Source organism: Phodopus roborovskii, unplaced genomic scaffold, assembly GCF_943737965.1.
Source record: "Phodopus roborovskii unplaced genomic scaffold, PHOROB, whole genome shotgun sequence".
Taxonomy (NCBI): Eukaryota; Metazoa; Chordata; class Mammalia; order Rodentia; family Cricetidae; genus Phodopus; species Phodopus roborovskii.
Genome location: NW_026126558.1, coordinates 11808892 through 11952607, shown reverse-complemented (window position 1 = coordinate 11952607; position 143716 = coordinate 11808892). Strand labels below are relative to the sequence as shown.

At 45.6% G+C, this 143716-nt stretch overlaps 4 protein-coding genes across 4 annotated transcripts in view; 1 reads left to right on the top strand and 3 right to left on the bottom strand.

Moving 5' to 3' along the window:
- The window catches only part of Atmin (ATM interactor), a 17146-nt gene extending 852 nt beyond the window's left edge, over positions 1-16294 (top strand). The window contains exons 2-4 of the mRNA XM_051201734.1: positions 10325-10450; positions 12274-12473; positions 14299-16294. Of these exons, the coding sequence (XP_051057691.1) occupies positions 10325-10450; positions 12274-12473; positions 14299-16105 (2133 nt within the window). The 3' untranslated portion in view covers positions 16106-16294. The remainder of the gene's footprint in view (positions 1-10324; positions 10451-12273; positions 12474-14298) is intronic.
- Positions 16295-29965: 13671 nt separating this feature from the next.
- CUNH16orf46 (chromosome unknown C16orf46 homolog) lies at positions 29966-35709 on the bottom strand. Its single transcript, XM_051201740.1, has 2 exons — positions 35467-35709; positions 29966-31081 (listed from the first exon to the last, which is right to left on the bottom strand). Exons 1-2 carry the CDS (start codon positions 35674-35676, stop codon positions 30068-30070), a joined length of 1224 nt encoding a protein of 407 aa, XP_051057697.1. The 5' UTR covers positions 35677-35709; the 3' UTR covers positions 29966-30067.
- A 14090-nt stretch (positions 35710-49799) lies between these two features.
- On the bottom strand, positions 49800-60806 carry Gcsh (glycine cleavage system protein H). Its single transcript, XM_051201741.1, has 5 exons — positions 60555-60806; positions 56064-56143; positions 54262-54325; positions 51399-51530; positions 49800-50574 (listed from the first exon to the last, which is right to left on the bottom strand). Exons 1-5 carry the CDS (start codon positions 60691-60693, stop codon positions 50477-50479), a joined length of 513 nt encoding a protein of 170 aa, XP_051057698.1. The 5' UTR covers positions 60694-60806; the 3' UTR covers positions 49800-50476.
- Positions 60807-63314: 2508 nt separating this feature from the next.
- Positions 63315-141866, bottom strand: Pkd1l2 (polycystin 1 like 2). Its single transcript, XM_051201794.1, has 43 exons — positions 141572-141866; positions 140774-140938; positions 140155-140340; positions 136741-136851; positions 133533-133680; positions 130095-130315; positions 126941-127345; positions 126316-126393; positions 125459-125508; positions 122749-122866; positions 120790-120997; positions 117990-118110; positions 117123-117264; positions 115982-116158; positions 113313-113458; positions 112532-112723; positions 111484-111615; positions 110823-111005; positions 108979-109103; positions 107872-107998; positions 106347-106478; positions 105299-105518; positions 103793-103986; positions 98730-98960; positions 97861-97962; positions 97341-97519; positions 95427-95573; positions 89879-90078; positions 88821-89035; positions 87545-87761; positions 84633-84861; positions 81494-81698; positions 80902-80995; positions 79740-79877; positions 78691-78876; positions 76579-76906; positions 75615-75748; positions 73515-73642; positions 72300-72460; positions 67287-67497; positions 66334-66435; positions 65874-66005; positions 63315-63476 (listed from the first exon to the last, which is right to left on the bottom strand). Exons 1-43 carry the CDS (start codon positions 141864-141866, stop codon positions 63315-63317), a joined length of 7377 nt encoding a protein of 2458 aa, XP_051057751.1.
- Positions 141867-143716: the final 1850 nt, after the last annotated feature.

Here is a 143716-nt window from a genome sequence, read left to right as displayed (position 1 = left end):
TGGTAAAAATCAGATGTTGGGACACACACATACACTCTGCATCTCAGCTTTTACAGAAGGAAGCTCTCGTCCACCATCAGATCTCTATGCTGGCAGTGATGTAAAACCAGAAAACATCTCTAAAATATTTGTGCATGTTACCCTGGTCGGACCTAAGGGTCGAATCAAAGGATTGCAGTCTCTGTCTAACCTTCGGGTAAATCCACCTTGATCATGTCCCATGAGCACTGATCAGCGGCTCAGAGTTTTAGTCGCTGTAGTAGGGCAAATAAGTGTATATTTGAGGGTGACCCGCCTTTACTTAGCAGCTGCACTCAGAAGACAGTGATCTCATAGAAAGGTCAGTCAGGAAATGTCAGCGGGGCCATGCTGAGGAAGTCTATGCAAAAGTTTGGGCCTCCTTCCAGCACAAAAGTACAACTCACCATGGACAGTTTTCTCTTTCATCCTAAATGTTGATGAAACCCTCCCTTTTTCTCACTGCAGTTTAGGTGAAAAGTGAGTGTGTAAGATTTCTACAACCCAATTTCAGTTCCTTGTAACTTAAATTCAGCAACCATAACCTGCCTTCAGTATTGTCTCCTTGCTGATAGGTTCGTTCATGATTGTGTAGTCCAGGCTATCCTCAGACTCACTATGGAGCTGAGGATAACCTTGAACTTTTAACCCTCCTTCCTCAACCTCTGAGATGCTGAGATTGCTGGCATGCCCAGAACTTCATGAATGGTAGGCAAGCACCCTCCTGAGCTACAGCCCCAGCCCTGTGTGATATGTTCCTGATTAGAAGCTGCCATTCTGACCACAGGCTTCCTTAGTCTCAGCTGGTGAGACTCTAGCCAGCATTTCTTAGCAAGTCATCTGTTCTTTTCTCTGGGGCTGCCCTTAGGAGAGCTCCCTCAAAACTGTGATGCCTTGGAAGCACAAAGATGCCACTGACCATGGAGAACTAGTTTCATGATGTACAGTAGACGCTTTCTGATTATGTTTTTAAGTGTCCAAAGCTCAGGAATACACAAGAGGCCAGGCATAACATGTGATAGGAGGTACATGTCTGAGCTAATACAGGTTTGGTTTCATTTGGTTCCAGTCTGAGGCAGGGTTTTACTACATAGCCCTGGCTGGACTGAACTCTACTGGGTAGACCAAGGTAACCTTAAATGTTCCTGCCTCTGCTTCCTTAAGTGCTGGGACTACAACATATACCACCATGCCTTTACCCTAACAGATATGGAGGTCAACAGTCAGATCTTCTCATGGATTTGAGCATGTCAGAGTCCTGGTGTCCTCTCTGGCCTAGAGCCTGTGTGAAGTCATGCTTTCCAGAATCGTCATTCATTTTTCAGATTCTTTTATCTGGAGATAGCAGTAAATAGGCTGGTCCCTTACAGAACCCAGATATTGAGCAACAGAAAGAGTGTTTAGCAGTTTTTAAACTCCCTCAGAACTATGGCTGCTGGTTCCCTGTCAGGCAGCTCACTTCCTTGTAACATCTGCCTTGGTAACCTCGGGGTCTACAGCCCCTAAGCATCTGTTGTTTGGTGAAAGAGGTCCATTTTTTTCTAATGAAGGGGCTTGTGTGATGTAACCATACCTATGTGGTAAGACCTCAGGTAACAGGCTGGCCACTGCCCAAAGTCTCTTCAGTTCAATTCTTGACATGCTATTCTCAATATATTATTAGGGAAGAGAAGGGTATAGCATTGGGACAAATGTGGTTTTGTCCCCAAGAGCCCCTTTGTGTTTTGGGCAGCATGATTGATCAGTTAGGTATGTGTATCTCCTTCCTGCTCTAAAACTACTCTGAGACTGCATGATTGGCTGAACTCTTTTTTAATTAGATTTTTTAAAAAGTGTGTGTGTGTGTGTGTTGATATATGCACAAAATATGGATGCCCTTGGAGTTCAAAGAGAGCATTGACTCCCCTGGAGCTACAGTTCCAGGTGGTCATGAGCCTCCTTAGTTGACATGGGTGCTAGGAACTGAATTTGGGTCCCCTGCAAGAACAGTACATAGTCTCAGCTGCTCTTTACCATTTCCCCAGCTCCATATTGACTTCAACTCAGTGGAAATTTTCATTGTCTTTGCTACAGCCACTTGTGTGATTCTAATTTCTTTCCTTGTTATTCTGTTTTCCTGGCCATGATAATCATTTATTCCTTCCCCCATTAGTTGTATGATTATTTTATTCTAATCTACCCCCATCCAAATACCTAACTTCTGCAGGAAGGAGAGTAAGATGGAGGAAATGTAAGCCACCTTTGGTTTAATGTGGGTTCTCAAAATAAATGTCTGTATTTCACACCCTGAAAGAAAATCTGGACATGTCATCAGCCAGCTGTGCCTGCAGTGGGCTCAGCCGAGAAAGGGAGCAATGATGCTTTGGAGTGAGAGCTAAAATGATCCAGAGGAAGAGTGGGAGGAAGCAGGCTCTGCCTGGGTGCTGGAGATGCATTAATTTGAAAGCAGGGAAGGGGCATGTGGGTACTTACAGAGCAGCATTCATGTCTGAAAGCCTCACTTAGTGGCTGCTGCATTCTGTTCCATCCCGGGGTATGTTTTCAGTGATTTCCTATGAAATTATTTTAGAGAGAAAAGAAAGGCTGTGGCAGGTTGCTCTGTAAACCATAGTGTAAGAAGATTACTGACTTCTTACTAGGTGCTTTCTATAAGGGCACTTTCTGCCACCATCTTTTTTTTTTAATTTTTGTTTATTTTTATTTCATAAGTATTGGTGGTTTTGCCTGCATGCATGTGTGTATGAGCTCATCAGATGCCCTGGAACTGGAGTTACAATTGTGAGCTGTCATTTGGGTGTTAGAGATTGAACCTGGGTCATCTGGAAGAACAGCCAGTGCTCTCAACTGCTGAGCCATCTCCCTGGCCCATCTGCCGCCATCATTATGGTCTTCTTTCCTCTCCTCTTCAGCCATGTGTCCCACCTTGCCCTCCTTTTTCTGCTCTTTAAAGTAAGGTGTGTGTGTGTGTGTGTGTGTCAAAGCTGTGGATGCTTATAGAGGCCAGAACCCAGCACTGGGTTCTCTGGAGCTGAAGGGGGACCCAGGTTGTTACAGGTGATTGTAAGCTGCCAGTTGCCACGTGGGTGCTGGGAACAGAACTCTGCAAAAGCAGTGAGTGCTCTTAACCACTGAGCCATCTCCAGCCCCTCCTCCTTTCATTTGAGTAATTTTTTACAGTCTTGGTTTTGGGGGATTTTGTTCTGTGGTGCTGAAGATAGAACCTGGCGCTTTACTCCTGCTGGCAAGTGCTTTTCACTGAGTTACATCCTTGGCCCCCACCATCATCTTTGAGACTACCTTTTTCTTTTGCAAATTCTTAGTATATTAAAATATTGCTGTTTAAATTTATCTACTTAATGTTAACGTTAAATGAAATATTCCCTCATTTCCATCTGAGAATGGAGTGCTTGGTTGGGAGTAGAGCACCTTCTGAGAACAAAGTAGAACAAGGGAACCAGCACAATGGGGAGGAGGAGAGTAAAAGTAGAATGGTAGAGTGTGGACTTTCTTTTCAGTTATACACACAAGACATAGGCCCCAAACTGGCAAGTGTTTGTGACGGTGTAGAGGACTGCAGGTAGCTGCTTTCCTACTGTGAGTCCTGTAGTAGTGTGCCATTCTTTCTCCTCTCCCTAGCTGACCTTTGAACTCACTGTCTCAGAATGCAAGTAGAAAGAAACCCCAAAGCCATAGAGATAAGTATGTGGGAATTTGTGTGGCAGTGGCTGCTGTGTGTCACAGGGGTTTTTAGCATCCATCCACTTGCACAAGTTTTTAGGTCTCATCTCTACATAAAGTGCAGTTCTGGCTTGGGCAGGCCAAGTGAACAACCAGTATAATACACAAGTTCATTCGTGTTGAACATTATTTACTGGGTTCGGAATACTCTCAGCACCACCGGGTAACACAAATGAAGAGGTTGGGAAGTTAAAATTACAGGCTGAAATGCTCCCAAATCCAGAACTCTTAGAGTACCAACATGAAGCTGAAAGCCTTCAGATTGGGAGCATTTGGGATTTTTCAGCTAGGGACATTCAGCCAGGAAAGCCTATGAAAATATTTGAATCACAGAGTCAGTTGTGGTCCCAAGCACTTTGTAAAGAGTAGTTCAGTCTGAGTTCCATTAGCTGTAACAGTAATACAAGAGAGGGTGGAGGACACTGAGTGGCCCACACTGGTGAAATCTGGACATGGGTGGCATTGGAAAGCTGTTGAAAGTGATCTTAACAAGGTATTGCCTGATTGAAGGTGAGTTTGTTAAAATACCAATATGAACTGGATGGTGGTGGCACACCCCTTTAATCCCAGTACTGGGAAGGCAGAGGCAGGTAGCTCTCTGGTATACAGAGTTAATCCTAGGACAGCTACTGCTGTTACACAGAGAAACCCTGTCTCAGAAAAAATAAAATAAATTAATTTGGGGGCCAAGAATTTAATTTTTTGAAATTAAGTTTAAAATATTGGGGCTGGAGAAATGGCTCAGTAGCTAAGAGCACCGGCTGCTCTTTTAGAGGTCCTGAGTTCAATTCCCAGCAACCGTATGGTGACTCACAACCATCCATAATGAGATATGGTGCCCTCCTCTGGCCTGAGGCATACATGCAGGCAGAACACTATATATATATAACTATATATATATATATATATATATATATATATATATATATGATAAAAAAATACTAATTAAGGAGATAGCTCAATGGTTCCAAGTGAATGCTGCATTTACAGTGGACCAGATTTAGCTCCTGGCACCCACATGGATGCCACAACCTCATGTAACACTAGTTCCAGGTAATCTGATACCCTCTTCTACCCTCACAGGCCATGTTGTGATATACAAAAATTCATGCATGCATATATAATACTTCAGAATAAAAATTTTAATACAAAAAATAAATATTTGGCAAAATATGCAGGATGCCATTTTCTTGGCAATTTAACAGCATAGGGTCTGATGATAGAGACAGCTCTGAGTAGGAACTGGCCGGAAGGAACTCCATCATGGACATGTGAGCTAAGGAGTTGATAAACAACTTTCATCACTCACCAAGATCCTGTTTCACCCCCCTGAGTGCTGGGATTAAAAGCATGCACCCCATGCCCCACTCAAAAGTGTTCTGTTTTAAAGAAAAAACCCTGGGACGCAGCCAGCTGGGAGAGCTGCCCCCACCCCTTGATAGAGGGGCAGCAGAGACCTGGGCTCAGCTATCACCCAGGCCCAGATCCAGGGCCCTCAGTTGGTCCATCCCAATTCTTGCCCCAGCTGTGAGTTGATGGAGCATGTGAAGGAGCTGGTCCTGCAGAGAAACCACAACCAGAGGATCTCCATGGGCAACAGCAGGATGTCCGAGAGGAGTCTCAGTGAGGGGCTAATATCACTGGTGTAGCAGAAGCCGGAGGCCCTGAACCAGACTAATGACTCATTGCAATGAAAACTGATTGGGCAAAAGTATATACTGCATGGCACACTGCAGCACCCAATGCCACTATGACAAACGAGCATGTGATAGAGAGACGGGAAAGGCAGGAGCAGAATGATACACGTACAGTGACAGCTGTATGAGAGAAGGCTTCGATTAACAGAGAAGCAGGTTGTTGCCCAGAGGAGTTGGTGAAATACATTTTTTTACCTTAAATTTTTTTTTAAATTTTCTACAAGTGTGCAGGGTATGACTAAGAAATGAGTGGGATTGGAGTACATGATGTGAAATTCCCAGAGAATCGTGTAAAAACTTAATGTTAAAAAAAAAAAAAAAAAAAAATGGATGGGGCTGGAGAGATGGCTCAGTGGTTAAGAGCACTGGCTGCTCTTCCAAAGGACCCGGGTTCAACTCCCAGTTCCCACATGGCAGCTCACAACTGTCTGTAACTCCAGTTCCAGAGGATTGGATATCCTCACATAGACATACATGCAAGCAAAACACCAATGCACATAAATTAATCATTTTTAAGAATGAAGTTTCACTTTTAAAAAGCTGATAAACGAAATGAGGGTTGGTGAGGAGGAACATTGTCACTTGTCATTACATAGCAGGTACCAGTGTTCAGCAAAAGCTGAGTTCACAGGGGAACTAAAACACCAGTTTAGTTTATTGATAATGAAATCTTTTGGCAAAAAGCAAAATAAAAGGGTTGAGGAGGTGGCTTATTTACACCCACCACCCTGCCCTTACTTGTTGCCCTGACCATGCCCAATACAGTACAATAACAACAAAGATAAAGATCAGTGGCTAAGAGTGCTTTCTGCTCTTCCAGAGAACCTGAGTTCCCTTACTATCTCCCTCATGGTTCATTCACACCCACCTGTAACTGTAGCTCCAGGGACTCTGATGCCCTCCTCTGGCCTCAGAAGGCAATGCACACAAGTACAGACATACACACATATACACATAAATAAAAATATTCTTTGAAAAAGATTATGGGGGCAAAAATGAGCAAGGTAAAAGCTGTGAAATCCTTAAAGAGTGGTAGGTGGCTGCGGCCATGCAGGAAGAAAGAACAGAAAAAGGCGACTGTAGTGGCAACTTAGAGGAATCAGGAGGAGTTGGAATTGCATGCTTTGGTTAAACAGTGGTTGATAAATATTTTCACTGGAAACTGAAGAGAAAGGAGACTTTTGGGGAGAGACCATTTAATATCCAAATGAGTATGAGTCTAGTCCAGTGGTTCTCAACCTGTAAGGCTTGACCCTGCACATCAGATATTTACAACATGATTCATAACAGTAGCAGAATTAGTTATGAAGTAGCAACGAAATAAGTTTTTAGCTGGGGGTCACCACAACATGAGGAACTGTAGTAAAGGGTCACAGCATTAGGAAGATTGAGACCACTGTTTTAGACAGTGCCATGACATGATCCTGATGGAGTAGGCCAACCCTAAAAACTTGAAGGGATAACTACATCCCAAATGAACAAAGGCATGTGATCGAGTTGGAACAAAACACGACACCCTCCCCTCTCGGTGAGTGGGAAGGCAGCAAGGCTACATGTTCCTCTTGAGAACCAGGGATCTGCTGGAGCACATGAAGGAGCCCATCCTACAGACCCAAAGCTGCAGGACCTCCACAACACAGGCAACAACAGGGTATCCAAGAGGAGTCCCAGTGAGGGCCCAGCATCCAAAGTGTAATAGAGACCAGAGGCCTCGAGCCACACCAATGAATGACACTTCACAATGAACATTTGCACATAAAGATACAGTGGTAAAAGGGTTTACTGCGTGACTCACTATATCACGCTACAGCTTCCATGATGAGATTTTTTCCTTTTTTCTTTTTCTCTTAAATTTTATTTTCTTTTGTAGGGGAGCTTGCAAGGGCAGATGATGGATATGAAGGGATGGGAAATGAATTGGATCAAGATGCTTGATGTGAAAGACAAAAAGCATAAATAAAAGAAAGTTTAAAAAAAAAAAAAAAAAAGAACCTTGGGAAGACTTGGGCCGGGCAGTGTAATGTCACACACCCTGAGTGCACAGCAGAGAAGAGGGTGTATCCCAGGGCCATGTGCCTCTTAGCAGGGTGCTAGAGAAATGGGATTTCTAGGAATTCAGCATAGCTGGCACCTGTACCTGCCACCCATTTCTTTCTCTGGTGACCCATAGACAGGTAAGCACCACCCACCCCCTTCTTTAGAGCCACCTGAGAGTGATCAGACAACAATTATGTCTGAAGCCACCAAGAATCTCAGGCTGAGAGTGGGTAGCTTCACAGAAGATCTGAATTTGGTCCCCCATAGAACCCATGTAAAAATGTCTGGTGTGGTAAGGTGGCATGTGCTTATAATCTCAGGGCTTGCAAGTTCCAGACCATGAAAGACACTGTCTCAGAGGGACTGGTCACCATGCCTGTGGGTGTTACTCATGGCTTTCTGCAGCTTCCACAAATAGGACATACACATGCATTTACCAGTTTTAAACTCCCAGTTGATATCACATATAGTCTGGTTTGGTAGTGTGTGTAACTATAGACCTGTCTACTCCAGAGACTAAAGAAGGAGGCTTAGTTGAGCCTCGGAGCCATCCTAAGCAACATATTAAAAATCATGTCTCTTAAAATAAAATACATTTTATTTATTAATTGTTATTATTATTAGTGAGGGGATTTTTCATGTATAAATATCATAAAACAACTTTCAGGAAAGGCCTCACTCCTTCTATCACTGGTTCCGGGGCTTGCACTCAGTTCATCAGGGTTATGTAGCAAGGGTTTTTACCAATGGAGCCATCTCACTGACCCAGAATAAAAATTAAATAAAACATCCCAAAAGCTAGGCATGGTGACATAGACATTCCACCAATTTCTGACACTGAGGAAGATGGACAGCAAGGCCAGCCTGAACTACTTAGTGAGGACTTATAAAGGGACGTTCAGGAGAAAGAGCTGGAGAGGGCAGAATATTGGGTTAGGAAAAAGATGAAATGCACTTAGCAAAAACCAGAACTGGAGATGTGGCTCAATGTTTAAGAGTACTGGCAGCTTTCCAAAGGACCCGCGTTCAATCTCAGCACCCAGATGGCAGCTTAACCATCTGTAACTCCAGTCCCAAAGGATCTGGTGCCTTCTTCTGGCCTTGGTGGGTACCAGGCACACAAAACACCCATATACATAAAATAAAACAATGGGGGGGGTCTTCATGTAGGCTGGGAGGTGGCTCAATTTATAAAGTGCATGTGATGCAAGCATGAGGACCCAAGTTTGGAGGCCAGGCCTTATTAATGCTAGGAAAGTAGACAGTAAGATCCCTGGAGCCTAGCAGAGTTGATGAGCTCCAGGTTCAATGAGTCAGGATTCTCTAGAGTAACAGCATACAGAATGAATCCTTTCCTCTCTCCTCTCCTCTCCTCTTGTGTCCTCTCCCTTCCCTGCCCTCCCCTCTCCTCTCCCCTCCCCTGCCCTCCTCTCCTCCTCCCACTCTTCTCCTCTCCTTTCTCTCTTCTCAATGGATGGATGGATTATTGGAATGACTTTCAGGCTTCAGTCTAGCTAACCCAACAATAACTGTCTGTGAACAGAAAGTCCAGGAATTTAGTAGTTGCTCAGTCCACAGGGCTGGTTGTCTCAGGTGCTCTTTGGTACATGTTGCAGTCCTGAAAAAGTAGGTTCTAATGCCAGTGAAGGAATGGATGTGCTAGCAAGGTAAAGACAAGCAGGCAAAGAGCAAAAGCTTCCTTCTTCTATGATCTTATATAGACTTCCAGCAGAAGTTTTGGCCAGATTAAAGGTATATGTCTTATCACCTAAAAGATCTCACAGGTGTGCCCTCCATTTCTGGATTTTAGTTCATTCCAGATATAGTCAAGTTGACAACTAAGCATAGCCATCATAGTGAGGGCTCATATCTCCAAAAAATAGGATGGAGGGCCAGTGAGACAGCCTACCAGGACAAGGTGCTGGCTGACAAGCCTAATGACCCGAGGGTAATCCCCTGAACCCACATGACCGAAGGATGAACTCTTATAAGTTGTCCTCTGACCTCTACATGTGTGCTGTGGTATATGCATGTATATACTAAGTAAATAAACAATCTGTGAAAATGAAGAATTATCTAGGAAGATGCCTGATATTGATCTTTGACCTCTATACACTAGTACAGCATGCATGAGCACCTCCATGTATGAGGACTGAAAAATGGAAAGCCACAGTTCTCCCAATGAGGCCCAGGTCCTAGTTACAGGAGGTTTTCTCAGAGGCTCAAGCTAAGAATATGGGTGAGGATGAGAAACAGGAGCAAGGATAAGTCTGGGAGCTGGGAAGTGATTCTATTTGCAGACAAGCTGGCTGGGAGAGCAGATGGATACCTATTTGCTTTTTTTTTCTGCCACTAGCCTGTTGTGATGGGTTTTTCAGTTGCTGAGCCAGGTGTGGTCGTATACCCCTTAATTACAGCACTCCAGAGGCAGAAACAGGCAGATTTCTGATACATTTATCTAATTATTCTTTATCAATAAAAAATGAGGAGTTGGATATCAGGATAAGAACCTGAATGATCAGAGAAGTGACAGCAAATCCACCAGTGACCTCCTAACTCTTCTTTCCCTCATCCAAAAAGACTGAAATCCTGCCTAAGCCCTGCCTTACTATTTCCTGTCTCCTATCTGTCCTCAGTCCTCCAAAACCTCTATGGTTAATTTTAGTCAGCTAGTGGCTAGCTCCACCCTCTGATTCAAAGCAAGCTTTGAATATCTGATTTTGAGGTCAGCCTGGTCTACATAGTGAGTTTCAGGCTAGACAAGACTACATAGAGAGATCCTGTCTTGAATGAATGGCTGAATGATAGATAATTTCTGAATTTTACTTTTGCAGGATGGTATAATAAATCCAACAATAAGAAAAGATTTGAAAACTGTCCCGAAATTCTACTGTTGTCCAATCAAAGGATGTCCTCGAGGCCCTGACAGACCATTTTCTCAGTTTTCTCTGGTTAAACAGGTATGTCACTTACTATACCTTTTTCAAGATAGACATGTTATTTTTCTGTTGCTGCAATAAAACACCATGGCCAGGCTGGAGAGACAGCCCAGTGGTTAAGAGCTTTGGTTATTTTTCCAGGTTCAGTTTCTAGCAGCTACATGACAATTTACAAGTGTCTATAGTGACAGTTTCAGAAAAATCCAACACTCCCTCCTGGCCTCCGTAGGAACTGCACATATGTGGTACATAAACATACATGCACATAAAGTGCCCACACACATAAAATAAAATCTTGTTTAAAAATAAATAAATAGGGCTGGAGAGATGGTTCAATGATTAAAAGCACTGACTGGTCTTCCACAGGTCCTGAGTTCAATTACCATCAACCACATGATGGCTTACAACCTCCTGTCATAAGATCTGGTGCCCTCCTCTGGCCTACAAGGACACATGCTGGGAGAACACTGTATATACAATAAATAAAAATTTTAATAAATAAATAAGATCTCCCTGACTAAGGTATCTTATAGAAGGAAGTGTTTATTTGGCTTACAGTTCCAGGGCGATGAGAGTCCATCCATGGCAGGGAAGTGGGGCAAGCAGGCAGGCATGGTGGCCAGAGAAAAGCTGAGTGTTCGCATCTTACACTGCAAGCAGGATGCAGAGGGAGCAAACTATGGAGCATATGACTTTGAAACCCCAAAGCCTGTCCCCAGTGCCATACTTCCTCCAACAAAGCAGCACCTCCTAAACCTACCCAAACTGTGTCACCAGTCAACTGGGGACCAAGTATTCAAATGTCTGAGTGAGGCTGTGGAGCCATTCTCATTCAAGTCAGCACAATGACATACAGATGGCATACTCTGTGTTTTCCTGCAGAGCAGGCATAACCAGGCTGTCTTGTGAGGAGGGGGGAATCTGGCTGATGGAGAAAGAGAAGTTCAGGACTGAAGAGATTGATCCTGAGGGCTGGAGAGAAAATCCAGTGGCTAAAAGCACATACCACTCTTGGAGAGGACCTAAATTCTATTTCCAGCACCCATGTCAAGTGGCTCAAAGCCATCTGTAATTCCATGGAAATCTGATTTCTGGCCCCACAGACACTGTACTCGTGTCCACATGCATGCACAGACACACATACGTAAAAATAGAATTTGAAAAACAAAAGGGAAATGACTCCTGAAGTTCTGTTGGAGGGTCTTGAGGACATTGCAAAGACTGTATTGTATGTCTTAGTCAGGGTTGCTATTAATGTAATGAAATGCCAACCAACAAAGCAAGTTGGGAAGACAATGCTTTATTTGGCTTACACTTCCACGTGGTCATACTCCATCATTGAAGGAAGCCAGATCAGAATCTCAAAACAGTTGCGGAACCTGGAGGCAGAAGCTGATGCAGAGACCATGGAGGGGTACTGCTTATTTGGCTTGCTCATCATGATCTGCTCAGCCTGGTTCTTACAGAACCCAGGACCACCAGTCCAGGGATGGCAACACCCACCATGGGCTGGGCTCTCCCCTATCACTAATTAAGAAAATGTCCTAAAGCCAGAGCTTGTAGAGGCCCCATTCTTTCAGATAACTCTAGCTTGTGTTAAGTTGACATAAACCTAGCCAGCACACTATATATTCTTGGCCCACGGCACTTACTGTGTAGTTGAGAGTCTGAATACACGGATTGGTTCCAAGGCAGCCTGCCCACCCTGCATAAGGAGAAACATATGTTAAACTGGAGTTTGTCTGCTTGCAAATGCTATACCTGGTGATGGCTGTGGAGCTGGGTATGGGGGTGGATCTTAATGTGATGCTGTCTCTTGTCTTAATCCCAACTGTTTTTTACAGCACTTTATGAAAATGCATGCAGAAAAAAAGCACAAATGCAGTAAATGCAGTAATTCCTACGGCACTGAGTGGGACCTAAAACGACATGAGGAGGACTGCGGCAAGACCTTCCAATGTACATGTGGCTGTCCATATGCCAGCAGAACCGCACTGCAGTCTCACATCTACCGAACTGGCCATGAGATCCCTGCAGAACACAGGTAAAGCACAAAGAGATGGTGTTAAGTAGCTGTGAGGGGCTGGAAAGGGGGCTTCCTGGGGAGCAAGCCACATAGGGAAACAGATGGAATGAGGACAGAACCTATGGCTTTAAAAGGATTCTTTTGGAATAGCAGCAGTAATAACAAAGCAGCCCCTTTGGGCCAGGATCTCTCTTTAATTTTGTCTTTGAGGCTGGGCAAATGGTCCTCCTGCTGCAGCCTCCCTGGTGCTGGGCTTGCAGATATATACACCAGTGCCCAGCGCTGAGCCTGAGATGCTGACCCACTTGACTTGCTTTATATTTTTTCTCCTAAAGATTTTTATTTTTACTTATTTGTATGTGTATAAGTCAGTGTGTATGAATTGGCACATGTATGCAGGTTCCTGAAGAGACGAGAAGAGGACATTGAACCCCCTGGAGCTGAAGTTATAAGTGGTTGTGACCTGCCCAACCCCAAGTGCTGGAAACCAAATTCAAGTCCTCTGGGAAAGCAACAAGTCCCCTTAATTGCTGAGCTAGCTTTCTGGCACACAGTTCCTGAGGATCCCTTCCTATTCCCAATTGAAACTCTCAGCTTCTAGCATTTTCTCTCTAGAGAAATGGATTGCTGAGTTCTAAAAGTTGTATGTAACTCAGGGTTCCATTTGTCCATTTATTTAAGTTCTGTGGTGCTGAGGATTGAATTCAGAGCCTTGTGAAGGCTGGGCAAGTACTCGGCCCTGAGTCACAGCCATCTTCATCTTACTTCTTTTTTTTAACACTGGCCCTGAACTTACTGTATAGCCAAGACAGATCTTAAACGTCCTGTCTCAGCCTCCTATGTAGCTTTAACCTTCATTTTTAAAGATCAAATTTATTTGGTGTAATGGCTTTCTGCTTTAGGTATGTATGGTATTTGTGAATTTCTTGGTCTGATTTTAAAAATCTAAGTTAAGGGGCCAGCAGGATGACTCAGTGGGTAAAAGCTTGCCTTCAAGCCTGATGACCTGAGTTAATCCCCAGGACCCAGGTGGTAGAAGGAGAGAACCAATTCCTGAGAATTGTTCTGACCTCCACACAATACATGTGCTGTGGCACATGTGTTCACATACAATAAATCAGTGTAATAAAAAAGTAGAAGAATCTTTAAAACTCCAAGTTGAGGATGGAATGCACTGCATGTAACATATGCCTGTAATCCTTTAGGAGGCAGAAGAGGTCCTAAAAGTTAAGGCCAGCCTGGAGAGAGAGAGGGAGTGGGAATGTTTCTGAATGCAAGCCTAACTCTCAGAGATGCCAGAAGGGATGTGTCACCACTGTCTGGATCCCACCTTTCCTGTGGGAAATGGCATTAATGAATAATGAAGATATAGTGATGTAGTCAATGAAAGCTACATTTTTTTTTTTTTAAGATTTTATTTATTATGTGTACAGTGTTCTGTCTGTACATATGCCTGCAGGCCAGAAGAGGGCATCAGGTCTCATGATACATGGTTGTAAGCCACCTTGTGGTCGTTAGGAATTGAACTCAGAACCTCTGGAAGAACAGCCAGTGCTCTTAACCTCTGAGCCATTTCTCCCACCCAAAAGCTACATTTTAGGGGCTAAAGAGATGGCTCAATGGTTAGGAGAACTTTCCACTCATAAAGAATACCTGATTCTGGTTCCCAGGACACATCAGGCAGCTCACAACCACCTATTACTCCAGCTCTGAAGGAATCCTGTATCCATTTCCAACCTCTGTGCCCATCTACACAAGTGCACATAAAAAAAAATTTTTTTTAATAAATATTTTTTGCTTCATTTTAAAATTGGTCTTATTTTTGCTTTGTCACTGTTTTCAGAGACCCACCTGGTAAAAAAAGGAAAATGGAAAGCTACCTGCAAAGCCAGAAGTTGTCCATCAAAACCATTGAGCCATCAAGCGACCAACCAACCCCTCACCAAGATGTTCATGAACTGGAAGCGTCAGAAGTAAAGCTAACAGCATCATTTGAAGACTCTTGCAGCACTCATGCCAAAAAGCAGAGCATCACAGCACCTTCCAGATGCCCCCAGAAGTTGCTTTTACCAAAGCCCAAGGTGGCTCTGGTTAAACTTCCAGTCATGCAGTTTTCCTCTGTGCCTGTCTTTGTGCCTACAGCCGATCCCTCGGGCCAGCCCGTGGTGTTAGGTGTGGATCGTGGCTCTGCAACAGGTGCTGTGCACTTAGTCCCCCTCTCAGTAGGAACCCTGATCCTCAGCCTGGATTCCCAGGCCTGCTCTCTGAAGGAGAGCCTACCTCTTTCGAAGATTATCAGTCCTGTTGCTGAGCCAGTCAGTACAGGTGTTCAGGTGAACTTGGGGAAAAGTCCTTCTGCTCCTTTACAAGAACTCGGAAATACATGTCAGAAGAACAGCATCTCCTCGATCAATGTGCAGACGGATCTCTCCTACACCTCCCCCAACTTGATACCTTCTGCTCAGTGGCTCAGCCCTGATTCCTCTGTGTCATCCTGTTCTCAGACTGACCTGTCGTTTGATTCTCAAGTGTCCCTTCCCGTTAGTGTCCATACCCAGACATTGGTGCCCAGCTCAAAGGTCACTTCATCCATAGCTGCTCAGACGGATGCGTTTATAGATGCCTGTTTCCAGCCAGCTGGGATCTCCAGAGAAACCCAAACCAGCAGGATGCAGGACCCCACAGATGACCCTGTGCAGATGAGTCACACTGGCCTGTGTGGGGACATTTTTGAAAGTGTCCATTCATCATATAGTGTTCCCACAGACAACATCATGAGTAGTAGTTTAGTTTCAGAGACAGTAACTCACAGTCTGTTACCTCAGAATGACCCTAAGTTATTAAGCCAAGTCATTGAAAAGCCTGTGCCCTTGTTACACTTCAGTGCCCAGAACAGCATGCTTCCCTCACAGAACATGACAGATAATCAGACCCAAACCATAGATCTACTGAGTGACTTAGAAAACATCTTGTCAAGCAATCTACCTGGTCAAGCACTGGACAACCGGAGTCTTCTGTCCGACACAAACCCCGGGCCTGATACCCAGCTCCCATCAGGCTCAGGACAAAATTCCGGGATTGATTTCGATATTGAAGAATTCCTCTCAGCCTCAAATATCCAGACTCAGACTGAAGAGAGTGAACTCAGCGGCATGAGCACAGAGCCTGCGTTGGAGTCCCTGGACATTGAGACCCAGACTGACTTCTTCCTCACAGACCCCTCCACACAGCCCTATGGGTTCAGAGGAAGTTCAAGCTTCTTAGGCCTGGAGATGTTTGACACCCAGACACAGACAGACTTAAACTTCTTCTTAGACAGTAGTCCTCACCTACCCCTGGGCAGTATCCTGAAACACTCTAGCTTCTCCATGAGCACTGACTCTTCTGACACAGAGACCCAAACTGAAGGCACCTCCCCGTCTCGACACACACCGGCTCTGGAGAGCAAGGTCCAGCTGAACAGCACAGAAACACAAACCATGAGCTCTGGCTTCGAGCCCCTGGGGAACTTGTTCTTCACCAGTAACGAAACTCAGACAGCAATGGGTGACTTCCTTCTAGCTGATTTGGCCTGGAACACAATGGAGTCCCAGTTCAGCTCTGTGGAAACCCAGACATGCTCGGAGCTGCATGCTGTCTCCAGTTTCTGAAGCTGCAGCCAGGCTGCCCTCTCCTTGTAGGTTTAGAAAATGGGGACAAGGACAGCCACACCAACTGGGAATGTAGTTGGTGGGGCAGCTGTTTAGATTCTCTGCAGTTCTTGACGTTTTGTATTTGTGAACACAAGATTGGTGTACAAATGTGAGCGTATTATAAAGTGTAAGGTGTTGATCTAAAAAGTTTCAATGTTGCCTACATTTGCTCCTATATAGCTATTCTTTCCATGTTTAAAAAGAGAGAGAGAGAGCATTTCACACTGTAAAGCTTACAACCACTTAACTGAAGCCAAGCTTACCAGATAGTAGGGTACAAGCTTTGCAACTGCTTTAACCTGAGTATAGCGCACTTATGGCACCTCCATGTAAACATCACCTCCAGTGTTAGACAACGCGTGTGTGGCAGCTGATTGCTGTGCTGCCACCTCCTTGCCTTGTCATGTCCTTTCTGACTTGGAAACACTAAAGGAAGCCACAGCTGTCTTTAGCTTTTATGACAGCAGTGACTGCTGCCAGCTTTGTTTGCCATCCTTTTCTCTCTGTGAAGTTACTGCCCATCAGCAAGTTCTTAGTGTGTCTAGCAGTCCTTCCAGTAAGATTTAAGGCATCCAAACTGGAGACAGCGCTGTGGAATCCTGCTGTTTTGTTTATCTCAGGCTCGTCCTGCGTCATGGAAAAGCTTTCCCCTCACTATTGTTGATCAACAAGATCTCTGTGACCAAATTTGTGGGATTGCCACATGCCCACAGGCAGCTAGCTGTGAGCACACAGTGGGCCCAGGACCCCAGAGCTTCTAACTATCTATAAATTAGGGTTCCTGTGACTCTCCACTCTTTGGGCTCAGTTAATTTACTAGAGAGGCTTACCGAACTCAGGGATACAGTTATTGCAAAGGAAAAAGTGGGTGGGAAAGAGGCACAGAGTTTCCATGCTCCCTAGGCACAAAAACCCACCAAGAATCTGCATATTTTGCCTCCAAACTCAATGGCTGCTTTGTTGTGTGGGTAGAGTTGCTTAAATCATTGCCATTAGTAATGAACTTAACCTTGAGTGCCATCCTTCCTGCTGGGCTGAGAGATAGGGATGATGCTGAAAATATCCCCACCTTTCAATCATTAATAATGCCTTGGTTTCTCCTGTGACTTGTCCCATCCTAATGCTACCTGGGAGGTTACCAGCTATCAGTGGCCTCATGGCAAACAAAAGCAAAACATGTCTTCTAAATATTTAAGGGTGGGGGGGGTGTTGTGTGCAGATACATACTTCATATCATCACACCCACAAACATCCTTCCCATTCCACAGTAGACCCTGGGGACTACCCAACTGCTTCCTGTAATGTACTCATAGACCTAAGAATTAAAAAGGAAAAGTAGGGTGAGAAACAGACATCCCTACCAAGCCCCATTTCAGTACTTTGCACTTCTAATTTGATAGGAGGAGCATGGCCTAGTAAATCTTTCCTTCCATCCACCCACAGCTTTTTCTTGAAGCAATAAGCACTTTGGTCTGGCAAGCATATTTGTGTACCTTGAGACTAGCAATTGTAGACTAGACCCATCTAAAGTATTCTAGTCTAGATTCTGTTGTGATACATTCTTAAGGAGAAAAAGTTGTAAACCATTGGCTTCAATAATCAAGAATTGCTTCTGCATTTTGAGAGGAGAACGTGGTCAAACATGTCTTGGGGACTCTGCATTAAGTAGATCATAGTTGTTGCCCAACTCTCAGGCTGGGAACCATCCAGCCTACCCTGGGAAGCCCTGTTCTTTCTGTAGTATATGTTTGTGCTGCCAAAAGTGAACCCTCAAAATAAAACCTAAGGGGACTGACTGATGACTCATAAGGTAAATTGGTGGTATTGCTGTTGTTGTGTCCCATTTACCTGATGCAAAGGACTTGGTAATGGGCTAATAACACACCCAGCAGATGAGTTCGCCCCAGTAGCTAAACAGTGGTTTTGGTCACAGTTGCCTGTGAATGTGAGTTTCAGAACAGACATAAAGCCTTAACTTAGATTTTCTGTTGCTATGTTTTGGAATTGTCACTGCCTTAATGTTCAAGCATCTATTTAAGCCCTCCAGCTGAAGGAGAAATGCATGTCTGCTCGTGGCTTTTTGTAAATATAAGTGCAGCAATCTATGGCTTTAAGTTTTTGTTTTTGTGGCAACGTCTCTTAATAGTGACAGGGAAAAAATGGAGCATGTAATTGTCCTTTGTGTGCAAGAACTGTCCCAACAAACCCTTAATCACCTAGATTCTCCTAAGGGTGTTTGTCAACACAAAGTTGGTGATTAAAGAGAAACTAGAAGTCTACCTTTGGTGTGAATTTTGTACATACTCAAGATGTGACCATGTTGCTCTTTTTACAAACTAGGGGTTTTCAGAAGATGATAATGGAATGGTTGTGATCACTTGCTTTCATGAAAAAATAATAACAGTTTTACCTAAAAGATAGCCCAAGAGATGGAGAGGTGGCTCCGTAGTTCAGATAGCTTGCTGCCCTTCCAAAAGACCCAAGTTTGATTTCCAGCACACATATCACAACAACCTATAACTCTAGCTTCAGGGGATTTGATGCCTTCTTCTGAACTTGGAAGGCACCCTAAAACATGTGCATATACACATTCATAAATAAAAAATAAAAAGTATAAAGGGAACATAGTGGGGCACACCTTTAATATCAGCACTCAGGAGACAGAGACAGGCAGATCTCTGTGAGTCTGAGGCGATCCTCATCTAGAGTGAGTTCCAGAACATCCAAGTCTGCATAGTGAGACCCTGTCTCAAAAGTAAGTACATTTTAAAAAGATACTCAATTGCTAGTTTGATATAATATACCCTGGGAATTTGTTTAGGAAAATGTATTATTATTAATTCACTATAGTTCATGCACTTGGCACATGTGATCCTTGTGTGATGGGCTTCCTTTTTCTTCCTAAACAGCTTAATAAAACAAGACAGACAGCAAGTCAATAGCCCTTTGCTATGTCACTAATTTTCAGGAAAAACAAACCACTGTTTCTAATCCCTTCTGATAAAGGGAAAATTCAAGTTTTTATAACATAAGAAAGATACTGAGTCAAGTTCAAAGTTACATTTTTCATTTGGAGAAAATGGCCAGTACTGGTCTAGCTGTGAAATCACTCTTGAAATTGATGGGGTTACATTTTCACTTCATTTTTTTATGAACTCAATTACAGTGTTTATGGTAATTCCAGGCAAACTTGCTCATCCCAACCTAGTAATATGGTAGATGGGAAGACAGCTTAGCAAATAAAGCACTTGTATTGCACATTTGAGGATTGAAGTGAACAGAATAAACATGCCAGCCTGCAAGTATGCAATCCCAGAAAGGCAAAGGGGCTGCCTGGAGCAAACTGTCTACAGTCTTATCAGTACAGTCTGAATCAACTGAGAGACCTTGCCTCCATGCATAAGGTGGAGAGAAATTAGGGAGACTCAATGTCAGCCTCCACATGAACATGTGCACCATATACACCCACACATGTGAACATACATGGAGACTACACATAGGCATGGGAAAATAAACCTGATTAATTTTCCAAATACTTGCTATCAGGTACTTTTTGTTTTGTTCTCGTTTATTGAGCCAGAGTCCTGCCATGTATTCCTGGCCTGCTACAATATATCCTAAGATAGTAACACTGTTTTACCCTTCTGAGGCTTCATTGGGTGCCTTTATACCAGTACCTCTCACACTTCCTCAAGGCCTTTAAAGAGATTGGAGGGAGTGATATGTAACTTTGGGATCAAGTGTTATAAAGTTGTGTTCTCATCTTGTCTCACAGTGTATCTGTGTTGCCATCTGAAGAGTTTTCAAGTGTCATTTGTTTGACACTCAGAGAAAACAACATAGACCCGTCCATACTCAATATCCAGAGGTGATTCCCATTGTTAAAGGACATGAGTCTTCATCTAGTTTCTTCAGCCAAATGCTGCCTAGTGTAGCATGAATAATAAAAACCCAGAGACAGATACTGGTGTTCAAGCTGAAGATCATTAAAGCAAAGCAGCCAGCCAGTAGCTCTTACCTCTACCAAAGCTGAAATGGAGATCCTGTCTTCCCTGTGACTGGAAACTGAATCTCACATGGGGCCCGTTGCTTCTTCCTTATATACCTCTCTAATGCTGAGATTAAAGACATGAGCTCTGTTATTCTTTTAGACTGATTTCACTCTCATGTAGTCCTGGGTGGCCTTGAACTCAGAGATCCATCTGCCTCTATCTCCTGAGTTCTGGGATTAAAGGTGTGTGCCACCACTGCCCAGCTTCTATGGCTGTCTAGTGTAGCTGGCTTTGTATTCTGCTCCCCAGGCAAAGTTTATTAAATTATAAACAGTATATCACCATAGCCTAATGTGATATTCTTAGGACCAAGAGTAACTCAGTTGTCTGGTGCTCAAAGGGCCCTTTCTGTTGCTCAGGCTGGATTTATCCATCAACACATTGATGCTTTAGTTCACACATCAGGAGGCATGGACTATGGAATAAATAGAGAGGGGCCTCAGGCTCTTGATTCTCAAGCAGTTAATAACAAGGACCATATTGAAAAGGGAGTTTTTAGAAGAACAAGGGCCCAAACCAGGTAAATGAACAAATTTGAATCAAATCCAGCAAGGCTCCTTGTTTTTTCAAAAGACAAGATGGGGGGGGGGGATACATTTTATATTATCTTAGTAACAAAATAAAAACATTTGTAATTTGGGTCAAAATCTACAGATTTTACAGGTTAGCCTATGAGAAGCATACTGACTCTAACAGACCTCTATTAAGCTTCAGCTCTTTGAAACAGGTTAATATTACATGCCAGAGTCTACCAAAGGACAATGGCAACAACAAAATGAAAAACAGTTTTGATAAAATGATAGTCACAGTTCACTAAAATGAAAGTGAAGTTGAAAAACTATGTATTTACGGTGACTTATCTCCCTCAAAGTCCTTCACTCAACATGGGTAAAGACCTATTGGGTCAAGAATCGTGAGCTTTAAAAAATGAAACCTTAGTCTCAGCTTGGCATCTTCTTGCTGCTGCCACAGCTTGAAGCCATTTGAGCTCTGCTGCCTGGTGGTCTGCTGCTTTCCCATGCCCAAGGTGCAATGCAGACGTGTGACTGCTTCTCACATATGCTGATTGGAACAGGCTTAAAACTGATCCCTGTCTCTTCTTCCCTATGCTGAGCAGCTTCAGAAAACGGACAGCCCATGCTTCAAGAAGACCTCAGCAGAAGTGAGGCATCCGAATTGACTTGCCACAGACAGATATGTAATAGTTCAAATTCTTCTCAGAGGGGCTGGAGAGATGGCTCAGTGGTTTAGAGCACTGGCTGCTCTTGCAAAGGACATGGGTTCAGTCTCAGTACCCACATGGAAGCTCACAACAGTTATGCCGAAGTTTTGAAGATTCCTCAAAGACCACCAGAGAGACAGACTCACCAGACTGTAAAAGCAAGGTTTATTGCTCCATCAAACCATGACAGGGTTTAGCTAGCTGATGTAGTAACCACCAGAGGAAGTGGAGTTCCTTGCCTACTGCTAGGTTTTTTAAAGGGAAAACTGCAGGGTTACATCAGCAGGAGGGGAGAGGTCCAGATTGGTTCCTGATTGGTTGACATTTGGGGAACAATTAGAGTAATTTTTCAAAGTCATAGTTTGGCATGAAATACCTGTGTACCAATCATTCTCATTGGTTGGTACTGAGAGGCAACATTCTGTGGTTTCTATGGCTTTGTCTTAGTACTTGCAGGTTACTTGTTGCTTTCATTTTTCAAAAACTGAATATCCTGGAGACTACAGGGCAGGTTTTTGTCTCTCTTAGAGTTTCTTTTGTGGCCAAACACAGTTCCCAGGAACCATGTATCTAGGAGGCTAGGGAGGTCCGGAATTTCTTTGTGTTCAGTTTTGGCCCTAGGCCTATTGCATGTAACATAGTCTCCAAGAACTAAGTCTCCTGGTGACTAAGCGGGAAGGTGGACTGGGTTTGTTCTGAAGGCTTAAAGCCTTCTTGAGTTTAGTTTAACCCCTTCAACAACCACCCATGAATCCAATTCCAGGTGACCTCTTCTCACCTCCATGCATGTGCTATATATACATACATGCGACATCAGAACACAAACGTAACTAATAGATTTTAATTCTCAGCAACTTTTCTCTAAAATTGAAATTTCCATATTACGACATGTTTGAGAAATCATGCCAACCTTGGCAAACTGCTTTAGGAATTGTTTATACTGTTTTATTTCAGTTCACAGAAATTATTTTTGTCTCACTATATTTGAGAGTCTGGTACTGTTAGTAAACTACACTGGTTTTGATCCCCCCCCCTTTTTTTTTTTCTTTCCTTTTGAACCTTGTTATAGCAAGTTATATTTTTGTGTTATTGTAGACACTGAGATGCACATACTGCTGCAGGAAGAAGCTTCTCTGAAGATGATTAAGCAAGGCGCTGGTCTATGGGCATAACAGTGTTACTAGGAGTCGTTTATGTTCCTTCAGCAGAATAGTAGGGTATGTTTTTTTCCTAGATCCATGACCTAGCTAGTGTCAGGTTCTCAGCCACTTTAAGTGTCCTCTCTCTCTAGGCCAGGTTAGCTTGTTTCTCTGTAGATGAAGAAACCCCAGACCTTGTCCTAATTTTGTTTAGTTTTGTTTTTCCCTGAGATTAGCACAGGCCACCTACCAGTCCAGTGATAACTTGAGGAAGAGGGAAAAAGTGAATAGAATTCAAGTTCCCATTGGAATTCCCAGCCACTAACTTCAAGGGGAACCCATGTGTCATGTATTGAGCATGTTATGATAGAGGGGCTGTGTCTCTTCCTACCTAGAGAAGCTTTGCTACACCCATAGATCAGCACCTTGCTTACTCATCATCAGAGAAACTTCTTCCGCAGTAGATGGAAATTAACAGAGACTCACAACTGGACAATTTGAAGAGAGTTAAGAGACTTTAGAGCACTTCATCCTAAATAAGACGTCTTCATCGTGTAAGACCCTCAGAATGAGGAGTCTACCAGTTTCGGTCGGTACCCCCAAGAACTCAGTGTCCAGTCCAGTTGCTGCATCACGCAAGAGGCTTTAATGAACAGAAATCATTTGTGCAAATGGGCTCCCTCAGCACGCAGGCTAGAGAGAAGCCCCATCCCACAGGCACAGGTGTTTTTAAAGGCAAAACCCACAAGCTTAGGGAGGGGGTGTGACCCTCTATCCATTGAGTATGTGACCCTTTGAGGCTGTTAGGGTCAACAGACCTTAGGGCCTCAGGGTGTGCTAATGGGCAAACCGGAGGAGCAGCTATCTCTTTGTTTCTTAAGGACCCTATCCACCACCTGCTGACTCACGGAAAGGAGGGGCAGTGTGAATTCTTGGTATCCTGCTATCTCAGGGCTGGAGGTTAGCAAATTCTTCCCAGCATTCCAATTATTTAGGCTTCAATTTATTTCTTTGCTAGCTTAAGTCTTTCAATCGGAGCCCTCAAGGCTCTGGGATCTATTCGGTTTAAGGAGAGGCACCCTCCCTAAAGCCACCACCATAGCTGTCTCAGAGCTGCACCGGGGCTTGGGGAAGCAAAGGTGTGGCCTCACTTATGCACTAGGTCAGCAGGACCTGTGGGTGCCAAGAACTCAGAGTTGCTACAATGGTGACTGCTTGCTTTTCAAACAGCTGCAGTCACAGATGAGCTGCAGTGGGCCAGCCCAGGCCTAGAGAGCAAAGGCAGGACGAGAACTAGATGCATGAAGCTTTAGGAGCTGCTGCCGTGGCTAACACCACCAGCCAAGAGTATGGAAAAATTAATGCAGCCTGTCAGAAAGTGTTTTAAGGCCTCATTTAAAAAAGTGACATATATTGGGATTTGTTCAGATTTTGGATATTCAAGGTTTTAGCTACAACAGCTGCATTACAAGAGATTTCAAATAAAGATGTTCTATTTCAACAAACGAATCTTGGTCTAGAGAAAAGGAGAGCTGAAAGATGTATGTATGTTCTGTATGTATGGTGTGGCCTCACACATGAGTGTCTGAAGTGTGATTGTGAATCCCAATAATAGGCACTACATGAATTGTTTGGGATATATATATATATATATATATATATATATATATATATATTATAAAGAGAGAGAGAGAGAGAGAGAGAGATCAGGTCACTGTCTTAATTGCAGAGTGAGTGGAACAGCAGAAAACGGTCAATACCAGAATGGTCTGAGAGCCAGAGAAATCTGTATGGATGGTTCAAAAGAGTATAGCAGAGGAGAGAATACAGAAATCTTCCTAAAATTTTGATGGTGAAATAGGAAATTGAAAGAACGAAGGTTAATATAAGATTTGAGAAAAGCTATTGAGAAAAAGCCTCAGGGAACTGCAGTCCTGTTAGGCCCCACCTAGAAAGGTGTCAGTGAAGATGCAAATGAGACCATGTCAGCTAATGAAAGTTTTACAGGTCATAGTAGAAAAAGTTTTCAAAAGTATTTGGGACTTATGTTACATCCTAAAGAAATTAGGCCTCAAAAATTAGAAATTAGAAGATAGCTTATGATCATTGAATAATTTTCAGGAGTTATTAGAAAATATTCCAATGGTTATGTCCTTTAAAAAAAAAAAAAAAAAAGCACCTCCTGGTGATTTGAAACCTTTAAGCGATATCCTGAAAGGAGATAGTGATCCCAATTCACCTAGACAGCTAACTAAAGAGAGTAGAAAAGTTCAGCAGATATGCTATATTGATTATCAAAACCATGGGAGGCTTATGTACTTCCCACACAGCATAGTCCAACTTCTCCCCTATGACAAGGAAGAGGTTGAACATTTACAGACCTCTCATGATGGATGGCCGCTCTTTATCACATCTACAGGAGCTAAATTTGATAACCACTACCCAAATAGACCCTTGCTTTCTTTTTCTAGGCAGCACCATGTAATTTTTCCTAAGATTATAAAAAAGGGCCCCCTTCATGGAGTGCACTCAGTATTTACAGATGGCTCCTCTAAGGGTTTTGCTGTAGTAGTTTCTGGTCAAATGCAAAAGAGGACACCTACAGGGCAAATGTCCACCTAGGCTGCCGAATTGGTTGCTTGCCTAATGGTCTTTCAGTTGTTTGATAAAGAACCTTTTAATCTATACACTGATAGCATTTGTGTTGCTAATATTGTAAAGCCATTAGAGATTTATCCATATGTCCTTCCCACCTATCAAGTTCATTCTCTTCTAGTTAAGCTTCAACATCTTATCTGGCATCGGATATACCCTGCATTTGTGGGGTACATATGTACCATACAGGCCTCCCAGGACCCCTTGCCTGGGCAATCAACTTGCTGATTCCTTAACTCAGCCCCCAATAGTCATGTTCACAGAGGAGCAACACGCTCGCCAGCTTCATGAGCGGTACCACATAAATGCACGCTCTCTTAAGTTTCATACTAACCACTCCTTACCTGTTGCCACTCAGATTACTTCTTGATGCCCTGATTGCGCCCCTTATCATAATTCCCCCAATGAGGGGGTGAATCCCTAAGGACTAAGGGCTAACAATCTTTGGCAAATGGATGTCACCCACCTGCCTCAAGCAGGAAAATTAAAATATATGCATGTTTCTGTGGGTACATATTCTAAGGTGGTTTTTGCGTCTCTACACTCATCGTGGAATGCACTCATGCCACCCTTAAACAATATTCTAATAAAATATAAAAGGGAGAATATAGGACCTCCCCCAATTCTCAATTATCTACCATACTTTATATTTAACATTTTTTGACTATAGATAAAAATAACTTGTCTGCCATGGAGAGACATTGAAACAAACCCTCTCAAACATTGGGATGGGTCAGATGGAAAGACATAATTACAGGACAATGGCAACCGCCCACCCTCCTATTAGCTTAGCTAGGGTCCGAGGGGCTGTTTGTGTTTTTCCCCCCAGGAACAGAGAAACCTATTTGGATACCAGAACATGTTCGCCCTGTGGATCCTGATCCGGAATCTAGACCTGCTTTACTCTAATCTCTGGCCCATGGAGGGACGGATGGTTTGGGCCTTGGTGAGGAACCCCTTCCAACCCCCCACCCGTCCTGATGCCAGTTAGTCAGGAGAGCTCCCTGTTTCCCTCTTTCTTTTCCAATCATTCCTTGGGACTACCAGCTGCCAATGTGCTACTGGAAACTTCATTACTGAGTAATTTGACCTTCCTGACACAGGGGAGCCTTTGCTTCCAGAGAGTGCTTAATGTTTCTCAGTTGCCCAATGGGTCATTCTCGGTGTCATGCATAGTTTTGAGTAATGTTTCCATTGCCGATTTTCACCCCAATGCCAGTATGAGCAATTGCTTGGGACTTAAGAGAGGTCCTATACCATAAACTTCCAGTGGGAACAGGAAAATGCTACTATATGGCCCCCTAGATCCAGGCCCCTATGCTGGAAGCTACCCCCCCCCAAATTATGACTTGTATAGCCCTTGCCTTGGGGACACTGTGCTCCACCTTTAATGGGTCCTTGGGGGAGGGAGAATCTCTCAATTGTTTTTCCAGAACCTGCTTCCTGAGCAACTGCTGGTCCCCAACGGACACCAGTGCCCTGGTAGTTCGAGTTCCTGCCCTCGCCCCTATGGTGATAGAAAACCGACTTGGGGGGAGAAGAGATTATCCTCTACCACCAAGAAGGGACTTTGATATTACTGCTACCATCATTTCTGCCATTGCTGTGTCAGCGATTGCTGCCATTGCAGGGATTGCTGTCACTCAGTCTATGGTCAAAGCAGAGACTGTTAACCAGCTGGCAGGCAGAATCAGCAAAACTCTAGCTACACAGAATGCCCTGAATGCTCAAGTTCAGTTTGGAGTCCTTAAATCAGCAAACTGCCTTACTTCAAGAACAAGTTGGTATAGCAGGCCTCCTGCTCACACTTTGTCATTCCTCTTGTGTCACCTTGTTTGAAATGCAAATGTCTCTGTAGGGGTCAACCCCCTCAATGCATACTTGGCAGGGGGCCTCGTCTTTTGTAAACTTTACCAGTGTTTTGGCTCACCAGATAGTAGAGGTCAATAAGACATGAATTACTCCTATTTCAGCAGAGGGCTAATGGAAGGTCATGGCCCAGATCAGAGGTTGGGTACAGCTTTGGGGTGGTGCATTGTCTCTAGGGGACTTGGGGCTGGTAGTGGCCGGGGCAGGGATTCTTGTGCTATGCAAGATCCCACAGTCCTTTTCACAAAAGGAACTCAGTCTGGCCCATGGCTCTCCCGACAGTCATGAGGTCTGGTTACCCATGCTGCAGAAATGAAGACCCCCCCTTTGATGGGCAACTTGTAGGGAAACCTCCTGCCTAAGACATGGGGTAACCAGGTCCCCAGATCACGGGTAAGGGATGGCACACCCTACACGACCTAAGCCAGGGGTCTCTCATAGAAAATAAAAAAGGGGGAATTGCAGGAATTAAGGCCTTGGATAAGAATTCACTTCCCCCTGCTGCCCTCAGGTCAGGCAGCTGTAACCACAGGAAAACAAAAACATGTTTTCTAAGGCAAAATGCTCCTTTGGTTTCCACAACCCTGAAAGCACCCTAACCAGTCCTTGGAACCTGAGATGATGAACCAACCCCCCTCCGCTTCCCCCTCCTCCATCTGGTGCCAGGTTATATAAGGCAGCCCCTGGAGTAAAATAAAAGGAAAAAGAGCCTTCTTAACATCAAGCAAGAGTCCTGTATTGTTAATCCCGACATCCTCCGCAGATTTTTTGGTCCCCTGCTGTGCAGGCGCAGCAGCCACCCATTACTGGTGGCTGCTCTCCCAGTACATGCTTTTTGCCTGCTTTACATTAGAGCTTACTCATGCTTCTGCTGCTTTAGAAAAGGCCCAGGACATGAGCAATGTCCAGAAACTGAGATACCCAGTTTGTCTTTGGGACAGATCAGGTGGCTTTCTTATTTGGAGATGGGGGTGCAGGGATAGAATCTCTAACAATTCTTTCTAGATTGGTGGTCAGTATCCACCAGTTAGCATGATCATTATCTTCCTGACCCTATGCTGTGGCCTTTCCTTTTCTCCTTAGTTCATTAGGTCTATTTGGCTTTTTGGGTATTGGGACTGCAAGCTTCTATTACCATTCCTGGCTAGCATTTTTTGTTTTTCAGAATATCTAGCCATTGTGGTGTGTAAGAATGAAAAAATACAGCCTAACTCTCCAATGACCCCAGGAAGCTAGAAGTTTAAACCTTAAATTCCAGACCCTGCCCTCAGCCAGTAAATAGGTGAAAGGTCACATTCTTTTGCTGTTTACGACAGGATCTATAAGTACATGAGCTTTGTCACCCCAACCAGGAGCTGCGCTATAGGAAACTGATTGGTCTATAAAGTGTGGGCTTTATATTGATTGGTCTACACCTCGCGGGCTCTGGATGCTATGAGATGATTGGTTTAAGATGTGTGGGCTTTATTGTAATAATATAAAAGCTATCTTACTTCCACCCTTGTGGTCCTCGGTCCTCTACCCCTGCGTGGTGCATGACTGTGGACCCCAGTGCACTTGGAATATAAAAGACCTCATGCTTTTACATCAAGACCGCATCTCGTGAGTGACTTGGGGGGGGGGGCACCTTTCCTGAGTGGGAGCGTGAAGGTCCATGCTCTGTCGGTATTTCAGGCGCATGCCTATAATCTAAGCACTTGGGAGGCTGAGGCAGGAGGATCAATCCAAAGCTACCTCAAGGCCAGTGTGAACTCTATGAAACCAAAATACCAGAAACTATGAAAACAAAAATAAAACCTAGGCTAACAGACAACCTGTTAGAGACCAATTACGGAAACCTGGTGTCTACAGTTATTTTCTGACATCACTGAGGAGATGGAAAAAAATCTAAGAGTTCAAGTACAGGCTACTCTAAGCAATTCAAACTATGTTATTTCAAAGCAGTTTAATGATTACTGTTATCACAAAATGGTCAGAGCATCTGTCCACATAGCAGTACCATTTGCCATTAAAATGTAATCCATTTACATTTAATATACAATTTAGGGATCTATGCACTGGTGAAAATAAGATAAGGGAAGAGGGAAGACAGAAGGAAAAAAGTAACAGCTTCATTCCCTAACTGTCTAAAGGCTAAGGGTTCCCAAATAATAGAGGCAAGTTAAGGCTGGAGAAGGAAGGTCAGGCCAGGTCACAATGCTCAGTGAAATTTTCTCCCCAAACAAAGTTAATCCTAACCTGCTCCCCAGGCTGGATTTTATTAATCTGTGACTAAGACTTCCAGGCACAGAGATTAGCCCAAGGCTGCAGTATGAGGACGTGACCTCCTAGGCAGCTGAGGCACTGGACAATGTATGTCTCTGAATGCAATACAAAGATACAGCACCTTGGACACTGGGTGTCCTCTCTAAGCTCAAGGCACTGTTGTGGGCAGAACCCCTGTCGGGTGGTTCCTGGGCTGCTAGAGTGGGAGCAGCACAAACTGTCTTCCCAACACTCTACCTCTCACCATGGGAGCCACAGGGTAAGGAAGGAGAAGGCCAACACAGGCTGGCCCAACTTAATGTTGTAATTGGTTTAGCAGCAGAAGCAGGTAACATGAATATAGTGGGGTTTTTTGTTTTTAAAGGGGGAAAAAAAAAAGTCTTGTATAGCCCAGGCTGGCCGTGAACATTTTAGCAACCTCCTGTCTCAGTCTCCTAAATGCTAGGATTATAGGTGTATGTCACCACACCTAGCTCAAGAGGTTATTTTAGGAGAATGAATCCAAACCCATTCAAATCTGTTCAATTTCCCCTGGTTCTGCTATTGGAAAAAAAAAAAAGGAATGGATGAGGAGTGATGATTGGAGAGGAGAAAGAAGGGAAGAGAAAGGAAAAAATGCTGAAGCATAGATGAGAAAAGGAGAGGGTGGGAGAGAGGGGGTGGGGAAACAAATGAGCTCCAGGCAGCACTTATTCCCAGGAAATTATATTGTGATAAATCAGAGGACTCTGTGAGTAGAGACGGGGATGACAACCCTGCTCACTGTGAGGGATGGCAAAAGCGGTTTGGAGAACATCTTATTTGATAGTGTTTGGGACCTATTTGCCTGCTTGGCCTCTGTGAGAATGTGCTTGTTCCTGGAAGGTCTGGGCTCCTTGGCTTTGAGCCTGGTTCTGTAGCTTTGCATTCTCTGTTTATGCAAAAGCTGCAAGGTGGCAAGATAGTGGATGTTGGTGGGCTTGGATGGGTACATAGAGCTTTTCTGGGGCAGGAGGGACCAGTGCAGGCAGCATTTCTGGGACTCTGCTGCCAGCAGGTGAGTCTGGGCCACAGGCGGAGGGAAAGGCAGTATATCGGTGACCTTCAGGTGGCTGGCCAGCTCAAAGTGTCTCTTTTCACCTCTCCCATCAACTGTTTTCAATCCATCTGTACAAGCCACACACTCATCCTTTTCCACCCTTATTGCCTTTTCTTCCGGCTGCCAGAAAATATCGTTATTCTTCTTACTTAGGGTATCTAAGTTGTTGGGGGTAGAGCTTTTCAGTGGAGGCAGAACCATGAGGGCCTTGGATGTCAGGGAGTCAGAGATGGAGAGGCTCCGGTCAGTGCTTCCACAGGGGTTTCTGCAGGTCTTGCTGCTAACTGTCTCGGGAATGGCCCATTCTTCCATGCACCAAATAAATTCCTTGATTTGCAGGCTTTTTTTTTCTCCATGCATATATGTGGGAAAGCAGAGTTTGTTAGGCTCTCTGGAAGTAGTGCTAGGGGTCTGGGAGGTGTGGTCCCAGCTCTTCTCAGGGTTCCAGCTCTTCTCGGGGCTCATCTCAGCCACAGCACCAGCCTCCAATTTCCCAACCACTGACAGGGAATGAATGTCCAGACTCCCTTGAGAAAGACTCATGCAAAACAAGCAATTGCTGCTGCTACCAGTGCCTTCTCCTATCCGCCCCCTTTTCACTTTCTTCCTTGACCAGATGCAGGCAGCTGGTGAGGTCCTTCCCCAACCGTGAACCTGCAAAGAAAATAGCATGTTACCCTCTAGCTAGCTGTGCCAGGGCTCTACTTCACCCATTTTGGCCAACATTCCTGTTCTGAAAGTCTTACTTGAACCACATTTTTTCCTTAAAATTGACTTATCTTAAATACACACAGTCTCTCCCCCCTCCCTCTCTCCATGTAGGCTAGCTGGCCATAAACTTATAATATGATGGGAGATGTCATTCTGTAAATATGCTTCTCTTATTGGTTAATAAATAAAGCACTGTTGGCCAATTGGAAAGCAAGATAGGTGGGTCTAGGAGACTAGGAGAAGAGAGCAGAAGCAGGGAGAAGAACCAAGATGGAGGACAGAGAGAGAACAGCAAGCAGCCCTTCTCTCCAGTAAGATGAGACCATGTGGAAATACTTAATTAATAGAAATGGGTAAATATTTAAGAGAGAGATAGCCAATAAGAAACAAGTAACTGGCCTACAGATTTATATCTAATACGGAGTCTCAGTGTATTATTAGGGGCTGGCACAGCAAAGGGACAAGACTGGTGGGAAAAACCTACTCCTAGCATAAGGCGCTGCAACGTGGATAATAAGAACTTCCATTTAAAACTTAACAGAAGCTTTAAAAAGGGTTTTAGAAACAAAAGAACAAAGACAAGCAAGACTTCTTGGTAGCAGCATTTTTCTCAGTTGGACTCTGTTTTGCTAGAGACAAGCAGAGATTTGCGTGGCTCCTTTAAGTGAAGTTTCCTGACTCAGCAAAGTGGCAAAAAAAAAAAAAAAAAAAAACAAAAAAAAAACCAAAAACAAAAACAAAAAAAGGGCAAGGCTTTTAAAGAGCACTGCTAACAATTCAATGGTGTGTATAAGAGCTGGCAATGGCAGTGACCACATCTCCAAGCTGGCAGCATGCTGCTGGATGGCAGCGTAGACCAAGGCAGTGAGCACAGCTCTCAGCTCTGGTGGTAAAGGTACTTACTGCCATCTTTGATAGACCGCAGCTAATACAGCTGTGGCTTTCACTTTAGCATTGTTGTTGTTTACCAGATAAAAGACTCATGGCCAGAAAAAGATAAAGATTTACAGTAAAGACAGATTCAGATTAAGAAAAAATGCTAAAGGTTTATAGTGTGTTTTAAAATATGTGCAGGCTTGGGAGAGAAAAAGAATAAAATGGTTTTAAAAATACAGGGAGGACTGGGTGTGGTGGCACACACCTTTAATTCCAGCACTGGGGGGGGGGGGGGTGTGTGCAAGCAGATCTCTGTGATTTCAAAGTAAACCTGGTATGCAGAGTGAATTCCAGGACAGATAAAAGTTACACCTGTCTCAAAAAATGAAAAAAAAATAGAAGTAGAAGAAATAGAGTAATAAAAAAAAAAAAAAAAGCCACTTAAAGATGGGAAGCACAAAAAGAGTGTGGATACAATATGCTATTCTGTTATGTTTAAATTATTTGACTGCTGAGAAAATAGCAACAACTGTTAAAACAAATGCTGCTGGATTAATCCAATTTATATATTTTAAAAATGCTTTGACTCTAAAATTTAAGTTCAAGGACAGGTTACTGGGGAAAAGGATTTCTAATTTTGTTTCTACAGAAAATGAAAAGCTGTGGATTCCTTCCAGACTAACATGGTTTGCCAAGCAAGACCCCCTGAAGCAATGTCATGGGACAATGCAGCCTTGCAGACTACTACAGCCAGGATTTATGCATCTTCTTAGGATCCCCATGACAGTGACCCCTACCAGCAGGAAGCAGTCTGGAAAGAATGATGCCCAAATTCCCAAATATTGTTTATAAATGTTTGTTTTCATTTAAGTGGGCTTGGTTATAAATGGTTAATGACCACAACCAATCTTTGTAAAGGTAAAAAGGGGAATATGGTATAGATATGAATACTTTGCTTTGGAATAGATTTTCATTTATTAATACAATTTAAGGTCAATTTTGTGATATGTATATTTTTCCTCTTGTTTAGGTATTGTGTTTAATAGTCAAAACTTTAGTTAGGTGAGTTAGGTTTTCTAGATATACAGAGATGTATTTGAGATGAATAGGCAGTCTTCAAATCTTTCAAAGACCTACAGAATATGGCATGTAAAATGGTTTACGGTTTTTCTTGACAGTGAGACATAAATGCTCCTGGCAATACCACCTGTGGCAGAAAGGAAGATGGAAATCGAAGAATGCGTTATGAAGTTTAATTCCAATATGGCAAGACTAGCCATTTGGACAAGATACTGCTCTTGTCTGGACTATTTGACTTTATGAGGTATAAACTGGGCTTGCAGGACCCACAGAAAAGTGACAGCTGATGCAAGATGGACATTGATACAGGGTTCTTGTTTCATGGAAGAGTCTGCCAGACAGTCTACAGGACACAGAGAAAAGTAACTGACAAACTGCCAATACAAGTGGCAGTTTAAAGTTTCTTGCTTTGCTGAGGAGTTTGCCTGACACACTATGGCCTATGGGCTGAAGATGGAACATTACAGAAGAACTTCAGGTGCCTGACCAAGCAAGATGTTTCTGTCATTTCTAGAGTTTATATATTATCCTTCTGTGGTCTTTGAAGGAGTTGAAGACAGATAGTTATGGTTATAGTTTTCCTTAGTTAGGATTAAAGATAAGTTACACATAAGACTTTAGACTCACAAAGATAGGATAGATGATAGAATATTTTCTTGAAGTCTTACTAAATGTTAACGGACTAAATATTGTTAACAGTGATTCTTATTTGATAACTGTTGTGTGATATATTTTGCTATGTTAAGTTTAAAACCCTTTTTTTTATTTTAGACAGAAAAGAGGAGATGATGGGAGATGTCATTCTGTAAATATGTTCCTCTTATTGGTTAATGAATAAAGCACTGTTGGCCAATTGGAAAGCAAGATAGGCGGGACTAGAAGACTAGGAAGAGAGAAGAAGTAGGGGGGAGAGTAAAGATGGAGAACAGAGAGAGAACGCCAGCCCCTCTCTCTGGTAAGATAAGACCATGTGGAAATACTTAATTAATAGAAACAGGTTAATATTTAAGACAGACCTAGTTGATAAGAAACTAGTAACTGGCCCACAGCTTTATATCTAATATAATGTCTCTGTGTGTTATTAGGGGCTGGCACGGCTGGGGGACCAGGCTGGCGGGAAACTACTCAACAAAATGGGGCCAACATTAATACTCCTGCCCTCTGCTTCTAAAAAGCAATCAAAATTCCCATCCTTTACTATTTTAGTCTCACATAAGCAATGGCATTACAGCCGTGTATGCCAATCTTAAGTACTAGCAGGAGGAGTTGTTTACTGAAACACAGGGCAGTGGAACCTGTACAAAGTCACTAGAATACTGACTACAGCTCCCTTTAGCCACAATTCAGTGTAGCATTATGGATCCAAGCTGCCATTCTCGTCCAAGAATCTCTTATACTGTCAGTCTGTTTCCCAAACACAAGGAAGACTGCTTGGAAAGGCTGGAGGGGCAGCAAGGAACAGTCCTGGGAATCCAAGACTCCTGAGTGCCCAAGGTACCAGTATGTCCACCGGCCCCTGAAGCCCCTAGCTGAGGCTGCCATCTAAAGGATGGGATCTGTTATAAATGCACCACTAAACAATCAGAGATCACTCATGTGAAATTCAAATAGGACAACCTGTATCTTTTGTTGTATAACCTGGAAACCCTGCATTTATTCTTGGATTTAACAAAGTTTCCTTATTATTTAAAATTTTCATTTAGAAAGAGAAGGTATATGTATGTGAATTCATACAGATATGCATGATCTATGTGTGGATGAGCATGCCACAGTATGAGTGTGAAGGTCAAAGAATTCTGTGGAGTCAGTTCTCTCCTTCTACCTTTCTGTAGGTTCCAGGGAGAAAATTCAGGTCTCCAGACTTGCACTGCATATGCCTCTACCTGATGAGCCATCTTGCTGGCTCACAGTTCAACCAACTTTGTCACAAGGCCCCGCATTCTTTATGAAATTGTGCTACAAGGCACCTGTCATATGTCAGCTTCCACTCCTGGCTCTGAGAAACCTTAGGGCTCTAGAAACAAGAAAGATATAAGATATAGCCGATGGGAACTATGACCAGAAACATTCTGGTCCTCTTTGCCCAATTACTGATCAAGTGATCTCTGTGTACCACATTTTGCCTACTGGGTGCCTCAGCATCCTCATTCACAGAGGCCTCAGATTACTACTTAATGTTGAAAGAATAACTAAATGCTTAGCTGTCCTTGTAAAGCTGTCCCATGTGTGCCCATGAAATACACTGTTGTCAATCCATTTCACTTCTGTCCCAAGGCTCCCATATTCACTCCAACATTTTCGGTACCATAAACTACTTTGGAAAAACATCTGCAGCAAAGACCCAAGTGAGAAAGACCCAAGAAGACACTCACGGCTTCTTCCCACCCAGTGTTGATGGCAAACTCGATGGCCCGCTCATCTTCTTCCAACGTGAGATCGCTGACACCGAGAAGACAGCAAACATGATTCCTTTCACTTCTCTCATCTGGACAACTTAAAGATAGTGCAGTTTCTTCTACGCCTTGAGTTTTCTCATTTTCATTATTTCCTACAATAGTCTCACTTTCTTGACAGAAATCCATTACTGGGGAGATTGCTTATAGTTTTTAACATCTTCTTCCTACAAAGCCCAATTAAACTTGGTTTTATTATTGTTTTTAAATCAAGCCAGTATCTCAAGTGAAATATTTTAATATAGTCAAGAAGACAGAATCAACATTTCAAATAACCCATTTCCGACTGCTAACAGAAAAGAAATGGCTAATTTTGATTGAAAACTTTTTTTTTTTAACTTTTGTGTGTGTGTGTTGTGTGTGTGATGGGGGGGGCATGGAGGGACATGCCACAGCACTCTAATGTAAGCTAGTGGACAACAGGTCTGTTTTTCCCTTTTATTTATTTATTTTGCACTCAGATTATTGGGCTTGTGGGGTAAGTACATTTACCTGCTGAGTCACAGTCATCGGCCAATGCAAAATTGATGAATTTAATAAAGACCAAAGGGATGAAGAAAAGACAACTGGAAGACAATAGCACTGGCTCTATCTCTGGTTAACATTCACAAGGGATATAGCCCTACAAACGGCACTGTGCTGACATCAGAATAGTGGGCACTCAGACCCCCGCCAGGGTCCACAAGCCAGTTAGTCACACATTTCGCTCTCCTTTCTGCACATCTCCTCATCTCACTGTTCCCACTCCCCGAAAACAAAACAAAGCAGCAAGTATTGGCAGAGATATGGAGAAATCAGAGCCCTCATTCCCCACTGTGGGAAAGCATCTTGGTAACCCATCACAAGGTAAGACAAGACTGCATAGAACCTGATTAACCTGTCCTGAGGACTATACTTAAGAAAACTGATGCTGGGCTAAATAGTGTTGGCATGCCTTTATTTCCAGCACTAGGGAGGCAGGTGGATCTCTGTGAGTTCAAGAACCAGCCTGCCTGGTCTACAGTTCCAGGACAGCCATCACTGTTACAAAGAGAAACCCTGTCTCAAAAATCAAAAGGGTGGGGGGGGCAGAGAAAAGAAGAGAAGAGAAAATTGATTCTTAACCCCTCTGCCATAGTATGGCACAGCACAAGTACTGGGAAGGACTAAGGGACTGGTACCTGATGAATGGATACATGGATTTTTTTTCTTTTTTTTTTTTTTGCAACATGGTCTCCCTGTGTTGCCACACTGACCTTGAACTTCCTGTCTTAGACACAAATAGCTGGGAATTTGGATATGGGCCATCACTTCTAGCTAGGTGCTGGTACGTATGTATGTACTGTTTGGGGTGAATATATAGGTTCTGGGGAATGAACTCAGGTCTCCAGGCTTAGAGACAAGAGCCTTTACCTGCTGAGCCATCTTGATGACCTGAGGTATGGCATTTTTTAAACCCTGAGTCATTCTAAAGACCAGCTAAATTGGAGAACTGCTGCTTTTGGAAAGCTCTTCCCAATATTGAAAGAACACTGGTTTCTGCACACCAGCAACATCTTCTGGCCTACATGCAGAGCAAGGCTCTGCAATGGGAAGCGGGTGGATAGGAACCTGAAAATGTCTGTATCCCACTCACAAAGTGCCCAATCTGGACAAAAAGGTGAATGAAGAGTAACTGATCCTGTTGTCTCCACAGCTCACAATCCTACCAAAGCCCCCATGTTCTCTCTCACAGAGTGGTCATTTCCAGCTCTTGAAATACAACTCATGTCATGAGAGTAATCTGAATGTGTCTATATAGATTGATGGTGAGGACCAGCAAAGAATGAAAGATGCAATTAGGGGTGAGTCCAATGCTGCAACAGAAACTGGAATCCATTGTGGTCTAAGAAGATGGTCCAGCTTCATTCCATCACACTGTAGCAAAGGAAACTCAATAAAGCAATTTATATATCCGTTATGAACAATGTTTTTATATGTACTTCACTCATGACCTGCACTGACTCCTTTGACATCAAGAACACTAGTCAAAATTTGGTCAGATCAGTGCCCAGCAATTCATTGCATACCATTTGAGAATATTGAGGCTTATTTATTTGTTTGATTGTTTTATACTTTTTCATACAGAATTTCTCTGTGTAGCCTTGGCTGTCCTGGAACTACCTCTGTAGCCCAGGCTGGCCTCAAATTCACATAGTCTGGCTGTCTCTGCCTCCCCAGTGCTTGGGCCACCACCACCCTGTGAGACACTGAGGTTTTTAAGGTTCAACTAGCAAGAGAATGTGGCTGGCCTTTTCATAATTAAAAAAAAAAAAAATCAGGGCCAATGAGATGACAAAACCCCTTGTAGTAAAAGACTGATTTCCTGAATTCAATCCTCAGAAGCCACAGGATTTAATTAAAACAAACAAAAGGAAAACCTGAGGCAGTGATAGGTATCTTTAACTACTACTACACCCCCAGTGAAATGGGAAGCATTGACAATGGAACCTCCTAGAAGCTTGCTAGCCAGCTAGCAGAGAATACACAGCAGAGCAGAAAAAAACAGGAACAAGGAGAAAGCTGTCTTCTGACCACACAGCAGCCTAGGCAGATTTGAGTAAATACCCACACACACTAACAAACAAATTTTTATTGTTTTAATTATGTGTACATGTGCAGAGGGGATAATTTGCATGTGAGTACAGTGCCCATGGAGGCCAGAGACACAGAAGCCTGGGCACTGGAGTTACAGGCAGTCATGAGGTCCCTGATATGAATGCTAGAAATTAAATTTGATTCTCTGCCAGAAGAGATGGTGTTTTTTTTTTCCAGACTCAAAATTAAAAAATAAACCAGTTCATGGTTTCAATTTTAAGTGTTCATCCTATAAATATACCTCCAACTTTTGCTACCCATTCTTGTCATCTACAAAAAGCAAGGATAGTCAGGTGGTGATGGTGGTACACACACCTTTAATCCCAGCACTGAAGAGTCTGAGTCACGTGGATCTGTGAGTTCCAGGACAGCTAGGACTACACATTGAAACCCTGTCTTGGAAAACCAACCAACCAAACAAACAAACAAACAAACAAACGAAACCCAAAAAGCAAGCAACTAAAGCTGGGCATAATGGTACACATCTGTAATCCTAGCACTTGGGAGGCAGGAGAAGTTCAAGGCCTATTTCGGTCTTCCCCACCACCCTCCCCTACTGCCATCACCAAAAATAAAAAATAAAAATAAAATCACTATGTGATTTTTTTCTTCCTTTTTCTCTTTTTCTTTTCTTTTCATTTTTTTTTTCTTTTTCTTTTATTTTTTGAGAGAGGGTTTGTCTGTGTAACTTTGTAAACCAGGCTGTAGATTATGATTTCTAATTTGGAAAAAAAAAAAAAAAGAATGTGGTTCATTTTAAAAATTTTGTTTATTTTTGGCTGGAAAGGCTGATCAGTGACTGAGAGCATTTGCTCCACTTGGAGAGGACCCACGTTCTGTTCCCAACATCCACATGGCAGCTAACAATTGTCTGTAACTCAAATTCCAGGGAATCTGATTCCCTCTTCTGGCCTCTGCACTGGTCACATGTGGTACACATACATACATGCAGGTAAACACTCATATTCATAAAATAAAAACAAATTTCGATTGCATCTACTTATTTTATGTGTATTAGTGTTTTGCCTGCATGTACACATGTAAACTCGGTGTGTGCCTGGTGCTTCAGAGGCCAGAAGGGGGCAATGGATCTCCTTGAACCTTGAGCCACCATGTAGGTGCAGGGCATCAAGGCTGGGTTCTCTGCAACAAGTGCTCTTAGCCACTGAGCCACCTCTCCAGCCTCTCTAGTGTGTTTTGAGACAGAGTTAGCCCTAAATTTGAAGCAAATCTCCTGCCTCTGCTTCTCTTGTACCTCAATGCCTACCTTGTGGGTTCTCACAAATTATATGCAGATTTACTCTTCTGCTAGAATGACTCTTCTTCTAGAATGCAGAAGTCTGTATTGATATATTTTCATTTTTAATTTATTTTTTACGTTTTAATTGTATTGTGTTTTGACAGCATATATGTGTATCACACGTGCTTGCCTTGTGTGCCAGGAGACCAGAGGAAGAACACTGGGTCCCCTGGACTGGAATTATAGACAGTTGTTCACCACCATGTGGGGTGTTGGGTATTGAACCTGGGTCCTCTGCAAGAACAGCCAGGGCTTTTAACCTCCTTAGCCATCTTTCCAACCCATATATTCCATTTTTTAAAAATTCACTTTGTTTTGTTTTTTTGAGAGAGGATTTCTCTGTGTAACAGTCCTGGCTGTCCTAGAACTCCCTTTGTAGACCAGGCTGACCTTAAATTCACAGCCTCTGCCTCCTGAGTGCTGTGATCACAGGCACTGGCCAGCAAGCCCAGGGCTTCCAAACTAAATCTCAACTGTACATGTCTACTCACGTGATCAGTGAATGTGTGTACAGGAATGTGCACATCACATGTCCTGTCACCTGTCTTGTTCCCTTGAAAAAGTCTCTCGCTAAACCTGGAGCTTTCCATTTTCATGTTTGACTGCCTGGCTAGCAAGTCCAAGTCTTTCTCCTAAGGTAGGCTTAAAAAGATGGCTCAGTCATTTGGTACTTGCCACACAAGCAAGAGTTCAGATCCCCAGCGCACACTTAAAAAAAACATGTCCTTTGTGATACATGCCTTTAATTCCAGTGTTGGAAAGGCAGAGACAGGAGGTCCCTTGGGGCTTTCTGGCTAGCCAGCCTAACCAAAATCAGAGAACTCTGGACTCAGTGAGAGAACATGTCTCAAAAAAAAAAAAAATAAGGTGGGTAAGGACTAGAGAGATGGCTCAGCAGTTCAAAGCATTTGCTACTCTTGCAAAGGACCTAGGTTTGATTTCTGGCACTGAACTCACAAGAACTGGTAACTCCAGTTTCAGGGGACATGATACCTTTTTCTGGCTTCCATGAGTATCTGGCACACCCAAGGTACACATATATTTAAGCAAAACACTCATATATATGAAATTAAAATATATAAATCTTAAAATTATATAGATACAAAAAATATGGTAGAGATATTGAAGAAGATGCCCAATGTCAATCTCTGGCTCTAAGCACACATGCAAACACTCAAGCACATCTGAACACAACACACAAAGACACACAAGAAGAATGGCTGTAGTTCAGTGATGGAGCACACTTTAAAACCTAGGAGGTACATATGACAGACATATCCTCACAGAACTATGAGATTAATCATGGAATCTAAAGTCTCAAACAAGAAGTGTACATTTGCCAGGCATGGTGATGCATGCCTTTAAACCCAGTACTTGGAAGGCAGAACCAGGTGGAGCTCAGTGAGTTCAAGGCCAGCCTGGCCTACAACTTCATTTCCAAGACAGAGAAACCCTGTCTTGAAAAAACAAACAAACAAAGCACACATTTATATTGGCTGGGTCTATCTGAAGTAAATAGCAAACAAGCAAACAAGAAGTGCACATTTATATTGGGTGGGGCCAACTGATGCCCTTGCCAGTTTAGGGTTTTGTTTTTAATTTTATTTTTATTTTATGGACATGCATGTGTGTGTGAGGATGTCAGATCCCCTGGAACTAGAATTACAGTTGTGAGTTGCCATGTAGGTGCTGGGAATTGAACCTGAGTAATTTGTAAGAGCAGCCAGTGCTCTTAACCACTGAACAATCTATCTATCTCTCCAGCCCCTCTGTTTTGATTTTTTTTTTTTTTTTTTTTTTCTTTTAAGAAGTCTTGTTATAGAGCCCAAGATGTTCTGGTACTTGTTAACCTCAAATTCATGATCCTTTAGCTTGTGTCTATAAAGTGCTAGGATTATAGGGGTAGGCCAATATACAGCTACAGTGTCTTAATAAGTAAAAAACTCTAATCAGGGCCGGATACATAGCTCAAGTCAATAAAGTGCTTGCCTCACAAGCATGAGACCTGAGTTTAATGCCCAGCCACCAGCCCAAATGCTAGGTATGATGTCATGCATTTGTATTTCTCACACTGGTGAGGCAGATAGGTGAATCCCTATGTAGCCTGCAGAATCTCCAAGTGAAGAAACTGAAACTGTGAAGCTGGGAACCATGCCCAACTACATTACTTAGTATGACTTAGTACATGACCTTACTCTCAGAAGTAAGACACTTGGGACTGGATTGTAGCACTGCCACCTCCAGCTTTTACCAGCACAAAAGAATCTTTCTCCACCCCTCTGCAACAGACTGCTTGTTATCACTCTCATCTTGCACAATGAAAAGATATTCAAGGGCAGGACCTGGTGCCAAAACACTGACTGTATGGAGGAGGCTGGGGGTTTCTGTTCTACCTTGAGGATATACATACATGGGCTAAATGTGTTCAGTACACAGAGATGCTTGCTGTGTCCCTACAGCAGTCCTCCAAACACAGATGATCTCCAAAACATTTTGATTTTGAACTACCAACTGATCAGCTTAGGTAATTCAGAATGTGACTCTGATATACTACAGTTTGACCTTTTGCCTTACAATGCCTTTATTTTGCCAGATATGGTGGCACACACCTTTAATCCCAGCATAAGGGAGGCAGAGGGAGGTGAACTTGGGCCAGCCTGGTCTATATATTGAAGTCCAGGATAGCCAGAAGTACATAGAAAAGTAGAAAAAGTGCTCGTCCAGAGGACCTAGGTTTGAATCCCAGCACTCACATGGTGTTCACATTGTTCTAGTTCTAGCCCCTGAAAGTACCAGGCACCACCATGGTGTCCAGACATACATGTGAAAGACCTAAAAAAGTAATGTTAATGATGGACTAACCTAGAAACCAATATCTGTTCCTTGGAATTTGCTAGCTTCCTCTCACAAGGCCCTGAGATAAGAAGAATTCACACTGCCCGTCCTTTCCTGTGAGTCAACAGGTGGTAAATAGGGTCAAGAGATAGCTGTAACTCTGGTTTGCCCAGACAAGATTAATTAGCACACCTGAGGCCCTAAGGTCTGCTGACCCTAATAGCGAGACCATCCGGCCTCCAAGGGTCACATACTCAATGGACAGAGGGTCCCACCCCCTCCCTAAGCTTGTGGGTTTGCCTTTAAAAACACCTGGGCCCAGGGGAGGGGGCTTCTCCCTAGCCTGCGTGCTGGAGGAGCCCGTTTGCGCAAACGTTTCCTGTTCATTAAAGCCTCTTGCGTTTTACAGCAACTGGACTGGACATTGAGTTCTTGGGGTATCGACCGAACCTGGAAGACTCCTCATTCTGAGGGTCTTACACATGCACCATACGCATTAAAAAATTTTTTGAAAGAATGAAAAAAATAGGAGGATAGAGATATAGTTTTGTAAATGGAGCAGTTGAACAGCACACAAACTACTGGATTCTACCCCCCCAGAAACCAGGCATTAAGGAAGATGTGGGTAGGATTACAAGTTTAAGGTCATTCTTGACTAACAAATTCAAGGTTAGCCTGGGATACATAAGACCATATTTAAAAAAGAAAAAAAACAATTCAGGAGGCAGAGAGTTCAGGGCCATCCTGATCTACAGAGCGAGTTCAGAACAGGCTCCAAAGTTACAGAGAAACCCTGTCTCAAAAAAAAAAAAAAATATATATATATATTAATTTCTATTCCAATTATCTACTCTACACAAGCAGAGGCTACCTAAATGTGTAGAGGAGCTTGACCACTGTAAAAAAATGTTGTGTGGTTGATTACTTATGTCTGCAATAATAAAGTGGTAGTGTACACATTTGTCTTTGTCAATGCAGTCAGAGTATGACCAACCTGAGATTCCTACATCTGACACATTCCTAATCCGTCAGCAAGCATGGAAAGCGGGTCGACTGCCAAGAAACAAAAGCCCAGGGAATTGAAGGCAAAAGCATGCTACAGATGTCAAAGGCAGGCTGGTTCCTCAAACCTCCTTGCCACCTTGCCACAGTTTCTAATTGCTCTACACCTCATCTTACTAAAAACCGCAGCTTTAAGGGAATCATATATCTGCTGTCAAGGTACATGACTCAACTCAGGAGGCTGAGGCAAGAGTATACCAAGTTCCAAACTAGCGGGGCTACATAGCAAGATTGTCTTAGACAAAAATAAAATAAAATAAAATAAATATCTTCTTTCGACTTTCGTTTCTGAATTCACTAGGTGCCAAGTCCTGAGAGGATGGCCTTCCGAGGGCTTCCAAGGTTCAAGGCGGACAGAAAGTACAAGCCGGAGTCCTGGCGCCCAGATCTTCTCATCTGATTCTTCCCTAGTACTACCGGTCCCATCACATTCCTTCCTTCACCCTGCAGAGCAGGATCACTTCATTGGGCCCCTCCCTTTCCTCTCAGCGGCTCCTACCGTGCCACAAGCTTTTGGTCTGCCCTTCCTTCACGCCAAGCTCCTCCTTTGAAGCCTCGACCACGCCCCCACGGGCCACGTCCATCAGACGGCTCCGCCCCCGAGGCCGGCGCGGTGTCCAGGCGCCCCCCCACCCCACCCCGCCATGCACTCTTCCTCCGCCATACCTCCTTTTCATCTAGCTTACCCGCTCTGAGTGTTGCTTTCTTCCTCGGTCTGCCACCCGCGAAGTGTCCTGGGGACTTTTTCCCGGGGCGAGAATGTGGACACGACCACTCAGACGCTCACACGGGGCCGAGAAGGAAGGCTCGGAGCAGCTTATCCCCCGCCGGCAGCTAGAGCCGGGCCGTTGCCCTAGGTAACAGCCGCGTCGGGGGCGGGCCGAGGGAAGGAGCAGCTTGGCGGAAGTGACGCAACGCCTCAACAAAGCAGCTCAAGGGAGGTGGCTCTCTCTAGGGGCGGGGTTAAGGAGCGTTCCCTGGGCGCGCTGCCTCCAGCGGCCTGTGGGGTGGTTTCCAGCGTCTGACATCTGCTGCCAGGCGGCTTCAAGGGTTTCACACTGTCGACGTTTTGGGCCGCCCCGTTGCGTTGGGAACAGCCTTTTGCCTTCCATGAGGGACTCATCAGATGCCAGGCAAACAATATCAGCAGATCTGGCACTTGGCCCTTCGGGCAGAATTGCCTGTTCCTTCTTGAGTTGAGATCCCGCGTGCTAGTGGAGTGCATGTCCAGAACTTCATGAAAAGACTCATTTTCTGTTTGCGTTGGTTTTTTTTTGTTGTTGTTTTGTTTTTGTTTTGTGGGTTTTTTGTTGTTTTGTTTTTTGAGGTTTTTTTTTTTTTTTGGACAGGTTGTATAGCCTGGTATGTTCTCAAACTCCTGCAACCCTCCTTCCTTGATCTCCTAAATCAACATTAAGGGGATTGTGGGCGTGGTTTCCACGACTGCTAATACGAAGGATTTTTTGTTTTATTCTTTTCAGTGCCACCCGCTTTTCTGGGGCAGTAGCAGCTAGCACTCACTGAGCTTTCAGCAAGTTGGCCCCCACCTTCCACCATGCTGCTCTTGTTGCTTTTGAGCACTGAAATGGCATACCCCAGGCTGGAAACCTATGCCTGAAGTGAGGCATTGGGTGCTAAGTCTAGCACCCAACTCAGATCTATTTCCAGGGCTCCTCTGCGTTCTGGTTAAATTCCTGCAGTAGGAAATATTCCTGCAGTAGGAAAACAAGTCTCTAATACCACTGTGACTCAAAGGCATTTGGAAAACAACTAAGAATGACTACTTTTTAGAGATTTATAGCACTAAAGATGGGATATATGTGATACATTATTCAATGAGATTGGAACAAAGTCCTCTTCTAGCATATAACTACTTGTTAAGGTAGTTCCCCGTGTCTATATATGTTGCTATCCCAATATATTTCATAACCTAGAAATAATGGTATAATGCATTTCTAAAATTTTATTTATATTTATATATGGATAAGTTTTGCCTGTGTGTATACATGTGCACTACATTTGTGCTGGGCAACAATAAAGGCATACTTTTAAAGTTAGCTATTTTGTTGTTTTCCAATGCTAATAAGCAAACCCATGGCTTCACATGCTAGTTGATCACCAGATATGTCCCCATTCTTCTATGTTTTGAGGTAGGGTCTCACTTATGTTGCCTAGTCTGGCCTCACAGTCCACGTCTTCCCACTGTTGGTGAATACTAGGATTACAAGCATGCACCAGATCTGGCCACTTAACCGTAATTTTTTAAATTATTTATTTTACGTGCATTGGTGTTTTGTCTGCGTGCATGTGTGTGTGAGAGTATCAGATCTTAGAGTTACAGAAAGTATGAGCTGCCATGTGGGTGCTGGGAATTGAACCTGGGTCCTCTGGAAGAGTAGTCTGTGCCCTTAACCTCAGAGCCATCTCTCTATCCTCTCAGTGATGGGAGATGTCATTCTGTAAATATTGGCTAATGAATAAATCACTGTTGGCCAATAGGAAAGCAAGATAGTTGGGACTAGGAGACAAGGAGGATTCAGGTAAAGGTAGGAGGAGAGTCAACATGTAGGACCAAGAGAACAGAAGTCTGGACCCACTTTCCGGTAAGATAAGACCACGTGGAAACAGATGAATAGAAATGGGTTAATATTTAAGACAGAGCTAGCCAATAAACACCAGTAACAGGACAACAGCTTTATATCTAATACAGTGTCTCTGTGTATTATTTGGGGCTGATGCGGCTGTGGGACCAAGCTGGCAGGAAAACAACTTGTAACACCTCAGCCTTAAGGTTTACAACCAAAAGTTGATGAAAGTCTTTTAAACATCCACAGAAAAGCCCAGAAACTTGGGGGGTGGAGGAAATAAAAACTTTAATTTGCTAAGGAACCGAATCTGTTGCTTGGATCCTGTGCTGAGAGCCTTCTAGTGGTTCCGTTAAAACCCAATACGGCCAGTTACCTCCAAGGTGCTTTTAGTGGTGTTTTCTTATTGTTTGGTTTTTGTTGTTGTTTTACGTTTTAATGCTTTATGAACAATCTCCTTATTTTTTGGTGTTTTGTTTTTCCGAGACAGAGTTTCTCCTGTAACAGCTCTGGCTGTCCTGGAACTAGCTCTGTAGATTAGGCTGGCCTCAAATTTACAGAGATCTACCTGTCTCTACCTCCTGAGTGCTGTGATTAAAGGCATGCACCACCACCACACCCAGCCTTCTTTGTTTTTTAAAGCATTAATATTTTTTAGATGCTTAAAATTTTTTCAGTGCATTTTATTAGAGCACCACTTCCATGACTGGTATCTACAACTGGATCCTCTGGAACTGGAATTTCAGGTGTTCATGAGCCTCCATGTAGGTAGGTGCTGGGAATTGAACCCAGGTCTTTTGGAAGAGCAGCCAGCTCTTTTAACCACTGAACCATCTCTCCAACTCCCCTATTATATCTCTGGGGCTTTAATTCTTTGAAAACATTCTTCAAGAAATGACAAAGACTAAAGCGAAAAAGCAAGGCAAAGGAAGAAAAAGAAAGTAAATATTCTTCAAAAGCTTGAAGTCAGGCCAGGTGTGGTGACCCATGCCTGTCTGTAATTCAGATCTTGAGAGAGGAAAGCAGGAAAACCTGAAGCTCAAGGTTGTTGGCAATTCAAGCCAACTATGGTGGCAGGAGTGCTTTCCCTGACAAATGTAAGCACTGTCCTGGAGACCTGTGGCCACCAGATTCCTAGACTACTCTGGTGGCTGGGACCCCTTGAGGCACAGAAGTGGCCAGCCCATGACCTCCTTTCCTTATTATGGTTCCTAGCCTCTCAAAGCAGGAGAATCGTCAGGACAAAAAAAAAAAAAAAAAAAAAAAAAAAATCCCATCCATCCGTGAGCCTGCCCCAAAATCAGGCCACATAATCCCCCCAATCCCAGGCCTCCCTGAAAAGTGTGTGTCTGTCTGTGTCCCTGCCCCCAGCAAGAAACCCTATATAAGCTCTGTGTTCTGTCTAGTTCTCTGTTGCATCTCCCTCCCACCCCAACCCCCAGCAGAAACCAATCTCTTGTGTTGAGATATTTCCTTGGGTCCCAAATGCCAGGATACCTTCTCCATCTGAGCTGTAATACTTACAAAGGTGGTCCTTGGCTACACCCTCCATACCAGCCTTGGTTACATGAGAGCCTGTCTCAAAAATACAAAACAAGCCAGGCAGTGGTAGCACTCAGAAGGCAGAGGCAGCCAGATCTCTGAATTCAAGAACACCATGGTCTACAGAGCGAGTTCCAAGACAGCCAGGACTACACAGAGAAACCCTTTCATAACAAACCAAACCAAATCAAACAAACAAACAAAAAACAGCAAACCCACAACAAAACAAAAAGCACCACAAAGTATCAAAGTCAAGTATGGCTCAAACCTGTAATCCCAGTACTATAGAGGCTGAGGCAAGGGATTGCCATGGGCTATAAAATGAGATCCTATCAAACAAAGCAGACAAGAAAAAGAAAATTCCACTGACAAACTATGTTTAAGAGGGCTGAGGATGTGGCTCAGTGGTTGGAGTGCTTACCTGCTGTGCATGAGCCAAAACAAAACAAAACAAACAAAACCCAAAAAACCAACAAAAGGCAGTATTCTTTTGTACCTAAAAAAATGATAATAGAACTAAGTCTGTGTGTGTGTGTGTGTGTGTGTGTGTGTGTGTGTGTGTGTATGTGTGTGTGTGTGTGTGTTTATCCATTGGGCCATCACTCAGCATGATTTTAAACTATTCTTACTATACATGAATTTTGATTTCCACATCACATAAGGCCAGGTAAGAGTTTTCCATTTGTGCTATTTTCAAGCATAAGATTTTGAAGCTTTTAAAAATTGGTGTGTTCATAGTAGAACAGTTCAAGTTACAGTTGCATTTGCTAAGGGACAAATGAAAAGTTAGACCAAGAAAGGAGAGAATCCTCTCGACCAATCTGTGTTCAATGCCTTATACACATCACCTTTCTTTTCTGTGAATTGGGGTATAGTAATAGATAGGTTGATGGTTATAAAGATCAAAGAACACTTAATGCAATTTTATTACCTAGTTCCTGAGCAGCAAGATTAATTAGCCTTATTGCTAAGCACACAAAAGGCAGTCAGTCATTCATGGCACCTGAGGTGGTTTTTTGTTTTGTTTTGTCCCAGTTTTGTTTTTTTGGTGAGGATACAAAGATAAACTTGGTGGCAGCTATGTTCCGTCAGCAGTGTCTGGGAAACTGCTTTTCTCTTATGAGGAAACTGCTCCTTTTGCTGCTCACCACCAGGTATTTGAATCTTTCCCTCTACTATAGTCATGAGTCTACCTACTTTTCCTTGGTGTGTGTATTCACACACATAGTTGTTTTGCTTTTGTTTTGTGATGGTGAAGTTAGTATTTTTGAGTTTCTTTGAGCCTATGCTTATAGCCAAAAGATGAACCCCTGATCCTCCTGCTTCCATCTCCCAAGTACTGGCATTATAGGCTTGAGCTACCAAGCTTAGCTATACATTTGTATGTATACAACCCACCCTCCAGTCAGCATTTTTTTTTAAACTTCACTAAATTAGAAAATGTGCCAATTAGCTGTCTGAAAATACCATTTAGCAGTTAAGTACACTTGAGCTGTAGAGAAATTAAGTCATTATCAGGAAGTTCTAGTGTCTGCTATTCCTATTAGATGAAAACCTAATTGTGATTTAAATTCAGTCATACCATGTACAATGTTGACCAGTTATAAACTGTCTCCCCTCTTCTCTTCTAAGCTAGCATTATAAGAAGTGAAGATGGTAATTTCATTCTCTCTTTTTCTTCTCACAGGCAAAAGAGTGAATGCAGTCTCCCATTACTGCAAATTACATAAACCAATTTGCCTTAGGGGAAAACACTAAGAACAATGGGTAACCTCAACCTGGGAAAACCAACTTCTTGATCAATGTCTGCCCTGCCAGGTAAGCACTAGTGATGTCTTTCTAACCAAATTAAAATGACAATGCTAAGTGATCCCTGGCCTGCACATCTTTTCTTACCTTCCTTTAGAATTGTTTTATGTACTTTATGCCTGAATGTATGCATGTGCACCTTATGTGTGCCTGGTACCTTTCTTTAGAAGTCAGAAGGTGGCAGATCTCTGGAACTGGAGTTAGGGATAGTAGTGAGCTATCATGTGGATGCTGGGAACTGAACCCAGGTTCTCCGTAAAAACAGCAACTACTCTTAATCACTAAACCCTCTATCCAGCCCGGGCTTAATATTAAAAAAAAAAAAAATCCCATGGCTAGGCAGGGTATAGCTCAGTAGTTCAGTAGTTTCCCTAGAATCACACACACACACACACACACACACACACACACACACACACACACACTTCCTATAAATGAAAATTAGTCCTTCTAAAACTAGCAGTCACTAAATTAGATATTAGATATACAAATAAAAACCAAAATGAACAAAGAGGATGGATGTTTTATTTGTTTCTCACTGTGTTACAAAGCCAGTACTTCATGGTGGAAAAACAATGGCAGCCAACATAGCACATGGTAAAATTAAGACAGTACTGTCATTCATCTGACACTGTACAATACTTTCCTGTGCTCCTAGGCATTTCCGATGAGAGACACATTAAGTCCTTCAACCAAAATCCAGTGGTAGATATGGGCAAGTTACAGTATTATGTGAGATTTACAACACTGTTATCCTGAATTATGGAATTCTTATCATCACTAGGTAGAGTCTGGCTGTAATTCTGGCTGGCCTGGAACTTGTTAGTAGACCAGGCTGACCTCGAACAAGAGATCTGCCTGTCAAGTACTGGGATTAAAGAAGTTTGTCACCAAACCCAGCTTCATGACCACTTTTTACCATAGATGATCTCAAGAATGCTAAACACCACAGATTAACCCTAGTCTAAATACCTAGCATGAAGATTATTAAAAATATGTACATTGTATTTATCTATACCCATCAGGAAGTTGGGTTTTTTAAGTAGCACTGTTGAGAGTAGTTTCTTTCCATCAGTATTGCTAGAAGTTATTTCAAATCTTCTATTCTCCACTAATTTAAGACAAGCATGCTGGAGCAGGTTACTTCCAACAGTTTTATTTGGGAGTGGGGGTATCATGCTCACTCCTCAATGGATTTCACATATTTTTCATATGCTTCTTCACTCATTAATTCATCCAGCTCTGAAGGGTCACTCAGTACCATCTTGATCAGCCAACCTGTAACCAAAACAAAAGTTCATGTCAAATTGCCCTTTTCAAAAATTAAATTCATTCAAAATATCAATTTGTTAAGTCCCTCAAAATTAATACAGGGCCTTCAATTAAGTGATGCTGTTACTCTAATATACATCCATTATTTGTTCAATAAAATTGTAGCCCTAAGAAATTGGTGGCCTGGAATGAGATGGCTGATTTTAAGAGAGCATACTGCTGTAGCAAAGGATCCAAGTTTGGTTCTGAACACATCACATGACTCACAACCACCCATAACTTCAGCTCCAGGAGATTTGATGCCCTCCTCTAGCCCCTGAGAGCACCTGCACTCAAATGTAAATATCCCTACACAGGATTATATTTTTTAATTAAAATATTTTAAAATAAAATCTTGGGGCTAGGGAGATGACGGCTCAATACACCTGTACATACACACAAACAAATTATTTTATATTTTTAAAAAAAGACATACCAAACATTATTAGGGCAGTAGAAAGACCTCGAGCCAGGTACAGTACCACACACCTCTAATCCCAGCCCTTGGGAGGCAGAGGTAAGCGAATCTCTGTGATTTTGACACAAGCAAGGGCTGTATAGACAGACCCTGTCTCAAACTGCCCCTCCCCCACAAAAGAGAGAAAGCCTTAGAAAATCCAAAGAGCAAGGCAGCAGGTCAAAGAGAACCACAATTGATTTGGCCACTTATTGATTCTACGATCGTCCAGTGTCATTTTTGGGGTCCTCCATTCATCTATAACATGGAGAAATCTGCAGCTGGTATACTTCACTGGGTTACTCTAGGGCTGAAATCCTGAGCAACAACGTACCATCTTCATAACAGGATTTGTTGACGAGCCCTGGGTTTTCTGCTAGTGCTTCATTGACTTCAGTTACCTCTCCTGATAGAGGAGAGTAGAGCTCACTGGCAGCCTTCACACTCTCCAAAGCACCAAATTCATCTAAGAGGAAGCAGTGAAAGAAAACAGTTAACATCAAATACTACAAATACAAATGTGGCGACACACACCTTTAATCCCAGCACCTGGGACAGACACAGAAGGATCTCTGAAAGTATGAGAGCAGAGTGAGTTCCAGACCAGCCAGTAAAGCACTGTCTAAACAAACAAAAGGACAAAAACAAAAATAGGAAATATGGTGAGGAATATAGCTCGGTGGATACAGTGCTTGGCTAGCATACATAAGGCCATGGGTTCAATTGCAGGTGACACCTGCAATCACAGTACTGGGGAGACAGGTAGGACAATCAGGAATTCAAGATCACCCTCAGCTACAGAGGAAGTTAGAGTCTAGCCTGAGCTACAGAAGAGCCTGTCTCAAAAAATAAACCTCTCAAATCAAGACTTTTTAAAAAAGACCCCTTGAGATGGCTCAGTGGGTAAAGGTGTTTGCTGCTAAGCCTGAAGACCTGAGTTCAATCCTCAGCACCATGGTACAAGGAGAGAACCATCTCTTGCAAATGGTCCCCCTGACATCCCTCCAAATAAATAATGTTATAAAACAATTTAAAGACAAACTATGAAAAGTGGTCACCTCCTATACAGTCATGTTAAAAAATTCTGAATTTCTCTGTGTAACACTGGCTGTCCTGGAAATCAGAGATCCAAGTGCCTCTGCCCACCAAGTACTGGGATCAAAGGCACATGCCACCACTGCCCAGATATGAATTTATTTAAAGTTAAACTATAGGTTCTGTTGGGCATGAACAGCATAAATGGCTGCAACAAAGTGAACATACACATTCTATATATATAGTGAATGGTAAACGACAGTATGTCTGAACACTAGTATGCTAATGATCAGTAAAACATAATTCTTTCAATTAACTAGCCATACATGGTGTCACATATCCTGGTTTCTGAAGGAGTCTTAAACCTTGTGTACATAGAACATCATACAAGGAACTTGGTAAGGCTGAAAGAACTGTGCAAAGATTTTTAACTACAGCCCAACCCAAGGGAGACTGCATTTTAGAGTAAAGATTTTTCTAGTAAAATGGAAGCCAAGTGTCTTAGTTACTGTTTTATTCCTGTGAGACAACATGCCCACGGCAACTTATAAAAGGAAACATTTAACTGGGGGCTTGCTTACAGAGGGTTAGCCCGTTATAATCATGGTGGGGAGGATGGTGGCATGCAGGCTGGCATGGTGCTGGACCAGTAACTCAGAGCTCACAATCCCTAGACCCACAGGGTGGATGGAGAGAACTGCCCCAGGGTGGTTAGTCTCTGTGAACTCAACGTCAGGCTGGTCTACAGAGCAAGTTCCAGGACAGCCAGAGCTACACAGAGAAACCCTGTCTCAAACAAACAAACAAATAAAAAAAAAAATAAATCAAAACAAGGAATGATACTAAGATGAAGGAGCCTGACCTACACACAAGGAACCAGGCAAGGAAAAATAGTATGCTCACTCTCTTATCAAGATAAACATAAAATACAGCAACACACACACTATTTTTTTATTTTTATTTTTTTTTAAGATCTGGCCTTACTACCTAGCCGTGGCCAGTCTACAAACAGATATACAGAACAAGCTAGGCTTAAACTCAGAGACCCACCTGCCTCTGCCTTCAGTACTGGAATTAAAGGTATACACTACCATGACTGGCATTGGCAAAATATTTTTGTTTTGAAATAGGGTCTCTCAATGTAGCCCTGGCTGTCCTGGAACTCTCTATGTAGAACAGGCTGGTCTAGAACTCACTGAGATCCACCTGCCTCCATTAGTGCTGGGATTAAAGTCAAAATGCCAGTACATCCCAATTTCTTTTTCTTTTTCCTGAGTGCTGGGACTACAGAACTGTGCTACCACCTCCCAACTGTATACCCAGTTTACTAATAGAGTATTTTTAAAGGTGTGTATATCATGCTTTTGGTGGGGATATTCTAGTAAAGCAAGGTTGCTTAAACATAAAGAGTAAATCTGTTTTAGGATGAAATTCAAGGGCTTCTTAGACATGTACCTTACTGCTTAAATAATGGCTAGATGGAAGCTATGGGGTAGAAGATTATACACAGGATTGTTTTTACCATCATCAAGATTAAAATAAATAGCTCCAACAAACACAAATCTGAGGCTGAAAGACAAGTGGGTAGAGGTGCTTGCTGACAACCTGAGTTTGATTCTCAGGTCCCATATAATCAAAGTTTTGAGAAAACCAACTCCCAAAGTTGTGTTCTCTGGCTTCCACATACATGTCATGGCATGTACATGTGAACGCACCACACATACACACACACTAAATGTAACTTTTAAATCTTGCATTAACAAAATAAAACTGCCCCACAGCCAGCAACACACCTATTGATGAAATAACAACTGCTTCCTCCTAGGATGAGGAACAAGACAATGACACCCACTCCCACCACCTCCATTACAATATTTTTCAGATAGTCCCAGCCAGTGCAGTAAGGCAAGAAAAGGTAATCCATAAAGACTAAATGAATAATACATATGAAAGAAGACAATGAAGTTACCAAAGCAAACTTAATGATCTAAACATATCCAGCTATGGTGGCCCATGCATATAATCTAACCATGCAGGGAGTTTGAGGCCAGCCTGGATTATATGGTGAAACCCTGTCTATTAGGAGGCAGGCAGGTAGATCTCTGTGAGTTTAAGGTCAAGCTGCTTGGTCTGTGACATTCCAGGATGAGAAATAAACTCACCTTGTTTTTTCAGTTTTGTCCCAACTTCAGGCAGACTACAGTAAACAACATCTCCCAAAGCTTCCTATAATACAAAAACAACATAAAAATATCTAACAAGTTAACCCTATCAGAGACCAGGAAAGAGACAAAAACACCCAATGTCCTATATTTTTGTCTATGTATTTCACAAACAAGGGGCTACATTCTTTGCTTTTCTTTACAACCCTTTAAACATGTAAAATGGGCCAGGCGTGATGGCATATACCAAAATCCAGCACTTGAGGGGCACATATAGGAGGTTGTAAGTTCAAAGCCAGCCTTATATAATGAGACTCCATCGCACAAAAATAAAATCAGATGAAATTTGATACACCTGTCAAAGGCTGAGAAAGGGAGATTCCAAGTTCAAGACCCAACTTTGCTATAGAATTGGTTCAAGGTCAGCTAAGGCACCTTAGCCACAGCCTATTCCAAAATGAAAATTAAGAAAAGGCTAGAGATGTAGCTCAGTAGTGGAGTACCTGCCTAGCATGTGTGACCCAGGGTTTAAGTCACAGTTCTACATAAATAATACTTTAAAATGTTAAGTGCACTGTGGCATGAGTTAATGCATTGCAGGTACATGTGTAAAAACATGTGGGAATTCAGTGGATAACCTGCAGGAGTCGGGTTCTTTCACCCTACGGTGTGTCCCAAGGATCAAACACAGGTAGGTTGTTAGGCTTGGTGGCAAGCACCTTTACTTGTTGAGTCATCTCAGCAACCCTAAAAATAATTGTTTAGCTCAGGAGCTGCACTACAAGAAACAAGCCACCAGCCAGATTTGACCTCTAGGCTGGAGTAACCCCAGGCACAAAACACATACTCCAAACAAGACTACTAGTTGTTCTGAGCACCCTGTGCTTTCCAACCCTGCAGGCTGTAACCCAAACTGCACTGCGTGATACCCTACCCAGTTACTCCTCAAACAGTGGACCTCATGGACCTGCCTCCCCAGGCACTGACAGCACCGCATCAGATGACTGACACACCTTTCCTCACACCACCCAGATAGGCTGTATCACATACATTCCGTAAGCTGCCGTCCAATGGGTGATTCCCCTTGTAGATGAACAACCTACACTGGGCCCCTAGATAGAAATACAGGTATGCCAGTGAAGGTATCAGAACCCCAGAGGTCTTCCCAGCAGTCACCTCCTACCTCACTGCACACATCCATCCAGCTGAAACCAGTGGCCATGCTACTGCTTTCCTTTTCTTCTTTTGAAGAAAGTATGAGGAGAGTGAAATAGGGTTATTAATAAAGGCCAGCTAAACAAAAGGTCTGTCTTTGGGTCAGCAGTGTTTATCTGTGTTTCCTATCTTTGGTCGTGCAGGTTCTCACATATCTACAATGGCACCCCCCACACCAGCCCTTGAGCTTGCTCTTAACTGTTCAACGTGAAATATATCTTAAATAATATTCCCTGCTTTTAAGTGTTGACACACTACTGGGTTTTTTTTTTTTGTTTGTTTGTTTGTTTTTTTCTTAAAAAAAAAAAAAAAAAAGGAAGAAAAAAAGATCTTGACCAGGCTGGTCTCAAACTCATAATCTTCTGCCTTGGCCTGAGGGTGTTTGTGCCAACATGCCAAACACAGTGTCTCTTTAAACGTTTTAACACCATATGATGTTCTAATTTACATTTTACATATTTTACTTCTGATTGCTCCCTTAGGGTCCCTAGAAGAGCCCCCAAAGCACTGTACCACTGCTTCATAAGGTAGAGACAATCCCAGCTATTGAGAGCAGACTGTTAAAACACTTCAAGATAATCCAATACCTGTGCAAAATTGCTGATTCCCACTGTTCCAATACCATTCTCTGTGGTTATCCATTCATGTTTCTCTGTGAATTTACGCACTAAAACAGAAGACCAGTATTTCAGAAAAGCAGCAGCATCACTTCAAGAGCCCTTCAAACACCATTCCTGTCAAAAGGTAAGTCTTCCCCAGGACTGAGATGGACTGACATTGCTTTGCAGTAGTATGGTGCCCAGTAAAGAACAACAACGTATAAAGACGGGCAGTTTTTAACAAATATTGTTGTGTAGCCACAGATGCACTGAGATAAATGTTGTAAAAAATAAGTATGTAAGGTTTTTACCTGCATGTGTATATGTGCACTACATGTATGTAGGCTCCATGGAGGCTAGAAGAGATGTCAGATCCCCTGAAACTGGAGTAATAGATGGTGGTGCTGGGACCCAGGACCTCTGGAACAGCAACCAGTGCTCTTAACCACAGAACCATCTCTCAGCCCCAAGAGCGTATCTTTAGTGGAACACCTTGTACATCCCTGGGTTTGTCTGTTTTAACATCAGTCTAATTCACTCAGAAAATTTCAAAGCATATTTCTTGAGCTCATCCTATGACTATAGGTCTGTCTTGAAGAAAGAACTCTATTCTTTTGAAGACAGGCTTGGGGAAATGGGTTCAAGGAGAAAGCGATGCATGCCAAGAAGTATACAGCTGACTCATCTGAAATACCTGAGCTGAGCTGGGAAGACTGCAAGTTCAAGGGCAGTCTGCAAAGTTTAACTGGACACAGTGGCATGCATGTCTGTAACCCAGCCCTTAGGAGGTTGTAGCAGAAGGATCAAGAGTTCAAAACTCTTAAGATTGGCTGAAGAGATGGCTCAGCAGTTAGCACTGGCTACTCTTCCAAAGGAACCTGGCTCAACTTCGAGCATCCACACAATGGCTCATAACCATCCTTAACTCCAGTCCCAAAGGATCTGACTTCTTCTTGTGGCCTCTACAGGTACTGCATGTATATGGTGCAGGCTAAATACCCAAACATCTAAAAATAATAAAGTAAAATAGCATTAAGATGATATCAAACAGAAAGCAATTTTTGAATGACTGAGAGTGTAGCTCAGTAGATGATCACTTGTTCATTCCACTAATGGGGGTGGGGGTTGATTTACACAGGGTACAGTGACCTGTAACTGTAATATTGGGAAGGCCAAGGCAGGAGATCAGTTGAGTATGAGAGTTTAAGGGAGCTTGGGCCACACAAGACACTGTCTCAAAAGAAAAAAAAAAAAAATATTTGAGACTGGAAAGATGACTCAGCAGTTAAAAGCATGTGTTCCTTTGGGAGCACATTCTCCATGGAGGAATACTCCCTTAACCTAGAGGCAGGAGGGAGGGCCTAGTCCCTACTCCAAATGACTTGACAGATTTAGATGACCCCTCCTGGAAGGCACCACACTACGTGTGGAGTGATGGGAGGGTGGCAGGGGGCATGGGAGGGAGAGGGAACTGGGATCGATATGTAAAATAAAGTAAATTTAAAAAAAATTTTAAAAAACTGACCAGCACAGGAGAAGAAAAAAAAAAAACATGTGTTCCTCTTTTTTTTTTAATTTATTTTTATTTTATATGCATTGGTGTTTTCCTACATGCATATCTATGTGAGGATATCAGAACCCCTTGAACTAGAGCTACAGTTGTGAGCTGCCATGTGGGTGCCGGGAACTGAACCTAGGTCATCTGGAACAGCAGTCAGTACTCTTAACAGCTAAATCATCTCTCTAGCCCGGCACATGCTGCTCTTGAAGAGGACCTGGGTTCCAGTTTCCAGCACTCACCTGGTGGCTCACAACTGCCTGTAACTACAGTTTCAGTAAATCTGATGGCCCTCTTCTGACCTCCAAGGGTACTAGGCACCAATGTGCATAGACATACACTTCACTTAGAACACCTATAACATAAATCCTTTACGATATAAAACCAGCCAGGCAGTGGTGGCACACACCTTTAACCCCAGAACTCGGGAGGCAGAGGCAGTGAGTTTGAGGGCAGCTTGGTTTACAGAGTAAGTTCCAGGACAGATTCCAAAGCTACAGAGAAACCCTGACTCAAAAACCCAAAAGATATAACCTAAAAGGCAATGTGGCTCTTAAAGTGAGGTGGCTCAGGATACTGCACTTTAGTTCTAAGGACTGAAATGGCCAAGTTCTTTTTTTTTTTTTTTTTTGAGACAGGGTTTCTCTAACCCTAATCCTGTAGCCTATTCTGGAACTCGCTCTGTAGACCAGGCTGAACTCAACTCACAGAGATCTGCCTGCCTCTGCCTCCTGAGTGCTAGGACTAAAGGTGTATGCCACCAACGCCCAGCTTTGGCCAAGTTCTTAAAATTCTTCACTCATGAGCCTGTCCTAGATGAAAATGGCTCTTGTTGTTTAAAGAAGAAAACCAGGGCCTGGAGCTCAGTGGAAGAGTGCTTGTGAAAGCCTTGGCTTCAATTCCCAACACTACTAAAAACTAAAGGAAAAGGAATTTGGGTCAAAGATGATGTATAGCTATGTGGCTGCAGCACTCAATTTTCATTCTCTTAAAAGTCTAGAATTCACTGATTACATTATTAATCATGAGCAGTTCAAAACCAACATAGTGTCTGACTATAAGGGATGGTCAGTTACAAATATGTATCACCCTGCTAATATTGAGTGTCCATACTTTGGCCTCAACTTTGCCACTGTCGATTTGAGTCAGCCAGCATTCTGAGCTCAGCATGCCTAGGTCCACTTGACCTCTAAGTCCATTATCATCCTTTAGATCAGGCGTGCTACTTAGGCTAGCCACAGTATGATTCCAATTCTCCATTAACCCTTGACCAGACCAAAAAAAAAAAAAGCAGATTAGGTAAATAATTACTTTCTTTCTAAGCCTTGAAAAAAACTGTTTGAGGCCTGGGGATGTGGCTTAGTTGGTAGGGTGCTTGCCTATTACTGAGGTAGCTCTGGATTCAGTCCTTAGCACTGCATAAACTTGCCTATAGTCCCAGCAATGTCAAGGTCACTCTTGGCTACACTGGATTCTTCCAGCTAAGCTAAATGAGATCATGCCTCAGGGAGCAAAAACAAAACCCACCATGGGTTGAGGCCTCAGAATAACTGAGCTGTATGTAACTGAGGTAAACCCTTCATTCCCTTCAATTCTCCAATACAATACATTTCGTCTAATATGGCTCAGTGTTGTTATATGTACATTTAGTTCTGTAATACACACTAATTTAATAACACTATTCAGTGTGTCAAGTTGCAGGTGACAGGACCTTAATTCATTTCTTCCTCCCAGTAACACTGAGGTAGCTACTTCCTCCACTGTTCTAATGTAGGATATTGGGTTCTGAGAAGTTGACTGGGCCCAAGACCACACAGCTGTGAGAGGAAGAACTAATATTGAGTAATGTCTGCGCACTTTTCCAAGTGCAGGGCCTGCACCCTGCAAAATAAGTGTGCATAATTCTGCCAATGAAAAGAGGGTAAAAATGAAAATCCGAGTAGTTAAGCAGCCCATGGGAATTGATATTTTGGGCAACATTGAACTAACAACCTGGAACTCCGTATGTAGCTCAAGCTGGCCTCGGACTCAGTGATCCTCTACCTCAGGAGTGCTGCCGACATTGTCACAGGTGGGAGCCACTTCACCTTACCTGGTCTGAAATGAAGTTATCTGAGCAGTGCTCTACCCATGTATTCTAGTCAGCAACATACTGCTGTGTCACAAACAATAGAGAAACTTTAGCAAGAAAGGAGCAAACTTTGCACTCCACACTGAAGAATAACGTGATCAACATTTTGAGTTTGCACAGATTTGACCCAAGAGACTTGCTGAGAGCAGCCGTTCAGATTTGTGCTGCCTGAATAGGGACCGTACAAAGGGCAGCTAGGGTCTCCACTTCTTGCACAGAAAGAAAACTGTTTCCCAGCTAACTGCGAACGCGTATAATGGGCAGGTCTCCCAGTTATTTCCAGTCCGTCAAATTAGCCTCTTTTCAGCCCCACTACACACCAATGACTCAATTACAGACGTTAGCAGAACTTCTCTGGAGTCTAGAACACTTTTTCTTGCTTTCTGTATATAGTTCACAGCTGAATTTTCAACGCCATTCTTGGCTTTGGGGGTGGGGGATAGTAAAAAGCTTTTATCTCTGCACTTTGAATTTTCATTCACTTATCTGTTCGTGTACTCAGTACTAAATTTTTGTAAGTGCTTTTGCTTAACTTCACTTCGCTGTTCCCCTTTGGGGTCTCGGAGCACCCAAACGTAAGTCACTCCTGCATGAGTGGCCAGCTTATCTGCAGGTCCAGCGGGCCTTCCCTCCTAGCTCCACCCCGGGTGCAAAGTTTGCTCTTGTCCTCTCGCGCCTACTTTAACAGGGAGAAGGGCCGCAGAACCAGGATCCCAAGAGCAAGAAGAAGCGCTCACAGAGCTGCAGCTCGCTAGTCTCCAGGCGCCTCGACCACGTGCCCCTCACTTACCCGACAACACAGCGGATCCAGTGCTCAGCGAGCGGACGGCGGCTGCTCTCGGCACCCAGGGCCGCGACGGGCAGGAGGCCAGGGCGATGCGTAGGCTGCAGGCCACGGCCCGCGCGCTCCTAACCACTAGCAGCGACATGATCGGGGTTCCTAGGGTAACCGCACTGCGCCTCCGCCACCCGGCGGGCGCTAACAGGGTGGGCCAGAGTAAGCGGAGCACCGAGCCCGGGGCGGAGCTCGGGCAATATGGTCTCTGATTGGACAGCTCGAAGGTCCCACTTCGGATAGGACAACGCGCGCGAGGGGTGTGTGCCTGTGGAGGAGCTGAGGCCCGGATGGGGCTGTGTGAGGGGCGCGGAATGACTGGGCGGGGAGGGGCAGGGCCTTGCTGAAGGGCGGAGCCTCTCACCAAGAGTGGGATCTTGCTAACCCAAGCACTGGGTGGGCAATCTGTGCATTCCCCTAAACTGAATCAACACCTCGGTGGCCAGAGAAAGAATCCAGCAAGGATGTCTTTGCTGGGCTAACGCAATCTCCTGCCATTAAATCAAAAAGTCGTAGGGAAGACGTCTCGCCAGACCGTGTAAAGCACAGCCACTCCTATCTGCACAAGGTCACCCCAAAGGGGATTCATTTCAGCTGAAGACCAGTGCTAGGCATCTGACAAAGTCACTCTGACACAGATCGTATGCGTTTTTAAGTACTTTACAGATGCCAAGAGGGCCAGAGACTCTTAAACCCAAGGGAAATAGAGAATAACACAATCTATGTGGGCCTTTTACAATCTTTGATCACAACACTCTGGAGGTGGAGACAGGAGAATCAGGAGTACTCAGTCCATTGCTCCTTAGCAGCCAAGTGTGGGCTCTGGGAATGAACCTGGGTCCTCTGCACCAGCAGCAAGCACTCTTAACCACTGCCTCATTTCTCAACTCCATAAGAAGATTTTTAATATCCAGCTAGAAAGCAGGCGTTGTCCATCCTCAGGCTGATTGTCCAGTCAGAGATCTCCATTCTTTACCTGCCACAACTTGGCTTCTCTAAACTCTTCACTATCAAGGAAAGTAAATTGTCATTACCAAGACAAAACGGGATTTACTTGGAGGCAGCTGCAGAAGTCCTGCAAGAGAAGGGGGAGAGGGCTCCCTGAAAAGAGTCACTTTTCCCTTAGCAAAGAGGAAAGGATGGAGTGGGCTTGGGGCAGGGAATCCACAGGGTCTCTACAGTGGATCAGGAAAGAACAGGGCAAGACATGCTTAGAAGCTGTGCTAGATGCTTAGCCTAGGATGCTTGGGGGGGGGTAGCAGTTAGACAAACTCCTTTGTGGGCAGACAGCAAAGGGGCCATGACTAGTTAACAAAGGTGGTAAGCTTCCATGATAGCCAGGTTTTCCCTCACTTTCCTGACCTGAGACAAAAGCCTGGCAATAAAACAGACCTTGTGGGCTTTTTGTCCTGCCAGCATGCCATGCTCCCTCTGCACCCCCCCCCCTTCATCCATGGGCTGTCTCAATAAATTCAAGGCCACATCAAGATGCTTTTACACAACAGTTGTGGGCCAACCAGTCATTTTGCATTTTTCAAAATGACCAACTCTATAGGAACATTCTTCAGAGTGTGGTAGCGAACATCTTTAATCCCAGCACTTAGGAGGTGAGTTCAAGACCAGCCTGATCTATAAGAGCTAGCTCCAGGATAGCTTCCAAAGCCACAGAGATATCCTGTCTCAAAAAGCCCAAAAACAATATCAGAAAACACACACACACACACACACACACACACACACACACACACACACACACAAACCAAATAGCAAACAACCCTCAAGAAGAGACTGGAGTTCCTTTACAGAGGCTTTCCCCCCCTCTGTGTATCAATACACGCCAATAAAGAAGCCTTTCAGCTTCTGATTTCTGTCTGTTCCTGTTTACTGTGTTCAAGATTTCTCAGATGCCACCTGTAGAGATTTTCTTCTTGCCTTTTCATTATTTAACAATGAACACAAACCCAATTAAAACCCCTAAAGGAGCTGGCACACATCTTTGATCCCATCATGGGGGCAGGCCGATCTCTGAGTTCAAGGTCAGCTATACAAAGAGAGTCCCAGGATATCCAGGGCTATACAGAGAAATCCTGCCGCAAAATAAATAAATAAATAAATAAATAAATAAATAAATAACAAAGCCCTAGACAGCAATATGTGTTTCCTGGTTTTTTGTTTGTCTGTTGCTTTTTAATTTTCTGAAACAAGCTTTATAGTATAGCCCTGGCTGTCCTGGAACTCGGTTTGTAGACCAGGCTGGCCTCAAACTCACAGAGAACTGCCTACTTCTTCTTCCTGAGTTCTGGGGCTAAAGGCATGCACTGCCACCACCTGGCATTACTTTTCTTGTTTTTTAAGCCACTCAATTTTTCGTTCTTGGTGCCAGAAAGCTATCAGGACAGCTATTAGCATTTGCAGGAATTCTGAGAATCATTCAAGCCACTGCCAATAACCAAACCAGTGAATTAATTGTTCTGCAGAGAAAATTCTTTTCCACATACATGTATTTTATTTCTAGGAGGAAATACATTTGAACAAGCAGGCTTGTTCAATAGTATATATAATATACTATTATATATGTACGTGTTATGACTATTTTATTTAGCTGGGTTCCAGAACTCCTCTGTAGACAGCAAAGTCATTGCTCCCATGAGACTTCAGAATCATTGGCAAGTGCAGGCTGGAAGCTCTGGCCTTCCCCACACATGGATGAAGAGTTTAAATCCGGGGCAAAGCTTGTGCTGGTTGAGAGGACAGAGCCTGGGAGGACGACTCTGGATGTTCATTGCTGCTCTGAGGCTCTTCCCTTTTACATCCGACACCCATAAAGCTGAGGATTTTCATCAGGAGCAAGTCTGCAATCTCTCCTTCCTCTGACAGCTGCAAGAAGAGAGGACCAAGTGATGTATCTGGATCCACCCCAAGATTTTACTGTCCTGTTTGGTCCCAGGGCTGAGGCTATGGCTTGGTGGTAGAGCCTGTGGCTAGTAAGCTCAAGGCTCTGGGTTTTATCCTCAGCACCACAAAACAATGGCGACAACAACAACAACAAAGACTAGCCTATTGTTCCAAAGCTAACATCCTAGGATTGGGATGACCTATTTCTGGGGCTCTACCTCCACTGGGGTGAGCAGGGGTTCTTCATGTTGTCTCCCGTGGCCCCTCTTCCTCTGTGTTGAGCATGTCTGGATTTTCCTGGCAGGATTTTCCATCCCACACTGGATAGAGGCAGCTTTGGCTGGTTACTGCACCTGAATTTAAGTGCCAGCCACCCCCAGACACCTTTCATGGATGACTGTCACCCACTTCACTCAGCCAGCCCTGCAGTGGCATTTTCCCCTTGTTATGATTGCCATTTCTGCTTCCTCTGTTTACCTCTCAGTCTAGCCAGCATGGGACAGATTGGGATTTCTGAGGAATGAAAAACTAAATAGGCGTTTCTCACCATACCTTCCCTGTACTTAACCATAAATGATAGATAGATGATAGGCAGGTAGATAAATGATAGATAGGTAGACAGATGGTAGATAGATAGCTTTAAACTAAAGAAAAAGGCATGGTGGCCCACACCTGTAATCCCAGACCTTAAAGGCTAAGACAAAATCTAGCCTGGACTGTATATCATGAGTCTGTATCATTTAAAAACTAAAGAAAACAAAAACAAATTGTAGGACATAAGAATGGCAGGTCATACTCATAGGCTGTAGACAGAGCCATGTAGATATGGTGGAACATGTTTATAATCCTAGTACTTAGGAGGCAGAGGCAGAAGGATCAGGAGTTCAAGGCCAGACTGAAATCCATGGAATCTTGTTTAAAACAAATAAACAAACAGCAAAACTGTACATATGTCAACAAAGCAGTCCTATTGGATTAGGGATACAAAGTACCACCACTTAACCAATTGATGGGGGATGTCATTCTGTATGCTGTGAATAAATGTTTCTCTTATTGGTTGATGAATAAAGCTGTTTTGGCCAATGGACAGGCAGGATGTAGCCAAGCAGGAAATATAGGCAGGGCTACCAGAGTAGGAGAATTCTGGGAAGAGGAACGTCAGGGAGTAAGTTGTGAGCAAGATATCATGTAGCTGCTGAAAAAGCAAGAGACTTGGGCATCACCAGTAAGCCAAGACCATGTGAAGATACACAGATGAATAGAAATGGGTTAATAATTAAGAGAGAACTAGCCATTAAGAAGCCCGAGCCATGGGCCAAACAGTTTATAATTAATATAAACCTCTATGTGTTTATTTAGGACTAAAAGGCTGCAGGATTGGGCAGACAGAAACTTCTGTCTACAACCAAATACATTAACAATCACTCTATTCTCCAGTATGATCATATATGGAAATAGTGGGGCTTAGGACTTTAACCTATGTTTTAGGGACAAAATTCAATGCATAACAACTGTAACCCCTCCAAAAAGGTTCTTAGACAATGAAAGCATGGGCAGTATTTAGTTACAAGAGAGTAAGCAGGCTCGGTGTGATAGCACACACCTTTGATTCCATCACCTAGTGGTTGTTAGAAGGCCAGCCTGATCTATTTTGTTACTGTTGTTGTTTGTTTGTTTGTTTGTTTGTTTTTGAGACAGTGTTTCTCTGTGGTTTTGGAGGCTGTCCCGGAACTAGCTCTTGTAGACCAGAATGGTTTTGAACTCACAGAGACCTGCCTGCCTCTTCTTCCCAAGCGCTGAGACTAAAGGCATGTGTCACCAACGCCTGGCTGCCTGATATATTTTGTAAAAAGTGAGTTACTGATAGATACTACAACATGGATGAGACTAAAAAATATTGTCCTCAGACTGGGCAGTTGTGTCACATGCTTTTAATCCCAGCACTCAGGAGGCAAAAAGCAGGCAGAGTTCTGTGAATTTGAGGCCAGCCTGGTCTACAGAGCATGTTCCAGGGAAGCCTCCAAAGCTACACAGAGAGCACCTGTCTTGAAAAGCAAAAAGAAAAACAAATTGTCCTCAGGCTGGAGAGATGGCTCAGCTTGATCTTCTTTCTGAAGACCCAGGTCCATTGTTAGCACCCACACTGGCCAGCTCATAAACATCTGTAACTCCAGTTCCAATGAATTCCAGTTCTGACCTTTACACAAACTACAAGGCAGATGGTGCACATACAAGTACACAGACATGCATACATATACAAAAATAAACAAACAAATAGTAAATAAAATAATATTGTCCTAAGAGGAAGCAGTCAGATGCAAAAACACATACATTTATGATCCCATTTACATGAAAAATAAGTCAAAGGAGTGAGTTTACCTGGTCATATTTTTGTTCCTCACTGAAGGCCACCAGAATGACAGAGATAAACAGATTCAGTACCACAAATGTCATAAAAACGATGCAGGACCCAATGAGGAAGGAGCCAAGAACTGGGTTGTAGTCCAGGACCTGCCAGGGAGAAAGCCAGTCATTTCCATTTCCTGTAGCCACAATCCCTCCAGAAACCCTCAGCAGCAAAATAGGTCCCTCTGAGCTGAGTAGAGTCGGGAAGTTGCCCCCTGCCTCGGGCTGGAAATATGGCCTGAGTTCTCCAGGAGCCGGCAAAGAAGGGGCATGAGCTGCCCTCCTGCCCACCGCTGCTTCTTCTAAACACAGGCACCATTTCTAGCTAGGGTTAGGAATTTCTGCCTTGAAGGTAGTGTAGGGAAGGTGAGCAGGGAGTGATTTTCTAACACACAGATATGGCACCCCACCCACAACCCACAACTTCCATTACCTCTTCATAGTTGAAGATCCCCAGCTGAAGACTGACCATTGTTTCGGCTGCATCAAAAAGGGTTTTGTAGGAACGGAGTTTCCAACCAAATATTAAGTTTGACTGTCATGGAAAGAGTCTTCATGAAGAGGGAAAGAAAGTACAAAGCCCCTCCCCTAGTCCTGCTGTCTGAGAGAGTGACTAGGATGTACAGTGGGAGTGAGCGGTTAGAATGGAGTGCAGACAAGGACAAATTGGCTGGTGGTGCATATGATCTGTGAGTGGTGAGAGGTGTGAGACTGGACAAAGCTGGGTGAGAGATGACAAAGGCATGGCTAAAAGTCAAAGACAAATGGGCATACAAGTCTATGTTGGAAAATCACAGACCTATTTGCCTTGGGGTTGGAATGTGTATTTGGATAGAGCTCAGGAAGAGGTCAAAAGTCTTTTTCTTATTACTTGATAATAAGAAAGAATTGAAGACTCAGTGTTGGTCATGGTCATTGGCTTTTTATTTTTTCCAGTGACAAACAGAAGCAACTGTCAACATGTAGTGTTGAGCGGCTGGATGGAACAATATTGGCCCTACTGAGTCCAAGTGTTTAGGACTGCACCCTCAACCTCTCCACCTCTGCCCTAGCTCAAGGTGAGGGTGACCCAATTCACCCACAGATCAGCACAGTAGGAGCTCACTATTCATGTCTGGAAAGTAGCCATGAGGCTTCTAAGCAACTGGGGTATCAGAATTGGCAGCTTGAGCAGGCCTAGCTAGCTGCAGAAAGCAGCCCATCATGCATTGGTCTTGGACCTTATGTTCTTGGAGATGTTAATTTCATAAGGTCCCAGTTAAAAGATCCTGGATTCACAAGCTCTGTCATTTCCTTTGAATTCCCAGTATCCCCCTAACCGTGACAAGTAGTAGCCTATACTTCCATCAAGACCAGCCCTGAGGTTTTCCTAAAGGAAGCACTCACCGCAATGGAATAAGCCAGGAGCATGATAAGGATGACGGTGATAAAGCCTGAAATGTCACCCCAGGCTCGGCGTAGTGCTGATGTGATCATGTTCATTTTGGGATTCAAGCGGAGCAGGTGCCAAAGCTTCACTGTGGACAGCAGGACAAGGAAGGCAATGATGTAACCCAGCACAGCATCAGTTGCTGCGGTCTCGCTGAAACTGATCCCCCTGTGGGAACAAAATGAGAAGGCCCCATCTCAGATGCCAGGAGAAGCATGGCTGGAGTCCATCCAGATACAGGGTTATATTTACTATGACCTCAGCAGTCAATACCTCCTGAAATATGTCTGGGAGACACAGTAGTCCCAATGGCCCCCAGTCAGGTGATGGTGGTGATGGTGAGAAGATGTTTTGTTGTCGGTGGTGATTTATGATGATAAGAATGATTGTAGTGGATGTACCAACAAGATGGCTCAGTGGCTAAAAGCAATTTCCATGCAAGCCTGGCCACCTGAGTTGATTCCCAGAACCCATGTAAATGTGGTAAAGGTGGAAGGAGAGAATCAACTCCTGAAAGTTGTCTATGGCCGCCACACAGGCTGTGGCATGTTTATGCCTGCTCTCTCTCTCTCTTCTCCCCCTTTCTCTCTCTTCCCTCCCCACCACCAATACTCATAAATAAAATCAGCTAGGTGTGGTTGTGCACACCTTTAATCCAGCACTAGGGAGGCAGAGGCAGGCAGATCTTTGTGAGTTCAAATCCAGTCTGGTCTACCTAGTGAGTTCCAGGACATCCAGGGCTATGTACAGAGACCCTGACTCAACAAAATAAAAAATAAAAGGTTGTGAATCAATTAAAATAAAATAGTGATCATGATGGTGTTGGTAGTGATGACATTGGTGCTGATGGAGTGATAGAGATATAGTAATGGTGACAACAGTGATGAGGATGAAGGTGATGCTGTTGGTGATGATGGTGATCATGATGAGTGGGGTGAGAAGAATGAGAGTAATGATGGTGATGGTTATGGTGATGATGATGGTGATGGATGAAAATGTGATCTTGGATATTCAGTGGTTTGTTCTGGGGTCTTTCACCAGCAGTTTGGATTAATGGCTACAGAGCTATAGAAGAGGAATATATTTGGGAGGGGGCTGGGAGGATGGAGAGTCCTTTGTGAGTCTTGGCCTCCCTGCTCTGGGGTCTCTAAATACCACTCCCTCCTGCATTTATTTGAGTGTACATTCCCAGCTGCCTTCATATTGAAAGAAGCATGGAGCTGTCATCTCTTTGTTGTGCTAAGTGAGAATTGCTTTGTGTCATTGAACTTCAAGATGGAGCAGGTCTTGCTGTCTCCGGTTTACAGATGGGGACAGAGTTAGCACAAGATCACTCATCTGGTGATGTACATAGTGACACAACTTGTGAGGGGAGGAATGACTTGGAATCCAGGTGTGTCTGATTCCAAAGCCCTCATTCTCCTATTGTGCCAACGTATTCCAATTTCAGTCTAAATAATAGTGTGGCATTTTATTGTTTTGAAACAGGCTCTCATGTTGCCGAGAGTGGCCTCAAACTCTCTATGAGGCTGAGGATGATCTTCAGCTTTTAACCTCCTGCCTCAGCCTCACAGGTGTTAGGATTTCCAATGTGTCCCACTGTGCCCAAACCAGCTTTGATGTATAGCTTTTTCTGCCAGCTTATGTTAATTACACAATAATGGGTTTCACCAAGATAGTTTTATACATGTATATGATGTGTTCTATACAATGTCTGTTCCTCTTCCTGAGCAGTTCTTTGGTGTCCTTTTGATTTTTGCTTTGGTGAGCCAATGGCTTTAATTAGGGTTGCTTACATGAGCACCAGCAACTATCCACGGTTTACAGATTTTCAGATCTGCTTTTCTAATCGGTATTTTAAGTTTTCTCATTTATTGTAAAAGTTATAGTCATGTTACAGAAGCAGCCTTGCTGAGCAGGCTCAGAGCCTGCCTCTGCCAAGCTTTCGCTTAGTCCACCTTGGCTTTAGAGACCCACCAGGGTAGCTTTCTGTAGGGAGCATAGGCATAGGCTGGCTTTGCCCCTCTAGTCTAGTCTAGTCAGGCCTACTACAAAAGTCCCCAGTCTTCCAGAACTTCCTCCTCTCTGTGCAAACTAGAGCTGTTGGTATGGATGTCTGCTTCCTCTTTGGCCTCTTTGAGCATTTTCCTCCTCCTCCTAAGCCAGCCGGATGGCACAGTGGGTAAAGGCACTCACTGGCAAAGCTGTGACTCGAGTGTCATCTTGGAAACGTATGTAATGGAAGGAGAGAGCTAGCTCTCTCAAATTGTCCTTTGATGTCCACATGTATGTTCCCCCCAAATACAAAATAAATAACTATAATTAGCAAAATAAAATACCAAGTCCGCTTTCATGTCATTGAATTGCTCAATATGTGGAAACAATAACAATTCCTAGGCCCTTGTCTGAGAAGGCAATTAGTTCTAATTACAGGATGCCTCTTAGCTTTGGCTACATATTGCAATAAGCCAGAGGAATGATAAGATGCTCAGTGCCATCTCTGAACATCATGAGCAAGTCTGAGAGGCATCCTAGACCATAGGGCTAGCTTCCTTCCTTCCGGAATCCTGCTGGGGAGTCAGGGCTGAGGACTACTGGGTTGCAGAGACCATGAAGAAAATCATTTGGTCTTAAAAGGTGTTGTATTAATAAGTTGGAGAGCGAGCTCTGAGGTTAAGAGCACTGACTTCTCTTCCACAGGGCCCAGGCTCAATTCTCAGCACTTATATTGTGGCTCACAACCATATAACTCTAGTTACAGGGAATACAACACCATCTTCTGGCCCCTTTGGGCACCATCAAGCTCACATAATTTAGGCAAAATATCCATCCAAATAAAAATATTTTTTAAAAATATATAAAAGTATTTTATTAAAATTCAGGATTTTGGCTTAGAGGGTTATCTCAGTAGTAGAGTGTGTAGTTAGCATACAGCAAGACCCTGGTTTGATCCTCAGCAAAAGGAAGGGAAAGAGAGAAAAAGGAGAGAGGGTAGGAGAGAGAAGGGATAAATTAGGTTCTTGTAGGAAAAAAAGCTTGTCTATTTAAAGGTTTTTATATGTTTCTGAAAAAGAGTAAAAAGAACCATGACTTTGGTTAAAATGATCTGGCAGCATAGACCTGTAATCCCAGCTATTCAAGGAGCTGAGGCAGGAAGGTTGGAAGTTCGAGACTTGTACAGGCTGGAGTAAGTTCAGAGTCAGCCTGGGTGAATCTGTAAGACCCTGACTCATTTCCTTTTAAATAAAACTAAGACTTTATTGGTTCACTGGGATGGGGGTGTGTTTCACTGGGGTGGGGGTGTGTTTCACTGGGGTGGGGGTTGGTTCACTGGGATGGGGGTTGGTTCACTAGGATGGATGTGTGTTTCACTGGGATGGGGGTGTGTTTCACTTGGATGGGGGTTGGTTCACTGGGATGGAGGTGTGTTTCACTGGGATGGGGGTGTGGTTCACTGATAAACCACTTGCCTAGCATGTGTGAAGTCCTGGGTTCAAGCCCTAGAGTTGAAAAACAGAAACTAAAAACCTTTGGTTAATAGATTAAAAAAAAATATGAATTCAAACTGAAGCTTAACTGCACTTAGGCCTGCTGGGCTCATAGCTCAGTAGTAGAGCAATTACCTGGAATAATAAAGCCCTGGGTTTAAGGGTTTGATCCTCAGCACCAAGACACAAAAAAGCAAAAACAAAACAAGAACAAGGTGGGTGTGGTGGCAAATGCCTTTAATACCAGCTCTCGGAAGGCAGAGGCCAGCCTGATCTACAAAGGGCTATTCCATAGAGAAACCCAAGGACTAGAGAGACGGCTGAGCAGTTAAGAGTGTTTACTGGCCTTGCAAAGGACCCGAGTTTGGTTCCCAGAAACCACACTGTTCAGCCCATAACCTCTTGTGACTCTTGCCCTGGGGGATCTAATGCCCTCTTCTGGCTTCTGTATGCACCTTTACACATGTGTCAGGCACACACACACACACACACACACACACACACACACACACACACACACACAAAGTCTTTAAAAAATGAATTCAGACTCTACTTCGGTTGCTGAGAATTGGCAGATCTCTCTCTTTTTTTTTATGTTTTTCTGACATCTACTGTAAAAAGAGAACTGTCTAAAGATGGTTCAAGATCCAAGAAAATAATAAACTGTGTGGATGTCAAGAATGAAGTATGAGTTGAAGTGAGGAAGGAACACAGGTGTTGAAATACTGCCTGCATGATCTCATGGGCAACTTGCTACAAACTTAACATTGTTCCTCTGAGAACCCAGCCTTTGTTCTATAGGCTGCCAGCTCTTTCTGGAAAGGTCAGAGAGTCCACACTTGGGGCTACATGGGCCAGATGGTTTCTGTCTCAGGGACTCAACATTGCCATTGCAGCAGAAAAGCAGCCATAGGCAGCGCCTGAGCAAGTGGGTGTGCCCACCCATATTGTAATAACACTTTGTTGGTAGCAGGGCATGGTGGCACATGGCTGTAATCCCAGCACTAGGAAGATGCAAGCAGGAGGACCAGAAATTCCTGGTCATTTGCATGAGAGGCAGATGTTCTTAACCACTGAATCGTCTTCCAGGCCTGTTACTGTAATTTGTATTAAAGAGTCCTCTCTGCCTGGAAGTGGAACAGCAAGAGAGGGTAGTGTGTGTGTGTGTGTGTGTGTGTGTGTGTGTGTATATGATTAAAGTATATTAGATGCATGTATGAAAATGCCACAATGAAATCCATTATTGTATTTATAACAACTTTATAATTCTAATAATTAATAATGCTAACTTAAATATAAGAATGAAAGAATTCTTTCCAATTTCATAAGTTCCAGGCTCCAAGTGTGATTCTAAGAGCAGCTGTAGTTATATCTATGAGGACTGCCCTCTATTTGCTCATGGCCAGCAGGGTTTCCAGAGCCTTTGTCTGAGGCAGCTATAGGAAGGAGAGGTAGGGGAAGGCCAGGGAAGTGGCTACATACTCGCCCCCGTGCTTCCGGTAGCGCTGGAGGTCACGATCTGCCAGGATAGTCCTCTTCACAAACACTACCAGGGCACTCCAGCTGGCTAGGATGATGGCCAGTTCCAGAAGATTCCACTTGCTGCAAAAGTAAGCCCACTTCTGCTTCCTCATGAGCTTGCCCTGGAAAAAGGGAGCCGGGACTTTGGCTAAGGCTATGGCAGTGTCCACCAAAGACCTCTGGCAGGACATTACCCTGGCCCCACATACACAGCATCCTTAGAGATCCCACCACTAATTCAACTACCAGACTTGTGACTGTAGATACAATATCTAAGAATGTGTGCATGTGCATATATGTATGTGTTACTGGGGACTGAACCAGAGGCCATACGTTCTAGGCAAGCAGTCTGCCACTGAGTTATATCATCAGCCATCTGTAGCAGGCTTTCTTTTAGGCCACCAACCAGCTCCCAAATTATGACATGGAGACTTATTATTAGTTATGAATGTTCAGCCTTCTCTTATGCTTGCCCCATCAGCTCTTATAACTTAATTTAACCTGTTTCTCTTCATCTACATTTTGCCTTGGGGCCTTTTATCTTTCTTTCATTCTGTATGTACCTCTCCATGACTCTGTCTGACAGCTGCCTGGCTGGCTAGCCCAGGAGTCCCCCTCTCTTTCTGCCTGGTTCTCTTCTCCCTTCTCTATTTATTCTTTCTATCTGCCAGCTCTGCCTATTTCTTCTCTGCCTGGCTATTGGCCATTCAGCTTTTTATTAGACCAGTCAGGTGCCTTTGGCAAGCAAGGTGAAACAGCAACACATATTTACAGAATTAAGCAAATGCAGCATAAACAAAAGTAACACACATTTATAAGAGTTGCCATGGTCATGGTGTCTTTTCACAGCAATAGAAACTGCAACTAAGACATTATCCCTTAACCTAAGCCTCTTGGAAGGTTTCAAATCAGAAGCCATAAGACCAATGCAGACCCTACCCTTAGAAAGGACCAACCCTGAGATGTCAGTTCCTGGACAATACCAACCCTGTTCCTTCCTGCAACAGCCTGGATTGGCTCTCAGGACCAACAGAAATTCTGCCAGCCAAGCAGCTAGGGCAATAAAAAACTAAACAGAAAAAACCTTTCCCTTCTGCCTCGGTCCTCGCCTTAGGAGGCGGGAAGGCAAAAAGATGAGCCCATCATCTCTTCCCACTGAGCCCTCACCCCCCTCACCTGCACCACCATGTAGTAGAAGAGGAAGATGAAGTAAATGAACTCAGCTGCAACCACGAAGGGGTGCCAGCCATCCGTGAAGGGGTACAGGCGCAGACTCTGCAGGGTTGCATGTGAGAAAAAGGTACCTGGGGGGAAAAGTGCCTCTGTTCACCTGCCTGTTGGAGACCCAGCTTCTGATTGAACTCACATCACATAACCCAAGCCCTCTCCAAGTTGGCAAGAAGACTAACATCCTAGGACAAGGAGGTACAAGGGACAAAGTTGGACATGGACAGTACCAACAACAGTGGACAATCCAGAAGGCTCTGCCCCAGAAGGAGCTGCCCCAGAAGGTCCAAGAGACCCTCTATGGGGTGAATGTATGTGCACAGCATCTCCACAGAGCCCATCCACCCAGAATCTTCCACCAGCCTCCCCACAGTGATCATTAATGCCAATTCCCCCGCAGAGCTTCCCCAAAGGTCATCAAATGGCCAATGTGCCAAGCAAGTCAAGCTTCCTATGAGTTATTTGTCATCCATTCATAAATCTCTCTCTTTTTCTTTCAAGATATGGTCTCACTGTAGCCCTAGTTGTCCTGGAATTCGCTATGGAGACCAAGCTGGCCTTAGACTTAGAGATCCACCTGCCCCTGCCTCATGAGTACTGGGATTAATGGCATGCACCACCATACCACACTGTGTCTTTTCCTTACATTCTTTTGTTTTTAACCCTTTCCATTTAAATTGTTTGTTTTGCTCTCTCTCTCTCTCTCTCTCTCTCTCTCTCTCTCTCTCTCTCTCTCTCTCTCTCTCCTCCCTCCCTCTCTCTCCAGGGTTTCTCTGTGTAGCTTTTTGGAGCCTGTTCTGGAACTCACTCTGTAAACCAGGCTGGCCGCTAATTCACAGAGATCTGCCTACTTCTGCCTCCTGAGTGCTAGGATTAAAGGCATGCACCACCACTGCCTGGCTCCATTTAAATTATTTGAGTGAAAAACAGTTGTTGCTACTTTTGCTTTCTGAGATAGATCAATGTATCCCAGACTGTCCTTGAACTTGCTATGTAATCAAGGATGACCCTGAGATCCTGACTCCTGAGTACTGAGGCCTTTACCTACCTGTGTACCTGGCTTATGAGATAACATTTTAAGTCAATTTGACTAGTAAGGCTATTACTGCCTGTGAACATAAAGCTAGCCCTCAGGGTGACAGAAAGATGGGCTGAAAATTAAGATCCAGGCCAACAAGGGTCTTGTAGCAAGATCATATATATATATATATACACACACACACACACACACACACACACACACACACACACACACAGTGTGGTATGGTGGTGCATGCCATACATATATATATATGTATATATATATATATATATATTAAAATTTAGTGGGTGTGAACTGCATAAAAATATACTGTATGCATTTTACTGCATACACATATGAAATTCTAAAAGAAAAAAAATGTTTTTAAATTTTAGGCTGAGTGTGTTAATCCCTATAGTCTCAGTAATCAGGAAGCAGAGACAGTAGCATCAATAGGAAACCGGCCTGGGCTACACAAGACTCTGTCTCAAAACAAACAAACAAAGTAGCAATTTAATATTTTCAAATGATCAGTGTTTAACAGAGAGGAAGTTGAGTTCTAGGAGAACTGAGTATTAGCTGAGATGGCTTCAGGTTGACTTTGGTCTTGTTAACTTGTAATTAATATTTTAAAAGATGGCAGATGGGGAGAAAGAATGAACAGAAAGTACAAAAGCCCATTGCAGAGTGAGCATGAATATTAGTATGAATCTCTGAGCTCAGTATGAGTGTGCTTGGATGGCAATGCTCAACATGCTCCCCTCTGTGGGATGAGGAGATGGACAAGCTGCTTCATACTCCAGCTGGATTCCCTTAAGATGATGAAAGAGACCAGCCCGGAGTAAAGAGGGAAAGTAGGCTAGAGTAGCACCTGATGCTTTGCTTTTGGGAACCCAAGAATTCATGGTCCACTGTAGGGTGAACCCAGACCCCACCCCAGCTTCCTGGACCCCAGTCCCTGAGGCAGCAAGACTTAGTTATGTTAGAGATACAACCCACAGTGAAGATTTCCAGGAGAGATGTCTCACCCAGGGCACTATTCTCCAGTGTGAGTGTGACAATGCAGAACAGGTTGACATTGGCATTGTAGACAGTGAACTCCACAAACACGGCTCTGGTCAGGGTGTCCAGCCAGCTGTTGTTGAAGAGATACTGGAGAATCCTGTGGAGAAAGAGGAATGCTTGGGTGTCTTCTTTCTCAGGAGGCTCCCTGCCGGTGAACGCCTGCATGAGCTAGGGCTTACTGTCTAAACTCTGTTCGGCTCCCAGGCCACAGGCCTAGCTCTTAGGGATATTTGCAGTTTGCCAGCCACATGGTGTTGGCTTATAGTCTCCTGACCATTAGAACAGTTTGTCAAAGAGGGTCCCCAGTCCACATTGTAGCATATTGTGAATACAGACTGTCCAGCTCTGGGTCACGTGCATCAGAGAAGCTGGACCAGGGCTCAAGAATGTGCCCTTGGATGTGCCCCTTCCAGGGTGTGGCAACCTTTTTTTTTTTTTTAAAGTCAAACAGCCATCTAGCTAGAGGAACCTTATGAAGTTCTGGGGCTCAGGCAGCTACGGAGTTTCTCCAAGATGGCACTTTACATGGGACCAGGTCCTGGAGAACTCAGCCTGGTGTAATAAAAAATAAATAAATAAATAAATTTAAAAAAGAACAATGTGTCCTGGGGTGGTAGAGGCAACTGAATTCAAATCCCCACTGCCTCTCAGGCACGCTAACTTCTTCAGGTCTCTGTCTCCTCATTCACAACGGTGGTAAACATCAAAGAGTCCAGATAGAGAAAATGAAAGTGTGTGTGTGTGCACATGCTTGTATACTCAGTAGTAATAGCTTCAGGAGGCCTTTTCTTTAAAGTCTGGAAATGGACGTTTCTAGGGCCTGAAAACACTACCGGAGGGATTCTTGCATGCCCATCCCCTCCCACAGTGGCATGAATGAGCTTAACTTGAAGGCTGCTTCCTCTATCCCATTCAAGTCCGCCTCACCTTGAGGTACTTTGGCGATCAGTTCCCAAGGAGACCACATAGCCTCCTCCCCCATACACAGTAAGTTTGCCCCACATTGGATAACCCTGGAGTTGGCTCTGGCTCTGGTATTGCCACACCCTAAGGAAGCCATTGCTGTTATTGTGGGCAGGGGCATTCCAGCGTTCTCCATAGTCTGCCATGTCTTCAACATCCAGGGAATACGGTGCATGGCATCCATCAAAAGAAGCCTCTAGCTGCTGGGCGACAGGGCAAGAGCCTTCCCGGACCCTCACTTGGCGAATGTGGGCACTGCCAACCAACTTGGAGTTCCCATCGGTGACAAAGCCTAAAGACGAGAACCAGGAGGGCAAGTGTGGCATCCAAAAGCATCCTAACACATCCCATGCTCCCCCACCCAGATGTGACTGTGATCATGAGTGGATCCATCAGAGACATGGCCCAGAAGCTGCTTGTGCCCAACCACAGGCTGCTTTGTTAGAACATGAGCCTTCCCCATTAAGAGCCTGGTCACTCTAGCAAGGCTAGAGCCTACAGCCTGAAGGCATTAGGCCACACCTTTATGCAGCCCTCTCTGGGACAGAATATCCTCCATGCTCTTCGTTCAGTTTACAGTTCTGAACTAAATCATGTTACACAAAACTTCCTGTCCCCTAAAAGTGTATAAAAGTTCGATGTGCCCTATGTTCTGAGGATTGCCCTGCAGATTTCTGAGAAGACTCCTCAGGGCGCCTGCTCTGGGATTCTCTGTGAAGGTGCTCCTCTGGCCTCTTCCTGTGCCCCACCATTCCTCTCATGGGGCTCCTCACCCAACTCTCTGATTCATTTTCTCTCTCCCCGTGGTCTCATGCCTCTGCCTCCCAAGTGCTGGGAATAAAGGTGTGCACCAGCTTGGAGGATCTCTGTGAGTTTGAGGCCAGCCTGGCCTACAGGACAAGTTCCAGGACAGCCAAAGCTGTTACACAGAGAAACCCTGCCTTGAAAACAAAAAACAAAACAAAGAAAAGTAAAGCTGTGTATCACCATGCCCACTCTCTCCCTCTCTCTGTCTCTCTAATTCAAGACAGGTTTCTCTACATAGCCCTGACTGTCGTGGAACTTACTCTGTAGACCAGGATGGCCTTGGACTCAAGAGATTGCCTGCCTCTGCCCCCAAGTGCTGGGGATTAAAGGTGTGTGCCACTACCACCCAGCTGTTCTCATCCCCCACCCCTTCTCATTCTTAATGAAGCTCCTCTCCAAGTTTTACAGGGAAGTCCTCCTTCCCTTTAAGGCCCTCATCATGCTTGGCTCTCCAATATATGGCACCATCTTCTGTCTAATATTCTCCCCCTATATTGGAGCCAATCATGGTCTTTAGGCCCTCTCTCCTAATGAACCTCATTGCTGAAAGACTGAATATGTGTCAGCTTCCTTTCCTGGACCAACCACTGCCACTCTATCATGAATATATTTAATACATCCATCCTCATCTTGGATGGACTCTGAGCTCTACATAAATTCTTTGTCAGCCTGAGCACCATCTATGTCCTTCTTCCCAACCCTCACTATCTAACAGTCAATACACCTCAACAATACTACATCTTCCTCTCCCCTCTCAGTCTCCCTGCATCAACCCCCATCATATCTCTAGCATTCTGACTCAAATACCCTTCACTCCAACCTCCACATACTCCCAGAGTGATGCCTCCTTGTGTAGACTCCTCCGTGGTGCCTCTTCTCCATGAGGATAAGTGTGATCTTTAGAACTCCGTTATAACCTCATCTCCCTGTCTCTTTCTTCCCCACAGCTTCACACCAGTCCTTCACTCAGATGCCCCATAGTAGTCACACTTGATGTTTTGCAGTGGCTTGGACTTTGCAGTTCCTTGGTGTGCTGCCTTGGCTAGTTTCATGTCCTTTCCCCTGCCTGTACACTGCCTTCCTAGGCAGTTTAGGCTTCCTACCTCTCATGCAAGATGATCGTCACTTCACATCAGCCTTCTTTCTGACAGCCTGTCAAAGCTTCTGGTCATACACCTATTGTATTTTTATGCTGTCTGTGACTTAGAACTATTCCACACTTACATGCACAAGGGGGCCTGACACACTGCATCACGGCATGGGGACTACCTGGGTGATGACCGTATAGGTTGTTCACAAGAGTGGTGTTGGCCCATTCGAAGAACTCTTTGAAGCCCAGAACAGCTGAGAAGCCTTGAGTGAAGCTATGCTCCAGATGTCTATGGAAGTGGTAAGCATTGGGGTCCCTGTGCCCATAGGCCACAAGCAGCAGCATCCACAGGAAGCCCAGGTAAGCTGGAAAGGATGCAAGCAAGCCTGGTCAGACAGGTCCTTGACCCTCACCAAGTTCAAGGAGGAAAAGGAGACTACATATTGGAAGGCTGGAAGGGCCCCTTTGTGTAAAAAGATTTAGATCAGAAAGTCACACATAACAATGCAACAGGGATGCAGATTCCTACTGAACCAGAACTTCCAGGCTTGGGCTTGGGCTCTGCACCAGGAGGCACCACCACCCAGTCTCATGGTGGGCCTGGACAGATACCAATGATGATAATGCATAGGATAATTTGGAGGAGGGTGTTCCCATTCTTCCCAAGGTTTCCAGCCAAATAGAACCATTGACCCTACATCGTGGCTTCTTTCCCTCCTTGGTGCACTTTCCTCCCCACCTGTCTTCCAGGGATCACCTTGGCAGTGAAATATATCCACCCAGATCTGCTTTGGGGGGAATCAGGCAGACAAACACTGGGTTTGAAAGCCCCTAGCCTGAGCAATGAGGGTGGGGTCCTCTCTAAAGATACTTGCTACTGGGCTAAGAACAGGAAGGATTAAAGAACAGGAAGGATTAGCCAGAAGAAAAGGTGGGAAGGATGGGCACATTCCAGGGTTGCTGAAATGATGCAACAGACCAAAAGGCCCAGATACAGCAGAGGCTCAGGATCCCAGGAGCCACAGAACTCAGGGCCCCGGGAGCCAGGAAAGGGGACTCAGGGGTAGATCACAGTAGGGAACTCAGACTCCATCCCAAGAGCTTAAGGGATTTCAGGCAAAAGGGAGGAGAGAAACTGTGGCCTAGAGGCAGCAAAGGGCTCATCAAAGGGCACTCGGTGTATCTGCTCCAGGATGTGCTGGGAACCCAGGTGAGAGAAGCTGCCCACCCAGGATTTCTCTGATGAGAGCAAATGCTTTCTGTTCCTGGAGTCGCGTGGATTTCATCTTCTCGATGGCAACAGCAAGAGGAGGCTGGTAAGCATCCTTGCTGCTGCGTCTCTGTGTTTGGAACATGGCATAGGAGCCTGTGGGCACAGAACAATCCCCCACATGTCAGGGAAACCAGGAATTGCCATTCTGATAGGTGAACTATGACCCATCTGTCTTTGGTGTTCATGCCCTCCTGCCTACCCTCCCTGCCCCAGCATTAGTCATCTACCCCCTGCCGGTCTCCACATTCCCACTTATGACCTGATACCTATAGTCACCAGGAGGAACACCAATGACCTCTGTAAAATGACAAGGCAGATAGGGTACTCTCCTGTTTTAAATCTCCAGAAACCCCAGCATTCATTGCTCCAGACCCTCCAAGTCTCTGCATGCCCTGCTCCCCAACTCTCTCCATCCTCTCTGTGAACCATCTCCTTCAACACCACTCCCTGAGCTCCTGCCACACCTTTAGTGATTGCTACAGCGTGAGCAGCAGTTCTGTCCTACCTCAAGGCCTCTGCAGGCATCTAGGGCTCAAATCTTTCCTCCCTATACCCCCAGGGGAAGGCTAGGGAAGCCTGCAGTGTCTAATTCCTCTCAGTCCTGTCCTTATCAGGCTTCCTTAGATGTCTGCTTATGTATTAACGTGCTTCAATGTCACCTCCCCACACGCTCTATGCTTGCAGGGGTTGTGACCCAGTCCCATTCCCTTCAACCAGTGCCACATTGCCCAAGGATGTGCTTGGGGTCAGGCACAGACTTAAATGAATAAAGGGGCCTTTCTGGGTGAAGAAACGTTTTAAATCTCAATCACAATGATGATGGTTCTATAGCCCTCTAAATTGACTAGATTCACTGAATTACATCTTCTGAAGCCATCACTACCTGAAACACAGCCAGTTCTTCATGAGCTAATTGAACATTTTGGTTGCCTTTGAAATCTCAGGTCCCCACATCTTGCTAAAGAATGCCGTTTGGAGCTGAGAATGTATCTCCTTTGTTAGCCTAGCTTGTGACCAAGGCCCAGGATACCTCATACACATTCTCTGCAGGCCTACTCAGCCTTGCTGGACCACTGAGTAGTCAGGCTCCTGTCTCCACACACCAGGGACCCATTACCTGGGCCAGACAGATGTCTTGGCAATGAGGGCAAAGTCTCTTCATCATCCTCTCTCTTCAAGACCAGTGCAAAAAATGCAGCAAAGCCCAGGACCTGTAAACCACCCTGTGTGTTACATCTTAGGAATAGGAACAAGTTTCTGAAGGGAACAGTCTTTTACATTGCTATCCTCTCTCAGAGTCAGGTGTGTCTGAGGACTGAGCTATGCACACATGTATATGCACTATGGAGAAATGTTTGTGATCTTGGTGGAAGTGCTGGGGTGGGACCCAGGACCTTGTGCATGCCGGGCAAGCTCTCTACTTCTGAGCTACATCCCCAACTTTATGATTTCTCACCCATAGACTTTCCCACAATCCTCAGGGTGATGGTGATTAAGAAGTGCCAGTTCCTCAGTACAACACTGTACAAGTCCTTGGGGCTATTATACTATCTCCATTGTCCCTACTCTGGGGCCAACACAGAGGTAGCAACTCATGTGTTTGTTAAATGACTAAAAAAATAATAGTTATGCTTCAAAAGAGCTGATCACAAGAGGGTGAGGTAGATAGATGGGCAGCCACTTTGCGGGGGTAGGGGATGGGTTCTGACCTTCAGGGGCTGGGTGATGAACACACTCTCCACAAAGGACACAGCCATGGAGATAAGCCACTTGAGAGAGCTGGCCCTTCCATAGTGCAGGCCATACAGCGTAGTGAAGAAGGCCGCCATGCCACTGGTGGTTGCCACCAGGAGCCAGCCCACTAGGACACACCACCAGGGCAGGCCACGAGGGGACTTGCCGGCCCGAGGAGTGCTGCAAAGGAAGATAGAATGACACAGTCAGCGTGACACCCAAAGACCCACATTCAAATCCCATTCTGTCCTCATCCTCCAAATGGCCTTGGGCTAGCTGCTTAACCTCTGACCATCTGTTTCTGGCTGTCATTTGTTCTGTACTGGCTAGGGGACAGTCCCTGAAAGAGCTGTTCTCTAGGCTGCCATTTGTCCAGCACTGGCTAGGTGGCTGTTCCTAACAGCAAGCCTAGAAGGCTGATTCTATATCATTAAAAAAATCTCTTATCATAAAAAGTTACATCATACAAAAATCATCAAGCCAGCAACTGCCCAGGCACTCATCAGCTGTTTCAACAAATGTTCCGGTCTTCTCTTGTGCATTCCATCTGTTCTACACCCTCCTTCTTTTCCTTTTGGAGGGGAGATATTAAATAAACATTCTGAGTATAATCCAAAATAACCCCAGATTACCTCAGAATGCATCTCAAGAAGGGTCATTTTCTAACTAAGTTATCATACCACTGTTCCATCTAACACTTTTTTGCTGTTGACCACCAAAAACTTTGTGTGTGAGAGCTATGGAAAGACAAATCCTGGGCCTCCAGCATCCTGGGTGAGCCTATTAACTCTGAGCTATAACACACACACACACACACACACACACACACACACACACACACACACGAGAGAGAGAGAGAGAGAGAGAGAGAGAGAGAGAGAGAGAGAGAGAGAGAGAGAGAGGTGTCTCATTAAATTGCCCAGGAATGGGCTAGAAAGATGGCTCAGTGGTTAAAAACACTTTTGCTCTAGCAGCCGACTGCAGTTCAGATCTCAGCACCTATACCAGGTACCTCACAAACACTTACAACTCCAGCTCTAAAGGATCCAACACTCTCCTCTAGCCTCTGGGCAATCAAAAACACAAACACATATAAATCTTAAAATAAATCTTAAAAAATAAGAAAAAAGGAAGGCAGAGTCATGCTTGGTAGATCCTGGCATACGGGAGCCTGAGGCAGGTGGAGTTATCTCTGTAAGTTTTGAGGCCAGCCTGGTCTACATAGTGAGTTCTAGAATACCCAGGGCCATAGAGAGAGACCCTGTCTCAAAACAACAGCAACAACAAGAAAATGGGAATTTAAGTGCTAGAGAGATGGCTTGGATGTTCTTCCAGGGGATCTGGATTCCATACAGTACCTAAATGATGGCTCACGCCTGTCTATAAAACTCTCAAAGTGCTCTTCTGGCCTCTGCAGGCACATAAGTTGTGGGTACAGACATTAAGTGCAGGCAAAACAAAACAAACAAACCAACAAAACCCCTAAAAACCCACTGGCTAGTTTTATATCAACTTGACGCAAGCTAGAGTCATCAGAGGAGCAAGCCTCAATTGAAAAAATGCCTCCATAAGATTGGACTGTAGCCAGGCGGTGATGGCACATGCCTTTAGTTCCAGCACTCGGGAGGCAGAGGCAGGTGGATCTCTGTGAGTTCAAGACCAGCCTGGTCTATAAGAGCGAGTTTCAGGACAGGCTTCAAAGCCACAGAGAAACCTTGTCTCACAAAAAAAAAAAAAAAAAAAAAAAAAAAGATAAAAGAAAAAGATCGGACTGTAGGACATTTTCTTAATTAGTGATTGATGGGGGATGACCACCCAGACAATTGTGGTGGTGTTATCCCTGGGCTGGTTGGTGGTCCTGGATACTGTAAGAAAGCAGGCTGAACAAGCCAGTAAGTAGCACCTCTCTATGGCCTCTACATCAGCTCCTGCCTTCAAGTTCCTTCCCTGTTTGAGTTCCTGTCCTGACTTCCTCCAGTGATCAACAGCAAAGTTGAAGTGTAAGCCTAATTAACCTTTTCTACCCAGTTTGTTTTTGGGCATAGTGTTTTATCACAGCAATAGTAACCTTGACTAAGACTTAGGTGTTGGCGTTGAATTCACCATGTAGCTCAAGCTGGCTTTGAATCTTCCTGCTTCAGCCTCTCTGGCATTTGGGATTAAAGGGTTGTATCAGGTCATCAAAAAACCCTGTCTTCAAGTTTATTGATTACTGTTTATTTTTTGAGACAGAGTTTCTTGGCCTCAAACTCATGAAGATCCACCTGCCTCTGTGTTCAAGTGCTGGGATTAAAGGTATGCACCACCACTTCCTTGATGGGAGATGTCATTCTGTAAATATGTTTCTCATACTGGTTAATGAATAAAGCACTGTTGGCCAATAGAAAAGCAAGATAGGCAGAACTAGGAGACAAGGAGGAAAGAGGAAATAATAAGGAGGAGTCAAGATGGAGAGTCTGGAGAGAGCAGAACCACCAGCCGCCTCTCCCCGGTAAGATAAGACCATGTGGAAATACATAGAAATGGGTTAATAATTAAGACAGAGCTAGCCAATAAGAAACTAGTACCTGGCCAACAGCCTTATATCAAATACAGAGTCTCGGTGTGTTATTTGGGGCTGGCGCAGCGGCGGGACAAGACTAGTGGCAGGCAGAAAAACCTTACTCCTTACTCTTCCTAGCTTTACTGATTTAAAAAAAAAAAAAAAAAAGCCAACTTGCAGAGAGATTCCCTGGCATGCAACGATAAGTTTCAATCCCCAGCAACAATCAAACAAAACTCAAATAAAGAAAATATCATTTAAGTTTGAATTAGGAGCTATGCATTCCAATCAGACAGTGAAACTCTGAGAGACTGGGGCACTGTTCCAGCATTACAGACTGGGGGATAAGCAACACAAATGTCATGAACTGCAAAGTTCTGTACAAAGGCTGAGCGTCTTCCAGAAAGTAGCCCTTTCCCCTGCTGGCTTTCAGGGGTCTCAAGGGAGTCCTGAGTCCCTTCTTCTTGCATAGTCTGGGCGGACAACTTTCCAAGCCTGGTCAAGGTGCCCTAGCCTGTAGCCCCAGGAGGGAGAGGACAGGTGTCCATTCAGTACTTAGGGAAGTAGATTACCTGGCATATGCTCTTGCTGGGGTGCCAGGCTGTCCCCAGAGGTGGCCCTTCAGGACATGCAGCTGCTTGAGGGCCTGGGCATGGCTATAGTGATGCAGGAAGCCGTGGGGCCCCACCAGCCGCAACTCCCTCTCCACGTGATCCAGTTGAAGGTAGAGACACTGCCTGCAGATGCTGTCCTTCCAAAGCCCACTTGCTGCCAGCTTGGGCCTGGGGGGCCATGTGTTCTCTGGGAGACAAAGGGGAAAGTGACCAGACAGTGGTGAGTGACAGCCAGCTACAAGAAAAACAGCAGTAACAGCAGTTTTGAGCTTATCAGCTGCATGCCAGGTGTAGGAAATCGAGGCACAGAGGCTGGGCTCAAACAGTCAGCTAGGGTATTTTAGCTTTTTATGGGGGACAGTTTGAAAAAGTCCTTACTTATAAAGAGAGCACATTTCCCCATGTGTTCTGCTGCAGCAGTGAGTGTAAGTGATCATTAAATTACATTTATTTACCTATTCTCTCTCTGAACAACTTACAGGAGTAGGTTCTCTCCTTGTGGTAGTTTGAATGTAATGACCCCCATAATCTCATAGGAAGTGGCACTGATAGGAGGTGTGGTTTAGTTGAAATAGTAGGTGTGGCCTTGTTAGAGGAAGTGTGTCACTGTGAGGGTGGACTTGGAGGTCTCTTTTGCTCAAGCTTCCTTCAGTGTGACTGTCACTTCCCATTGCCTGCAAAATGTAGGACTCTCAGCTATTTCTCAAGCATCATACCTGCCTGCCTGCTACCTTGCCACCCCATAATGACAATGGACTAACCCTCCTCTGAACTGTAAGTGAGCCCCCTCAATAAAACGCTTTCCTTATAAGGGTTGCCATGGTCATGGTCTCTTTACAGCAATAAAAACCCTAAGACACTCCTCCACCATGAGGGTCCTGGGGATTGAACTCAGGTTGTCAGTCTTGATAGCAAGCCTCTTTACCCACTGGCTCCCCATCTGAAGTCTGTTTCCTTTATGTGGTTAGACATAATTTAAGTCCAGTTTTACCTAGTGCCAAAGGTGGGGTAAGTCCAAATCTTCTGTTCTCACATTTTAAAAACATTTATTTTTATTAGTTTTTACTCCTATGTGTGTTTGCCACATGTGTGTGAGAGCTACAGAGGCCAGGCGACTGTAGTAGCTTCCTTGGAACTAGAGTTACAGGCAGCTGTGACATGGCTCCTGGGAACAGGAATTGGGTCCAAGAGCAGCAGACACTCTTAGCCACTGAGCAATCTCACTAGCCTTGTTCTCACTTTTTCTTTTGAGAAATGTAATGAAACCAGACAAACGGACCAGGTCAGGTGGTGCTTGCATGCTTGTAATAACAATTCCAGGTCAGCCTGATCTACATACTGAGACCTGTCTCACAAAACCAAAACCATCTCAAACATCTAGAAGAGCTCAGAGTGGGAGCAGTGTGCCCTGTGTCCAGGCATCCGGGTGGCCTCTCCGCATGGGTTTACTGTTTGAAATGTCCAGGCTGGCCTGGAACTCAGCATCCTCCTGTATTAGCCTCCTGAGTTCTGAGGTTACAGGCTTGTAGCACTATATCAGGCTACTCAGCAGCTCAGACCATTTCATTACATTTCTGCCCAGGATAAAGGCATCAAAGGGCTGCACTGATGCTGGGTCATGGTGGCTCAAGCCTTTAATCCCAGTACTTGGGAGGCAGAGGCAGATGGGTCCCCAAGTTCAAGGCCAGCTTGTGCTGCAGAGTGGGTTCCAGGCTAGAGATTTTAAGATACTTAACAATATTCGTATCAAATATCCAACCAATAGTCATTTCCCCTGTTTAGGAGCCAATCTCCTCCTCTTCCATCTCTTCTTTTACTATTTTGGTTTTTCGTAACAGGGTTTCTCTGTGTAGCCCTGGCTGTCCTGGAACTCACTTTGTAGACCAGGCTGTCCTCGAACTCACAGAGATCTGCCTGCCTCTGCCTCCCAAGTGCTGGGATTACAGGTGTGGGTCACCACACCTATTTCCTTCTCTTTCAAAGGTGTTTAAGCATTTATTGTTTATCTTGCTTTTTGATCACGGTGTTTCGTCATATCAATAGAAATTCTAAGTGTGACACTATCGATCTACATGGTGTGTGCATGTACGTTTGGGCACTCACGTGCCAGGTGGAAACCAGAGGACAACTTGTTGGGAACCAACTCTCCTTTCACTGGGTCCAGGGATTGAACTCAGGTCGTCAGGAGTGGAGGCAAATATCTTTACTCCACCCCAACCCAACCCCCATTACTGTTCTCAATAGCTGATTGGTTGAAATTTCAGATTCTCAGTATTTCTGTCAGTGCTGGGGATAGGACACAGGGGTTCTCCCATCAAACTCTGCCTCTATTCCCAGCTCCTCTAAAATTGTTTTTTCATTGCTGTTATTTTGTCTTTGAGATAGTGCTTCATGTATCCTAGGCTGGCCTCAAGCTATCAGTGTTGCCAAGAATGACCTTGACCTCCTTTCTGACCCTCCTGTCTTCACTCCTGAGTGCTAAATACTGGGATTTCAGGCATTACTGCCATACCAGCCTAAAAAAATGTTTGGCTATCTCTTTTTGTTGTTTATTTTAAATCACAGAAGTAACATATTTATAATAGGGAACAAAACAAGGCTCAGAGAGATGGCTCAAGGGACACAGATGTTTGCTCCCTGTGATCCACATGGTAGAGAAACCAATCATACAAGCTTTTCTCAAACCTCATAACATGATTACTGCAGACAATAATAAATGAAATAATTTTCTAAAGGAGTGAAGCTGTGTGTGCCAGTACACGCCTGCATCCCCCAGCACTTGGGAGGTGGATGTAAGGTCCTGATTTCCTGGGAGGGCCACCTTGTTCCAGAGGACCACTCCCTTTGGCACGGGACCTGGAAGGACTTACCTTTCAGTTGTCTAGACCCATGTGTGGAGGGGAAATGGTCCTTTCTCTCTTTGGCTTCTTCCAAGAACCCATGTCCTGTTGTGCTCTCTGGACAGACAAGGTCTTCCATTAAGGCCAGGAGGTAGTTAATGTCCATCGTGTTCATAGAGTTCCAGCCTGAGGCTGGGGGTGGCACCTTCAGAGCTTTAAACAGTGAGCTGAGGAGGCTCTGTACACCCTGCAAGAAAGCCCAGTGAGGTGAGGGAACATGAGCCGCAGGCCAGGGCATGCAGCGTAGAAGCCAAGAGCATGTGCACTGAGCTGCGCGTTCCATGTTTGTACTCTATGGCCCTCTGAGGCACGATCTGCAGCCACTAACATTTCTCTTCTAGGGCCTGAGTGGACTCGTTCCAGGTTGCATTACTCAAATGACTGCACACAGCAAGTGTTCTATAAAAGATTATCAAGTACATGAGTGCAGGGAAAACGTGTCTCTTTTATGAGCTTCTAGCCAGTGGTGGGGGTGGAGGTGGGGGTCCTGCAATACCGCACTATCCTTAGAACTACACGGATGCCATCTTGAGCTCTTACTGGGCCTGCTTACAAAAGAATGTAATAGCTGGCTTGTTGACTACCTTCTCTAGTTGAAGGAGGGGCAAGGAGGGTCACAGTGCTCTCCATTCCCAACCAACCTCATGCAATTTTGGCATTCTGGCATAACTGTATATGGTCCTGGGGAGGTAAGGTGAACAGGGGGTGGAGGATATTGGCGAGGAAGAATGGGAGGGGCCTTCACCTACACAACCATAAAGAAGCTATTGTTACTGCTGTGTGTTGCTCTTCCAAGGTGGCTGCTTTAAGCTCGCTCATGCTCTTGTCTGTAACCCCTCACCGTTGTAAATGAGCCTAATGAACTCATTGCTTTCAGCAGCTGAACTTCGATGGCCTCATACCTTGGCTTGTTTTAGCCTAAGAGGAGGGTGGATATTGTTCATGTCTCCCCCAGGGAAGGAATTTTAGCAGCAGAGTTTCCAGTAGGCTGGTATATTTTGCACACAATAGATGTTCAAAAAAGTGTGCATGGTGAACATGTATCAAGACGAATGTGGCATGCGTGTCAGTCCACATAGTTTATATGTAATATGCATGTCAGTCTGCATGTTTTCAGCTGGTGAATCCTAGAAACTGAGCCTGCCTGGCAATCCAGGCTGCCAAGCCCCATGCACCACCCTGTACTCCTGCACTGCCAGCTTAGAGAGTCCCTCCATTCACACACAAGCTGAGGCTGAGGACATGCCTTGGTCACCGTTTCAGGTGTCCGAAGTCCCTCCTCCATGGGCTGCAGCGAGGGAGTCAGGTTAGGGGGTCCCTGCTCCTGTCTCCCATCCTTCTCCAGTGGGAACCGAGGTCGGGCGTTCCTAAAGATCTGGACAATCAGGAGGTTGATAGGAAACATAAGGATAGAGCTCTCCAGCCCAATCATCACCTCCTGCCAAGTGAACTCAATTTTGCCTGGGGGAAAAAAGAGGGAAGGAGAGGTCAAATGGAAAACAGATGCCCAAAGTCCAGTCCCCTCCACCCTCTCAGCAGAAGGCAGCTACACAGTGAGGGACCAACCAAGTACAACTCCTGGGAGGTCACCTGTAAGTCTTTAGATGTCTATCTAGCTCCTAAGAGGTCCTTACCTTACCCAGGGTTGTGGGTCAAGCCAGATAGTCCACGCTGACAAGGCAGCTTACCAAGAGCCTGGGCTACGTGGCTACTTTTTTAAGGGGGCCAGAAGCTAAGGTCAGCTGTGCAGTACGTGTCCAACCATATCTATTTGGTCCCAGTGAAGACTAAATCAAGGGGCTGAGGAGGACAGCTCAGTCTGTAAAGTGCTTAACATGCAAGCATGGGGACCTGTATCACACAATCCCAAGCCACGTGTGGCGGCACCTGCTTGTAATCCCAGTGGTGAGAAGAGGAACAGGCAGAACCCTGAGACATTGTAGCCAGCCAGTGTAGCCCAACTGGCAAGCTAAGGGCCCTGACTGCAACAGTGAGGAGACTGGCTCCTGAGGAACAACACCCAAGGCTCAACTCTGATTTCCACATGCATGTGCTTACATCTGCATGCACATGCGCACACAAGACACAAAGGCTGAGTCAAGGCAGGCGTGGGGCTCGCTCGCACCTGTCACGGGTAGAGAGTGAGTTTGCTGCCACCTTAGTTCACAGTATAACACCTTGTCTCAGAATATCAAACTGATTGGAAAAAAAACTAAAAAACTCCTCTCGGTTACAGAGGTCTTGCCAGGCCAGTGAGACTGGTGCCCACCAGCCCCAGCCCTTGCAAGTAACGCTGAGATTTACCCAAGTCCATCTTCTGTTCAGCTGGGTTCTTAGGGACACCCCAGAACATGATGCTGGTCAGCATGGTGCAGAGAAGCATCGAGAAGCAACAAGACACCCTCTGCACACGTGTGAAGCTGCTCCGACTAGCATTACAGAAGACGGAATACCAGATGTGTCCATCCTGGAAGCCCGTAGAGGTTTTAGTGAGAAACAGGTGGCTGTGGGCAGGCCAGAAGAGAGAGATGGGCACTTAGGGAGACAGGTATACAGAGGGACTAGTCTCTTAAGAGCAAACTGCGATTCACCTGTATATTTAGCATGTTTGGGGGCCAGTAAGATAAGTCAGTGGGCAAAAGCCTTTACTACATCAGAATTATGAGCCACATGTTTAAAATGTTGGATTAGATTGTTGCTGCTGAGGGGCCCAGCAGGTCAGAGAACCTGGAGATGTAGAGTAGCAGAACTACCGGATGGACAGACAGAAGGATGCACAGATACACATGGGAACTTTATCTGAGGATCAAAGCTTAATTCATTTTATTTTTCTCTCTGCTGCTTGTTCTCACTCTGTTCTTTTTCTGTTCCGTTCTACCCTGATGTTTTCTTTCTTCTTCATCTCAGGTATTCTCCCTCTAAATCTTTCCTGGTGTTATTCGATTATATCTTCCCTGATGGTTCCCTCCTATTTCTTTCTTTTCTGACGTTTTTCCTTCTACATCTTTCCTTCTCTTAGCTATTTTTTTTTTCAAGACTGGGTTTCTCTGTAGTTTTGGAGCCTGTCCTGGAGATAGCTCTATAGACCAGGCTGGCCTTGAACTCACAGAGATCTGCCTGCCTCCCAAGTGCTGGGACTAAAGGCATGTGCCCCCATCTCCTGGCCCTTTTATACTTCTTAATACAAAGATTTCTACACCAGAAAAGATTACCTCACAATCACAAATCACATATTTTTCAAAAACAGTGAAATCTTTACATAAGAAGAAATCACATTAAGACCACAAGTTACATGTTTTCCTTAGAAACCACTACTATTAATTTTCTCATAACATTTTCACCAAAAGCAATGATCCTTTTATAACTGATTAACAAAGTTTTAAGCAAGCTAAGTAGATTTCAGCCAGTTCCTTTTGTACTGGCAGACAGCTGTTTGCAGTTTCAATGTAGCAGATTTTGGTTTTCTATTCTAGAGAAACTTTAGTCAGTTCACCATCTATTTTCCTTTACACACAATAGGGTCATTTAATTTCCTTTCACAACTTTGTTTTTTCAAGGTGCATACCGGGGCCTGTGATTAATTCTCTAAGTTACATGACCAGGGGACTCAGGCCTAACCTTGGGTGCAGGGACATAACTGCTTTCTTTGATCATCAGCCTGTTTTTCCACAGGCAGAGTCCAAGGGTCTAGAATGAATAAAACTTCCTTGTTATTGTTTTCCATTCTCTGCAAATCCCATATCTAACAAAGGAGAGGATGACTTTCAGCCTGTATTTGCCTTTTTTGTGTCTCTCACTGGAGCAATGGCAGAGTAACTATGTCATGTCCCTAATCACTGTACTAACTGCCCTAACCACTGGTATCCCAGGCTAAAACATAGATCTAACTAATCATCACTGCTCTTATAAAAACCATCTCTATTGTGATCTGCAAGTACATTGTCCAGTGAGGAAACAATCACACTGTACTAGATACAGTGGGATCCCTTCACATGGTAATCACACATGCCAAATACAGCAGGTGTTTTTATACAGCAGCAGCAAATGGAAGGAAGCAGAGCAGAAGCAAGGAGCCTTCTGGAGACTGTCCCCTTCCCCCACCCGGGGCCTTTGCCCCTGTAGGGTTTAGCTTTGCTGCTTGGTGAATTGAACTCCTTAAGCTCCATTGAACTGCCTGCAGCTCCTCTGAAGTGACCACAGACAGCTTGTAAGACCTGGCACTCCTAAGACAGCATGGGAGGTGCAGACAAGCTCTCAGGCAAGCAGAGGAGACCCTGCCTTAGAAACGAGGTCAGACTGGAGAGATGGCTCAGTTCCCAGCACCCACATGGCAGCAGCTAACAGTCATTTGTAACTCAAGTTCCAAGGGATTAGACACCTTTTCCTACCTCCACAGACACTGTATGCACAGGTACACATACAGGCAATACACACACACATAAAACCTCAAAAAGGAAGGAAAGAGCCAGTTCCCAGAAAGTTGTCCTCTGACCTGTATACAAATGCCATGCCACAGACAGACACATACATGTACCACACAATTAACACAGTGTGATTTACTTTTGAGACAGAATCTTCCACTTTCTGAGTGCTAGAATTGCAGACATGTGTCACCACACTCAGTTTATACAGTGCTGGGGATGGAACCTAGGGCTTTTGTGTATGCTAGGTGAGCATTCTTCCAACTGAGTGTGAAAAGAGCCTTATGCTCCTAGCCTGCTGAAAGGTCCAGACATAGGAATACAGACATGAAGGGTGCAGGAATATAGAAATATAAAATTGTAAGCCCAGATACATTTTGGGGAAAAAAAAAAAAAAAAAAAAAAAAAGAAAAGCTGGCAGCCACTGTTAACTTTTATCAACTGCTTTCTGCCTTAAGAGCAGACATCCTGGCAGCCACTGTGTACAGAGGCAGGTGCGGCAGACAAAGGTTGGCTTCTAACTGTTGCCTCTGGGACCCTCTGTGCTGCATTCCCTTAAGTTTTAACTGTCCTACGTGACCCTACTCTCTGCCTTCCATTCTTTCAGCGACAGTGCTGTATCAGTCACAGGCTTTGCAAACACCCTAAATTAACACCCTGACATCCTAGAACCAGAAGCTGTAAAACCTAACTGTAATGTGACTTTAAGCCTGACCTCAAGGTTGTGAAAACGCTCTTTGACCACCACCACCACAACCCCCCCCCCCCCCCGTGCTTGATTTTACTATAAGAAGAGGACCCAACCAGCCCCCACTGCCACAGGCTGTGGTCTCAGCTATAGCTGATACACTCTTCTGTGCCCCGAAGTGATTTTCTTTCCTGGAATAAAGCTTGCTTCTGGTTTAATAGACTTTGGTGATGTGTCCCCCATCATTGCACGATCCCAGACCCAACACCTGCCTTCCTCCGCAGCACTGTGACCTCAGGCAAGTGACATCATTCTTCATATCTCAGTTTCTTTGACTTTAAGATAATGATAGAGTTTTTCTTGTTGGATGTTTTGAAGGATTTAAAGTTATAGTCATTACTGATTTGGCGCAGGGTCTCACGGAGCTCAGGCTGACCTCACACTCACCATAACTGACCTGTATCACTGTGTCAGCAAAATCATCATCTTTGTAAAGCATTGAGACAGCAGTAATGTATAGGTGAGTGGTTCACGGTGCTTTTGTTGTAATTTGAAATTGATAAAATAGCTATAACATTATTAGCTTGGGGTCCACTATCCATGCCCCTATCTGTGTCAGCCACTTGGGTACTCAGTCTCTAATTCAGAATTTATCCCTTTTGAAGGTCCCACGGGGAGGGAAAGTCTGCCCTGGGAGCAGAACTACTTCCTATTGATAAGAGTGAGTGGATTCGACATCCATTCTGTGTGCTGTTGAAAAGCCATTCTGAACACTGGGTATGATAGACTATGCCTGTAATCCTAAAACTTTGGGAGATAGAGGCAGGAGGATCAAGTATTCAACATTATCCTTGGCTTATTGCCTGGATTACATGAGACCCTTTCTCAAACAAAAATAAGGAAAATTGTTCAACCTAAATATATTCTCCCCAAAGGGAGACCATGATATATTTATACTAAAGACAAAAGACAATGTATATCCAATAATTCCATAGGTGTAAAATAAGTGCCCTAGGGGATAGCTTTGGTAAAGTATTTGCTGTATGAGGACCTGGGTTTGAACCCCATCTGTTGTGTGTTATTTTGATTTCATTCTGAAAATAAAGTTTGCTTTGAGGCAGAAGGTGGAGCTAGCCACTGGCTGACCAAAATTAACTAACCATAGAGGTTTGGAGAAGTGTGGACAGATAGGAGACAGGAGGTAGTTAGGCGGGATTGAAAGAGGATCTCGGCCCTTTTGGAGGAAGGAACAGAAGAGCTAGGAAGTCACTGATGGCTGCTTCCCTGCTTCTCTGGTCTTGCAGGTTCTTACCCTGATGTCTGCCTCTTGACTTTTTATTGGTAAGTAATAATTAGATAAACGTTTTAACCATCTTATGTAATAAGTCAAGTGTGATGATGCATGCTGTAACCTAGAGCTGTGGATCCAGAGATGGACTGAAAGGCTTCTGGGACTCGCTGGCTGGCCAGCCTAGTCAAAATGGCAAGTTGTAGGCCAGTGAGAGACTCATCTCCAAAAACCAAGTGGATGGTTACTGAGGAATGACCGCTGTCTCCCATGTGTACACAAACACCCCCACCCCCCTCCCCATACACAAATAAAATAACAATGTATGGTGCTGTGTGTATGTGCATATTAGTGTCTGTCCATGTATGTTTGCAGAGCAATGTGAAAACAAACACATCAGGGAATGAAGAAATAAATAAACTGTAAGGAAGTGTGGGCCAAAGACCCATCTGCAGTAAAACACAGAAAAAGGGCAGCAAAGGGCCAGTGACGGAATCAACATTTATCCTAGTTTGGGCTTCTGCGGCTGTCATAGAATTCCATGGGGACAGGAAAGGCTTTCTTTCACATGACAGCTTGCAGCCCATAGTCCAGGGAAGTCAGGGCAGGAACTCGAGGCAAGAGCTCAGAGGGAGAAACTGAAGCTGGCCTTGGAGGAGGGCTGCCCACCTGTTTATCTGAAGAAGGGCAATATCACAGGTGCAGACATGCTGGCTAGCTCAACCTTCTCCCTTACAGCGCCCAGGACCACCTCCCAGGGGTGGTACTGCCCACAGTGCGCTGGACCCTCCCATATCAATCATTAGTCCAGAAAATATGCCATAACCAGGCGTTGGTGGCACAGACCTTTAATCCCTGCACTCAGGATGCAGAGGCAGTTGGATCTCTGTGAGTTTGAGACCAGCCTGGTCTACACAGTGAATTCCAGGACAGGTTCCAAAGCAATATAGAGAAACCCTGTCTTTAAAAACAGAAACAAACAACAACACAAAAAACACAAATCAAAAAAGAAAGGAAGAAAAGAAGGAAGAAAGGAAGAAAGAAAGAGAAAGAAAATATGCCCCAGGCCAATCTGATGGAGGCATTTTTTTCTCAGCCAAGGTCCCCTCTTCCTAAATGACTCTAGCTGTGTCACACTGACATAAAACTAGCCATCGTACCATTCAAACCACTGTGGTCAATAACAGAGAAAATATCCTGCAAATCCATCAGGTAATACAGGTGACTGTTTCCATGTCCTCACCACCTGGAGCATATTTCTAGCTCATAGTATAAATATCCTGTTAGTACCCACATTCTAACAGGACATTTGGGCCATCATTGTCACATACGCTAAGATGCCCAGGCCACTGGTTGGAATGTGTTTTGTTAGTATGTCTGGGCTATGAAGCCATTTTCCTAAGATTAAAAAGACAGGGAGGCACATTTGCTGAAAAAAAGGCAGAAGGAAAGTACCTAAACTGCTTTCTGTCCTGTTCTGTAGCCACAGGAAACACCTTGTCGAGGACACAGTCTCCAACATCGATGGACAGCCATGAGTTGCAGAGGAAATACCATTTCCGGTCCTCCACAGGGTCATAGACCAGCACCCGACTCACATACCTGGAGAAGGGAGGTGCAGCTCTGAGGTTCAGGGGTATGGGGGTGGGGTGGGGGAAGTGGAACTCCCTGGGACAGGGATAAGGCCTTCAGAAAACAAGCCCCCCAAGTACTTGCAAAAGGCACATGCATGCTCTTCTTCACTTGGTGTCTGGGTGGCATCTGGCCTCCTGTGGGGAGGTCAGTCAGCAGAGAGCCAGCTCAGCTTTGAAGGCAGCTGCTTGTCCGCAGAGAAACAGCAGGGTGCAGGAAAATATATTTGAAAACTCTGAACCCCTAAGAAACCCCTTCCTCAGGACACCCAGCCATCAGCAAAAGAAGCCAAAGAGACTGTGCTCCAGGGAGCTGCTCCCGAAACCTCAGATGGGGAGAGGCCACCTTGTCTGAATCGAGAGGTGCAGGCCAGCAGCAGCTTTTCTGTAAGTGTGTAGCCATTAGGAACAGCCATGATGGCAAAGCTGCTCTTCCCAGGTGCTCACTATATAGGTAGCACTGTGCTCTACACATGTCCTTCATTTCCATAAGCACAGCTCCACTGAGGATGCCAAGGCCACCCATGTCCTGGCCATGGCCCTCCTGGGTGACTGACAGCCAGTAATTCAGGACCTGGATATTTTGATCCAACTTGGGACAGCTTCAGGGATCCACAAGAGTTGTCTGGACTGTCACGGGCTTGTAGCAATTTGACACCTCCTCTGCCCATCCCGGGCCTGGCCTCCCTCCCCAGGAACCCTCACTAGGACTCCTCCCATAGACACCAGACATGCTCATTTGCCTCTCAGAATCTGCTTCATGGAAATTTGGTGAGTTAGACAACATTAAGTATGGTGGCCTATGCCTTGGACCCCAGCTCGTATAAGCTGAGACAAGAGACTGCCAGAAGTTCAAGGCTAGCCTAGGCTGCAGGATGAGACCCTCTGTCAAGACAGCTAAAACCTAAACAATGTAAGTCGTCTCCGTCACCCCACTTTGTGTTTCGAGACAGGGTCTTGTGTAGCCCAGGCTTGTCTTGAATTGCCTGTGGAGCCAAGGATGGCCTTGAACTCCTATCACTCTGCTTCTCAAATGCTGGGATTATTGGTGTATAATACCCAGCGTCTTTTTAAAAATACAAACAGTAGCCTTTTTATGTAGCCCTAGCTATCCTAGAATCCACTATGTAGACCAGGCTGACCTTGAACTCACTGAGGTCCAGCTGCCTCTGCCTCCCAAGCACTGAGATTAAAGGCATATACTACCACATCTGGCATGCCCAGCATTTTTGTGATAAAGTCTCACACTCTAGCCCAGGCTGGCATGAAGCTCACTATGTACCCCAGGCTACCACAGAATTTATAGCACTCATTATGCCTCACCTTCCCAAACATTAGGATTGGATATGTGTACACTATGCTTGATAATGCTGTTTTTCTGAAGGGACTGCCTGCTGGTAGCTGGTCACACTGACATTACTTGTCTGAGTCCCTAGTTTTGGTCTCAGGAAGAATGGACAGGACCTTGCTCTGAACTTATAGCCATGTGTGACCTTGGGCAAGTCTTGAATTGGAGCTGGGGAAAGGCCAGGGGTGGGCCCAGCGATGGACACCAGGGCTGGACTGCAGCCCTCCTCCCTTCTGGTCTGGTTTGTATGGACCATGAGCCAGGGGCTTCTCTGAGCCTGGTTGCCTCACTTGTGCCATGGAGAGCCATTCTGTGTGTTTGTAGCAGCCCAGGAAAGGCAGGAAATGGGTGCCCCACCCCAGCCTGGTCATTTGCCCTCTCCCAACTCACCATGATGGCCTGTCTCCAGAGTTGTCATGCCACAGCCTGAGGCTCTGCAGTTCTCCCAGCGGGAACAGAGTGGAAAGCAGGAAGACATCCACCCCTCCTCGCTCAAAAACTGCAGCATCAGGATCTGACAGGTGGTGGGGCTCACTCTCTCTATCTGAGCCATACAGGGTGAGAGTCACCTAGAACCCAGAGACAGAGGCTGGGACTATAGCTCAGTCAGTGCAGTGTCTGCCCAGCGCTTGGAAACTCTGTGCTTGATCCCAGCACTGCACAAAACTAGACATGCATACACATGCATGCACACTCACACACATGTGCAACACACACACACACACACACACACACACTCACAATGCATGAGGTAATTTTTCTTTCACTAAAGACTATTCTTGCCTCTAAAATACAAAATGAAACAGGGAGGGTACACAGCAACACAAATCCATGGAACTAAAGACACTCTACAATGACAGAGCCAGCATTGTACTGGGAGAGACACATCCACCAACCAACAGGTAAGTACCTTTGAAGATGTGGCTGCCCCTCGTCGGTGTCCTGTGTAGACTGTCACCAGGTAGTGATACTGGGCAAAGGGCTCATTGTCCTCCAGCAATATGACTTTTATCTAGACAGAAGGACAGTGTTAAGGGTACCTACACTACTTAGGGAGCTCACCTACCACCCAGCAGCTATGAGTTGGGCATCAATGTCCAATTAATATGCAAAAACAAAATTATATTCATTATTATCTGATCCAGTGAGAGCTACCCTTTATGGGAAACAGGGCTCCAGGAAAAATAGTAGCAAAAGCAAGGAAGCACAAACTGCTTTCATTATTAACTGTACTGATGGCATTAAGTTGGAAGTGAGCTTGGCATTAAATTGGGAATGTTCAGGGTTTGGTGTGCTGAGTCAACTGTTTATACAGCCAGACTTGTTTCCCAGGGAGCTCAGAAGGAATGAAATGCTCAGATGCTTTAGTTTAAGCAGCAAGTGGCTGGGGTTAGTTGGGGACTGGGTTGCACCACTCAGCGCCCTTTCCTGTGAACGGCTCACATCGGCTGCTGAGGCTCTGCTGTCAAGGATGTGTTCACCTCTGTCAAAGGCACACTCTTGTGACCACTGACAGGCAATAAGCCATCTATGAGGTGTCTGGATGTGAGTAAGACCTGGGCACCTCAGCCTGGCTCCATCCAGATCTCCAAGGACTGGCAGGGCTCTCACAAGCAGCATAACCATCCTGCCAGCTCCTCGGGGGCTCACCCTAAAGGTTCTCCTTAGAAAACACCCCAGGAGTTAAGGCCTGGACTAACAAATGGCCGCTCCACAGACTCCTGGTCCCTGTCCTCTACAGCCTCTGTTCCTCCCAATCCCAGGAACCCAGCACCTCACCTTGCCCTGATCCTGTATATCCTTCCTCTTGGCCCAGATCACCACCAGCACGTAGAGCACGCAAAGGCAGCCCACTGTGATAACCACAACAGGGTTGTCCTCAAAGGTGGCGAAGAGCTCTGCAGTCTGGTAGACATCAATGGCATTGGGCATCACCAGGAATGTGCTTCCAAAGAAGGTGAGGTGGTTGCAAAGGCAGTGTGTCTGGGAGGTGGTGGTTCGTGGCCCCACCTGTAAACCCCAAAGAGAACATATTTGGAAATGCACCTGCTTCAGCCCAATGGAGAGGAATGATGAACATCCCAGTGTGGACAGTACTCTGCCAGCTTTTCGGATCCACAGATTCAGCCAACCTGTGGTTGAAATTACATAGTTTGAGGACTGGGCTGTGACTCAGTTGGTAGAGAGCTTGCCTAGCATGCATGAAGCCCTGGGTTTAATCAATGTCACACAAACTGTGTATAATGTCGAACACCTGTAATCCTGGTATCAAAAGGTGCACTTAGGAGGATCTGGAGTTCAAGGTCATCCCCTGCTGCTACACATTCAAGGCTAGTCTAGGCTACATGAGATTCCGGCTGACTGGCTATCTAGACCAGAGGCACCAAATCCCCCTGGAGCTAGAGTGACAAGTATCTGTGAGCCAGTTGATGTGAGTGCTGGGAACTGAACTTGGCTTCTCTGTAAAAGAAGTGAAGGTCAGAGTTCAGAGCCCAGAACCCACATGGATGTATAAAGGTGGGTCTGTTAACCTGCTAGTGATTCCAGCCTCAGAAGGTGGAGACAGATCTTCAGAGGAAGTTGGCAACTGAGACTAGCCATATCATCCAGCTGTGGATTTGAATGAGGCATCCCGCCTCATTGAATAAGGTGGGGAAATGGAGGATGATTCCTAATATCACCCTCTCTCTAGCCTTTATATGCATGGGCACACATGTTCATGTATACTCACCCACATTCAAAAATGCATGCACTGGCATGCATGTGCATAATCACATCCTTGAAAATGAAAATTCATTTTAAGACTCAAAGTATTTACTTTTCATTGTGCTGGGGATTGAAACCTGGACCTTCCCAGTAGGGTTTTTGTTTTTGTTTATTTGTTTATGCCATTTTGCTTTTTATTCTAGACAAGGTGTGTAGCCCTGGCTGTCCTGAAACTTGCTATGTAGACCAGGATGGTCTCATATTCATAGAGATCTGCCTGCCAGTGCTGGGGTCAAAGGTATATACCACCATACCAGGCTTGTAAATATTATTTTTAACAGTTTCTCATCTATCCTTCCCATTTGAACAATTTGCAGGCCACTTTGTCTGTTTCAGAGAAGTACTGCAGGTGAATTTGGAGTCTCCATCATCACAGCCTTAGTGGTACCTAGCAACATAAACATGACCTACAGTCTGTCCTTTGCCCACTTACGACTGACTCATTCATGGAGGGGCTTGTGCTGGGTGCTGGCCCTTGCCCAGTAACTGGCCAAGCCAAAAACATCTAGTGGCCAACTCGTCACGGTTTTCCAGACCTCCGTTTTTCAAGCTGAATGTCCTGGGCCCTAGGAATTCTCTCAGCAGCAAACTGGATGGTTGACTCATGCTGAAGAGAAAGCACCAGTCTGGGAAGCCTCCAGAAGGGAGAAAGGCAAACGTTAACCCCCTAGGCTGGGTCTCAATTCCAGTGAGGTAAGGATGGGCTTGGCTGTGCAGCCTTCAGGTTCCCAGCAAGCAATCAGGGAGGCCAGGGCAGGCACCCTACCCTCTCAGGGTGGCTGTTCTGCTCTCTGTCCCCAGGACCATTTGGTAAGTGAAGCAGCTTAACTCAGCTCCAGGGTTCAGCTCCATCTTTCATTCCAGACGGTGAAGACAGACCCAACAGAAAAGAGTGGTTTCTGGAAAGTTCTCTGCTTAAACACTTGGTGAGACAGCCTCCTGCTGCCCAGTTCTGACTCCCTCATGTTTAATGAGGCACCCACCACAGGCAAGCTAGACACCAGCTGCTTGGTCCAAATTTCAGGTAGGCTTCCTTCTGTTCCCTCTGAGCTGTTTTTACTGTTTCCTTGTGCTGGTGGGCACTTGGCACAGAGGGATGGCGAGTATAGGAGCACCTGAGGCACCAGGAAGGGATGAGGCTGCTTTCAGAGGAGAGAAAGGAGCAGGGACCCATCTCTGTTTATGCTCAGGTTTTGTCCCAGGTTTCACAAGGACCTTGAGGTCAGTGACACTCCCAAGCTCTTCTAGCATGACAGGACATTTTTGGGGGGCATGGAGGTACTGTTGATTGAATCCAGGATCTCCTGAATGATAGGCAAGTATTTAACAATTAAGGTATACCCTAGCTAAGGAGAAGTTGTTGCTTTTTCTAATCCGTGTGTGTGTGTGTGTGTGTGTGTGTGTGTGTGTGTGTGTGTGTGTGTGTTTCTGTGCCAGTGAGATGGTTCAGAAGGTTTAAGACACTTGCTGCCATGTCTGACCATCTGCATCTAATCCCTGGATCCCATGTGTTAGGAGGAAAGAGCAAATGCTCATATCCATGTGTTTTCCTCTGACCTCTGCATGAATGCCATGGCCTGTGTGCACACACATACAATAAATAAATAAACAAAACTTTAAAAACTATTATTTGTGTCAGGAAAGAGGCTTGAATGTTTCATGTGCATGTGACAGTTATGTAAAATGATTTTCTCATTCCACTTTTATGTGGGTTCAAGGGATCAAACTCAAGCCATCACTCCAATATGGTGTGCTCTTTGGCCCACTGAGCTGTTTCACTGTCCCGTGTAGTTTTTAATGTGTGTGTGTGTGTGTGTGTGTGTGTGTGTGTGTGTGTTTGAGGGAATGCACACTTGTGTGCATATGTGTTCCTGAATGTGGAGGCCAGGGTATAGTCCTCTATGTCATCCTCAGGAAATCTGTCCACCTCCTCTGACACGGGGGCTTTAATTGGCCTGGAGCTCACTATTTAGTCTAAAAAGTCAGGAAGCCTCAGGGAGCCACTTGACTGCCTCTCTGAAAGTGAGGCATTTCACATGGGTTCGGGGAATCTAACCCATGACCTGTGCTTACAAATCAAGCACTTTTCAAGTGGACCATGCCTCCAAGCCCAGAAGCATATTTCAAATGGTGTTACAAACATTTGGGACCTCTTTTGTACTCTGAAACTTAGGTTTGGTTAAGTGGATGTCATGCCATCTCCCTGCCACCATCCAGATCCTCAGCCCTAGGCTTCTGTCTTACAGACGGTGTTGTCCCCTTTACTTATGGAGCCTGCTCTGTGAGTTAGGCTTTGTGCCTAGTTCCTTGTAGCCCTGAGATCCATTCAACTTCATCCCCATTTTAGGATGGTAACTCTTAGAGAGGTGAGAAAAACCTACATTCATCCATTGAGTATGGGGACTAAACCCAAGTCTGTTTGGCACACCCCCAACCCTATACTATCATGAGGACTAGGGTGCAGGGGAATCCCATGCCAGTCATATAAGGTGGCTTTGGGGAGTGAGTGCCCTGGGAGGCCACCACCCACCCAGGTCTGTTCCTGAGATGCAAAATCTAGTACCTGGAGCTTGAGCACCTTCTTTCCCTTAGGAACATCTTTGTGCCATCCTCCTTCCTGGGCCTTGAGTGTGGCAGCCAGAAGCCAGAGTGGAAATTGGCAACAGAGCTGTTCCTGCAGCTTCTACAGCCCTAAGGGGCTCTCTCTCAGTATGTTCCTTCCAGAGCTCTAGGGTGACATGGTTCTCAGGTCTTTCACTTCAGGCCTGTGTCCTCAGCATGACTTCTTATTCACTGGTTTTTCTCATTCCTCTACCCCACCACTGGGACAAGGTGAACAATTGTCAATAAATTAAAGAAGGTGCTATGTCCATCGATGCAGAAAGGTAAGGGATACGTTTGGATTCTATGTGGGAACAGCTGATCTTGGTAGGGCACAGAATGATAGAGAAGTCCAATAGTGGTTGATATGAGGCAGCCTTAAGGGCTCCCAGGAAGAGGGAATAGAAGGCCAACATGTATATGTTTGTGTGTGTGTGTGTGTGTGTGTGTGTGTGTGTGTGTGTGTGTGTGTGTGGGGGGGTGGCTACTGTAGTATTCTAGGCAGAAATAACTAAGAAGAGCATTTAAGGAAGATACAGCCTATTTAAGTTATGATTGGGGCAATATGGTCCCATCCAGAGAGTGCTCTGATGGCCTCAAAGCCAAAGTCTGTCAACAGGACACTGTCATAGAGGCTTCAACTCCATGAGGTAGAATGAATAAAAATTAGAATTAGTAATGCCATTCTGAGACTGGAGAAATGGCTCAGCAGTTTAAGAGCACTGACTGCTCTTGCAGAGAACTTGGGTTCAAATCCTAGCACCCACATGGCAGCTTACAACTGCCTGTAATTTCCAGATTCCCTCACACAAACATACATGTAGGCAAAAGACTGGTGCACATAAAATAATAAAAATAAATACATTATTAAAAAAATAATGCCATTCTGGATCTCAACAGTTAGGGGAAGCTGTGTTGCCACGGTGATGGCCATAGGCAGACTTGGCTTTGAGGCACAGGTCCTCCACATGATGTGTGTGAGATCTGGGGGCATCCATCAAGTTTCCAGATCCATTGTTTCATTGCCTCTGAAGTGGGAACAACCGCTCTGCTCTCCTGGGGTTTTCTGAAGCACTGATGAGATAATGCCGGGAAAGGGGAACAGCTGAGGTCATTTTCTGAGAAGTGACACCCTGGCCTGCTGTGCCCCACACAGGGCGAGCAGCCTTCTGAATCAGTCCTAGTCTTATTCAGTGGTCAGATGTTCCAGCACTCCTGGAATGGCCTCAGGGGAGGGGTGGGACACCACACTGCCCAGCAGGGTGAAGTGAGGAGAATGCATGGGAGTTTACAGCAGGAACTCTGACCTAGTCAGGGCCATGGGCTCCACTGAGGGCAAAGAGGACATTCCGGGTGCAGAAATGACATATTCAGAACACATGGAGAAGCATGAGATTGTAGCAGAGGCTCCAAGGGGGACCCTGCAAGAGCAGACAGACCCTACCAAGCCTCCCCAACTTACTTCTCTTCCTTACCTGGCAGCCAGCATTGTCCCAGGTCTCCTGGTTTTCATCCCAGAACACACAATGTGACAGGAAGGTGGTGATGCCAACTGTGAGGTTCCTGCCAGAGGTAGACTCCAGGTCATCCTTGGGGACCACCCTCAAATAGTAGATTCCTTCTCCAAAGGGCAGGTCCTCCGGGCCCAGGATCCATGTGGGTAGCTCACCTGCAGAAAACAAGGCTCTGGTCTCATTGAGATTAGAGGACACCGAGGTGATATGGACGGGATGTAGACCTCAAGGTCTCTCTATTATCCCAGGAGAACCCTTGCTCACTGTGCAGGGGCATGGCAAGACATGAAGGGCTCAGAACTGTTTCTTATTGGCTGTGTGATATCAGACTGGTTATTGAACTTCTATGTTCTTTTTTATTTGTTTTGTAGTTTTGAGGCAGGGTCTTATGTAGCCCAGGCTAGCCTCAAACTTGCTATTGTAATGGAGACTGGCTCTACTGGCCCTAGGTCCTCCTGTCTCAGCCTCCCAAGTGCTGGAATTGTTCTGCACCTGGCTCAATCCCCTCTGCTCATATTTGAAATGTGAACATTTCTCTCTCTCTCTTTTTTCTTTTCTTTTTGGTTTTTCGAGACAGGGTTTCTCTGTGGCTTTGGAAGCTGTCCTGGAACTAGACCGTAGACCAGACTGACCTCGAACTCACAGAGTTCCACCTGTCTATGCTGGGACTAAAGGCGTGTGCCACCACCACCTGGCTAATGTGGAGATTTCTACAGCTAGCTCCAGAAGGTTCTTTATGGGCTCATCTGCATCTTCATGGCTTGTACTAAATGTTTACCTAGTGAGGGTAAGTAACATCAATACCATCAGCCCATGAAAGCTGCTGAAGGTGGGCAGTTTGTTCTTTTATTTTTAATTAAATAAGTTTGTATATGTGTGTGTGTGTGTGTGTGCATATACACATGTGTGAGAGCAGAGGCTGACACTGTGTCTTCCTTGATGCTTCTCTACCATATTTTATTTTTTTAATTATGTGTATGGGGTGGGGTGGGGGCAGGGTATGTGAATGTGAGTGTGGGTGCCCATAGGCATGGATCCCCTTGGAGCCGCTCAGCTCACAATGATGGGGATCTCTGCAAGTGCAGTGTGCTCTTCTCTGCTGAGCCGTCTCTCCAGCTCCATGGTTTTTGTTGTTGTTGTTGTTTGGGTGGGTGGGGGTTGTTCTGTTTTGTTTTTTGAGACAAGGTCTTTCACTAAAACCTGTAGCTTTATCAAGAATGGCAGCCAATGAACCCCGGGACCTCTCATCTCTGATCCTCTTCCCTCTCAGGACTGGGATCACTGGCATAGGCTACGACATAAGGTTTTTCTATGGTTTCTCAGGATTGAACTGTGGTCCTTATATTTTAAGTACTAAGCCATCTCCCCTGCCTTGTTCTTTGAGACATGTATGTATGTATGTATGTATCTTAGTTTGTAGCTGGTCACACCCAGGAAGCCGCTCAAGAAACAGTGTAGAAAGCCTACCTGTGGCAGCCACAGGGGGCAGGTGTGTTCGGGCATCATAGCTGGTCTCATTGGGATGGTAACCATAGCCCAGGCTGAGTGTGAGTGGGACTCCAGGTCCCCAGTGCAGCTGGATCCCCAGAGCTGCCTCTGCTGTAGTCACATTCATCCACAGAGCTTCTGGGGTGGCCAGGCTCAGCATCGTTGGCTTGCTGTGTTCTGAAATCCGGGGCAGCAGGATCTGTTTTCAGAAACAAAGAATTACAGCCAGGCAGAGGGGCAGGGCAAGCAATGCCCGTTGAAAGCCCTGTGGTGTATTGAGGCTAATGTGGACAGAAAGATCTCTGCAGCAGGTTCTGGGGGTGGGTGGAGGTAGTCTCTTACCATTCTTCTCAGTTCTACAGGCTACCTGTGGTCCTAGGTTTCTGGTCTGCTCCTCCCATCACCCCAACCTCTCTCTGTGTCTCAATAGCAGCCAATACCCCCTTCTACTTTCCTCTTCTGAGGCCCCTTGTGACTCCAATTGGCCCCTGAGCAACCCAGACTCAACTGCCCATCTCTAAGTCCTTAACTGCATCTTATCTGCCAAGTCCTTGTGCCATGGACTTGCCAAGCACATTCCCAGGTGCCATGGTTGAGGATGGAGGCGTCCCTGCAAACTGTTAATCAGTCATTGAGAGAAAATGGTAGATGACTAGGGGAAGACAGTAAACTCTTAAATGACTCTAAATGCCCATTGCACCATAGTTGTGCTAGTATTCTTGCTTAAGTTTAAAGAAAACCTAATGACATTTTGGAGGCTGCATTATGAGCCCTTAAAATGAACATTTGGTCTGTGCAATGATTAGAATTCCACACAACAGATTAAAATTCCCAGGAAAACTTGTCATACACCAAAGATGTGTAAATGGTCACATATGCATGGTTTTAAGTAGATGTTTAATAGGGCAAGGGGTACTTAGAGTGATTTCTCTAACCATTTGTTTTCACAACCGGTCCTTTTGGTCCCAAACAAAGCTGAAGAGAAGGTCAAGTGCCACCTGACTTGTGGTAACACTCCAGTGCCTACCTCGATGTTCTGTGACAGGTTCTTCACTGGGATGGGTTGGCCACTGGAGCTGGTCAGACACAGTCCACCGACAGTTCCACTGACTTCAAAGCGACTTCGGGAAGGGAAGGGATTCTGTGAGAAACTCATCATCTGAAAGCCAAGAGCAAGAAGCACCCATGAGGGATGGGAGATGAACGGGCCCCTATGTGAACAATGAATCCTGAAACTGGAGGAGGAGCCCTTGCTCCGTGGGGTGGATACAGAAGCCTGCCTGTAACTGATGATGCTTTTCAGAGATGTGGCCTGGGCGGGAATCGGCAAGTCTTTCTTCCCCCAGTCAGATCTTCATTTCTTTAGTTTTGTGTCTGTGGACTCAACTAAATGTGAACTGAAAATATTTGGAAAAAAAATGCATCTACATGGGTATTGATTTTTCTTGCCATTCTCTGAAATAACACATTTTCATTAACTATTTGGGTAGCATTTACATTGTGTCAGCTGTTACCAGTAACCTTGACTTTATTTAAAGTATTTGCAGAGGTGTATGCTGAGCATGATGGCAATGTTTCAGGTGGAGGACATAGGTGAACTCTGTGAGTTCAAGGCCAGCTTTGTGTACACAGTGAATTCCAGGCCAGTCAAGACCACACAGTGAGTCTTTTACTTCTTTCCTCTCTCTTTTCCTCCTTCCCTCCTCCCTCCATCCTTCCCTCCTCCCCTCCCTCCATCCTTCCCTCCCTCCCTCTCTCCCTTCCTCCCTCTCTCCTTCTTTCTCTATTAATTTATATATATATATGTACATACACATATACACATACACACCATATGTATATGTAAGTGTGTATATACATATATATATATACATGTGGGTATTATGTGTATATGTGTATGTATGTCTATATGTGGTTGTTTATTTATATATGTGTGTATTGCATATGTGTGTATGTGTATACATGTATCTGTCTAGGTTTATGTATGTATATATATGCCTATATGTATATGTATATATTTATGTATATATGTGCATATATATATGCGTATATATACATGTGAAGCTGTACATAGCTTTTGTATAACTACTGTACCACTTTATATAAAGGACTGAGCAGCCACAGATTTGAAACTCATGTTCACAGGCATCTTAAAAACAACTCCATGGCTCCCAGGCGTGGCAAGAAGTGTCTAAGAGAAAGACATTGGTCTATTTTCACTAGCACTCAGGGGAATCAGATATGCCTTAATCTGGGATGAAAAGGACCCTAGTCTTCGTATGAATTACAGATGGGAGCCTGGAGAGCTTGCTTCACAACAACTCACAAAGCTAAGGCTGCTGGAGGAAACTGCAGCCCACTGAGAACAAAAGAATTTGGGTGTCCAGAGCTGTGGGGTCTGAGTCCCACTTGAGCTCCTGGCTGTGGCTTTGATGAGATACAGAACCTCCTCTGTAACAGGGTGGGGCTGCTAGCATCAACAGTGGGCAAATGCAAAGGCCAGCACTTTGCACACTATAAATGTTGTCTCAGAGGAGGCATTGCTGGGTTACCCTTATGTCCACAGGCTCCTGGCTGTCCTCCATAGGGCAGAGGGAGGTGGCAGTAGGCAGGGTGAAGGTCACAGAGTCAGCGGTGGTGGTGTGCACTGAAGAGCCTTGCCAACTCCGTGGCTGTATTCTGACCACAGGGTGAGAATAGGAAGAAAAGAAAGTTGGTGCTTGAGGAAGAACCCGCTGTGCACTGGGAGGAGGGGGTGGGGATCCACTTTACTGTCGAGATGGCTGTAGTTTGTGTTTCAAACAGAAGCAGCATCAAAAGCTACTGGTGCTTCCGTGTGGGCTGGAGGTCCATGAACAAGTGGAGTCACTCAGAACTGACTCTCAATCCCTAGAATAGCCTCAGTACTTAACAGGTGGCTGGGGACCTCTTTTGACCTTTGAAGCCATGAGCTTCGAGCCCCATCTTTTCTGACCATTGACCTTGTCCCCTTGGATAATACCCAGGACTTGTTTCCAGAACTCAATACTACTTATAGAATCTGTCACTGGGACAAGAGAGCAACCCTGGTCTGAGGAGCCTAGGACTGGGGCATAGTGAGGGAGCGAGCCCTCTCCTGCCTAATGGTCAGGGAGTGTGTTGATGTGTGCATGTCTGTTTCCTCAGGGTTGGACATCATCTTCACCATCCTGTATCATAGTAGCTGTGATCAGTTAATGGATCCAAGACTGGGCCCATTAGCATTGCATGTGGAAGGACAAGAAAGGTCACAAGGCTTCTGAGGCTCAGGAGTCATATAAGACCCCCATCCCTCCCCAAGAATATATAAGCAGGTAATAATTGCTGGGAAGTGGGGTTCTTTTCTTCCATGGTGTGCCCACCCATAAGTTGCCGGCACTCCTGTAACTAACCCCAACAAGTACCAAGTACTAACTTGGATGGAATTATTTCTTTGTCCTGTCTCTATATTTTGGTGAATTAAAATAGATGCCTCAAGGTGGCCATGGTAGCTCACATGCCTAGAAACCCACACTCACACACCAGGATGGGATCCCAGTACTTCTCCAGCCCTAAGCATGGCCTCTGAGTCCTGCCTTGGGTAGCTTAGGATGTGGGTTTGGTCATCAACTTTCTTGGGCATGCACAGTGCAGCTTAGTACCTGTTTGTGTACACAGAGATGGAGGGGGTGACCAGGATGGCTGGAAGGCTCCCTGGCAATGTCCCCAGCAGGAGGGCAGTCTGCAAATGGTCCACAACCTGAAGTAGCTGGGCCACGATGTGAGCCTGGAAAGGAAGCAGGAAACTGCTGTGGACTGTCACCGTAGGCCCCTTTGGCTGCTGTCACCAGGTTACTGTTGGACTCTTAGCAGGGACTGGGAAAGGATAGGGAAGTGATGGACAAAGATGCAGGTCATGGGCCAAACAGACACCCACAAGAAGTCCAAAACATTTGCCTGATTCCCATGGGCTCTTGCACCCTCACAGCAACCCCATGAGACAGTGCTTTCTATCCCTTTGGCAGAAGAAGAAAGGAGAGAACACAGAGAAGAGATGACTTGGGAAAGTCACATACTGGTGAGATGAACTAAGGCTCTCAGGAATTCTGGCTCCAGGATCCATATGAAGAGCCATTGTGCTGTGTGGCCCTGTCTGGCAGGTGTGTACACATGGCCTCTGTCTTGCTCCAGGAAAGGTAAGAGCCACAGATAAATTCAGTTCCCTGCCCCATCCAAACCTCCAGATAAGACACATTTGGTACCAGTTAGTTGGCTCAGTGGGTAAGATGCTTGCAACTAAACCTGATGACCTGAGTTCCATCCCAGGGGCCTACATGGTGGGAGGAAAGAATCAGTTCTCATGGGTTGTCCTCTGCTCTCCACATGCATGCTGTGGCATGTGTGTTCCTCAAGTAAATAAATGTTTAAAAATTTTAGACACATTCTCATGATGACAAACAAAGCTGGGGTAAGGACCTAGCAGAGGATCGTGTGTGTGTGTGAGTGTGTGTGTGTTTGTGTGTTTGTGTCCATCTGTGTATTTGTTTGTACCCATGACTATATTTGAGATGTGATTGATTGTATGTATGTATTGTATGTATGTATGTATGAGGGTGTACATGCAAGTCAGTGTGAGCACTGGTGTGAGAAAATGTGAATGTATGACTAAGGATACGTGTTTATGTATATATGAGAATACATGGGCAAGTTGATGTACTGCAGAAACTACCTGTAAGTGTCTATATGCCACTGCATTGCCATATGAGGATGTAAGTATATGCTTGTGTGCATGTGCTTGAGTATGAAGTATGTGTGTTTGGGGACTCTCAGGTATGTGCATGAGTATATAGCTGTGTGCCTGTGTGGCTGTGCATGTGTAATTGTGAAGGGCATGTACGTATGAGTGTAGAAGGATGAGCACAGAAGTCTTTTTAGTATCTGAACGTGTAGCCACATGTGAGAGTATGACTTAGCATCATTGCATGTGTCTGTCGTTCAGTTCTTTCTGAATAGGAAAGGTGGTCCAAGGGATGAAGGACTGTGGAGCAGCTACCATTAGGCTTTGTGGCTCTACCAGGATGCTGTCCTGAGTGGCAGTACTCTCAAGGCCCACCAGTGACTCTGGAAGACACACCTGTCCCTCCTTTCTCTCTCTAGGGGGCTGACTTCTAAAGACATTCTGTATTCTTGGGTACAAGAAGCAAACGTGCAAAGAAAGCAGTTCACATAGCCATAAGGTGGGCAGCTGGTGGCGGTGAGGCAGGGTTCCTCCAGCTACAGAGAGAAGCACGCTTTAGTGACTTGACTTCCAAGCGAGGTTCGCTGAGTGCAGCATCCCTGTCATGTGCTAGCTCACACTCTGCTTTCCAGAACCTTCCACCCAGCTCCCAAGAAGCACTGTAATCTTCAAAACTGCCCCCCCATCTGTAGGCTGTTGAGAAGGATCCACTAGCAGAAGCTGGGCATGCAGTGTGGGGGAGGTCTACCTCTGGTCCAGGGCACCCACCTGGCTGCTGTTGGCCTCCATCAGCTCTTTTGATCCATGGCTGAAGGAAGCTTCCAGCACACTCCCCACAGCCTGAAACATGGCCCTGGTGGCTTCCTGGCGTCTCTGGTCCTCAGGATGAACCTTGGCACTAGCTGTCAACAGAGCTTCAGTGGCATGCTGCAGGACCTGGCTGGCCTCCCACTGGGATCACCCAAAGAAAGAGAAACAGTGTGAACCCCTGCCTGGGAGGGAGCAGTCACAGAATAAGGTGTGTACTGGAGGGGTGCAGGGAGGCCCAAGCCAGGGAAGAGGTAGACCAGAGCTTGTCATGAGCTTCCTGACTTAAAACTGGCAGGGGCTAGCAGCTGTGTGTTAGGCTGACTCACAGTGGGCCAGCAGGAATACCTGGACACACACTTGGGACCCAAGATGACTAGGTACTTCCACTGGTGCCCACTAGTGGGCAGTAAGCACACAGGTCATAAGCCCAGAGTGAAACACTGGGGCACGTCATGGACTGCCCCTAAAGGACTCTTGGAAAGAAGATAGCAGAAGTCTTATAGCCCCAGGACAGCAACATGACTGGGAGACGTGTTTGATCTACACCCTAATGAGTTGCCACCCATACAGCATGGAGGAATGTGTGCCATGGCCTGGCTCTGCCAGTGGAAATTCTCACCTGCGCCACAGGGGTGAGCTCCTCACTGCGGTGAGTCACCTCTCTCAGTGCCTCAGCCAAGCCCTGTATCCTCTGCATGTTCTCCAGGCCAGGGGCGAGCGTGGACAGTGATCTCAGCACAAGCTCTCTGACCTTGGCACACAGAGAGAGAGGCCAGGAAAGAAACTATTTCAAAGGCTCTGTGAAGGCCTTGCAGGAGAATTTGGGGTCCCAGGAATGACTGGGCTCATCTGGGCTCTGTAGACCTGGGTGTATGACAGACAGGATAATGGCCAAAAGATACCCACATCCGGATCTTTGAAACCTGCGACCATGTTGCCAAGCAGAAAAAAGTGGGGTGGGGTGGGGAACTTTGACAAAACCCCTTTGAAGATACAGTTTGGCTCAGCACCTTCATGTGGGGAGATCCTTCGGCAGTTACGGGTGGGAACAGCACAATTGCAAGGGTCTCCATTAGAGAGGTAGGAACACTGAAGAAGGAGATGGGTGATGTGTGCAGAGGGAGGAGGGGATATGTGGACAGGAGAAAGCTTCAAAAATGTACTAAGGGGTGCTGGGGTGATAACTTGATTAGTTAAGTACTTAGTACACAAGAATGAAGAACTAAGCTCCAACCCCTAACCCACACACATACAACACACGCACACACGCACATGGAAAGGCGGGTTAGGAGCCCAGGACTGATGATGACTTCTAGAAGCTGTGAAAACTAAGAAGTAGATTCTCCCCTACAGCCTCCAGAAAGTTCTCCGCTTTGCCTAGGCATTCGTCCTCTGGTCCTTGGTTTTGTCATCTTTGGTATGAGGGAGGTAGAGTGAGACTGGTACTTCCCTTCAGCTTCCAGGAGGTTGTGACTCATTCCATGGTCTTGGGCAGAGAGAGTGGGTTACCAACAAAGATGCTTTCTTCACTTTATGCCACTCATTGGAAGAACTAAAGTAAGGAGTAACAGCAACCATTGCGAGATACTCAAGGCTTCTCTGATTCATGAGCCCCACCATCGCCCCAAGAAGCCACGTTCAGATTTTAAAGGATCCAATTCACCCACCTTCCACTTGGTATCTGCTCTAAGTTGCCCAGAGCCTGGGCTCTGGTCCTCCTGGTTAAGTTCAGAGGATACAGCCTTGGCAAATAGGAGAAGCTGCTCACTGCCATGCTCATCTTGAAGAGCTGTGGTGATTTTCTCTGACACAATATCCTGGAATGTTATATTGTCAACACCCGTGTTACCATGTCCCACCTGACAAAGAAACCAGAAATGGGCTCAATGGTCTTTGTTCAAGATGCTGGCTCCTGAAGTCATAGGTCTGGGGGCAGAGCAAACCTAGTGAAGAGCTCTCAGGCACTTTCTGGGGCTGGAGGGCACCTGGACCCATTTGCACACATCTTGGGCAAACCCATACTCCACCTCTAGCTGCTTGCTTCATCTTAGCCATCCCCCACCTGTGCCTGCTTCCCAGCCATGAACCTCTAATGAGACCTCTCCAGGCTCTGCCCCGTGTTCTGTTGGCTGATCCCAGTCCTAACTCATGCCTTTGTATATCTTATGACCTAGTAGCCAGAGTATGGGGAGGTCCTGGAAGCCGGGGCAAGTTGGAGCAGAAGAACTCAGGCATGAGTTAGGACTGGGATATCCACGTGTCCATGGCTGTATCCTCAGGACTTGGCACATGGTGGGTGGGTGCCCTATAAATATTTGTGGAAGGAATGAGTGGATAGGCAATCCACCACCATGCCCTCAGCTGCCTCCACATGCCTCGTAGTTCCTGAGGTTCAGCTGGGTGGAGACATTTCCCAGGAAAGAAACACCAGCCATGACCACCACCCACCTTGACTGCCACTTGAGTCTGCTCTCTGTCCCCTGCCTGATTGGTGACAGAGATGACCACTGTCAAGACAAAGCCATCCTCTTCTTTCCCAAGTGGTAGGTACACAGCAGGGAGTGCTGGTTCAAGACCACAGTGGAGGCAGGAACCTGGCACAGGGGAAATGAAGCAGTTAGGAGGGAAGAACCACACTCCTTGTCACAGCTACGCTCCAGCTGTCACTCTGGGAATCCATAGGTTGCTGTATCTTTAGAATCATTTCCCTGAAGTGTGTGAAAAATTGAAGAATCTTCTCCCTATTTACAAGTGGGTTTTTGTTTTTAGTGGTGGTTAAAACATTTTTAAAAGATTTTTTAAAAGATTTATTTATTTATGTAAGTGTTCTGTCTGTTCCTCTGCTCGCCAAAGGAGGGCATTGCATCATATTATAGATGGTTGTGAGTCACCATGTAGGTGCTGGGAATAGAAGCTGGGTCCTCTGGAAGAGCAACAAGTGCTCTTTACTGCTGAGCCATCATCTCTCCAGGCCCAGGCTGGTTTGTTTTGGTTTCAGTGTTTGTTTTTATAATGTGGTAAACCAAATTACAACGTGAATGAAAAGAAGGTAGGGAGTGGGAGAGAGAAAGGAAGAGCAGGAGGAAGAAGAGAACCCCCCCCCCAACTCCATTCAGAGGAGAAACACACCCCTTCAGGAATCAGCAACCAGAGTTAGGTGGGTGTGTTTTGTTTGTTGGTTGGTTGGTTTTAATCTTCATATGTGTATTGTGTGTGGTATGTGATGTGTATGAGATAGGTGTGTGTGGTGTGTGATACATGTTTGTTTATACACGCATGTCACAGTACACATATGGGGGGCAGAGGATAACTTCATGGTGTTGGCTCTCTCCTACCACCTTTATGTGGGTCTGAGGATTAAACTCCAGTACCAATCCAGAGCAGCAAGCACCTGTACCCACTGAACCATCGAGTCAGCCCATTTTTTGTTTGCTTGTTGTTTTTTGCTTGGGGTTTTTCATTGTTCTTGGTTTGCTTTTCTGAGACAATATATCACTCTGTAATCCAGACTGATGTAGAGCTCAGCATGGAGCCCAGGCTGGTCTTAAACTCATAACCGTCCTTCTGACCCAGCCTCTCAAGTGCTCGGTGGGACTGCAGACACGAGCCACCACTCTTGGTGTCAGTGTTGGCTCTGGGTTTGGTTTTACAGTGTGGGGATGGTGTCCCACATGTAAGCGCTCCAGACAAGAACTCTCCTGCAGACCTTCACCCTGCCCCACAGCACCTACAAACACTGTATGTCATGGTTTACCAGATGTCTCTGCCACTAGATGTTGTTTTCACTGCTACATACCTAGCACTCAGTACCCAGCCTGACATTTGCATGTATCTTCTGTTCCTTAAAGGAGACCCACACATCATGGGAGTCTCCAGTCACTGTGTAGTGTGCAGACAACCGTGAAGCTATTGACTTGCAACTGCTCATTCACTGTTGTGCAACCACACTTCCTTGCCTTCTTGCTCACCTGTATGAGATGGGGGTTGGAACAAAGGGGGAAATCTGGCCTCTCCCTTTGGATGCAGAGGGGAGGCATTTGGGAATGAAGCCTACTCACCTTGCTTGGGTTTTCTTTTTCTTTCCACACTCAGAACCAGTCATTGCCTTCTTGACAGCCCATGTTTGCACATTCTTTAACATGGCACCCAATGAAAACCATACTCCCTAGAAGAGCTTACATCCTCCTTTTCCTAGTTAAAGGTGCACTGTTGTGTCCTGTGGTGTCTGGGACAAGATATTGTAGCATATGATATTGTAGAATATGCCAGGACCACTCATGGCCTCAGTTTGGAAGAAAGTTTCACTTGGGCTAAGGCCCACACAAAGCCCATGTGATGGTCCCTAAATGCCCAAGACCACAGGAAGAACCAACAGCCACCAAAATGGAATAGTGAATGGAGTGAGCTGTCCCAGCCATCCACCTCTTCATATTCACTGCTATTCTAGGTGTGGTTGTCATGACTGATGTGGCTGACTGTGTGGGATGATATGCAGTGTAGATAGGGTCTCAATGGCCACCTTCTGAGAACCTTTGAAAAATGTTCTTTGAGATTTGCTTGTCTTTTGGACACAGTCATTTTCTGCTGCCACTTACAAATCAGGGTCAATAAAGGTATTGAAGGATCTGTGAACTAGATCCAGTTCTGTCTCCCCAGCTAGCTCTAGTTCCAGACTTTCAAAGAATCACAGTGCCTCACTCTGTCTCTCACTCTGTCTGTCTCTCTGTCTCTCTGTCTCTCTCTTCCCCTCACTCTCATTCTCGTGTGTGTGTGTGTGTGTGTGTGTGTGTGTGTGTGTGTGTGTGTGTGTAGAATTATGACTTGGTATGTTCATACCTGTTGGACCTCTTCATCCATTTAACCCTTTCATATACTTTATACTGGCACAAAGTCATTGTGTCCTCTGGGCTTGGGCAGGCACTGCTATTGGATGCTGTCCTTCTAGTGTGATGGCTGGGCCAGTTCTTTGGGAATGACCAAGGCTTAGGAGTCCCTCACCCTGTGTGCCTCCCTGCATTCTAGAATATACTCTGTTGTAGCTCCCTGACAGGGACAGTCCCTGTTCTTGGGAAAGATGATCATGGGGGCTGAGGGAAGAGCAGTGTCTCTACTGGTACCTGACTGAAGACAGAAGCAGTACTCCAGGGGGCCCAGGGCTGTGGTGGTGGTGCAGAAGACAGAGAAGCTTGTCAGGACAGTGCCCTCCTCCGGGGCGATTGCACAGGCAGGCACCTCTGGTAGAGGTAGCATGCTGATCACGTAGGCATCCTCTCCGTAGGCATGGCTGGTCAGTGCTGGGAAGAGAATGCTTGTGCTTAGGGGACTGTGTGTCTAAAACCTTAACCCTTATTCAAGAGCCTGTTCAACAAAAGTTTCTGGGCCTCTGCAGCCCATACCCTCTGGCCTCTTCTGGAGATTCTGGGGGTAGGCCCAAAAATACTCATATCTAACAATTGTCCCCAATGCAAAGCTCACTTTGAGAAAATGGGCAGAGAAGAGAGACTCAAGACATGTGGAGCTGGAATTCTGATTCTGCTATTTTACTGTCCAAGTGGCCTTGTACTTGACCTCTGTAATCTGTAAGATGTGGCCAATAATAACTTCCTCATACGAACTTCATGAGCAGCTTACCTGGAAACCATCTCTTTCCATCCTTGCACCCTCAGCTGTGAGCCCCCCCCCCACATCTGTCTTGCAGCAATGGGTCACCATGCCTGGTTCAAAATGAGCACGAAGCTGTAAGAGCCGAGCACAGGAGAACCTTAATTGGTTACAATTAAGGTCCTGGCATAACTCAGTTGAGAAGGCCTGAGATAAAGCAGCAGAGTCTACTGAGCCAGTGCCTCAGGTTGCCTGGCACAGGCAACACTTGCCTACAGTCTAGCAGAAAACTAAGGAAAAGGAAGCATTCTTAGGAAGCATAGCTATCTTGGTTTTGTGGCCCTGTTTGAGCACTGGGCTCATTTTCAATGAGTAACTGACTTCTCCTGGGAGGAAATGCAGGTTGACATAGGGTGGTCAGCTTGTCTCACCGGCACTCTGCCAATCATCTTTCCTGATAACAACTCCAGGGCAGGTGTTTATATCACCCCAGATTTACATGTGAGGGAACTGAGGCAACAAGAAGTCAAATCCTTTGCCTGAAGTCTCCTAGATAGAAAGCCCATGCCCTGGCCTGTGCTAGGCCACAGTTCCTTACTTTAGCCTTTCCAAGTTTGTCTTGGTTCTGTGACAAAAGGTGGGGTTGCAGCTTCTCACCTGTGACCCGGATTCGAACAACAGGTCCCCAGGTCTGCAGCAAGCTGCTGTTCAGTAGCAGCTTGGAGGAATTGCTGTGAAGGAGGGTCAGCGAGCGTGGCCAAAATCCTCTGAGTCTGCAGGCATCAGGGAGGGGCTCAGCCTGCAAGAGAAATTCTGTGGGGTAGGAACCTGGACATCCTCAGTCCCTTGGCTTCCATCCCTAGGCCGGTCAGACTTCTCTCTGATGAATGAGTGACAGGCACCGCTATTACCCAGGAGGTCAGTAAATAGTCAGTCTCCAGCGCTGTCTCTTGTCTGAGGTCTGGTTCCCAGAAAAGGAGCACAAGGAGGAATGTATACATGTCACTTATGCAGGGAGGAGCCTGAGGAGAAGTGTGTACAGGTCATTTATGCGAGGAGAGGCCTGAGGAGGGATGTGTGTGCAGGTCCCTTATGGAAGGTGAACTCGCTGGGGAATCAGCAAGTAAATAGGACAGAGAAGGGAGTGAGAGCAAGCAGTTTTAAGAAGCATCCTTCTTAAAAAGCATCCCTGTGGGACCTCTGTCATGTGAAGTGTGCTGTGGAGATATCTTTGGGGTGAGGGTACTGTTCATCAGTTGCAGGCCACCAGGCCTCTGCATAGCAGCTGGGGGATGCATGCATCCTGGCAGGGGGCTTTGGCTCAGGGCAACAGTGTCTATCTCCCCATAGACTTGGCTCCTTTGTATCCATCTGTTAGAATTTCCCCAGGGCCCTCTGAAGCATGTCCCCATATCTTCCTGACTGCCCTGCACTGGCTCCAAGTGGGGTTGGCCCACCCTGAGTTGGAACCTGGTATTCAACATAAGTTTGGTCCTCTTGAAGGAGACAGTTGAGGCATCTCACCTTCTCTGATGAGGTGTCATCTAAGTACCAGCTAAACATGGCCATTGGACTTTCATCTCCCACAGTGACCGTGAGCAGAACATCTTGGTCGGCTTTCACTGGCTGGCAATTCTTCTCACAGCTGGAAGGTATGAGGAATTAAAGAGAGAAAGCTCCCTCAGGCGTCATGACCTTTTGCCTAGTCTTGGCCCAGTTCTTGAGTGTGTGGAGAGGGTGGGATGTGGCCAAATGAAAGCCACCAGTGTTCTAAGCTAACCAGGACAGAACCTTGGCCTGCAAGCAGGTGAAGAGAGCTGGGACATGACCAGATTCCCATGTCACTCCACTTGCAGTGATGTTGAGAGGAGGCCAGGACAGGGACCTGGCCTCCAATCCTGACCCTGTCACTCAGGAAGGCTCACCCTGTATGAGTCACTGAAACTCTAAGTCTTGGTTTCCTTAGCTGCAAAGGAAGTGGATAAGGTCATAACTTCTGAGCTTTTCTTTAGTGTTGATAAAAGCAGCAGATGGCACACGTATGGCGAATAATGAGAGCAGCTCTGAGAGTGACATGTCAGAACCCCTGGAGCACTTGTGAGCATACCAGGCTCAGAAGACTTGCATGATTGGTCCCAGCAGACACCACTCTGGAGTAGGTGAATGGAGCATGAACCTTGTGTCTGAATCCAAGTCCTAGGCCTTCTCTTATGTTTCTCTCTCCTTCCCTCCCTCTCCCTCTCCCCCATCTCCCTCCTCTCCTCTGTCAGTGTGTACTTTTGCGCGCGTGCATGTTGAGGTCAGACATTGATATTGCTGCCCTCTCTTTTCATCTTACTATTTGAGACAAGGTCTCTTACTGAACCTGAAGATCTCTTATTGGCTAGACCTGCTGGATATCCCTGTCTCTGCTTTCCCTGTCCTGGACTTAATAGAGCCATGGCGCTATGTCTGGTTTTTTACTTAAGTGCTAGAGATCTGAACTTTGGTCCCCATGCTTGCACAGCAAACACTTTATCAAATAAGCAGTCATCTCTACAGCCCCCTGAGCCTTCTATGTGGTACCCTACCCCTCCCTGGAGCCTGAGAGGTCACTTTGATATCTGCTGCCTGTCTAATGCATCTCCAGGTCCTTCTCCAAGCTTTCTTCTCTTGTCAATATCTGTCAAGTACAAGCATGCTGGTGGGTTCCTACAGCCCTTCCAGACCACTCTCTAGTTCTCTCTGCAGAGTTGATGCCTCAGCTTCCACCCTCCAGGCTTCTGTGTGGTTCCAGCCAGTGGAAAGCTTTGGTAGAGCCAGGAGGTCTGAGAAGAGAAGGTGGACTGAGGAGAGCATGGGGCTATTTTTATTGCTTACTGAAGGGCTACAGTGGCAGAACCCGTGCCCCATCTTGTCAAGGCCATGGTTCCTGTCCCACTCCACCAACTATAGTTGAGAGGGGATTCTAGTCATGCCCCCTTTTACCTCCATAGTCCTAGGAGTGATGGTTTGCCCCACCCTATTGCAGTCCTGAATTATCACCTGGGCCATTCCTTCAGTCCTGTTCGTTCACACCTGAGGGAGGATGCTTATCCATCTGCAATCAGTTTCTGACTTCAGTGAGCCACCAGTTTCTAGCAGGGACCTGGCTGATGGGCTCAGCTGCCTCAATTTCCTACCTGACTCCTAAAAAATGCTAAACCATCTCCCTGAGGCCCCTTCTATCCTGATAGCATAATGTTTTGATGGAAGCTGTGACCATGTCCCTCGTGCTCAGGGATGCTGGGCAGTGTGGTGGCTGGTCTTATGTCAACCTGACACACAAGCTAGAGTTATCTGAATGGAGGGAACATTAACTGAGGAAAGGCCTCCCTAAGGTCCTGTTGTAGTGATCTTAGTGATCGATGCAAGAGGGCCCAACCCATTGTGGGTGGGGCCATCCCTGGGCTGGTGGTCCAGGGTTCTATAAGAAAGCATGCTGAACAAGCCATGGGGAGCAAGCCAGTAAGCAGGATTTCTCCCGGGGACTCTGCATCAGCCCCTGCCTTCAAGATTTTGTCCTGTTTCACGGCTTCCTTAAATGATGAATGATGCTGTGGAAGTATAAATCAAATAAACCCTTTTATCTCCAAGTTGTTCTTTGGTTGTGGTGTTCCATTATAACAATAGAAACCTGTGGGATATTCCTTTATGCTATGTGAATATGTGTCACTGTGACTGGTTTAGTTAAAAAGCCGAATAGCTGGGCAGATAAGGTTAGGCAGGACTTGTGGACAAAAAGAGAACATGAGGAAGAAGGGTGGAGTCTAGGGAGTCATGAGGAGATGCAGAAGATGCAGGAAATGAACTTGACCTACTGAGAAAAGTTACTGAGTCACGTGGCAGAGTGTAGATAAGAAATATGGGTTAATTTAAGCTATGAGCTAGTGAGTGGCAGAGCTATCAGCCGAACCTTTATAATTAATAATAAGTCTCTGTGTGGTCATTTGGGAGCTATCTGACAGGACAGAAAAGTCTGCCTACAGAAGCCTTAACTAAGAAAGGTAGCTTTCCCTAGAGACTCCTGGGTATAAGACTTAAATCTGGCATGACCTGCAAGACTCTGCCACACAATTTCTCCTCCTCTTCACACTCCTCCTCCATATCTCTTGAGCTCCACCTACTATGGGAAGTCCTTTCTGTCCCCTGGATGGGAAAGTCACCATAAATTGCTACTGCCCCTTCATGATATATTTGGTTGATCCCCAGGTTGCCACCCCTATGGGAGTACAGGTGAGACCAACCCTGCAAATCCCATCCCTGAGTGGTGCTGACTGATGAAGAACATGCCCACATGCCTCACCTGATTTGAGGCCGAAGATCCAGGGGAGAAAACACATAGAGGCACCGTTCTGTCTCTCTCTCCAGTTCCTGGCTCCGTAGGATAGCCAAGTGCAGGGTGACAGCAGAGTTGAGTGGTGGCAGACATGAGGTAGGGAGCACCAGCAACCTTTGGTCTGTGTGGAGCAGTTGCCTCTCCACACAGTCGCTCCACTGAGCCCAGCAACGGCCTGAGAGAGATGGGCAGACCCTTACTCACAGCCTCCCTGAAGCTGACACACCATGGACTTTCTGGTTTAGCAAGGCTTTTGTGGGTGGTGGTGGTTTGGTTTCGGTGAGACAGGATCTGGCTGCACAGCCTGAGCTAGTTTTAAACAGATGATCTCTCTGCTTCTGCTGAGCCAACATGCCCAACTTCCAGTTATCCCATTTTATTTTTTGTTTTAGTGTGTGTGCACGTGTGTGTGTGCATGTGTGTGCATTTGCATGTGTGTGTGTGTGTGTGTGTGTTTGTGTGCATGCACGCACATGTCATGGGTGTATGTGGAGGGCAGAGGACCACTTGAAAGAGTCTGTTTTTTTCCTTCCACTACGTGGGTTCCAGGGTTGTTAGGCTTGGCAGCAGGTACTTTTTTACCTGCTGATCCATCTCACAAGCTCCAGTTAATCCATCTTTAGAAATTATTATGAAAGAAGCCACAGAAGATGATGAAGACTGAGAGGACTATTCATCAGAGAAAAAAAAGTAGGAAAGTCCAGATATGAACAGTGATTATATGGTGAACTGCTGTAAGACGATTATGACAATCAGGATGAACGGGGAGATACTATGGCATTAAAATGAGATGGCTCAGCAGCTAAGAATACTTGTTGCTCTTGCAGAGGACCTGGGTTCAATTCCCAGCACCCACATGGCAGTTCATAACTATCTTTAACTCCAGTCCCAAGAGATCCAACACCCTCTTTTGATCTCTGTGGACACCAGGTACACACATGGTGCACATACATGCATACAGGCAAAAGATACACACAAATAAAATAAACAAACAAATATTTTTAAACATGAAAAGAATTATTGTTGTTGTTTGGGATTTTCAAGTCAGGGTCTTATATAGCACCGAGTGGCCTTGAATACCTGTGCAGCTGAAGATGACCCTGAACCCCCGACCCTCCACCTTCGATCTCCCAAGTGCTGAGGACATGTCATTCAATGAAAAAACAAACAAACAAAAAACAGAAGCAACACTCTGTAACATTTTATTCCTAAAATGAGTGTGTAGAGAGGGTATACCCCTACTTTAAAAAAGAAGAAGAAGAAGAAGAAGAAGAAGAAGAAGAAGAAGAAGAAGAAGAAGAAGAAGAAGAAGAAGAAGGAGACACCCACTTTTGAAAGATTGTGCTAACATCTTTGTTTGAATAGAGGTACCTGGACTCTTCCTAGTGAGGGGTGTGTGTATGTATGTGTTTGTGTATTTGTGTGTATGTTGTGTGTGTGGTGTATGTATGTGTGTGTGTGGTGTATTATGTGTTTGTGTATTTGTATGTGTGTGTGGAATGTTTGTATATGTGTGGTAATATGCTCTCTCTGTGTGTGTGTGTGAGTGTGAGTGTGTGTTTATGGTGTTGTGTGTTTGCAGGGAATGACCCTCACATAGGGTGACTAGCTGGTCATGGAACTTATCTGATTTGCCAGTGCATGGTGTCAATTAACAAAGTAGCCTGGCTTTTACCTTGTGTTATTGTTTTTAAATCTCCCATGCCCCTGTCACCTGTGTCCGGGGCCATCATCCCTCCTTGGTCTGCTGTTACTCCTCCACGCTCATTTCTGAGGTTTGCACTCTGGCACATACAGGTTGGCAGTGTCAGGCATGAGTCGTGTCAGATGACAACATGATTGTCAGATGAAGAGGAGAACAGGCAAGCCTGGCGATGCTCACACTTCAGTGATGGGGGTGGGGGCAGGAGAGTATACACCACCTACCACAGGACCAGTGGAAGCCCAAGTCTGGGTCATCATCTGGCCAGCCCAGTATGACTTCCGTGAAAGGATCCACGTACAGTTGAGGCTCAGTGAACATCTGCATGTCCGCTTTGTCTCTCTGCAGAGGAAGTGACCACCAGTGAGACAACGCTACATAGTTCAGCTTCACTGTAGAGTGCCGCCGCCAACCTACCATCCACCCCAGTGGCCACAGGGTGAGGCTCAGAGCAGAGAAAGTTCTGGATGGTCTTCCCTGGGGTTTTCCTCGAGAGGCATGGAATGCCTTCCTTAGACTCACTGGGTACACAGCTTTATCTCCACTGTTGGCTTAGGACTCACTGTGCTATAAACTGCATGGACAGAAGCCATCCTGAGCCAGGCCCTGTGCTGATGACTGGAGACATGGTAACAGAGACCCAACCGTGGCCTTAAGTTAGATAGAAAAGACAGGGTCATTAATGGACACTTAAAACTCAGGGCACTGCCCATGCTTGATTAGAGGAGTTCAATTAGAGGATGAAGGAGAATGTGGAAGAACATGAGGAGTTTGGGGAGAGGTGGCTCAGTTTGTAAGGTCTTTGCTTTGCAGGTGTGATGACCTGGATTCAACTCTCAAGCCCAAGGGAAGTGACATGTGCTTGTAATGCCAGCCTTGGGGAGATGAGACAAATGGATCTCTGGGGCTCACTGGCAAGCCAGATAGACTATGTGATGAACTCCTGGATAATGAGACAAAACAAAACCAAACCAAAGTGGATGGCTCCTGAGGAACAATGCCTGTGTCCTCTGATCTCCATGTACTCACACACATGCACACACAAAGAAAGGACAAACTACAAAGAATATGGGGCTTAGAGCCAGCAAGTCTCAAAGCAGGTCATGAGCCTGTGTCCTCCAGCCATGTTCTAAGTCTCTGTCCCTTGAGGACTTGCTAGCCCCCGACCCCTGGGGTTGCCACATCTCCCCTGTGCAGAGTCGGGGAAGCTTCCTTTAGGATGGCTTAGGCTACAGTGGAGAGCCTGTCAGTTCTAGGAGTGCAATCAAGGGGCCTGATGGAACCTGTTAAATAGCTTAGCTATGGGTCCTCTTGTTCACACCTTGACGCAGAATAACACAAGGCTGCAATGGAATTCAACCTCTGATGGGCTGTGCATGCCATGAGAGTGTGGAGGTCAGGACACTCAGATGTCAGTGCTGGCCCTCCACTTTCTTTGAGACCCAGGCTCTTAATCTCACCTGTATAGGTCTAGCTAACTGGCCTTTGTGCTCCCAGGAATTCTTGTGTCTCCCCCGTGCCATCTTGTAAGAACACCAGGATTACAGGTGCTTGCCATCATGTTCCACTTATACCATGCAGCAAGAGCTTTGCCCGCTGGGCCACCTTCTGTCCTCATGTCACCTCTGAGCACATCTTCGAGACCACACTGACCGTTGCCATCAGCACACCTGACGCTTACACAATTCTCAGTTTCTTCATTCCCATGTGTCTACCTCTGAGCCTCATGGAGGCAGTGAGCAGGTCTGCCTTTTCCACACCACACCCTCGGCCCCTAACGTCAGTTCGTGAACACTGTAAATTCACAGTAAGTCCTTGTTATTCAGTAAACACCTGCACAAACAGTGTCAAAGGAAAGGAGCTGAGGACTGGCATAAATACTAAAGAACTATGAATTTCCCTCCGAGTGCTGCTTCAGCTGCAGCCATGACTGTGGGTCAACTGTATTGCCATTATAATTTTAGTTAGAAATGTTTTCTAATTTCCCCTAAGATTTCCTAGTTAACCTCTTTTTTTTTTTTTTTTTTTTTTTTTTTTAAGAGAAATGTGCTACTAATTTCCTAAGGCCTACTTACCTTGTGTCTTGTGTTTTATAACCTAGCCCTGTTGTGGTTAGAAAACATGCTTCTTCTAGGCTTCTAGGCCTCTTTCCAAATGGAGAACAGCGTGGGGATTCATGGGGGTTCTGTCAATATCCTAAACCCAAAACTTTTTTTCTTATATTCTTGTTTTCTGATATTTTATTTTTTAATCCATTTTACATACAAACCACAATTCCTCCTCCTTCCCCTTCTTCCCCTCTCCCTCACCTCCCTCCAACCCATCCCCATCCACTCCTCAGAAAAGGTAAGGTCTCCTGTGGGGGCGGCAACAAAGCCTGGCACATATAGTTGAGGCAGGACAAACCCCCCCCAGTCCCTCATCATGGCCGAGCAAGGCCTCCCACCATATAGAATGGGCTTCAAAAAGCCAGCTCATGCATCAGGGACAGATCCTGGTCTCACTGCCAGGGGTCCCACAACCTGACCAGGCCACAAAACCATCACCTACATGCAGAGGGCCTGGTTTGTTCCCATGCAGGATCTCCAGCTGTTGGTCTAGAGTTCATGAGCCCTGGGTCAACTGTTTGCTATGGGTCATGCTCTTGACCCCCCTTGCTCATACAATCCCTCCTCCCTCTCTTTGGACTCTCATTGCTCGGCCTGGTGCTTGGATGTGGATCTTCGCATTTGCTTCCATCAGACACTGAAAGAAGTTTCTATGATGACAGTTAAGGTGGTCACCAATCTGGTTACAGGGGAAGACCAATTCAGGTACTCTCTCCACTATTGCTAGGGGTCATCCTTGTGGATTCCTAGGAACTTCCCTAGCATCAACTAAACCCAAAACTTAAAGCAAAGTGCTTGGATGTCTTTTTCTGTGAAATTTACTCACGTTCTTTGCTTCAGTCTTCATTCCAGATGGTTCTTGGAGACTGGAAGGGACTGTGAACATAAGGAGAACAAGCATTAATCTTTGGTGGAAAATATGGTAAGAACTTGTCAAAGGCAGAGTCATGCAGGCTGACTGGCACATACTCAAGGCCCCGACTGGGTGGGCTGAGGGGGGCAAGTCCAGAAGAAAACGCAGTAAGACTCCTCTCAAAAATAACATAAAAAACTATGAAAAGCAAAGAGAAGCTGGTGCTGAACACACCCTAAGATGTCTTTGTAAATGGTCCTAGGAACATGGAGAACCCCATTCAGTTGACAGACACTCAGGTGGCAAGGCTCAGTGAGTGACAGCTATCGTACCTGGCTTTGCATGGGTGCTGGAGATCTGACCCCAGTCCTCAAGCCTGCACATCAAGCTCTTGACCCACTGAACCACCTCCCCAGCCCTCATCTTTTATAATTTTGTTACTGTATTTGCAGCACTGGGGAGTGGAGTTCAGAGCTTCTGTGTGCTGCCCAAGAACCACATCCTCAGGCCATCACTGGAGAAGTGAAGGCTTCAACACCCCCACCCGTCACCCCTCACCCCCCCACCCCACTTCATGTACTTCAGGTTGTCTCTACGTTAGAATGCCTAAGATACTATGAGCGTTATGTCTGAGCAGTGCATCATGCAGTCCAAGGAGTCACGTTCAGCACAGAGCTTTTCTGGTACTTTCTGTGGCTGTGTCTTTAGAGCACCCCAGGGATTCTGAGACTGTGTAGTGGACTCTGTATTCAGAGCCCTGTCTGAGGGGCCCCTCGCTAGGCTCTGGGCAGGTTCAGTGCCCTGGACTCCTGAGAGAACAAACATCTTGCCTGTGACTGTGATGCTCCCCATGTCCAAGCTCAAGTCTGAGAACGCATTCCGCACATGCACGGTGACCAGAAAGGTGCCTGCAATGCAAAGGGGAAAGAGTCACTGACATTGTCACAACTGTATGACACCAGCAGAGACAGCTCTCGCTGGTGTGCCTGTCTGGCTGCCTGACTGCAACCCTGGAATCTCTCACCCTCTTACACTTACAAGTCCTGTGATATACCAGGTCTGGGACAAGACCCTGGGGACATAAAGGTGAAGGAACATGATAATATACATGTAGGCAGAGAATGTCACACCAAGACAAGGATGGCACTGGAGGGAACTAAAAGGGTAATGATGAGCGAATATGACAAAAATAATTATCCATATATGAAATTATCAAAGAATTTAAAAAAAGAAAGAAAGAACAAAAATGACATGGGACGTGTCCAGGCTGAGAGCCCCTGGAGACAGCTGGAAACTCTCATGGTGGCAGACACTACCTGTCGCCTTACCGAGGAGGGTCTCAGGCAGGGTCCCCAGGTAAGCCATCATTGTACCCAGGAGTTACTGAAAAACTGATGGAACCAAATAAGAAATATAAAAAGGGGTCCTGGAAGGGGGCGCTGTCAACCCCAGTACCTTCAACAGGAATCACCACGTGGTAGGTCCCAGATGACTGCCCACCACTCTCTTCCTTCTGGGAGAAGTTGGCATTGAGGCCCACCACCTCAAAGGTCAGCTCCTCCAGGGTACCACGAGCCACTGAGACATTGACCAACAGGTCAGACCCAAGCTCCACGTGGTCTGAAGCCCAGGAGGCCTGCAGTCCTGAGAGCAGCTCCCCAAAGTGGACAGTGATGTTTCCAGAGGGAGCAGAGGCCGTGCTGTTGTCCAAAGCTCGGATGTTCAGGTGGTGCCTCCCAGGCCCCAGCAGCTCCTGGGTTTCTCTGTCCAGAGTCAGATTGTAAGGTCTCAAGCCCCTCTGGGTGGTGAACTCAGCCAGAGTTATATTACCCGAAAGCACAGCGTAAGTCACCCCGGCTCCTAGATGGGGTAAGGGAAATTTAGGAAGCCTGTTACCAGCTACGCAGGTAGCATTCTAAGATAGTTTAGACTGAGCTCTGTTGTCAGATTCTGGGGTATACATAAAGATATGGGTCCAAAGTAATACCTAAGGGTGGACACCCCTCCCTAAATGCTAACTGTAATTATTCCTGAGTATTGGTTTAATAAGTGATTTTTTTTAATTTTCTGAGTCCTCTCTATTTTTTGTTTTGTTTTTGTTTCTTCAAGACAGGGTTTATCTGCATAGCCCTGGCTGTCCTGGAACTCCCTCTGTAGACCAGGACAACCCAAACTCAGAGATCCACCTGCCTCCCTCTGCCTCCTGAGTTCTAGGATTCAAAGGGTGCTGCACCATCACCTGGCTCTGCTCATATTTACATTACTTGTTTGTTTGTTTGTTTTTGAGACAGGATCTAGTTTAGCCCAGGCTGGCCTCGACCTCACTATGTAGCAGAGGCTAGCCTTGAACTCTTGATTTTCCTGTCTGAACCTCTCAAATGTTAGGATAAAGCACCACCATGCCTAGTTACACGGTGCTAGATTTCAAACCCAAGGTTTCTGAGATGGCAACTACTCTACCAACTGAGCTGCAACCCCAGACACATTGTTATTTATTTATACCCTTGAACTTAGATATTTATGACAAATGCTTAGAACATCTTGATGATAGGGACACTCCTGGGATGGGAAGCTGACAAAGAAGCTTCTCTGGGCAGACATGGGGATTTTGATGCATGAGAATGAACCTCAAGGTATGTTGTCAGACAAAGTAGGTGGAGGTGTTTCCTTAAGCATCCACTGATGACCTCCTGGGACCGATCACTATGGAACTCACTCCCTGGCAATCTGCAGATGACTGGCCTAGCTAGATGCCAAATACTGTAGTTGGCTGAAAATGGGATGTATACAACCAATGGTATTCTTTCCAGTAACAGCCAAGCCAAATATATTTCTGGTTTGGATGATAATGAAAAAATTAGGGAAGGAAGATGATGAGGAGGAGAGGGTAGGGGAGGTACTGGTGGTGGTAATGTTGGTGATGACAGTGATAATGATGGTGATGATCATTTGGTGATGGTGGTGGTAGTAGTTTGAGTGTAATTAGCCCCCATAAGTACATAGGGAGTGGCATTATTAGCACGCATGGCCTTGTTGGAGGAAGTGCACCACTGTGGGGGCAGGCTTTGGAGTTTCCTATGTGCAGGATAATGCCCATTGACTCAGTCAATTTCCTGTTGCCTGCAAGATGTAAGACTCTGAGCTAGGACTCCAGCACCACATTGGCTTGCATGCTGCCATGCTCCCCACCATAATGACAGTGGACTGAACCTCTGAAATTGTAAGTGATCCCCTCCCAATTTAATGCTTTACTTTATAAGAGCTCCTGTGGTCATGGTGTCTCTCACAGCAATAGAAGCCCTAAGACAGTGGTGATAACAATGGTGGTAGTAATGATAATGGTGATTATTTGGTGATGGTGGTAATAACATAAAGCCCTATAGGAGCAGGCCCTTTGCCTTTCATTTGTATTCCTGACTTCCCCCACACCAGACAAAGAGCTGACATACAACTGTATTTGTAGCATGACTAAATAAATCAATGAAAGATTATTTTACTTTACCCCTGGTGCACCTATCAGCCTTCATTAGGCAATAAGCACACCAGAGCAGAACTGAATCTCATAAGTGCTGTGTCAGAGCCCATCATAACCCCCATTAAGTCTCTGTCCAAGTGAATGAGGTCATACTGAGTCAAATCCTTCCTTGTTTGACAATCACTACTACTACCACCATCATCACCATCATCCTATGCTTTGACCACCATCATCATCACCACCACCATCATCGTCACCATCAGCAGCATCATATGCCATCATCACCATTATCATATACTATCAACACCACCAACATTCCTCTCACATCATCACCATCATCCTAGCTCGGTGCTGCATAATTTACCTCAACAGGGCTCAATTCAGATCTCTAACTGGACTGTGCTTGTGGGAAAATGCTGCTGTGGATAAGACTGGAGGTCTCTGTGGACAGAAAAGTGCTACTTAACATACCAATTGAAACCCTCCAAACACCAGCCAGTTAGGATGGGTGTGCAGAGGAATAGTAGAAACTGTGGCAAACTCGAGTGGTTTCTGTAATATTTAGAATGGATACTGTGTCCAATCAGTGTGAAAACCTTGACAAATTAATGTAGATGGTGTAACCAATCAAAATGGCCTCTGCAGTAATTAGAAGATACTGTGTCCAATGTGAGTATACCCTAGGCAGAACCGTTGACAGGCTTCTATCAGTGTGTACCACTGTATATTGCCAGGCCTCACAGACACAGGATAGTGCCACACTCAAAGTTAGCATTGGTTTTGTGAGATGGGCTTGGGTCCAGCTGGTACCCCTCCAGGAACATCTCTTTCTATTGCATTTCCCCAGTGGGAAGTGGTATAAAGGTCCTGGTTTTCAGATAGGATTATGAGCATGCAGAAGGAGGCTTGAGAAAGTGGAAGTTCTCAATGGCTCACTAACCTTCTGACTTGGGGCAAATTAACATGGAGTCTATTCTGAGATGGACATTATAGGTCAAGAACTTAGAGCAATGAAGACGCCATGGGTATTAGATAGTGAACAGATGGTGACACTGAAGCCCCAGGTTTGGTAGATAGATTTGGAGGAGGCTGATCCTCCCATTTGCCTCATCCTGCTCCATCCTGCAGACTCACCTCCATCCAGATCCACCTGAATCCACAGAGGTTCTCCAAAGACTGACTGACAGAGAAGTCCGGCTCCAGATCCAGAGAGGCCAGCGCACCCAGTGATACGGGGCACCTCCATCTTGTCTCGCAACGTCACTTGTGTCTGAGTGGTCACGTGCCACTCGCTGGTTGTACACTCAGCGAACACAATGAACTCCCCAGGAGAGGTGAACTGATGGGTCACATTGCTGGACACACTGTGAGGGGTAAGGGGAGGACAAGTTCAACAGTCACAAAGCATTTACCACTCCCATGCTCTACAAAGACAAGTTGTGGGGCTGGGAGTGTCAATCAGTGGGGAGAAGGCTTGCCTAGCATGCATGAAGCTCAGAGTTTGATCTCCAGCACTCCGTTAACTGTGCGTGATAAGGCACATTTGTGGTCCCAGCACCCAGCAGGGGGAGGCAGAAGATTAGAAGTTCAAGGCCATCTTCTGATACATAGTGATTTTGAGGCCAGTCTCAACTGAGAGAAAAAGATGTCACATACCACACCCTGCTCTCTGTGTCAGGGGAGGTCACACTGTGACAACTCAGCAGCATCTCGGAAATAGAAATAGCACTGATCAATCTTGGAAAATGCCAGCTGCCAGTCCTTTGAAAATAATTACTTATAGTGTGTGTGTGTGTGTGTGTGTGTGTGTGTGTGTGTGTGTGTGTGGAGGCCAGAGGTCAATCTTGGGTGATGTTCTTCAGGAATCCAGAGAGCTCCAGAGATCCTCTTGTCTCCCCCTCCACAGTCCTGGCATTACAAGTGCATTATGCCTGACACTTTATGTGGGTACTAGAGATCAAACTCAGGTCCTCATTGCATTGCAAGATCTTTACTGTCCAAGCTGTCTCCCCAGTCTCTGCAAGTTCTCATGAACAGTCTCCTCAGATGGGAAAGCTTTAACGGCTCTTCCTGACCAGAGCACTGTTGCATTTTCCAGGATCTCTCTTCTATTCTCACACCCCTGAGCAACAGGGAGAATGAGTGGTTTGCAGTGTATGTCCTGCCTCTTCAGGCCCAGGCCAGCCCCTTTCACCTAGCTCAGAGGTTCTCAATCTGTGGATCAAGACCTCTTCGGGGAAGAACAAACCTTTCACAGGGGTCTCCCAAGATCATTGGAAAACACAGATACTTACATTATGGTTTACAACAGCAGCAAAGTTATAAAGTAGCAATGAAAATAATTTCACAGTTGGGGGTCACCACAACATGAGGAACCGTATTAAAGGTGGCAGCATTGAGAAGATTGGAAAATATTACCTCTGTTTCTGCACCTGAGCCCAAAAGACTGCAGCCTTGAAGCTCTCTCCAACCATCGCCATCCTCTGTGCCTCCCAGTGCCCCGTGTGCATCTACTCCTCCCCATGGCTCTTGTTACCTTGTGCATTAGCATTTTCTCAACAAGATTGTTACCCCCAAGACAGCCTAGGCATACAGGCAACTCCAGGTGGGGACAGGAAAAACATTCAATTCCCACTTGCACCAGTAGGGGGCACGTGGGTACCTAATTCTGGGCTTGAACAAAGTTCGCCTTATATAAATTGTCCCATAAGACCCATAATACAGTCTCAGATATAAGGATCTTTTCCAGGACAGAGAAAGAAAACAGCTTGCCATGTGTATGAACAAGGACGTCGAATGCAAGACAAAAGGGAAGTGGGGGGGGGGGGCTTCCAAAGGAGAAGCCTGTGGTTTATTAGGCAGGATTCTACCCTCAGCTTACATAGGTATCTGTGGTAGGAGTAGGGTCCAATTTTAACATCTTAGACTAAGGCAGCTAAGCACAACTAGGAGTCTTAGTTCAGTGGTAGAGCACTAACTTAGCATGTGTGAGATCCTAAGTTCAAACCCCAGCATTGCAAAAAACAAACACATGGGGAGGTATAGTGGTGCATACCTGTAATCTAAGCACTTGGTATGAGGCAAGAGGATTAGAAGTTCAAGACCAGCCTGGGTTGCACAGTGAATACACAATGAGAGTCTATCTAGAAGGAAAAGAAAGGAAGGAAGGAAGGAAGGAAGGAAGGAAGGAAGGAAGGAAGGGATACAACAAGATGGCTCAGTGAGTGATGAGGGTACTTGCTGTCAAGCTTGGTGACCTGAGTTCCATCCTCAGAACCCAAATGGTGGATGGAGATATCTGACTCCTGAAAGCTGTCCTCTGGCCTCTACATGCGCGTGTGGCACAAGCATGTCCTCATATAAGAAATAAATGAAAATAGAACTAAATAAAAGGGAAGGAAGGAGGGTGAGAGTGGGAAGGAGGGGAAGAGGGGGAGACAAGCACAATGGTATTTGCACAGTGTGGATTCTGGATAATTAAAACAAATTTATGTCATTATCTGTACTGCAGGTTGGGTGCTATTGCTGTTGGCAAAACCAAAAAAAGCATGAGAAGAGACCATCCTCATATGGATGAAAATGACTGAAGAGGCTGGGTAATTTCAAGGTCCAATGGATCATGAAAGCAGATGAAATTGGGTCCCTCAGGGTGATGGTGGAGGGACATGCTGTCATCTACTTTTCTTAAAATTTGAGACAAAATGCTAGTGACTTTTGCTTGGAGCTGCTTCTCAGACAGGAATCAGGGAGAAAGCATTGCCTTTGTGCTGGTCTGGTGCATGCATGTGCACATATACGCACATGTATGCACACACATATACACATGTAGTATATGTAGGGGTGTGTAGAGGTAAGAGGAAAACCTCATTGTCATTCTTCAGGTCTTGTCCACCTATTTGTTTTAAAGACAGGGGTCTTTTATTAACCTAGAACTCATCAAGCAGGCTAGGCAGATCTTCCTGTGTCTGCTTCCACAGCACTGGGAGGACACGGTAGACCGTTATGCCTTGCTGGGTTGTTTTGTTTTGTTTTGTTTTTTTACATGGGCTCTGGAGAGTCAAACTCAGGTCTTTTACCACAGAGACATCACCAGCCCTACCTTCTTGTGTTCATGGACAAAGCAAGTGAGACTTGGAGAGGAATGGCATAGCCCAAGCCACACAGATTGGGGCATGCAAACCAGGACTGTGTGGCAAAGCCCAGGTGATCAGAGGCAGGTGACAATGGCACAGGATGTGGAGATGGATCCTGAGCACACTGCGCCTGGCAGCATCCTACAGCGGAGCTATCACTCCACTCTGATAGAAAAAGAAACTCTACATCACTCGTAACACTTGAGTCTCAGTTCTGGGAAGCACCACCTCAGCTGGCATCCATGGGACAGTTGAGAGAGTAAGGCCTCCCTTTGTCAGTCGCCACCCACAGGATCAGTCCAGCCAGGAAATCTACCTAGCCTTCCCCAGAACCATGAGAAATGAAAGTGTGGATCCAGTCATTGGGTTTGCGGGTGGCTTGTTATGCACCAAAAGCTGACCCATACAACCTTCATTAAGGATCAGAGGTCACTCTTACCTGGGAGGGTAGTAGGGGTCAAAAGTGTGGCCATCGCCCATGCTGAGCATGCAGGACAAATTTCCAGTGTAAGGAGAAAGGAGCCACATCAGGGAGACGGTGACATTGTCAAAGATGGAGCTCTCCCTAGGCACCACCAGCCGCAGGCCTGCAGACCGAAGCATGATGTTTTGTGAATTTGTGAACCAAAGACCTGTGTTAAGACTCACTTCTTTCTACCTATGTGGCTATTACTTTTATATAATGCATTTCATTTCATTTCATTTTGAGACAGAGTCTCTTTACATAGCCTTGGCTGACCTGGAACTCACTATGTAGAACGGACTGGCCTCGAACTCACAGAGATACACCTGCCTCTGCCTACTGATTATTTTCAATTTTGAAAGATTTGTTTGGTGTGTGTGTGTAAGAGAGAGAGAGAGTATATACAAGCATGTATGTTCATGTATGTGAAGGGCAGAGGACCACTTGCAAGAGTCAGTTACCTCTTTTCACCTTGTGGGCTTCAGGGATCAAACTCAGGTCATCAGGCTGCAAGAGTCTCTACTGTTATTTACCATCTCCCTGAACTTTTAAATTTAGATATTTTATTTTAGATTTGAGACAGGGTTTATATATCCCAGTGCTCAAATACAATATGTGGTTGTGAATGACCTTGAACTTTTTATTCTCCTGGAAGCTTAGGTTACAAGTATGCACCACGATGTCTGTGTATATGTGGTGTTGGGGATCAAACCCAGGGCCTTTCACATATGAGGCAAGCACCCCACCAACTGGGTGACAGCCTCAGTCTCTGGAAGCACACACAGCCCTCAAGACCCCGGTTCTGCTGCCTAGTGGCAGCCATTGTCACCACAATCCTGGGTCACCTTATTGAAAGAGCTACAGGCACACAAGCACACACAAACACACATGGTCTTTTATGGTACAGGCTGTTTCCTATCAGCACCTGGCACTTTTTAACCAGTGTGTGTTAAATCAGAGATCGGTGTGTGTGTGACAGCCCTAGAGCTGTGCTTTCCTTTTTAACAGCTGCATAATATACCCTAATTTATTTAACCAGGACACCAATGATTCAGATCTATTTTGTGATGGCTAAAGCTACCAAAGCAAACGCTCCTGTAAGGAAGTCCACTTGGCTAAGGCTGCAGACAAGTTGCTGTAAGCCATTTCATATTAAGTCATTTCATACAAGACCTGAACTTCAAAAGTGGGGGTGGGGTGGGTGCACTAAAAGAAGCAGAATTAGCTGGGTTCCACATAGCCCTGTGCTAACCTGTGAACTGCAGCCTTCCCTTGCCCAGACACTAAACTGTGAGCGGAAGGACTGGAGGGAGCCAGAAAGCCATCGGGGTCTCACCCTCAGCTGTGAGAGGGGTGTTGGGGTGCAGTGGGGCCTGTGAGAGGTGCTGGGGTGCAGTGGGGCCTGTGAGGGGTGCAGTGAGGCCTGTGACGGGTGCTTGGGGGTGCAGTGGGCCTGTTGGGGGTGTTCAGGGTACGTTTGGGATCCCTGTTGACAGGAGTGGGGCACTGACTCTGTCTTCATGAATCAGAGGAAGGTTCTGATCAAAACACACTAGTCATAAGGACAGGATGAAATGTGGTTGCCACACCCTACACTTCTGCCCTAAGCCACACACTTCAGTGACATACTGTGGCTGACAAAAGGCTCTCTTTGTCCACTAGTAAAATCACCAAACGGAAGGAGATGCCAAAGCATATGGCCTGCTCTTTTCTGATAATAGAGAGGAAGAATTACCCTCAATCTTGTTTCACCCAGACCAGCAAACTAAAGCCTGTGTGCTAGCATCCTCCCCTTCCATTACCTGTCCTCCTACAGCCTCAACTCTTCTGTGCTAGATGTCACTGGAACCCTGCCCACTCTGACTCATCTTTTCCCCTCAGGTCCCCGTTGCTCATGCCCTGAGCAGAAGTGGCTTTTCTGAGTCATTTGTCACAGGATGGCACAATGCAGTGTCTTACCCTTAAGGGAAATTGACATACTCATTCTTCTCTGTAGGAAAGTCAATTAATGCAGCTCTTTGGGAGGGTAATTTAGTGCTGTCTACCAGCACTTAAAACGCACTTAGCATTCCAACTACTAACAATTTCTTCTCTGAAAATAATCATAGGTTCATGGCAAGATTGACATGCATGGTGGCATGCAAAACAATGGGTCTGAGTGGCATTCAACTGTAGGATGGGGAGAGTCTCATGGGGCCTCACCCTTTACTAGGGAACCATGGGTAGTGGGGAGTCACTGTCTCCCATGTGGTGTAACCATTGTTGAGTTGCCCATGCTTCAGTGGACAGAACCATATCCATGATCATACCCAAGGCCCTGGTTAAACTCAGTGGGTCACAAAACCCAGCCACCCCTTCCTCCAAAATGTAAAGGATGAACATGGAGGAGGATTTGTGGGGAGGAAAAGAGGTGGGAAAGAGTTGGGGGGAGGGGTAAAGAGAATGAGGGTGAGTGTGATCAGAATAAAATTAACAAAGGATTTTTTAAAAAGAGGTCTGCACAAGGGTAGAGTTTGCAGTATGAAGAAGAACAGAGAAAAACTGGGAGCAGCCTACATGTCCATCCGTAAGGGAGCTCTAACATAGAGAAAAATTTCCTCTTAATAATTGATAGTATTTCCTTGGGAGGAATAGGGCTTTCAATTTAAAGGGTAGAATTTTCCCTTCTTTATTACATTTTTTTTTTTTACAAATTGTGATAATGTGGGTTATTTTGTGAGTTTTAAGATTTTAATTTTAGGCTGGAGAGATGGCTCAGTGGTTGGGAGCACTTATTGCTCTTGAAGAGGATCTGTGTCCAGTTCCGTCTCCTACATGGTAGCTCACAGCATCTGTACCTGCAGTTCCAGGTGCCCTATTGCCCTCTTCTGACCTCTGCTGGCACTACATACATGTGGCATACATGTGGCATACATATACATGCAGGTAAAACATGCATACACATAAAAAATTTTTTTCAAACATTCTATTACAGAGAGAGAGAGAGAGAGAGAGAGAGAGAGAGAGAGAGTAAATGGCTCCAAGGGAGCAGGCTAGAGGCAGAGGCAGGAACTTCTGGCTACAGGGAAGCTGTTGTCAGGGAAGTTCATTGCACACAGCACATCTGTCATGTGGGGAGGGGAGTCCAGGACTGGCATACAGCAGAAGTAAGAAAATTCCCATGCCCACCCAGCTGGAAACTCACCTTCCAGACACTGGTACTGCACCCACAGATAACTGCCCCTGGTGGGGCACAGGTCTCCAAAGTAGGTGCCATCTGCTGCTACCTGGCATGCTTGCAGCCCCTGGCACTGGCCTGGGAGACATCCACATTGCACAGAGAGACAAGAGGACATTAACTCAGCAGAGTATCACAGATGTACTGCTTCATCCACTCAGTTACTCGCCACATGCTCACCAACTGCCTGTTGGCATCTACAGACCCTAGGCTAAAAGCCAAGAGGGCAGAAAGGCCCTCTGTGTTTTCTCTAAGTTGTGACATATTTAAATACTTGTGTCATTGCTTAGCCCACAAGACACATTACCCACCCACCCCCCAGTCTCCAGAAACTGTCCTGGTCAGGGATTCCTGCCTTCTTCAGTGTTTGAACCATGGGGTTCAAAACAGCCCAGCAGCCATGATTCTCTTGTCTACAGCTTGTAGAAACAGAGAGTGATGACCCTGCAAGCCAAGCTCACCAAGGAATACCAGAAAACAACTAAAGGAGGCTGGGAAGCTTTTCTCTCACAGCTTTCAGAGTGGAGGGCATGGCCCTACTTGTATCTTGATCTTGGGTTCTGACCTCCATAAGTGTTAGAGAATAAATGTCGGGGTTTGAGGTCTCAGTTTTGATATGCTTGTGACACTGCCCTCCCTCTTCTCTCCCCAAGTGGGGCCCTTCCTCTCTTACCATCGTCTCCTTCAGCCTTATGTACCTCAGGACACAGAATGGTCCAAGCCAGAAACATCACAGCATCCCGAATTCCCACCAGTGAGCAAGACCACCAGGCTAGCTTCTGAGTCTAGAATCCCTCCAGTTCTCAAGTCTACCTCTGTGCCACCTGCATCTCCCACCTAGGTGTCTGATATCAGCCTCCCTGTTTGTCTTCTAGCACACACAGGCACTCACAACAGCTTGGGGATGGCTTTAAAACTGAGATCCAGGTTCCCCCCATCCCGCAGCCTCCATCCATTCCCGGGAAGGGACGTGTCCTAGCACCTTGGATGGATCTCCTGTCTCCCTGAGTGCTAGAATCATACCCTGCATGTTCTGAAGTTCCCTGTATCACCAAATTCCTTCTTCCTGTAGGACTTCCCACACTCCCTTCCCATTTCCCCAGGTGCTCCCCTGTGCTTTTCCTGGTAGCCTCTTACCTCTCACCTCCTCTGGGGAATCAGGGGACTCTTGTCCTTGCCCACACGTCTCCTCACCAACTCTGTTACACATTACAAGCAATCTCATTTCCCAGACTCCCAAGTCCAAGCACTTGTGGAGGACACATGTTCGCCTCCAGCTGCTCAAACAGTGGCTCAATACAATACAGGCTTTTGTATCTTGGTTCTAAAGGTCAGAAATCTGGGTGGGCTGGACTGAGCTGCTTTCCCTTCTTTGGGAAAGGCTGCAGCAGTTTCTGAGGCAGAATCTAGTGCTCAGATGCTCTCAGTGCCTCTTTCATCCTTAATGAGGCCTCTCCATCCAAGCCATGGAGGTGCAGCCCTGCTCACATCTGGGATCTCTGCCTTCTCCCCAGCTCTCTTATGTTTCCATCCAGAGACAGAGAGGCAGAGAGACAAAACAATATAAACATATTGTTCTTAATTGGACAGTTCTGGAAAACCTCTCCATCCTCAAGTCAGGTGACTAGTGACCTTAAGTACATCTGCAGAGTCCCTGTGCACTGAGCATACTCGCAGCTCTCAGCATAAATCCCAATGAGGCCTATTTGGTGATGTCCCTCCATCTGGTTACATACTCCTGCGTGCAGCCATAGCCCTAGATGATACTCTGCAACGGCCAGGGGAGTATTTTAAATGTTCTATGCACTATTGGGTGTTCCACACACAGCTGGCATGCAGTAGATACAAAGCACATTTTACATGATTCAATGCACAGTGCCTTTTGCTCCCTTCCATGGCAGCATTTATCTGTCTCCCCACTGGACTCTGAGCTCTTTGAAGGCAGACAGTTTGATTCATCCTATCTTTACAGAACTCAGGGTGGTACATAGCACTATTGGTCTTCAATAAATGTTTATTGGCCACTGGATGATCAGGCACTTAAATACAATCAGATGTTGGGGCTCTGCCAGGTTCTCTCACCCTTCCCTGTGGGGTCCAGGTCTCACTCCCAATGTGCTCTCTGGGGTGTGGTGGCCACGTTTCCAAAACTTACAGCTGAATCTTTGGGGAAGCAACCTGCCCAGTGCCTGTGTGCTGTGGAGAGGAAGCCTCCCTCAGCTTCTCCAGCTGAGGCCCTTCCATCTTGGAGGCCCCAGCTCAGGAGTGCTGGAGCTCAGAGGAGTGATGTTGAGGACTACAAGCTGATTTCAGTATTTTCTATCATGTTGGGGAAACAGGAATGGAACAAGGGAGAATTCTAAGGAGAAGAGACATGATCTCTCCAGCAGGAGGAGGCCCAGGGGCCAAGAGCAGAAGCAGCCCACAATGCTCACAGGTTTTTGCCTAGATACAAAGCCTCAGAGGGGAAATGCTAACAGGCAGACCTGGGGAGGGTGGTCCCATGGTTCCAGGGCTCCCAGATTGGCCAAGCACTGTTGTGTCCTCATTAGCTGAGAAGTCAAGACTGCCTGCCTTCCCTGGTCCCTAGTGTCTGGACAGTGGTCACTGCAACAGATTCCCTGATATCCCAGATAAAGGAAGGTTCTAGAGACTTCACAAGGATCCTGAGGATGTTGCAGGAAGCCCTGAAACTGAGTCCTTTGATGGAGCAAGTAGGGATCTGAGATTTAATCTGATTTGGGGGGGGGAGCCCTAGAGAAACTGATACATACACAGATGGCATCAGAAATGCCTGCTTCAAGGACTGGGGAGATGACCCAGTCAGTAAAGTGCCCACTGTGCCAACACAAGGGCCCAGTTCAACCCCCCAGAACCCACATAAAAAAGCAGGGTATGGTGGTACACATTTATAATCCCAGCAGTGAGGAAGTGGACACAGGCAGATCCCTGGGGCTCATTGGCTAGCCAGTTTCATCTAACCTACTATAAGTGAGTTCGAGTCCAGTGAGATAGCCTTTCTCAAGAGAAACAAGGAAGATGAACCCAAAGACACCTAAGGTGTCTTTGTCCTTGCCTGCAGTTTTAAAATGTTTTCTAATTTTAAAAATTGAGCTAAGTTAATGTTCTCTGCACCAAGGAAGGGTAGGAAATTGGAAACCTTCCTGCCATAGGAGCTGGGTGTGATGACCATGATGGACCTGCCTCAGTGTCCTGTTCAAAAACTTGGTGCCATGGACAGAGACTGGCTGGCTTCTCCACATGGAGCAGGCCCAGGCCATATCTGAAGAATATCAGAATCTTCCAGGACCTGTTGACATGTATAGAAGACCAGCAGCTGCTCTCTAGTTCAGGCAGAGCTGTGGAGTACTGGGGTCCTACCTGCCACCTCATCCTTGACGCTGACCCAGCCACATTCCCCCTCCACATCTGAGGGAGGCCAGATGCCTCGGGTGCAAAAATAGGGGGTCTGGCGACCATAGAAAGCATCCTGGATCTGGATGACCTCTCCTGAACCACAGTGCATGGTGGTGGTGTGGCCCTCACAAGCCAGGCTGCGGCCGACCCCTGCAACAAAGGGAAGGTAACAACTTAGGAACACACAACGAGCTGAGTAAATGCTGCACCACGACTGTGAGATACAGGGATGGAGTGGGAGTGGGGCCAGTTGGAGAGAAGGACAGATACAGAGACTGGTACAGGCAGAGACAGGGGTGGGGAGACCCAGAGATGGAAAGCGTTAGAAAGTCCCAAACAAGCAAGGTGGTGACGGAGGAAGTCTGACAAGCAAATTGTCTGACCAGGAAGACGAGAGACCCAGAAAGGTGGACACTGAGGAGAGAGGAAAGTAAAGAGGCCCACAGAGAATGAGTTAGGAGAACGAAAGACCACAATGGGAGACCAATAAAGACAGAAGGTTAGAGAGGTCTCCACTGAAGGGGGAAGAAGAAGGCAGGCAGGAAGGGGGGACAGGGAGGGGGGCCCCCCAGGACCAGCTCACCAAACTCGCAGATGAAGGCAAATGCCTGGGTGCAATCCTCCAAGGCAGCCCACTGAGCTGAAGGGCCACTCCTGATGTAGCCACAGGTCCCTGGGGCAGGTGTGGCCTGCCCTCCCTGCCAGTTGCTGTAGTTCACATTTGCGGTGTCCAGCCAGATCCCAGAGCCTGGATTGGAAACACGTGCCAGAGGGCGTGGTCTGCAGGCGTCCCCCATTATCCCCCCTAATGCCGAGGGCTTGCCCTATCTCAACTCCTAGTATGCCATAGGTGCTCCACACTCGAGAGAATGGGCATGTCCTCACCTTTAGTTCCAAACGCTGAGACATAACTAGACACCCATAATGAAAACCCGTAAAAAGTGATGCTACCTAGGTGTGGCAACATGCAGAGCCCAGAGTGTGCCATGGTGCTCACAGGTAAGTGACTCCTGAGCAGGGTGTCTGCAGATGTGTCTGGGCATGGGTAAGATCACACAGAAGTTTCTAGAACTTTGAGGAGACTCAGCAACCTTCTGGGGGAAGGTTTCCCCTCAGAGACATATTTGTGTCTCCCTTAGCCTCCCTGGGCTTCTGCCGCACCATAGAGAGCACGGAACCCTGAACAAGAGGAATACAAGCATGTTTTTAGACCATCTCTCTGCTAGTTGCTATACATGAATTATTTTACCCAATCCATCAAACAACTATAGAGGAGAGTCTCCTGACCATTAAAGTTAGGACATGGTCCTTTGTCCTGCGGGGTTCTGGGTGAGAAGCAGTGGTAAGAATTTCCCATCAGACACAGCCATGTAACACCTACCTCCCATGATCTCACTGGAAGCTGAGGTTCCTGTGAGTCCGATCCACCAGTCTCTGTCCTGGGTAATGTGCTTCTGCAGGAGCTTCTGGGTGTCTTCATCACGAACAAAGGCCAGATGGCCTCCGTGCCCTTCACACCAGGCCTGGGCACCATGGAAGGTGTGCCCCAGGGGCACGAATTCATAGCAAGTGTCTCGGAAGAACACCTGGGTCCTTAAGCAGGGGTGGCTTCCCTCTGACTTGGCCACAGCAGCCCCAGCGCTCAGTGCAAGCCCCAAGAGAACCACACCTGCCATCATCCTGAGACCACTGCCGGGACTGCACGATGGAGCTCATTCCTCGATCCTTCCTATTATGCCATCCCCACAAGCACCTGTAATCCATCTTCCTGTTCCTCTTTGTACCAAGTAACAACTCTCTTTTGTTAATGAGACAAAAGACTCAGGATGAATGTGTCTGTGTTTTGGGCTGTGTTTGAAAACCAATTCATATTCGAATTTCTTTCAGAGAAAGATAAAGTTGCTATGATATCTGTTTAATAGATTCTTTACCTTTTTTTTTTGCCACTACTTGAGTGTCCAGTGTTTCCAGAAAAGCTATCAGCATATGGCAGGTGTGTGATAAAACTAGTATGGACGTTAGTTATGGGATGGCACACATACAGAGTGGTACCCATATGCAATTTCATTATGTGGAATGGCATCTGTGACTGGATGATAACTGTCTTCCCCTGGTGTGGCCAGAGCCTGATGGGACAAACAGGTCCCCTTCTGACTCATCATGTTATCATTTACACCTCCTGGAGGATAAAACATCCCTACAAGATTTATTTCACGTCATCATATAACCTTTTATTCAAAACACAGACCTACCCACCCTTACGCATCACCTAAACCATCTGGTGAGTATCCTGGGTCTGTGGCTAAAATTTAAATGTCTCATTTGTATACAAAGCTGTTTAGTCTGATCTCTGACAATGTTTCAATCCTTCTGGCCCACCTTCTTATCCTTTAAGGTTTAACTCAAAACCTACTTTCTGAGACTGGGGAGATGTCTCCGTGGGCAAGAGCAGAAGCAACAAGCCTGAGTAAGCCTGAGTTTGATCCCAGAGCCCTTGTTCTAATCCTTAGGGTGGTGTGGCGGGTTCGCCGCCCGCGTATTCGGGGGGGGGGGGGGGTGGGGGGGGGGGGTTGGGTGGGTGGTTTGTTTGTTTTTTTGTTGCCCTCTCCCTTTTTTTTGTTTGTTTTTTTTATTAGGTGTTTTTTCCCCCCCCCCCCCCCCTCCCCCCTCCCCCCCCCCCCCCCCCCCCCCCCCGGGTGTGTGGGTGTGGGTGTGTGTGTTTTTCCCCTTTTTAGGGGGGTTGGGGGGGACAAACAGGGGGCGTGGGTTGTGGGGGGGGAAAAACTTGAACAAGTAGTTCTCTCCTCCTACTGTGTGGGCCTTCACTGGCTGAATCATCTGTCCATCCTTCCAACCTTATTTTTTGAGACAGGATCTCTCACAGAACTTGGAGCTCACTGGCTAGACTGACTGGCAGTGACACACCGCCCAGGAATCCTCCTGTGTCCACCTTCCCAGGGCTGGGTTCACAGACACACATCTCTGCTCTCTGCTCTAACATGGGTCTGGGGGTGACAGTGGGGGCTGACCTCACATCCTTACTCTTCTGTGGGAAGGTACTTCACCCTCTGAGCTGTCTCCCCAGCCCCACTGTAATTATGGCCTTCCATCTTCATCTCCCCACCCTGGCACCCACAATATGTCTGCCTCTAGATTTACCCATTCTGGACACTTCATGCAAATGGAATTTTCCAGTTTGTCACATGCTGTGTCTGACTTCTCTCATTGAGTGTCATGCTCTCCAGGCTCGCCCATGAAGTAGTGTATACTCAGGCACTTATGCCGTTGTGACAATGTAACATGACTCTATAGTCTACCAAGTTCACACTCAAGTGGGCTGTAGAAGGTTTGCTTGCCTAGCAAGTGGGAGTCCCTGGGGTCCATCCCCAACACTCTAAAAACAGACACACACACACACACACACAAACAAAGTTCACACTAAGGAACTTTACAATTGTGTCACAAAAAAATTGCAAAAAGAAATCATATAATACTTTAAGCAAATTTATACTTTTTTAGATTTGAG

Coding starts and splice junctions, on each gene's coding strand:
- CUNH16orf46 (XM_051201740.1), bottom strand. CDS start 35,676: ATGGATTTCTGTCAAGAAAGTGAGACTATTGTAGGAAATAATGAAAAT. Junction 31,082..35,466: donor ACACTGGGTGGGAAGAAGCC/GTGAGTGTCTTC, acceptor TTTTCTTTGCAG/GTTCACGGTTGGGGAAGGAC.
- Gcsh (XM_051201741.1), bottom strand. CDS start 60,693: ATGTCGCTGCTAGTGGTTAGGAGCGCGCGGGCCGTGGCCTGCAGCCTA. Junction 56,144..60,554: donor TGGATCCGCTGTGTTGTCGG/GTAAGTGAGGGG, acceptor CTTCTGTTTTAG/TGCGTAAATTCACAGAGAAA. Junction 51,531..54,261: donor GACAAAACTGAAAAAACAAG/GTGAGTTTATTT, acceptor GCTTCCTCTTAG/ATGAATTTGGTGCTTTGGAG.
- Pkd1l2 (XM_051201794.1), bottom strand. CDS start 141,866: ATGGCAGGTGTGGTTCTCTTGGGGCTTGCACTGAGCGCTGGGGCTGCT. Junction 111,616..112,531: donor GAGCAGATACCAAGTGGAAG/GTGGGTGAATTG, acceptor CTGTGTGCCAAG/GTCAGAGAGCTTGTGCTGAG. Junction 103,987..105,298: donor GCCCCCTGTGGCTGCCACAG/GTAGGCTTTCTA, acceptor TGTTTTCTGCAG/GTGAGCTACCCACATGGATC.